This window comes from Loxodonta africana, chromosome 7, assembly GCF_030014295.1.
Source record: "Loxodonta africana isolate mLoxAfr1 chromosome 7, mLoxAfr1.hap2, whole genome shotgun sequence".
Taxonomy (NCBI): Eukaryota; Metazoa; Chordata; class Mammalia; order Proboscidea; family Elephantidae; genus Loxodonta; species Loxodonta africana.
This window is the reverse complement of record NC_087348.1, coordinates 14,581,464-14,725,642: the sequence shown is the minus strand read 5'-3', so window position 1 is coordinate 14,725,642 and position 144,179 is coordinate 14,581,464. Positions and strand designations below refer to the sequence as shown.

Below are 144,179 nucleotides of genomic sequence, written 5' to 3'. Positions count from 1 at the left end.
GTTAATACCACTACTGCTAAAGGTATTTCAGAACATAGAAAAGGATGGAATACTTCCAAACTCATCCTATGAAGCCAGCATATCCCTGATACCAAAACCAGGTAAAGACATGACAACAAAAGGAAATTACAGACATATATCCTTCGTGAACATAGATGCAAAAATCCTCAACAAAATTCTAGCCAATAGAAGTCAACAACATATCAAAAAAAAAATAAAATAAGAAAGAAAATCACCATGACTAAGTCGGATTCATACCAGGTATGCAGGGATGGTTCAACATTAGAAAAACAATTAATGTAATCCATCATATAAATAAAACAAAAGAGAAGAATCACATAATTTCATCAATTGATGCAAAAAAGGCATTTGACAAAGTTCAACACCCGTTCTTTGATAAAAACTCTCAGCAAAATAGGAATAGAAGGAAAATTCCTCAAAATAATAAAGAGCGTTTATACAAAGCCAATAGCCAACGTAATCCTAAATGGAGAGAGCCTGAAAGCATTCCCCTTGAGATTGGGGAGCAGATGAGGATGGTCTTTATCACTGCTCTTATTGAACATTGGGCTGGAGGTCCTAGCCAAAGCAATTAGGCTAGATAAAGAAACCAAGGGCATCCAGATTGGCAAGGAAGAAATAAAAGTAACTATTTGCAGAAGACGTGATCTTATGCAGAGAAAACCCTAAAAAACCCTCAAAAAAACTACTGAAACTAATAGAAGAGTTCAGCATAGCATCAGAATACAAGATAAATATACAAAAATCAGTTGGATTCCTCTACACCAAGAAAAAGAGTATAGAAGAGGAAGTCTACAAATCAGTACCATTTACAGTAGCTCCCAAGAAGATAAAATACTTAGGAATGAATCTGACCAGAGACGTAAAAGACTTATGCAAAGAAACCTCTACAAAACACTTCAGCAAAAAACCAAGAGCCCTACATAAATAGAAAAATATACCTTGCTCATGGATAGGAAGGCTTAACATTATAAAAATGTCTACTCTACCAAAAGGATCTATAGATTTAATGCAATTCCAATCCAAATTCTAATGACATTTTTAAATGGGATGGAGAAACAAGTCACCAACTTCATACGGATAAGTAAAGCATTACTGAAAAAGGAGAACAAAACGGGAGGCCTCACTGTATGTGATTTTAGAACCTCTTATACCGCCACAGTAGTCAAAACAGCTTGGTACTGGTACAATAACAGATACATAGACCAATGGAACAGAATTGAGAATCCAGGCATAAATCCATCCACATATGAGCAGATGATATTTAACAAAATGAAACAAGACCCACACCTCACTGCACGCACAAAAACAAACTCAAAATTGATCAAAGACCTAAATATAAAATCTAAAACAATAAAGACCATGGAAGAAAAAATAGGGACAACATTAGGAACCCTAATACATGGCATAAACAGTATACAAAACATTACTAACAATGTAGAAGAAAACTAGATAACTGGGAGTTCCTAAAAAACAAACACCTATGCTCATCCAAAGACTTCACCAAAAGAGTGAAAAGATTGCCGATAGATTGGGAAAAAATTTTTAGATATGACATTACCGATCAGCTCCTGATCTCTAAAATCTACATGATACTGCAAAAACTCAACTACAAAAATACAAAACCCGATTAAAAAATGGGCAAAAGGTATGAACAAACACTTCACTAAAGAAGACATTCAGGCAGCTAACAGATAAATGAGGAAATGCTCACGATCATTAGCCACTAGGGAAATGCAAATCAAAACTACCATGAGATTTCATCTCACTCCCACGAGGCTGGCACTAATCCAAAAAACACAAAGTAATAACTGTTGGAGAGGCTGTAGAGGCATTGGAACACTTATACACTGCTGGTGGGAATGTCAAATGGTACAACCATTTTGGAAATCGATTTGGTGCTTCCTTAAAAAGCTAGAAATAGAACTACCACTCTTCGGAATATATTCTACAGAAATAAGAGCCTTTACACAAACAAATATATGCACACCCGCATTCACTGCAGCACTATTTACAATAGCAAAAAGCTGGAAGCAACCAAGGTGCCCATCAACACATGAATGGATAAATAAATTTAGGTATATTCACACAATGGAATACTATGCATCGATACAGAACAGTGATGAATCTGTGAAACATTTCATAGCATGGAGGAATGTGGAAGGCATTATGCTGAGTGCAATTAGTCAGTTGCAAATGGACAAATATTGTATAAGACCACTATTACAAGAACTCAAGAAATAGTTTAAACAGAAAGGAAAATATTCTTTGATGGTTACGAGAGAGGGAAGAGAGGAAGGGTGGGAGTTATTTATTTACTAATTAAATAGATAAGATGTGCTTTTGGTGATGGAAAAGACAACACACAATATATGTGAGGTCAGCACAACTTGACTAAACCAAAAGCAAAGAAGTTTCCTGAATAAACTGAATGTTTCAAAGGCCAGTGTAGCAGGGGCAGGGGTTTGCGGACCATCTCAGTCACTTGGCCTAATAAAATGTATTAAGAAAACATTCTGTATCCCACTTTGGAGAGTGGTGTCTGGGGTCTTAAATGCTAGCAAACGGCAATCTAAGATGCATCAATTGGTCTCAACAAACCTGGATCAAAGGAGAATGACGAACACCAAGAGACAGAAAGGGGCACATAAAGCAGAGACTACATTAGCTTGAGATCAGGAGAACTAGATGGTGCCTGGCTACAACTGATGACTGCCCTGACAGGGAACACAGCAGAGAACCACTGAGGGAACAGGAGAGCAGTGGGATGCAGACCCCAAATTCTCGTGAAAAGACCAGAATTAATGGTCTGGCTGGGACCAGAAGGACCCCAGTGGCGATGGCCCCCAGGCCTTCTTTTGGTCCAGCACAGGAACCATTCCCAGAGCCAACTCTTCAGACAGGAATTGGACTGGACAATGAGTTGGAGAGGGATGCTGGTGAGGAAAGAGCTTCTTGGATCAGGCGGACACTTGAGACTATATTGGCATCTCTTTCCTGGAGGGGAGATGAAAGGGTAGAGGCGGTTAGAAGCTGGTGAAATGGACACGAAAAGAGAGAGTGGTAGGAGGGAGTGGGCTGTCCCATTAGGGGGAGATCAATTGGGAGTAGGTAGCAAGGTGTATTTGTGTGAGAGACTGACTTGTAAGCTTTCACATAAAGCACAGTAAAAATTAAAAAAAAAAAAAGGGGACACGGGTACTATCACAGAACCTTTTTCGAACCTCCCTGAAGGATAGTGGTAAATGCAAAAAATCCCAGTGAGCAGAACTTCAAGCAGTGCACCTGGCTGTTCACTTTGCTTGGAAGGATACTGTTGCTATCAGGTGAGGTTGAGTCGGTTTTGAGTCATAGACACCCTATGCACAACATAACAAAACATCTCCCAGTCTTGCGCCAATCTTACAATTATTGTTAGGCTTGAGCCCATTGTTGCAGCCACTGTGTCAATCCACCTTCTTGAAGGTCTTCCTCTTTTCTGCTGACCTTGTACTTTACCAAGTATGATGTCCATCTCCGGGGATTAATCCCTCCTGACAGCATGTCCAAAGCATGTAAGATGCAGTCTCACCATCTTTGCTTCTAAGGAGCATTCTAGTTGTACTTCTTCCAAGACAAATTTGTTACATTTGGCAGCCCATGGTATATTCAATATTCTTCACCAACACCACAATTCAAAGCATCAATTCTTCTTCAGTCTTCCTTATTCATTGTCCAGCCTTCATGTTCATACGATAAGGTCGAAAATACCATAGCTTGGGTCAGGTGCATCTTAGTCTTCAAGGTGACATCTTTGCTTTCCAACACTTTAAAGAGGTCCTTTGCAGCAGATTTGCCTAATGCAATCCATCTCTTGATTTCTTGACTGCTGCTTCCATGGGTGTTGATTCTGGATCCAAGGAAAATGAAATCTTTGAGAAAAAAAAACTCTGGTGGCATGGTGGTTACGTGGTATGGCTTCTAATGAAAAGGTGAGCAGTTCAAATCCACCAGGTGCTCCTTGGAGTCTCTACTGGGCGGTTCTACTTGGCTTAGAAGGAGAAATGGCCAAATGTGCAATTGTGTAAAGATGCACAGGCTGTTGCTAATGTTTTGGCTGGATGGTCAGGGACTTGGAAGGAACAGGATTGGAAAATTGGAGACAAGGATTTATGGTGAAGAGTTATGTGGATAGACATCTATGAATTGGCCAAAGAAGTGAAGGTGTTTGTGTCTCATGTGAAACCTCGTTAAACAATGACCTTGGCAGAGGAGGATTTTAACAATGAAGTGGGTAGGATTATGTGTGCTCTGGAAACCACTCATCATCTTTCTCTAGCTACTCCCATCATTCCTCAATGCGCTCAAGAACAAAATGACCATGGTGGCAGGGATGGAGGTTGTGCATGGACCCAGCAACATGGACTCCCACTCACCAAGGCTGACTGGGCTACAGCCACTGCTGAGTGCCCAATGTGCCAGCAGCAGAGACCAAAACTGAGTCCTCAATATGGCACCATTACTCAAGGTGGTCAGCCACCAAGCTGGTGGCAAATTTGATTACATTGGACCACTTCCACCATGGAAAAGGCAGCATTTGGTTCTTACTTGAATAGACATTTACTCTGGATATGGATAAGTTTTCCTTGCAAGCAATGCTTCTGCCAAAACTACCATCTGTGGACTTATAAAATGCCTTATCCACTGTCATGGCATCCCACATAGCATTGCTTCAGATGAAGGGACTCACTTCACAGCAAATGAAGTGCAGCAGTTTGCCCGTCTTCATGGAATTCATTGGTCTTACCATGTTTCCCATCATCCTGAAGCAGCTGGCTTGACAGAACAATGGAATTGCCTTCTAAAGACACAATTACAGCATCAGCTAGGTGACAAGGTCTTGCAGGGTTGGGGCAATGTTCTCCAGGAGGCTGTATATACTCTAAACCAGCATCCAATATATGGTGCTGTTTCACTCAAAGCCAGGATTCATGGGCCCAGGAATCATGCAGTAGAAATGAGAGTAGCACCACTCACTATTAACCCTAGTGACCCTCACGAAAGATTTTTGCTTCTTGTCCCCAGGACCTTATTTGCTGCAGGTTTATAGGTCTTAGTTTCAAAGAGACGAATGCTTCCATCTAGAGACAAATTACTGATTTCATTGATCTGGAAGCTAGGAATATCACTTTGCCACTTTGGGCTCCTTGTACCTCTGGATCAACAGGCAAAGAAGGCAGTTACCATAACGGCTGGTGTGATTGATCCTGATTACCAAGAGGAAATTAGATTGATATTACATAATGGAGGTAAAGAAGAGTAAGTTTGGAATGTAGGAGGTTTCTTAGAGCATTTTTTAGTACTACCTTTCCCTGTGATTAAAGTCAGTGGAAAACTACAGCAATCCAATACAACATGACTACTAATGGCCCAGACCCTTCAGGAATGAAGTTTTGGGTCACCCCACCACGCAAAGAACCATGACAAAGCTGAGGTGCTTGCTGAGGGCAAAGGGAATACAGAATCGGTGGTGGAAGAAAGTAGTTCTAAATACCAGTTATGGCAACATGATAAGTTGCAGAAACGAGGACTGTAACTGTTATGAATATTTCTGCTTTGTATGTGTGCACCAAATATTTTTGTTTCCTTCACTTGTAAAATATAAGATGTAAACAGGGCCAGTGTTTTTTCTGTTGTATGTGCATTTATTGTCTCATGTTAGGCACAACTATGAGTTTATAATTATCTTTATTCAGAGATTATGTATGGTTTAGGGAGATGGGCACAGGTGCCAGGCTGACAAGGGGTGAACTGTGATGCTTAAAATTGTGTGTCAACTTGGCTGGGCCATGATTCTCAGTGTTTTCACCATTGTGTGATGTTGTAGTCACTTCCTTGTTGAGATTTGATATGTGATCGGGTATCCCCATGATGGATCTGCTGTGAGTAGCCAATCAGTTTAAGGGGATTTTCCTTGGATGTGTGACCTGCATTGAACGTGGGAGGATATTCTGGCAGGCTTGGGGGTTTTTGCTTGTTCTGGATCCTGCAGCTGGTTCCCGTTCATGTGATCTCTGGTTCTTGGCACTTAAGCTAGCAGCTTACCTGCAGTTTTGTCTGCCTATCTTGGGATTTGTCTGTCTTGACAGCCTGGGAGAAAGAGCCCTGCTCCTCAACCTACTAATCTTGGGTTCACCAGCCTCTGTGGCTATGAGAATCAGGAAAAGCCTATATCCAGACCTGTAGACTTGGGATATTATAGCCTTTACAACCACGTGAGCCATTTCTTTGATATAAATCTCTCTCTCTCTATATATATATATATACATGCTTTGCTGATTTTGCTTCTTGAGGGAACTCAGCCTAAGACAAGTAGGTATAGGAGGCTTGGGGAGCAGTGCTTAAAGCACTCGGCCACTGACCAAAGTGTCAGCCATTTGAACCCAATAGCTGCTCCTTGAGAGAAAGATGTGGCAGTCTGCTTCTCTAAAGATTACAACCTTGGAAACCCTACGGGGCAGTTCTACTCTGAGCGGGAATCACCTCAACAGTAGTGGCCGAATACGTGTATTCGGACTGAACTATATATTTGAGCATCCCCTGGGCAGGATACACAATCTAGGTTTCAGAGAGGAGGATAGAATAAATAAGGGCCTTCATTTTGACCTTAAATCTAGTCCACAACCTCTAATCTATTTTAACCTGGGAGAACTAACTGATCTTAAATTCAAGTTAGTGTATTAAAGCTTATAATTTGATCTCCATTTAGCAAACTCTCCCAGAGGGGAAGAGCATTAACTTTCACTTCCAACATCTGAGAATCTAAACAGAAAATATACAGCCTTCCTAAAATTTTCTGTTTCAAAGAAAGTAACGAGGCACAATGAGAACTGTGTAGAGAAGATTATTTTGGATCCCTGTAATGTGTCCCCAATATAGAGTGGTGAGAACTAAAGATAACAAGAACACTAAGAGAGCAATGAAATACTCCAAGTGTCTTCTCTTAGTGGAAGGCCCCATAATTCACTCAGTTGTTCATGTTAAAAACCCGGGACGTCATCATTGATGCCTTCTGTTACTCACCCTCTGTGTCTGATCAACTATGTTCTTTTCATCCTACATCACAACCGCTTTTCAATTTTGTGTACTTCTACCTCCCCAGCCCAACCTACCATCTAACTTCTAAGAAATATTTCCCTCAGTTTCCCAGTGTTGTTCCGTGTCCACTCTTGGCCCTGTATGGATAATTCATTCCCACTCTGTATCCAGAGTCATTGCTTTAAAAAGGAAAGAGACAAGAGTGTTAAAATTTAGTGCTGCAAGTCTATCTGATTCACAGTGATCTTATTGGGCAAAGTAGAACTGCCCCACAGGGTTTCCAATGTTGTGATCTTTAAGGATTACAGGGAGCAGCTGGTGGGTTTAAACTGTCAACCTTTTGGTTAGCAGGCGAGTACTGAACTTCTGTGCCACCATTTCTCCTGACAATAGTGTTACCCTCTTTAATCTTCCACTGGCATTTCTTTGCTCTTAGTATAAAGTTAAAAATTTTAGCGTTGTTGAGAGGAGAACCTCTGCTATCTAGCCCACATCTATTACCCTAAACTTACCTTGAGTCTCTCTCCTTCTTGTTTTCAAAGCCTCAAATTTATTTGACTCATTTCAATTCTTCCAAATCAGCAAACTTTTTCCTATATCAAGGCATTTCCACACGTTGAACTTATTGCTAGGAATGTTCTGCCCCTTCACCAGCTGCCCTGCAACAAAAACCCACCTCAGCAACTGGTCCTTCTCATTCACTGATGGTATTGCATACACTTTGCCTTCTCTCAGACACAACTGCACACCTCTCCAACTTCTCACAAATGGCTTACTCAATGTATGATATTGTCCGTGTTTTAAAAAATCTCTGTTATTTCTCTTATGCTCTATAAGCCAAAATTGTTGTATATGAACTTTTTTCTCTCAAATGCAAAGGAATCTCTACATTCTTTTCTCCGATGTATGTTCTCAAGGTTTAGGAACTGAATGCCCTCTCTTATTAAATACCCTTGGTAGTCTTTTTCTATATTTAATTTTTTTCCAATGAGACCCTGAACTTTGCTGAGGACAACGATGTTATATCCAAATAATGCTTCCAAGTGGCTCTATGTTCTTGCTATACTTCTGTCCCCTACATGTCTGTCAGTTTGTTGTACTGTAGAGGCTTGAGTATTGCTACGGTGCTGGAAACTATGCCACCAGTATTCAAATAGAAGCAGGGTCACCCATGGTGGGCAGGTTTCAGCTAAGCTTCCAGACTAAATAGACTAGGAAGAAGGACCCAGTGGCCCACTTCTGAAAAGAATTAGCCAGAGAAAATCTTATGAATTCTAGCAGAACATTGTCTGATATAGTGCTAGAAGATGAGGCCCTGATGTTGGTAGAAACTCAAAAGACAACTGTGGAAGAGCTACCTCTTCAAAGTAGAGTCAACCTTAATGACATGCTTTCATCATCAAAAAGGACATTTCAAGATGTATCCAGAAGTACAATGTTGTCAGTGATATGATAATATCCATACGCCTACAGGGAAAACTAGTTAATATGACTATTATTCAAGTTTACACACCAACAACTAATGCCAAAGATGAAGAACCTGAAGATTTTTACCAACTTCTGCAGTCTGAAATTGATGGAACATGCAACCAGAATGCATTGATAATTACTGGTGATTTGAATATAAAAGTTGGAATCAAAGAAGGATCTCCAGTTGGATAATATGCCCTTGGTGATAGAAATGACACCAGAAATCACATGATAGAATTATGCAAGACCAATGATTTCTTCATTGCTAATAACTTTTATACCAACGTAAACAGTGACTATACACTTGGATCACACAAGATGGAATACACAGGAATCAAATCTACTACATCTGTGGAAAGAGATGATGGAAAAACTCAACATCATCTGTCAGAACAAGGCCAGGGGCCGACAGTGGAACAGACCATCAATTGCTCATATACGAGTTCAAGATGAAACTGAAGATAATTAGAAAAATTCCATGAGATTTTGTGTCCCTCATATGATTGTGGGGCCCTGGTGGCATAGTGGTTAAGGACTCAGCTGTTAATCAAAAGGGTTGACAGTTCAGATCCACTAGCTGCTCCTTGGAAACCCTATGGGGCAGTAGTACTGTCTATTGTGAAATTTGCTGAGCAAGCAGTGGCTGCCCATGCATATAGTGCTTTATACATAATAATGGTTGTTACTGTGGATATCAGTGGTTGAGCAGTTTCTGTGTGCCATGCTTTGCTCCAAGATTTTTAATCAAGCAGAGGCATTTAGTGGTGTTTTGAATCCATTTTAAAAGCATTCTTTCTACAATTTCACATATTTCCTTATATATGGAGAGAACTGTTTCACCGTTTTGTACACTCTTTTTTTTTTTTTTTTTACCCTTAGTCAAGGCAGGCAGCATATTGAGTAACAGTGTTGCATTATAACCATGGGTGTGAGGAGCTTCCAGGTAATTTTTATCAGCTTGTCAGCATTATTTATTGGTAACAACGAGATTGGTGATTTGCAGTTTCCCTTCATGAGACTCCTAGAACTCTCAGACATGGGAGCTGGCTGTGTAGTCAGAACTATCTCTATATGTCCAACCAGGTATAAAAAACCCTGGCCAACAATGTGCTCTGTTGAGTTCCTAAGAGAAATAAAATATGCATCACAGAGAGAAAAGGAGGGCAATTGGAACTCATGCCTGACATTTCTGGAGCCCTTGCTGTCAGGCAGCCTGCTATGATTATCCTTGCTTTAACTCTAGGGCTAGATTGTATCCTTTTCCTACAATAAACCATAGATTCGTAAGCATTTTCGTATTGGGTTCTGTGAGTCTGCCTTTGAAATCAAGCCTTATCTAACTGCCTCAAGGAGCCTGAGTGATGCAAGCTGTTTGTAATCGGCTGCTAACGCAAAGGTTGCTGGTTTGAACGCACCCAGCAGCACCACAGAAGGAAGCCCTGAAGACCTGCTTCTGTAAAGATTATAGCTGAGAAAATCCTACGCAGCTCAGTTCTCCTCTGTAGCACATGGGGTAGCCATGAGTCACTAATGGAATTATCTATAAAATAAACTGATGGTTTTGAGAAAAGGGATGGAAATAAACTTGATATTGGTGTGACTGCTGAGCTACCTTTGGTATAAAATGGAAATGACAGTACCTTGACCTCAGCAGCTAGCAAAAGGAATGCATACAAAAAAACGAAACTCGTTGCCTCTGCGTTAATTCCAGCTCATAGTGACCCTACAGGATAGAGTAGAACGGCCCCATGCAGTTTCCAAGGAGCACCCAGTGGATTAGAACGGCTGACTTTTTTTTTTTTTTTTTTTTTTGGTTAGCAGCCTTAGCTCTTAACCACTATGCCATCAGGGTTTAAACAGCTAACAAAAGGAATTCATAGGGAACTGCAAACAAATGGCAGTTCCTGCTTTCAGCCCTGAGAAAAACTAAAGGTGCGCTCAGATTCTCCTTCAGCTGAGCTTTGCTCTCCCTGGCTGACAGATGGAGCTCCAGCCAGAGGAACCCAGGCAGCTTTTCCATAAATTGTTTACCCCTGTTGGCGGTATTGCATTTAAAAAATAATTCAGTTGGGGTACACCGACAATGGAGGGCAGGACCATCAAGGTAAGGGGTTAATCAAGGAGCCATGGTGGCACTGTGGTCAAGAGTTTACTGCTTACTTAAAGGTCATCTGTCGGAACCAACCAGCCCCTCTGGGTGAGAAAGATGTGGCAGTTGGCTTCCTTAAAGATTAGCCTTGGAAACCCTATAGGACCATTCTACTCTGTCCTATAGGATTGCTATGAGTCAGAGTTGACAACGACCAGTTTTGGAAGTGGTTAATCAATGAAGAATTTGCAGTCATTTTGTAGATCATTATAAGCAACTGCCTGATGAAATCTTATTAAAATAGATCCTGACAAGTTCATAATTCTGCAGAGAGAAATGTTTAGGATCACCCTGGAGCCTTAACTGGCTGCTGCATTTTTGGGAATGTTTCACAAAGAAGCCCCTAGGTGACTAGAATTGATTAAGGGAGGGGTACACCACCATACACAACCAGAGAAGGGTAAATCCCTTGCTTCTGTTTTGTGATATAGATGGTCAATGTCGACTGAAGCCACAGAAATCCACCCAATGAAGACTGGCTTGGTGAAGACAGAAACAAGCTCCCAAATGGGATTTCCATCACCCAGGTTATGATTGGTCTGTGAATAATTTGTTCCTTCTTATTGTGAAACCAGAAAAAACACAAGTTGGTTGTCTCTTGATAACAGATAAGTACTGTCAGTTTAGGAGCCCTGGTGGTGCAGTGGTTAAGAGCTCAGCTGCTAACCAAAAGGTCAGCAGTTCAAATCCACCAGCCGTTCCTTTGAAACCATATGGGGCAGTCCTACTCTGTCCTACAGGGTTGCTATGAGTCAGAATCAACTTGAAGGTAATGGATTTGGATTCCTGGTTAGCTTTTGTTTGTGTGTTTTGTTTAGATGTTTGGACGATTGAGGGAGATTTGAAATTTAGATTCATATTTCTCATTGTGGACTTTGTATTTAAGGGAAAAGTGGCAAAATGAGTACTTTTAAAAACATATTTAGCCAAATATACCTACCCTCACTTATTGACTATATCATTATATGACATTTATAATTTATGAAAGCAGTAAAAAATCTACTATTCGGCTATTAAGCACATTAACAGGGAGTCCAGGCAAGAAGGGGAAGAGGAAGAGGGTGAGGTTTGAGTGGGAGCAAAGCCACCCTGACCACTGGTGGTTCGGTGCTTCTTATTCCTGGGGTAGGCAGAGGAGCCAGGCTACCTGTGGCAATTGCGGGACTGGCTGGAGGCTTTCAGAAGACACCAGCAGCTGGGTCATGAGGAGGTGGCAGGAGCCAGGGTTGTAGGACTCAGGGCAGGGGGCTTGGAAGTATCTTATTCCAAAGAGGCCCCTCTGCAACCTCTGAGACCTCTGCCGGACCCATGTAGACAGGCCTCACCTGTCTGCAGTCCAGGGAGCAGGCCACTGCAGGGACCTGTCTCTGGGGCCAGTGGAGTGGCAAGTTGGAGACGTGAGGGGGATGGTCTTTGTGAAGGCCTGGAGCTTGGCCAGCTGACGTTGAGCTCCTGCCGCTCTGGAAGTGGTGGGCAACTGCCAACCAACACACCTAGTTCACTCAACCCTGGGCTTCACAGCAGAGGGGAAGGCATGTTGGGGAAGGTGGGCTTGCTGCACCACATGCATCCAGTAATGGGCTGTGGGGTCCTATGAGCAGTGGGAAGGGGCGGGGTGGGGATACTGGTGTTAAAGACAGGGTGTGGCCTGAAATCACACATAACACCAATTTTAACATAATTCCCTGCTCTTTGGAATGTAACCATGCCCATAAGTAAGGAAACGGTGTGAACATTTTATTTTGAAACAAATTATCCATAGAGTCCCTGAGACTTATAACACGGGCCTTCTCTCCATACAGTAACAAGTAAAATGCATGTGATGAAACATAAAAAAAAACTTGTTTGGTCCGAAAACCAATAATATCAGATACCAGAACCACACAAGGTCACAGAACAGAACATCCTGATATCAACTCAAAGAGGGAAATCACAAAAACAAATTAAGATTAATTAAAAAAAAAAATGCTCAAAACAGGGAATCATTGAAGTCAATATGTAAAAGATCACAATAATCAAAAAGAGGGACTAAATACACGTGGCATAGAACTTCCATTTGGAGAGGGATGCAAGGCGATATAGGACAACACAAGTTAGGTTTTTACTTAGAAAAATAGGGGTAAATATTAAGGTAACCACAAAGAGGTATAACAACTCCATAACTCAAAATAAAAACCAAGAAAAACGTAACGACTCAGCAAACATAAAGTCAAATACTCTGAAAATGAGGATCTCACAATTTACAAAGAAAAATGTCTCGGCACAAAACAGTAAGTGGAAAAATGAAATTGTCAACAATACACATAAAAAGGCATCAAAATGACAACACTAAACACTTACTTATCTATAATTACGCTGAATGTAAATGGACTAAATGCACCAATAAAGAGACAGAGAGTCATGGACTGGATAAAGAAACATGATCCATCTGTATGCTGCCTACAAGAGACACACCTTAGACTTAGAGACACAAACAAACTAAAACTCAAAGGATGGAAAAAATATATCAAGCAAACAATAAGCAAAAAAGAAGAGGAGTAGCAATATTAATTTCTGACAAAATAGACTTTAAACTTAAATCCACCACAAAGGATAAAGAAGGACACTACACAATGATAAAAGGGACAATTGATCAGGAAGATATAACCATATTAAATATTTATGCACCCAATGACAGGGCTGCAAGATACATAAATCAAATTTTAACAGAACTGAAAAGTGAGATAGACACCTCCACAATTATAGTAGGAGACTTCAACACACCACTTTCGGAGAAGGACAGGACATCCACTAAGAAGCTCAATAGAGACACGGAAGACCTAATTACAACAATGAACCAACCTGACCTCATTGACTTATACAGAACTCTCCACCCAACTGCTGCAAAGTATACTTTTTTTTCTAGCGCACATGGAACATTCTCTAGAATAGACGACATATTAGGTCATAAAACAAACCTTTGCAGAATCCAAAACATCGAAATATTACAAAGCATCTTCTCAGACCACAAGGCCATAAAAGTGGAAATCAATAACAGAAAAATTAGGGAAAAGAAATTAAATACTTGGAAACTGAACAACACCCTCCTGAAAAAAGACTGGGTTATAGAAGACATCAAGGAGGGAATAAGGAAATTCATGGAATGCAATGAGAATGAAAATACTTCCTATCAAAACCTCTGGGACACAGCAAAAGCAGTGCTCAGAGGCCAATTTATATCGATAAATGCACACATACAAAAAGAAGAAAGAGGCAAAATCAGAGAACTGTCCCTACAACTTGAACAAATAGAAAGGGAGCAACAAAAGAATCCATCAGGCACCAGAAGAAAACAAATCATAAAAATTAGAGCTGAACTAAATGAATTAGAGAACAGAAAAACAATTGAAAGAATTACCAAAGCCAAAAGCTGGTTCTTCGAAAAAATTAACAAAATTGATAAACCATTGGCCAGGCTGACTAAATAAATACAGGAAAGGAAACAAATAACCCGAATAAGAAACGAGAAGGGCCACATCACAACAGATCCAACTGAAATTAAAAGAATCATATCAGATTATTACGAAAAATTGTATTCTAACAAATTTGCAAACCTAGAAGAAATGGATGAATTCCTGGAAAAACACTACCTACCTAAACTAACACAATCAGAAGTAGAACAACTAAATAGACCAATAACAAAAAAAGAGATTGAAACGGTAATCAAAAAACTCCCAACAAAAAAAAAGCCCTGGCCCGGATGGCTATACTGCAGAGTTCTACCAAACGTTCAGAGAAGAGTTAACACCACTACTACTAAAGGTATTTCAAACCATAGAAAATGACGGAATACTACCGAACTCATTCTAGGAAGCCACCATCTCCCTGATACCAAAACCAGGTAAAGACATCACAAAAAAAGAAAATTACAGACCTATATCCCTCATGAACACAGATGCAAAAATCCTCAACAAAATTCTAGCAATAGAATTCAACAACATATCAAAAAAATAATTCACCACAACCAAGTGGGATTTATTATGCAAGGCTGGTTTAATATTAGAAAAACCATTAAAGTAATCCACCATATAAATAAAACAAAAGACAAAAACCACATGATCTTATCAATTGATACAGAAAAGGCATTTGACAAAGTCCAACACCCATTTATGATAAAAACTCTTACCAAAATAGGAATTGAAGGAAAATTCCTCAACATAATAAAGAGCATCCATACAAAGCCAACAGCCAACATCACTCTAAATGGAGAGAGCCTGAAAGCATTTCCCTTGAGAACGGGAACCAGACAAGGATGCCCTTTATCACCGCTCTTATTCAACATTGTGCTAGAAATCCTAGCCAGAGCAATTAGGCTAGACAAAGAAATAAAGGGCATCCGGATTGGCAAGGAAGAAGTAATATTATCTCTATTTGCAGAAGACATGATCTTATACACAGAAAACCCTAAGGAATCCTCCAGAACACTACTGAAACTAATAGAAGAGTTGGGCAGAGTCTCAGGTTATAAGATAAACATACAAAAACCACTTTGATTCCTCTACATCAACAAAAAGAACATCGAAGAGGAAATCACCAAATCAATACCATTCACAGTAGCCCCCAAGAAGATAAAATACTTAGGAATAAATCTTACCAAAGATGTAAAAGACCTATACAAAGAAAACTACAAAGCACTACTACAAGAAATTAAAAAGGAAATAAGTGGAAAAACATACCTTGCTCATGGATAGGAAGACTTAACATAGTAAAAATGTCTATTCTACCAAAAGCCATCTATGCATACAATGCACTTCCGATCCAAATTCCAATGTCATTTTTTAATGTGGTAGAGAAACAAATCACCAACTTCATACGCAAGGGAAAGAAGCCTCGGATAAGCAAAGCATTACTGAAAAAGAAGAAGAAAGTGGGAGGCCTCACTCTACCTGATTTCAGAACCTATTATACAGCCACAGTAGTCAAAACAGCCTGGTACTGGTACAACAACAGACACATGGACCAATGGAACAGAATTGAGAACCCAGATATACATCCATCCACATATGAGCAGCTGATATTTGACAAAGGCCCAGTGTCAGTTAATTGGGGAAAAGATAGTCTTTTGAACAAATGGTGCTGGCATAACTGGATATCCATTTGCAAAAGAATGAAACAGGACCCATACCTCACACCATGCACAAAAACTAACTCCAAGTGGATCAAAGACCTAAACATAAAGACTAAAACGATAAAGATCATGGAAGAAAAAATTGGGACAACCCTAGGAGCCCTAATACAAAGCATAAACAGAATACAAAACATTAACAAAAATGACAAAGAGAAACCCGATAACTGGGAGCTCCTAAAAATCAAACACCTATGCTCATCTAAAGACTTCACCAAAAGAGTAAAAAAAACACCTACAGACTGGGAAAGAATTTTCAGCTATGACATCTCCGACCAGCGCCTGATCTCTAAAATCTACATGATTCTGTCAAAACTCAACCACAAAAAGACAAACAACCCAATCAAGAAGTGGGCAAAGGATATGAACACACTTCACTAAAGAAGATATTCAGGCAGCTAACAGATACATGAGAAAATGCTCTCGATCATTAGCCATTAGAGAAATGCAAATTAAAACCACGATGAGATTCTATCTCACTCCAACAAGGCTGGCATTAATCCAAAAAACACAAAATAATAAATGTTGGAGAGGCTGTGGAGAGATTGGAACTCTTATACACTGCTGGTGGGAATGTCAAATGGTACAACCACTTTGGAAATCTATCTGGCGTTATCTTAAACAGTTAGAAATAGAACTACCTTACAACCCAGAAATCCCGCTCCTGGGAATATACCCTAGAGAAATAACAGCCTTCACCAAACAGATATATGCACACCCATGTTTATTGCAGCTCTGTTTACAATAGCAAAAAGCTGGAAGCAACCAAGGTGTCCATCAACAGATGAATGGTTAAATAAATTGTGGTATATTCACACAATGGAATACTACGCATCGATAAAGAACAGTGAGGAATCTGTGAAACATTTCATAACATGGAGGAACCTGGAAGGCATTATGCTGAGTGAAATTAGTCAGAGGCAAAAGGACAAATATTGTATAAGACCACTATTATAAGATCTTGAGAAATAGTATAAACTGAGAAGAACACATACTTTTGTGGTTACGAGAGGGGAAGGGAGGGAGGCAGGGAGAGGGTTTTTTATTGATTAATTAGTAGATAAGAACTGCTTTAGGTGAAGGGAAGGAAAACACTTAATACATGGAAGGTCAGCTCAATTGGACTGGACCAAAAGCAAAGAAGTTTCCGGGATAAAATCAATCCTTCAAAGGGCAGCGGAGCAAGGGCGGGGGTTTGGGGACTATGGCTTAAGGGGACTTCTAAGTCAATTGGCAAATAAATTCTATTATGAAAACATTCCGTATCCCACTTTGAAATGTGGCGTCTGGCGTCTTAAATGCTAACAAGTGGCCATCTAAGATGCATCAATTGGTCTCAATCCACCTGGATCAAAGGAGAATGAAGAACACCAAGGTCACACAATAACTAAGAGCCCAAGAGACAGAAAGGGCCACATGAACCAGAGATCTACATCATCCTGAGTCCAGAAGAACTAGATGGTGCCCAGCTACAACTGATGACTGCCCTGACCGGCAGCACAACAGAGAACCCCTGAGGGAGCAGGAGATCAGTGGGATGCAGACCCCAAATTCTCAAAAAAAGACCAGACTTAATGGTCTGACTGAGACTAGAGAAATCCCGGCAGTCATGGTCCCCAAACCTTCTGTTGCCCCAGGACACTAACCATTCCCGAAGACAACTCAGCAGACATGAAAGTGACTGGACGGTGGGTAGGAGAGAGATGCTGATGAAGAGTGAACTAATGATATCAGGTGAACACTTGAGACTGTGTTGGCATCTCCTGTCTGCAGGGGGGATGGGAGAATAGAGAGAGTTGGAAGCTGGCAAAATTGTCACGAAAGGAGAGACTGGAAGGGCTGACTCATTAGGGGGAGAGCAAGTGGGAGAATGGAGTAAGGTGTATATAAACTTATATGTGACAGTCTGACTTGATTTGTAAATGTTCACTTGAAGCTCAATAAAAGTTAATTAAAAAAAAAACAAAAAACCATTGCCATTGAGTTGATTCCTACTCATGGTAACCTGGTGTGTTACACAGTAGAATTGCTCCACAGGGTTTTCTCACAGACAGGCAGGTCTTTCTCCTGTGGAGTCACTACGTGGGTTTGAACCGCCAGCTTTTCAGTTGGCAGCTGAGTGATTAACCACTTCCACCTGGCATAAAAGTGTCTTAACACCATGATAAATCAGTGAACTCCTTTTGACAATTAAGAGGTACAAGGAAAAGCTGTCTCCTTTGCTTCGTTGTTCTCTATTGAATCCTTCTGCCTAGTTTGCTGGGAAATGCCTATGACTTTTTGGTCAGTCTTTCCTGTTCTTGTTAGGTGCTGTGGAGACAGTTCTAACTCATACTGACCCCATGTGACAGAGCAGAACTGCCTCAGGGATTTTTCTTGCCTGTAACCTTTACAAAGGCAGATTACCAGGTCTTCCTCCTGTGGAGTTGTAACTGACAGGGTGAAGCTGTTCCCCTCGTCCAGCCACCTCCCGGGACCTGGGAATTCCTGATAAGACATTTCTGTGTAACAACACAAAGTCCTCTTAGCTGCTTCTCTGGTCAAGGTTGCTTCACTACTCATCAACTACCCACCCCTCCATTCAGACATGAGCAATAAGCCACAAAGCTCCTCTTAGATAAACTTCATACGTCATACCCCACAGTGTCGTATTGTACCTCCATAAAAAGTTAATTATTTCCTGAAATTGCCTGCCTAGTCCCAGAACTTCATGAATTATGCATAAGTTCCCTACCCTGAACCCTACAACTACCCCCAAGTCCTCAACCTTGGGGAGCTTGATTTGAGACCTAGCCTCCAAGCTCCTTGCTTGATCAGCTTGCAATAAAGTCCATGTTCTCAAAGGTCTGGCATCTCTCAATTGATTTGAGGGTTTGCATCAGGCAGGACCCATTCCCATTGAGTTACAAATCCTGGTAACCCAGATGGGACCTTTATTCTGCTTCAAACTTAGGATACGGAGCTGCTGGGAGCATCTCTGGACACTGGGCACGACCACCTCCCCTCAGTGCACACTGGCTAATTTCTCCAGGAGGTGACAGTGGAACAGACCTTCATTGCCAGAGCAGCGGCTGGACTCATGCTGACCTGCTTTTTTTGAGGTTTAGAAATGGACTCTGGGTAAGAATCCTAATCTGGTGAGTACTGTACAAATGGCGTCACTAGTACCTAAGGGCTGCTAAGGGGGTAAGTGACTTAGGAGCCAGGGGCGAGCCCAAGAGAACTGCTGTTTCTGTCAGAATCTTGGTGGTTGGTGGTTATACTTCTCCGGTGATAAGACACCCCCGATGCACCTTTGTCACTGTAATGCTAGTACTCCTGGTTTGTCTGCTTTTGACCGAGACTCAGGTATGGGGAAGGCACAGCATATACTAACGTGCAGCCCCCCTACGATGCATCCTAACTAATTGGGATTTTTTTAATGACCCTGCACACACACCAAAAAAAATGACTAAAGTTTTTCCTCAGTGTTTCATGGCCACAATATTAATTGCCTGATGGGGAATGGTAGCTTCAAAATTTTTCCAAAAATTATAATGCTATTCTCCAGTTAATTTGTTTTGCAACTGGGAAAGCATATAGAATGAAAAAATGTATGCCGATGCCTTTATGTCCTTGTATAACAACAAAAACATTCAAAAGCAATGCAGAATTATGGTTCAAACTGAGGCAAAGAGACAAACTGAGGTAAAGAGGGGTCTTTGATTCCCCAGGGGAAGGTGATTTTTCCCCACTTCCTCCACTGTCAGCCCCACCATTCTATCTGCGTGAACCGTCTGGGCCAGCTGAGCCAACCTCAGAAATAGTTTCCCTGCTGCCTGCTTGAAGTGGTGTAACTTTTGGATGGGGGTCTTCCCTACCTGAAACAGGGCAACAGGAACAGGGTGTCCACTAAGACAAGTTCCTCCTGGGCGGGAGGAAAATAGAACTCCAGGATTAGTCTTGTTACACACTCCATTCTCTTTATCTGATTTGTTCAATCGGAAAAACAATCTTCTTCCTTATAAAGAGGACCCAAATCAAATGGCAGCTCTTTTTACTCCCATCTTTGCCACCCATCGCCCTACCTGGGCTGATTGTCAGGCACTCTTAAATTTTCTTTTGTGCCTGGAGGAGCAGAGATTAGTCTTAGTGAGAGCCAAGAATAAAACGGAACATCTCTATCAGCCCAACAAGTCTATTCAACCAACTCCTGATTTAGCAATACCTTCTTCTAAGACTAGCTGGAACCCTAACAATCCTCTGGAAAATATCAGGCTGAACCATTTTTGGACTTTGCCTTTTGTAGGGTTGAAAGGAGGCACTCCAAAACACAAAAAAAATTTTAAATAAGATCTATGAAGTCAGTCAAGTACTGACTGAGGATCCATCTATCTTTCTTTTGTTGCTCACTTTCTATTTGTTCAAGTTGTAGGGACAGTTCTCTGATTTTGCCTCTTTCTTCTTTTTGTATGTGTGCATTTATCGATATAAATTGGCCTCTGAGCACTGCTTTTGCTGTGTCCCAGAGGTTTTGATAGGAAGTATTTTCATTCTCATTGCATTCTATGAATTTCCTCATTCCCTCCTTGATGTCTTCTATAACCCAGTCTTTTTTCAGGAGGGTGTTGTTCAGTTTCCAAGTATTTAATTTCTTTTCCCTAATTTTTCTGTTATTGATTTCCACTTTTATGGCCTTGTGGTCTGAGAAGATGCTTTGTAATATTTCGATGTTTTGGATTCTGCAAAGGTTTGTTTTATGACTTAATATGTGGTCTATTCTAGAGAATGTTCCATGTGCGCTAGAAAAAAAAGTATACTTTGCAGCAGTTGGTTGGAGAGATCTGTATAAGTCAATGAGGTCAAGTTGCTTGATTGTTGTAATTAGGTCTTCCTTGTCTGTATTGAGCTTCTTACTGGACGTCCTGTCCTTCTCCGAAAGTGGGGTGTTGAAGTCTCCTACTATAATTGTGGAGGTGTCTATCTCACTTTTCAGTTCTGTTAAAATTTGATTTATGTATCTTGCAGCCCTGTCATTGGGTGCATAAATATTTAATATGGTTATATCTTCCTGATCAATTGTCCCTTTTATCATTATGTAGTGTCCTTCTTTATCCTTTGTGGTGGATTTAAGTTTAAAGTCTATTTTGTCAGAAATTAATATTGCTACTCCTCTTCTTTTTTGCTTATTGTCTGCTTGATATATTTTTTTCCATCCTTTGAGTTTTAGTTTATTTGTGTCTCTAAGTCTAAGGTGTGTCTCTTGTAGGCAGCATACAGACGGATCGTGTTTCTTTACCCAGTCCAAGACTCTCTGTCTCTTTATTGGTGCATTTAGTCCATTTACATTCAGCGTAATTATAGATAAATAAGTGTTTAGTGTTGTCATTTTGATGCCTTTTTATGTGTATTGTTAATAATTTCATTTTTCCACTTACTTTTTTGTGCTGAGACGCTTTTCTTAGTAAATTGTGAGATCCTCATTTTCATAGTGTTTGACTTTATGTTTGTTGAGTCGTTACATTTTTCTTGGCTTTTATCTTGAGTTATGGAGTTGTTATACCTCTTTGTGGTTACCTTAATATTTACCCCTATTTTTCTAAGTAAAAACCTAACTTGTATTGTCCTACATCGCCTTGTATCACTCTCCATATGGCAATTCTATGCCACGTGTATTTAGTCCCTCTTTTTGCTTATTGTGATCTTTTACGTATTGACTTCAATGATTCCCTGTTACGAGCATTTTTTTTTAATTAATCTTTATTTGTTTTTGTGATTTCCCTATTTGGGTTGATATCAGGATGTTCTGTTTTGTGACCTTGTGTTGTGCTGGTATCTGATATTATTGGTTTTCTGACCAAACAATTTCCTTTAGTATTTCTTGTAGCTTTGGTTTGGTTTTTGCAAATTCTCTAAGCTTGTGTTTATCTGTAAATATCTTAATTTCGCCTTCATATTTCAGAGAGAGTTTTGCTGGATATCTGATCCTTGGCTGGCAGTTTTTCTCCTTCAGCGCTCTGTATATGTTATCCCATTGCCTTCTTGCCTGCATGGTTTCTGCTGAGTAGTCTGAACTTATTCTTATTGCTTCTCCCTTGAAGGAGACCTTTCTTTTCTCCCTGGCTGCTTTTAAAATTTTCTCTTTATCTTTGGTTTTGGCGAGTTTGATGATAATATGTCTTGGTGTTTTTCTTTTTGGATCAATCTTAAATGGGGTTCAATGAGCATCTTGGATAGATATCCTTTCGTCTTTTATGATGTCAGGGAAGTTTTCTGTCACCAGATCTTCAACTATTTTCTCTGTGTTTTCTGTCCCGCCTCCCTGTTCTGGGACTCCAATCACACGCAAGTTATCCTTCTTGATAGAGTCCCACATGATTCTTAGGGTTTCTTCATTTTTTTTAATTCTTTTATCTGATTTTTTTTCAGCTATGTTGGTGTTAATTCCCTGGTCCTCCAGATGTCCCAGTCTGCATTCTAATTGCTCGAGTCTGCTCCTCTGACTTCCTATTGCATTGTCTAATTCTGTAATTTTATTGTTAATCTTTTGGATTTCTGCATGCTGTCTCTCTATGGATTCTTGCAACTTATTAATTTTTTTACTATGTTCTTGAATAATCTTTTTGAGTTCTTCAACTGTTTTATCAGTGTGTTCCTTGGCTTTTTCTGCAGTTTGCCTTATTTCTTTTCTGAGGTCATCCCTGATGTCTTGAAGCATTCTGTAAATTAGTTTTTTATATTCTGTATCTGATAATTCCAGGATTGTCTCTTCATTTGGGAAAGATTTTGATTCTTTTGTTTGGGGGGTTGTAGAAGCTCTCATGGTCTGCTTCTGTAATTGCTCACTGAGTCTTATCTTGTTTTGTTTTCTTTCAATATACGGGGATGGGCTACTAGATTGTGCTGTCTTGTTTGTTGTAGCCCTTGACTTACTTATGACCTATTACCAGCTGGTTTGGGCTGTTGCCAGATATATATGCCTGAGTCTATTCACTATTCTTGAGTAGAATCTGATTTTGGGTCATCAAGTGTGTGCTGCACCCTAAAACCTATCCACCTCGAGAAGTAGTGGTGATAGTCGTGTGCACCAGATTCTAGTAGCAGCTGGGGTTCACCCTCCAGGGAGGGCAGGATGCTGACAGGCTTCCCCCAAGTGTTAGTGAGGTAGGTGTGTCTCTATTCCTGTAGCACCTTGGTGGGAGGGCACTGCAGCTGTACCTTAGGCCCCCAATGCAAGTACCTCTACTGATTGGTAGGTGTCACCCTCCTTAGACCCCTAAGGCAGAGGCTAGGTGGTCTGGGGGGAGCTTCAGCCCTCAGTTCCCTGTTGTGGGTCAGTTAGGGCTCTGTTGAATAAGCAGAGATATCATACCTGGGAAACTTGTTTTTCCAGAAAATCCGCTAAAAAAAAAAATGCAGTCAGATCCCTATCAGAACTGCCTTTGGATTATAACTGCCACCTTGTTCCCTGTAAGGATGAAAGTCCGAGATTTGGATCATATATGCTTGGCTATAGCTGGTTCTGTGTTTTTAGTCCAATTAGGGATGGATTTTTGGTCCCTGGGTTTTTTGTGGTTCCTTCTCTCAGGCCGGAAGAATGGGTTAGGAAAAGACCAAAAAAAGGGAAAAGCAAAGCCGCCGTGGAGCTGGAGCCGTTCTCCCTCTGGCTCAGGAAATTCCAATGTTAATGAAGCCGCCTGGAAAGGGTGGGGGAGAGTTCAGAGAGATAGGAGAGTAGCACCTCACAATATAGCCAAAGTTGCTTATCTTGCTTGGAATGACTATTTTATCTGAGATTCCCGAGGGTCATGTCGCCTATGTGTGCTGGCTGTGTGGAGATTGCCCCCAAGGGTCTGTCCCGCTGCAGCCGCAGTCAGATCCTCCAATGCCAGTCCAAAGCCCAGCGTCAAGGTTCCTCTGCTGGGACGCTGCACTCCCGGCTCCAAAATCAGTCACTGCCTCCCGGGGACTTTTTGTCCTGCGCTGCCCCCGCGGACTGGCTGGGCCCCCTCCCGGGGTTAGTTCAGGAGAGTAGGGCTGCACCCCGTGCTTGCGCCGTGACAGCGCCCAGTCAAAAGCCCGGCGCCAAGGTTCCCCGGCTGGGACGCTGCACTCCCGTCTCCAGAACCAGTCACTGCCTCCTGGGGACTTCTCCCACTAGCCACGTCTCCACGCTGCCCACGCAGACTGGCTGGGCCCCCTCCTGGGGTCAGTTCAGGGGGTAGGGCTGCACCCCTTGTTTGCGCCGTCACAAGATTTTTGAGTTCAGCCCGGCGCCAAGGTTACCTGACTGGGACGCTGGCTCCAGGCTCCGAAAACAGTTGCTGTTTCCCCGTATTTGTTCGTTCTCCATCTCTAAATCTGTGTTTGTTGTTCAGGGTTCGTAGATTGTTATGTATGTGATCGATTCACGTGTTTTTCCGAGTCTTTGTTGCAAGAGGGATCGGAGGTAGCGTCTACCTAGTCCGCCATCTTGGCCCCGCCTCTCCCCATCTATCTTTCTTGACTTTTTTTTTTGCTGCATTCCAACAATATACAGATGTAGACCCAGAAAAACCAGAGAATAAAAAAATGACAAATGTGGTAATTACAATAAAGTCTCTAAACTTTTAAGAATCCACTGGAACTTATATTCAGCCTAGAGACCTCAGTCAAGCAGAAAAGTTGAAAAGATGAATCACATGCAAAAAAATAAATAAATTGCCAAAATCTGTCAAGAAACTAAAATAACCTGGCTCCAAGCTTTGCCCTTAGGCTTCTTGTGAGTACAGGTCATCCCTAGAAGTGGGCTCAAATTGAACCCTTTGAAATTATATATGGAAAACTATTTTCTAAAAATTACTTGCCTTCAAGCAATACTCAGGTTTCTGTCACCAGGGAACTCGCTCTCAGAAAATATTTGTTCTCTCTGTCTGGTGTCCTATCTTCTGTTCACAGATATGCTCTCAGCCTTCAGAAATAATTTGTTGATGCCTAGCTTCACCCAGTCTAGCCTGGTGACCAAGTTCTGGTGAAAACCTGGAAAGCAGAACCCCTTGAGCCCCAGTGGACTGGATCATACACTGTTCCTTTAGCCCCCAGTTGGCAGCTAAACTCAAAAACTTCAAAGCTTGGGTGCAGCATGCTTGCCTCAAACCTGCACTGTCTCCAGAAGATCCTTTGCAACAAGAATAACCTCAGCAAAACAACTGGACCTACGAACCTGTGCAGGACTTAAAATATCTGTTTAAAAAGAAATCAGAACTAATGTCCAATTTGTGCCCCCCCACCGGGACATCCTCCATCTGGATTATGCTCTTAATGTTTACATTGCTTTACTGTCTTGGCAATCATTGTGTGCTTCCTTCTCTTTTTATAGAAGCTAAAAACTCTGTCTGATTCGTGGTCTTAGATACCTTCCCTGTTTCCCAGTTTCCACTGGCTCTGACTCCTTGTTACTCCACTGATAATTCTTTTACTAATCTGTCTGTTTTGCCTTGCCTCTTCAACTCTCTTACCAGGTTCACTCAAAATCACCTAGCAGCTGTGAACATCATGATGCTTCAGGCAGTTGACTGCAATCCCCTTAACTCAACAAACCTCAGATCCTACAGAGCACAGGCTTATACTGGTCAGCAAGTTCAAAAGTTCCAGGGGTGTGGGCCACCACCTACATAACGATCTAGCATCAAGATTCAAAACCCTGAAAACCAGAGGAGGGAATGTAACCTACAGGGTTAAACTGTTCACGCTCCTCCCATCACCCCACCCCCAGACCTGTGCATTCCTGATAAGACATTTCTGTGTAACACCACACAGTCCTCTTAACTGCTTCTCTGCTCAGGGTGGCTCACTACTCACCAACCGACCCTCTGCATTCAGACATGAGCGGTAAGCAGCAACACTGGCCTTAGATAAACTTCATGTGTCATTCCCCCCTGCAGTCATATTGCATCCCCACTGCACCCCTATACATGTTAATTAGTTCCTGAAATTGCCTGTCTAGTCCCAGAAACATCATGAATTATGCATAAGTTCCCTACCCCAAAACTATAACTGCCCTAAGATCCCCCAACTACTGGGGGCTTGATTTGAGACTTAGTCTCCAAGCTCCATGCTTGGCCAGCTTGCAATAAAGTCCTCTTTCTCTTTCGCAAAGTCCTGTTGTCTCTCAATTGACTCGAGTGCTTGCACTGAGAAGGAGCCATTCCCAACAGGCTACAAATTCTGGTGACCCAAATGGGACCTTTATTTTGCTTCTAACATAGGCCACTGGGTTCCTGGGAGTACCTCTCGCCACTGGGCATGACCACCTCCTCTCAGAGCACACCAACTAATCTCTCCAGGAGATGACAGCAGAACCTACTTTCTCAGCTTGGGCTGCACTCGGACCCATGGTGACCTGCTTTTTTTTGAGTTTGAGAAATGGACTCTGGGCAAGGATCCTAATCTTCTGAGTACTGTTCGAGCAGTGTCACAAGTACCTAAGGGCTTCTGAGGGAGTGAGGGACTTAGGAGCCAGGGGTGAGCCCGAGAGAACTGCCATTTCTGTCAGAATCTGAGTGGTTGAGGGTTATGCCAGTGTGAGCACAAGAGAACTGCTGTTTCTGTCAGTATCTGGGTGGTTGAGGTGAAGCCAGTGAGAGCCCAAGAGAGTTGCCATTTCTGTCAGAATCTGGGTAGTTGAGGGTTATGCAAGTGTAAGCTCAAGAGAACTGCAATTTCTATCAAAATCTGGGTAGTTGAGGGTTTTACTGCTCCAGTCATAAAAAAAAAAAAAAAAAAAAAAAAAAAAAACCTGTTTCACGTTTGTCGCTGTGGTTCTAGTACTTCTGGAGTTTCTGGTTTTAGCCTAGGTCTTGGTTCTTCTGGTCTCTGATTTTGGCCTAGTCTCATGTATGGGGAACGTACAAGATATACCAATGAGTCACCTTCTAGGATGTATCCTAGGTAATTGGGATTTGTTTTTTCTTGTTGTTATGATCCATTAGAAAGAAAGATAGGATGAAGTTTTTCTGCAACATTGCATGGCCACAATATCAATTGGCTGATGGGGAATGTTAGCCTCAAAATAGTTCCCTAAATTGTAATACTATTCTCCATTTAGATTTTTTTGCACCCAGGAAAGTTAATAGGATGAAAAAATGTATGTCGATGCCTTTATGTCCTTGTATAATAACAAAAACGTTCAAAAACAATGTTCAAACTGAGGTAAAGTGACAAAAGTTCTTTGATTCCCCAGGGGAAGATGATTTTTCCCCTCTTCTTCTGCTGTCAGCCCCACCATTGTATCTGCCAGAACCATCAGGGCTGGCTGAGCCAACCTCAGATATGGTTTCCCTGCCACGCCCTTGAAGTGGTACGACTTTTGGATGGAGGACTTGCCTACGTGAAACAGGCTGATGGGCTACACCGTGTCCACTAAGACAAGTTCCTACTGGGAAGGAGGAAAATAGAACTCTAGGATTAGTCTGAGTATACACTCCATTCTCTTCAACTGATTTCTTCAATTGGAACAACAATCTCCTTCCTTATCAAGAGAACCCAAAACATATGGCAGATATTTTTACTTCCATCTTTGCCACCCATTGCCCAACCTGGGCTGATTGTCAGGCACTCTTAGATATTCTTTTGAGCCCAGAGGAGCAGAGGTTAGTCTTAGGGAAAACCAGGAATAAAATGGAACACCTCCATCAGCCGACAACACTATTGAACAAGCTTCTAATTTAGCAATACTTTCTTCTGAGCCTAGTTGGGATCCTAACAATCATCTAGAAAATGGCAGCCTCAACCATTTTTAGACTTGTCCTGTTGTAGGGCTGAAAGGACGTGCTTAAAAACAAAATTTAAATAAGGTCTATGAGGTCCGTCAAGAACCAACTGAGGATCCATCTTCCTTCCTTGAAAGAGTTTTTTGCAGCCTTCTGACAATATACAGATGTAGACACAGAGAACAGAAAAATAATAAACATGGTATTTATTGGGCAAAGAGCACCAGATACTAGAAAAAAAGTTACAAAAAGCCAAAGGGAATCTGGGTATAAGCATAACACAATTAGTTGAAATAGCCTTTAAAGTGTATACCAACAGAGACCAGGTCCAGGAAGAGAAAGAAACCCAGTATTCAAACAGCAAGCAGCTTTCCTCTCTGCTGCTCTGGTTTGGGGGCATTTTGAACCAGGTCAACATAACGATCCAACTGCCCAGGCATTGTCAAAGAGCCTGTACCCACTAAGTGGAAATCAGTGTGCTTATTCTAAGCAGAAGGGCCACTGGTAGAAGGAATGTCTGAACTAGAAACCTAGCCAAAACCCAGCTGCCCCTGAGATGCTTCAGTATGCCCTACCTTAAGATTAAGACTGAGGAGAACCGGGGTATCCACCTACCTCCAAGCTTCATCCACCAAGCCCCTGGTTACATTAAAGGTGGAAAATAAACATGTAAATTTTCCTGTTGATACAGAAACAACCTATTCTGCTTTGAATCACCTGAAAGGGTCACTTTCTCCCTGAATATGCAAGTAATCGAGGTAACAAAAAAGACTTCTACAAAAAGGGCTCATCTGCCTGTGTAAATCTGCTTTCAACACGCCAGTGTTCCAGGTAAAGAAGCAAAAACAGGAGAATATTGGTTTATGCAGGACTTACATGCAGTCAATCAGGTAACTGAAGACATGCACACTATAGTTCTAAACCTTATGCCCTCCTAACCTCCCTGTTTCCAGACTGTGCCTGGTTAACTGTCCTATACCTGAAGGATGCCTTCTTCTGCATTCCTTTAGCACCTGAATCTCAGTAAATATTTGCCTTTGAATGGGAGGAACCCTACTGTGGGGTTAGGGTAATAATATTGCTGAACTATTCTCCATCAGGGGTTGAAAAATAGCCCCAACCTGTTTGGAACAGTCCTGGCAAAAGATCCCTGGGGTCTACAGATGGTTCGGGATCTCCTCCTTCCATGTGCAGATGACCTCCTTGTCACTAGACCCACCAAAGAGGACTCTGATGAAAACACAATTCTAACTTTGAACTTTCTAGCCCAGGCAAGTTGTGTCTGCTGCCAAGGCTCAGAACTCACAACAAAAGGTAACTTACCTAGATTCCAGATTTCTCAAGGTCAACAGGCTCTGCTACTGGAGAACAAGCAAGCAGTCCTCCAGATCTCCACCCCAACCACCCAGGGACAACTTTGACACTTTCTAGGTACAGGTGGTTTTTGCAGGATTTAAATCCTGATCTTTAGGTTAATAACAAAGCCTCTCTGTGAAGCCACCCCATGAAAGGACTCAAGCCCTTTTGAATGCAGAGACAAGCATCAACAAGCCTTCTTGAAAATAAAGGAAAAGCTAGCCTCTACCCCAGCATTCAGTCTCCTGGACCTCAGAGAGTCCTTAGAACTGTATGTACGTTAAACGGAGTGATTCGCAGCAGGGGTCTTATCTCAACAACTGGATCCTTGAAGAAGATCAGTAGCATATTTTGCCAAACTTCTAGATCCAGTTTCTCAGGGGTGGCCAGCCAGTCTTAGGGTGGTAGCAACTTGCCTCCTCTTAGCTGAAGCTGAAGTTTACCTTAGGTCAGCCTGTGGCTGTGTTTGTGCCTCACGCAGTTCTCACCACACTGGAGCAGAAAGGTAGGCACTGGCTCACAGCAGGCCAAATGACCCGCTACCAAGTCCAGCTTCTGGACAATCCAGAGGTCACGCTCGAGGTAACTTCTACCCCGAATCCAGCCAGCCTGTTACCAACAAACCCTGCTGGTGAGCCGGCTCATGACTGCCTCCAAACAGTCGAGGAAATTTATTCCAGTTGGTTGGCCTGACTTGTTTGACCAACCAATTTCAAATCTGGACTTAACCTTCTCTATCTTCCCAAAACAAATAGCTGAATGGACAGAAACAATAGATTTTCAGAAATGGCCCTTGTAAAACAGAGAAAACATCAGAAGCTACAAAAAGGCTCCTTAATAAAATCATTCCCAGGTTCAGCCCACCTACAACTATGGAAAGTGAAAACAGGTCTCACTTCACCTCACAAATTACACAAAGAGTCTCTAAACTTTTAAGAATCCACTGGAACTTATACTCAGCCGGGAGACCATAGTCAAGTAGAAAAATCGAAAAGATAAATCACACCAAAAAAACAAATTTCCAAAATCTGTCAAGAAACGAAAATAACCTGGCCCCAAGCTTTGCCCTTAGCCCTTTTGCAAGTATGGGTCATCCCTGGAAGTGGGCTCAAATTAAACCCTTTTGAAATTATGTATGGAAAGCTATTTTCTAGAAATTACTTGCCTTCAAGCAATACTCAGGTTTCTGTCACCAGGGAGCTCTCTCTCGGAAAATATTTGTTGTCTCTGTCCGGTGTCCTATCTTCTGTTTACAGACACGCTCTCAGCCTTCAGAAATAATCTGTGGATGCCCAGCTAAACCCATTCTAGCCTGGCGACCAAGTTCTGCTGAAAACCTGGAAAGCGGAACCCCTCGGACCCCAGTGGACTGGCTCGTACACTGTCCTTTTAGCTCCCCAGTTGGCAGCTAAACTCGAAAACACCAAAGCTTCGGTGCATCACACTCGCCTCAAACCTGCACCGTCTCTGGAAGATCTTTTGCAATAAGAACAACCTCAACAAAACAACTGGACCTAGGAGCCTGTGCAGGACTTAAAACATCTGTTTAAAAAGAAAAACAGAACTAATGTCAAACCCATGCCTTCCAACCTGGAGACCCTTCATCATGATTGTGCTCTTAATGTCTACATTGCCTCTACTGTCTTGGCAATCATTGTGTGCTTCCTTCTCTTTTTACAGAAGCTAAAAACTCCATCCGATTGGTGGTCTTAGATACCTTCCCTGTTTCCCAGTTTCCACCGGCTCTGGCTCCTTGTTACTCTGCTGATAATTCTTTTACTAATCTGTTTTTGCCCTGCCTCTTAAACTGTCTTACCAGCTTCATTCAAAATCGCCTAACAGTTGTGAACCTGATGATGCTTCAGATGACTGACCGCGTTCCCGTTAACTGAACGAATCTGGGATCCTACAGTACATGTGCTTACACTGGTCAGCAAATTCAAAAGTTCAGGGGGTCTGGACCACCACCTACATAAAGATCTATCTTCAAGATTGAAGACCCTGAAAACCAGAGGAGGGAATGTAACCCACAGGGTTAAACTGTTCCCGCTCCTCCCATCACCCCACCCCTAGACCTGTGAGTGCCTGATAAGACATTTCTGTGTAACAGCATGAAGTCCTCTTAACTGCTTCTCTGCTCAAGGCGGTTCACTACTCACCAAACGACCTCCTGCATTTGGACATGAGCAACAAGCCTGAAAGCTGGCCTTAGATAAACTTCATGTGTCATATCCCCCTGCAGTCATATTGCACTCCCGCTGTGGCCCCGTACATGTTAATTAGGTCCTGAAATTTCCTTCCTAGCCTCAGAAATGTCATGAATTATGCATAAATTCCCTATCCCAAACCCATAACTACCCTAACACCCCCCAAACTCTGGTAGCTTGATTTGAGACTTAGTCTCTGAGCTCCTTGCTTGACCACCTTGCAATAAAGTCCACTTTCTCTTTCCGCAAGTCCTGGTGTCTCTCAAATGACTCGAGTGGTCACACCAAGAAGGAGCCATTCCCATCAGGTTACAAATTCTGGCGACCCAAATGGGACCTTTATTTTGCTTCTAACATAGACCACCCAGTTCCTGGGAGCATCTCTGGCCACTGGGCATGACCACTTCCCTCAGCACACACCAGCCAGTTTCTCTAGGAGGCAACAGTAGAACCAACCTTCACGGCTGGGGCTCCACTTGAACCCATGGCTTTATTTGAGATTGAGAAAAGAACTGTGAGTAAGGATCCTAATTTGTTGAGTACTGTTTGTGCATTGTCACAAGTACCTAAGGGCTTCTGAGGGGGTGAGGGACTTAAGAAGCGGGGCGAACCCAAGAGAACTGCTGTTTCTGTCAGAATCTGGGTGGTTGAGGGTTATGCCAGTGTGAGCACAAGAGAATTGCCATTTCTGTCAGAATCTGGGTAATGAGAGTTATGCAAGTATAAGTTCAAGAGAACTGCCATTTCAAGCAGAAGCTGGGTGGTTGAGGGTTATACTGCTAGAGTCATTAGAAACCCCTGTTGCGCGTCGTTTGTTGTGGTTTTAGCACTCCTGGTGTTTCTGGTTTCTGGTTTTGGCCTAGTTTCATGTATGGGGAACATATAAGTCATACCAATGAGCAGCCTTCTAGGATGCATCCTAATTAATTGGGATTTTTTGTTGTTGTTGTTTGATCCATTAGAATAAAAAGATAGGATGAAGTTTTTCTGCGTCGTTGCGTGGCTATAACATCAATTGCCTGATGGGGAATATTAGCATCAAAATTGTTCCCTAAATTGTACTACTATTCTCCATTTAGATTTTTTTTGCACCTAGGAAAGTTAATAGGATGAAAAAATGTATGTTGATGCCTTTCTATCCTTGTATAACAATAAAAACATTCAAAAACAGTGTAGAATTATGGTTCAAACTGAGGTAAAGCAGCAAAAGGTCTTTGATTCCCCACGGGAGGATGATTTTTCCCCTGTTTCTCTCCTGTCATACCCATCATTGTATCTGCCTGAACCATCTGGGCCGGCTGAGGCAAACTCAGATATGGTTTCCCTTCCGCACTCTCAAAGCTGGTATGACTTTCAGACGGGGGTCTTCCCTACCTGAAACAGGCCAATGGGCAACACAGAATCCAGTAAGACAAGTTCCTACTGGGTAGGAGGAAAATAGAACTCCAGGATGAGTCTGAGTACACACTCCATTCTCTTCAACTGATTTCTTCAATTGGAAAAACCATCTCCTTCCTTAGCAAGAGGACCCAAAATATATGGCAGATCTTTTTACTTCCGTCTTTGCCACCCATCACCTGAACTGGGCTGGTTGTCAGGCACTCTTAGTCAGGGGCACTTTTGGGCCCAGGGGAGCATAGATTAGTCTCAAGGAGAGCCAGGAATAAAGCTGAACATCTCCATCAGCCAAAAACTCTATTCAACAAGCTCCTGATTTAGCAATACTTTCTTCTGAGCCTAACTGGGATCCTAATAGTCTTCTAGAAAAGGACAGGCTGAACCAATTTTGGACTTCCCCTGTTGTAGGGTTGAAAGGATGTGCTTCAAAACAAAACAAAACAATTAAATAAGGTCTATGAGGTCTGTGAAGGATGGACTGAGGATCCATCTACCTTCCTTGAGTTTTTTGCTGCCTTTCAACAATATACAGATGTAGACCCAGAAAACCCAGAGAACACAAAAATGATAAAATGCGGCATTTATTGGGCAAAGTGCACCAGACACTAGAAAAAAGTTACAAAAAGCCAAGAGGAATTTGGGTATAAGCCTAACACAATGAGTTGAAATAGCCTTTAAAGTGTATACCAACAGAGACCAGGTCCAGAAAAAGAAAGAAACTCAGTATTCAATCAGCAAGCAGCTTTCCTCTTGGCTGCTCTGGTTTGGCGGCCTTTCGAACCAGGTCAACATATCCATCCAAAGGGACAACTGCCCCAGACATTGACAAGAAGCCTCCCCCATTAGGTGGAAATCAGTGTGCTTATTGTAAACAGGAGGGACACTGGTAGATTGAATGACTGAAACCAGCCGAAGCTCAACTGAAGCAAAAACAGGAGAATATCGATTTGTACAGGACTTACACACAATCACGTAACTGAAGACGTGCACACTATAGTTCTAAACCTTATGCCCTCCTAAGCTTCCTGTCTACAGTCTATGGCTGATTGACTGTCGTAGACCTGAAGGATGCCTTCTTCTGTATTCCTTTAGCTCCTGAATCTCAGAAAATATTTGCCTTTGAGTGGGAGGAGCACTATTCGGGGGTGACAACAATATTGCTGGACTGTTCTCCCTTGGGGTTTCAAAAATAGCCCCACCCTGTTAGTAACAGCCCTGGCAGAAGATCTTCAGGGTCTACAGATAGTTCAAGGTCTCCTTCTTCAATACATAGTTGGCCTCCTTGTTGCTAGTCCTGCCAAATAGGACTCAGATGAAAACACAATTCTAACTTTGAACTTTCTAGCCCAGGCCAGTACCGAGTGTCCACTGCCAAGGCTCAGATCTTACAACCAAAGGTGACTTACCTAGGTTCCAGATTTTTCAAGGTCAATGGGCCTTGGTGCTGAAGCACAAGGAAGAGATCCTCCAGGTCTCCACCCCGACCAGCCAGAGACAACCTCCAGGCTTTCTAGGTATGGCTGGTTCTTGCAGGATTTAGATCCCGAACTTCAGATTAGTAACAAAGCCTCTCTATGAAGCCACCTGAAGAAAGGACTTGGGCCCTTTCAAATCGACAGATGGGTATCAGCAATCCTTCTTGAAAATCAAGGAAAATGTAGCCTCTGCCCCAGCACTCAGACTCCTGGATCTCAGCGAGCCCTTAGAACTGTACCTACACGAAATGGGAGGAGTTGCAGCAGAGGTCTTAACTGAACAACTGGGTCCTTGAAAAAGATCAGTAGCATATTTTTCTAAACTTCTAGGTCTAGTCCATCAGGGATGGCCGGCCAGTCTTAGGGCAGTAACAGCGACTTGCCTCCTTTAACTGAAGCTGAAAATTTTACCTTAAGTCAGCCTGTGACTGTGTTTGTGCCTCATGCAGTTCTCACCACGTTGGAGCAGAAAGGCAGGCTTTAGCTCACAGCAGGCCGAATGGCCCGCAACCAAGGCCAGCTCCAAGACAATTCTGTGGTAACTTCTGCCCTGAACCCAGCCAGCCTGTTACCAACAAACCCTGCAGGTTAGCCGGCTTATGACTGCCTCCAAACCATTGAAGAAGTCTATTCCATTTGGCCGGACTTGTCCAGCCAGCCCATTTCAAATCCAGAGATCTGAAATGAACAGCTGAATGGAAAGCAACAATAGATTTTCGAAATGGCCCTTGCAAAACAGAGAAAACATCAGAAGCTACAAAACGGATCCTTAGTAAATTCATTCCCAGGTTTAGCCTGCCTACAAAGATTGGAAGCAACAATGGATTTCACCTCACCTCACTAATTACACAAAAACTCTCTCAACTTTTAAGAGTCCACTGAACTTACACTCGGCCTGGAAACCACAGTCAAGCTAAAATCTGTCAAGAAACAAAAATAACCTGGCTCCAAGCTTTGCCCTTAGCCCTCTTGTGACTACAGGCCACCCCCAGAAGTGGGCTCAGATTGAGCCCTTTGAAAATTATGTATGGAAAATTACTTCTTAAAAATTACTTGCCTTCAACCAATACTCGGGTTTCTGTCACCGGGGAGCTCACTCTCCGAAAATATTAGTTGTCTCTGTCTCTATCTTCTATTCACAGGCAGGTTCTCAGACTTCAGAAATAACCGGGTGACCTGGTGACCAAGTTCTGCTGAAAATCTGGAAAGCAGAATCCCTTGAACCCCAGTGGACCGGACTGTACACTGTTCTTTTTGCCACCCACTCAGCAGCTAAACTCAAAAACATCAAAGCTTGGGTGAACCACGCTTGCCTCAAACCTGCACCGTCCCTGGTAGATTCTCTGCAACAAGGACAACCTCAACAAAACAACTGGACCTGTAAGCCTGTGCAGGATTTTAAATATCTGTTTAAAAAGTGAAACAAAGCTAATGTCTAACCCGTGCCCCTACAGCTAGGAGAGCCTCCATCATGATTGTGCTCTTAATATTTACATTGCCTTTACTGTCTTGGCAATCATTGTGTTCTTCCTTCTCTTTTCACAGCAGCTAAAAACTCTGCCTGATTGGTAATGCTAGATATCTTCCCTATTTCCCAGTTTCCACTGGCTCTGGCTCCTTGTACTCTACTGATAATTCTTCTGCTGATCTGTCCGTTTTTGCCCTGCCTCTTAAACTGTCTTACCAGGTTCATTCAAAATCGCCTAACAGCTGTGAACATCAGGATGCTTCAGACAACTGGTGGTGTTCGCCTTAGCTCGACAACCCACAGATCCCGCAGTGCCTGTGCTTGCACCAGTCAGCCAGCTCAAAAGTTCCAGGGGTCTGGGTCAACACCTACATAAAGCTCTGTCTTCAAGATGAAGGCCCTGAAAGCCAGAGGAGGGAATGTAGTTGACAGGGTTAAGCTGTTTGCCGTCCTCCCATCTCCCTTCCCCAAACCTGTGAGTTCCTGATAAGACATTTCTGTGTAACAACAGAGTCATCCTAACTGCATCTCTGCTCAAGGCTGCTTCACTACTCACCAACCGCCTCCCTCCATTCAGACGTAAGCAACAAGCCACAAAGCTGGCCTTAACTAAAATTTCTGTGTCATACCCCCAGCTGTCGTATGCACCCCCACACATGCTAATTAGTTCCTGAAATTGCCTGCCTATCTGCATAAACTTCATGAATTATGCATAAATTCTTGATGGAATTAGACTAAAAAAAAAATTTTTTTTTATTCTTAATGGAATTAGACTAGGAAAGAATAATTAAGGTAGTAAGCTGCCAAAGTTGCTAACTACTGAAAGCAACCCCCCTGCAAAAAACGAAACACTAAGTCAAGAGCTTGAGTTCTACTCTTTCTATCGCATGGCCAGTTCACGCAGAACTGGCCACCTGATAGAACAGGGGAGGCAATGTGATTGCACAAACCTCTAGCTTATGTACCTACAGGTAAAGAAGAGATGCAACTTATCTACATCAGCTAAACATTGTCCCAGCAAACAAGCTCAGTAGAATCCCTCTTTGTTGTTGTTGTTGTGAGGTGACATCGAGCCAGTTCCAACTCATGGCAACCTTACGTACTATAGAAGGAAACACTGCCCAGTTTCTGCACCATTCTCACAATAATTCTTATGCTTGAAGCCATTGTTGCATTCGCTGTGTCAACTCATGTCTTTGAGGGCCTTCTCTTTTTCGATGACCCTCTACTTTACCAAGCGTGATGTCCTTCTTCAGGGACTGATTCTTCCTGATAATATCCAAAGTGTGAGACAAAGTCTCATAATCATTGCTTCAAAGGAGTATTCTGGCTGTACGTCTTCCAAGACAGATTTGTTCATTCTTCTGACGGTTCATGGTATAATTCGATATTCTTTGCCAATGCCATAATTCAAAGGCATCGATTCCTGTTCGGTCTTCCTTATTCATTTTTCAGCTTTCACATGCTTATGAGGCAAATGAAAATACAATGGCCTGGGTCAGGCACACCTTAGTCCTCAAAACGATACCTTTGCTTTTTTTAGAACACTTTAGAGAGGTCTTTTGCAGCAGATTTCTCCAATGTAATATGTGCTTCGATTTATTGACTGCTGCTTCCATGAACGTTGATTATGGGTCCAAGTAAAATGAAATCCTAGACAACTAGTATTTTCTCTGCTTATCTTATTGATCCAGCTGTAATGATTTTTGTTTTCTTTATTTTGAGGTGCAACCCCGTACTGAAGGCTGTAGTCTTTGATCATCATCAGTAAATACTTCAAGTCCTCTTCACTTTCAGCAAGGTGAATTGTGTCATCTGCATTTTGCAGGTTGTTAATGCGCCTTCTTCCAATCCTGATGCTGTGTTCTTCTTCACATAGTCCAGCTTCTCAGACTGTATGATTAGCATGAGTCCTAGTTATTTTCATTATGATTTTTTGCCAGACATTATCCTATAGTACTTTCATGTCAGTCAGTTATTGAAATGATGTAATAGTTATGGAAATTCCCAGTCAGAAAGTGCGCTATGAATTGAAATAATACACACTTTCCATATATGATAATATAGAGTTAATGCTGAAGACATATTTGTGACTATAATTATTACTGGGCTGAATTCACACAATGGGGAGCTATAGAACCAGGGTTTGACCCAGTTATCACAGAATCTGAAACTTTTGCACAATTCTCTAAATCCTGCCACCACTTTCTATCCCATCCTACTTTCCTTGTAAAAATGGCAGCTTCCTGTCTCAGTTTATTCAGTCTGAGAGGCAGCTACATGTGATAGTATGAGAACATAACCATAAACCTAGGTTGAAGATCACTTGTTAGGCTTAAAGATTGAGTTGACTCTGGTATAAGCTGCAGAGCTCAGTTTAGCTCTCTTTTCCTTGCACCACTCTCAGCCCATGGACTCCCCAGTTTGCATAATGGCCTGAGGACATCTGAAGATACAAGTGCTCTGCCCTCACTGATTATGTGACTTTGGGTAAGTGACTCACCAAAACCATGCAGTTAGAAAATAGCAGAAACAGTGAAAACCAGATACTCCTTCTTCCTGCCCATTCTATTTCCAAAATGCTCTAGTGCCTCTTAACTGCTCCCAAGGAGCTTCTAGGCAAATATTCCGCCTAATATGGTCACAGCAAGGGAGCTGTGAGCTGAGAAAGTCTCTCTGCCTTGCCTACCTGTCTCTGCGGACCAGCCCATGGGTTCCAGTGTAGCTCTCAGAAGTCCCCAGGAGACCTTAGCTCTGGATTCTCATACCCTCTTGCCAACATTTCCTACTTGTCTTTATCTCCTGAAACCCCTAGCTCTTCCTTAGTCCAGCGTTTACGGATATAAAAGATGTCATGTGCGTAATATACAGATTGCAAATTTGTGAACCCCGCCTCCACTTCCTTTTTACTGAACTCCTAGAATATCCAGAAATATTACAAATAGAGCCAATTAAAGATTGAGAGAGAATGGAAGTCACACAGCTGTATATGTGAATTGCCATCCAAATACTTACTAGCTCCATGTTATTAGATAAGTCTGCACTCTTCTTGGAGCCTCAGTTTCTTAATCTGTCAAAAAGGATAACAATACTGACTCTGGAGAGTTGCCATCAAGAATGCAGTACAAAAGGCCTAGACTGCTTCCAAGGAAGATTAAAAAATATATAGATAAAGGTAGCTGGGTGGCACAATAGTTAAGTACTCCAGTACTAGCTGACAGGTTGGTGATTCTAACCCATCCAGAGGTACCTCAGAAGACTGGCCATATGCTTCCGAAAGATCACAGCCTTTAAAACCCTATTGGACAGTTCTACTCAGCAGAAAAGGGGTACTCCTGAGTGAGACTTGACTCCATGGCAACAAACAACAAAAAAACAGTAATATTGCTAGTAATAATAATATTGGTAAATAATAATGTTCAGTAATATATAGCTAATAATCGTAATGGAGCCCTGGTGGGGCAGTGGTTTAGTGCTCAGCATTTCGAATCCATCAACCCATCCTTGGAAAACCAGTGGGGAAGTTCTGCTCTGCCCTATAGAGTCACTATGAGTCAAAATTTTCTCAATGGCAAGGGTTTGTTCTTTGTTTAATAACAGTAATAATGGCTGTATTGCTTTCAAGGAGCACTCAGTAATATCTAGGTAATAAAATTAATAATAAAATATACAGAAGAGTTTTTTTTTTTTTCCCAATCCCTCAGGCTTTGGGTAGGTTGAAAGCAGGTTTTCAGCATTCACTGCTTCTAATGGATTGAATTATGTTCCCCAAAATTATGTGTTGTAAATCATAACCTCTCTACCTGTGGTGGAGCCTTGGTGGCACGGTACTTAACACCTGCATCTGTTAACCAAAATATCAGCAGTTCAAATCCACCAGCTGCTCCTTGGAAACCCTATAGGGCAGTTCTTTTCTGTCCTATAGGGTTGCTATGAATTGGAATAACTCAAATTTTTTGGTTATACCTGTGGTTATAGTCCCATTTGGGAATGGATTTTCTTTGTTATGTTAATGAGTCATGATTAATGTAGGGAGTATCTTGAGTTGATCTCTTTTGAGATATAAAAGAGATTAAACAAGCGAGTAGAGGAGAGATGGGGTTAGATGCCAAGAACATGGAGATCTCCAAGGGACCAGGAAGCAGAAGCTGAAGAGACAAGGACCTTGCTCTGGAATCAACAGAGAGAGAAAGCCTTCCACTAGAGCTGGCACTCTAGGTTCGAACTTCTAGTTTCCTAAACTGAGAGGAAATAAATTTCTGTTTGATAAAGTCATCCATTTGTGATATTTCTGTTATGGCAGTGCTAGATAAATGAGAAAGTCTTTAACACTGAGAATGAGGTGCTGATTAACAGATGCTTAAAAAGTGGAAGCAGTTTTGGAATTGGGTAGAGGCTGGATGAGTTTTGAAATGCCTAATAGTAAAAACCTAGATTGCCTTGAAGAGAATATTGATAGAACTGTGGATGTCAAAGACAATTCTGGTGAGGGCTTAGAAGGCAAAAAAGGAAGTGAGGAGAGTTCTCTCATCTTAGAGAATACATATATGGCATCAGGAACAGAATGTTGCCAGAAATGTGGATACTAAATGGGCTTCTGAAGAGGTTTCAAAAGAAAATGATGAACATGTGAATGGACAATGGAGGGGGGGCAATGCTTCTTACGCAGTGGCACTGAACGTGTCTGAATTACGTTCAAGTGTTTGGTGGCAGGTAGAAATTCCAAGTGATGAACTTGAATATCTGGCTGATGATATTCTGCCATAGATATTAAAGGAGCCGCATGATTTTGCTTGTTGCTTATGCTAAAATGTGAGAGGAAAGAGATGGATTTAAAAATTAACTGTGCAAAATAAAAATTAAACTTGAATATTTCAAAATTCTGTGGTACAAACCAAGTGCATGTGTCCTAGAATTTTCACCAAGGGCGTGGCTACACAAACTTTAGTTAAAGAGATTAAGCCTATGACTGATGGAGCTATTCAACTACCACAGGAGAAAACCTATTAGCTTAGACTGAAGGGGGCAGAGAAAGAACCTTGGATCTCCAAGGCTGGGGCCTCGGTCTCCTAGGTTTCAAAGAGTTGCATCTTTACCAGTTTGGTTCTGGAGCATGGTGTTGCCTTTAAAGTGTGCAGGGGTTGGGGCTGCTGCCCAAACCAGAGGGTACAAGGCTGCCATGCCCAATGGGCAGAAGAACAGGAACAGCCAGGGCTGAGAGGTAGTTGAAACTCAGATGGACTAAGAGAGTTTTGCAGGTAGTCTTTTCACTGGATGCTGTAATATGATAGGGAAAATGCCAGACAGGCACTGTAGAAAGACCCCTGGAAGGAGAAGGAACCAGGAGCCAGGAGAGAGAGGAGTCCAGTTCTTCCACAGCTTGTCCACAGATTTCTGGATGAGTCATCTCCTTTCTTTCAGACTCATCCCTGGATCTTAAGACAAGAGGGTTGCCCTTGGTTATCTCTGTTTTCTTTTAGTCCCTAGAACTAGGCCAGCCTCTTAAATGCTGTTCATAAATTCCTTCTTCACTATAAATGTTAATGTGTGGTTTTCTATCTCCAGGTCTTTGCACGTGTCATTATAATACTTTGTCCTCTAGAGCTGCCCTTTGAAACCTTCTGTTTAGTGGTTTTACTTCATCAGTTCTTCTTTTTACTTTGGCTGCTTGTTGTTCAAGAGCAAGTTTCAGAGTGTCTTCTGACATCCATTTTTGTCTTTTCTGTCTTTTTAATGACCTTTTGCTTTCTTCATGTATGATATCCTTGATGTCATTCCACAACTCGTCTGGTTTGGGCATTAATGTTCAATGCGTCAAATCTGTTCTTGAGATGGTCTCTAAATTCAGGTGGGATATACTCCAGGTCTTACTTTGACTCTCGTAGACTTGTTCTAATTTTCTTCAGTTTCAACCGGAACCTGCATATGAGCAATGGATGGTCTGTTCCACAGTTGGCACCTGGCCTTGTTCTGACTGACCATATTGAGCTTTTCCATCTTTCTTTCTACAGATGTAGTTGGTTTGGTTCCTGGGTATTCCATTTGATGAGGTCCATGTGTATAGTCACCATTTATGTTGGTGGAAAAAAGGTATTTGCAATGAAGTCATTGGTCTTGCAAAATTCTGTCTGTGAACTCCGGCATGCTTTCTATCATGTTTTTCAACTACCGATCTTTCTTTGTTTCTAACTTTCGCATTCCCATCACCAGTAATTATCAACGCATCTTGATTGCATGTTCTATCAATTTCAAACTGCAGAAGCTGGTGAAAACCTTCAGTTTCTTCATCTCTGGCCTTAGTGGTTGGTGTGTAAATTTGAATAATAGTCGTATTAACTGATCTTCCTTGTAGGTGTATGAATATTATCTTATTACTGACAGCATTGTACTTCAGAATAGATCTTAAAATGCTCTTTTTGACAGTGAATGCAACACTATGCCTCTTTTTGTCATTCCTGGAATAGTAGGCCATATGATTGTCCGATTCAAAATGGTGACCACCAGTCCATTCCAGCTCAGTAATGCCTAGGATATCAATGTTTATGCGTTCCATTTAATTTTTGACAATTTCCAATTTTCCTAGATTCATACTTCGTATATTCTCATTTTGAATCATGCCACATCAGCAAATGAAGGTCCCGAAAGCTTGACTCCGTCCATATCATTAAGGTCAACTCTACTTCGAGGAGGCAGCTCTTTCCCTGTCATCTTTTGAGTGCCTTCCAACCTGGGGGGCTCATCTTCCAGCACTATATCAGACAACATTTCACTACTATTCATAAGGTTTTCACTGGCTAATTCTTTTCAGAAGTAGACTGCCAGGTCCTTCTTCCTAGTCTGTCTTAGTCTGGAAGTTCAGCTGAAACCTGTCCGCCATGTGTAACCTTGCTGGTGTCCGAATACTGGTGGCATAGCTTCCAGCATCATACCAACACTCAAACTCCCATAGTACAACAAACTAACAGGTACATGGGGGTTGTAAATATTATTTCTTCTTTATTCCCAGTTAGAGTGTCCTCTTTGAAATCTGTTGACTTCCCCAGTTTGAAAGCACACACCAGAATACACAGATGTTCTCATGTAAGGCTTTTATCTAAAGGCAAAGGGTGAGATGCAGTGAGAGAAAGGGAGTCCAGGCAAGCATTGAAGTTCTTAGAGACATTCCACAGTACGTAGGTCCAACACACGTGGACTGTGTTGATTCTCCATGCCTGAACTACAGAGATCTGGGCAAGAGAGCAGTCAGCATCCCATTAACTAGTCAAGCCAGGTTTATCAAACTGATTAGACTAGTTGCAAACCATTAATAAAGGGCCAACCTTGGAGGTTGGACTTCAAACAGCACATCATAAATCTTGCTGCTTTTATCTTGGCAAAGGGTCAAAATCCAGACGTTCAGTCACCACCAGGCATACAGATAAAGTTTTTCAGGCCAGATATAAATTAGCTTTATCTCCACAATCACTTTGTTCAGGATTGCTTGGTTCAGCTAATCAACCATGAAATCAAGGATCCATCTTGTCTGCTTCATAGTCTGTAAATGGTGATTTGACTTTATATGAAAGATAGTTGCTTTATAGATATACACATCTGCCAATAATAAACCAGGCTATCCGTATCCTCATTTGTGTATGGTAACAGGAATAGAACATCTATATAAATATTAAAACAAGAGTTTTGAATTCCAAGTTCATCATGATGGGCTTATTAGATTTCTATCAAAACTTCAACAACGAAAAATGGAATTTCTTCATTGCATCTTTCTAACTATGGTCTATCTTTGGAGCAGGAGGTGGTGGATATGTTAGCATAAGGATAGAGGCAACTTCATCTTCTCTTGAAAATCATGTGTGAAGGAAGGTGGATTCTAAAATATATATTTGAGTTTAGTTCTCTATGGGATAGAGAAAAATATATGCTAAGTTATAAAATAATAATGTCCATGAAAATGCAATGATAGTTTTTTCCTACCCTAATGGAAAATATCACCACCTCAGAAAAGACTTTCCTGGCTACTCTTTCTAATAATTTCCCCCACTGCCAACCATTTTCTAGTCCATTAACATTGATTTATTTTCCACACAGCTTCTAACAATATTGTTGTTCTTCTTAGGGAGGCTAGAATCAGTTCCCACTTACAGCAGCACAACAGAACAAAACACTGCCCAGACCTGCACCATCCTCACAACATTGTTATGCTTGAGCCCATTGTTGCAGCCATTGTGTCAATCAATCTCCTTGAGATATGAAAATATTTTGATTAATTCTTTATAAGTTCATTTCTGCCCTTCCTCATAAAATTTAAACCTATAAAGATAAAGGACATTGTCTTCTTGTTTATCACTATGCTTAAAGTGATGCATATGCCATATTGAATTGAAAACACACACACACATATAGGTACATGTATATGCAAATGTATATGCAAACTTTTGAAGTTCAGTGCATGGTAGTCACAATACTATTTGCTCTACCTATATTATATCAAGTAATTATTGCAACTTTATGAGCCAGGTGATATGGTTATTCTTTTAATGAAAGAAAATCTGAAGTATGGAGAGATTTTGTGTTATTTTCATGGGCACACAGGTAGCAAGTCAGAGGAAAGGAAATTTCAAGATAAAAACCCACGGTTGTCTGATTAGAAAACCTATTCTTTAACATCATAGTAGATTTCCTGATTTAATTTCTTTCCAACAGATTGCATCTGTATGGGAAGCAGGCAGTATATGAACTTATTGCTACTAATTTTGTTTGTTTTGTTATAAAATGTGTGAAATGTATTTAATGAGCATTGAGTAAATACTATGTATTACACAATGCAATACATGGCACTGGGCATACAAACTTGAGTAAGATACAATCGTTCCCTGCAGGACAGAAAGAAAAGGAGAGAAGAAGAAGAAAGAGTAGAAGGAGGAGAAGGGAAAAGGGGGGAGAGGAAGGGGAAGGAATACAGACAGTGTCTGGAAGGGAGAGGAGGAGGAGAGGAGAGGCCATCAAGGACAGGAAGGGAAGAGAGGGGAGCGGAGGAGAGGAGATGGGAGAGGAGGTGAGGAGAGGGGAGGGCTGGAGAGGACATGGGAGGGGAGGGGAGGGGAGGCGAGAGGAGGAGAGAGAAAAGACAAGGTGAATCTGATCCATGATGTGGTGCTTACTCCATGTGTGCTTATACTCAAGTTATACCTTATGGACACATAAGGACTGAATGTGCTCCTCTGAGTACTTTGGATGGGAGAATGAAAGAAAAAGAAGGAAAAGGAAAAAAAAAAAAAAGAGAGAAAAGTCATGAAGTCTCAGTTTTCTGAAGGTAAAAACACCTTGTGTCTCCAAATGTGGGGGAAAAAAATCTAACAAGTAGGGATAATATTACTAAAGGAAGCAGAACTATGTAATGCTTGGGGTCCCACTTCAGCAATAACTATTTGCCCTTTTGCTGTAAATCTTATTCACCAACTTCATGTCCTTATATACTCCTAAGAATGGATGGAAAATTTTCAAGTGCTATTGACTCGTAAATGCATGATATATTTATTTAACTTCTGTTCTGATAAAGAGCCAATGAAAGAAGTCACCAAGTTCTTGGGGAAAATGCAAATACTATTCTGAATTTATTACACAATACATAATTTTGAAAAATCAGAGTTGGATTTTGATACTTTTTCAAGTGGGGTTCTGTCAGGATAGATTTTCTGGAAGGTATTTCTGTTGTTCTGTTGGAGGCTTCGAATCTCACATAAATGATGCAATCTCTGCTGTTTCTGTCACTTGAGAATTTGAGGTCATACTCTGTGAAATTAATCAGAACATAGTACATGAGTCACCCAAATACCAACCTCAGGGTTTCCTTTTCCTGACCACACAATGTCTTCATTATCAGAGTCTACTGTTTCTTCTCTGAATTCGGTCTCAAGATAAATCTGGTTGAGACTCTTAGGCATCTTTTAGATCAAGCTGTCCCTAAAAACCAGTTGTTGTTGAGTAGATCAGGACTCATATCAACCATAGAGAGTTCTAGGACAAACATTCATTGATGGTTCTTGGCATGAGACGGTAATGGTTGTTTCTCTGGTTCTGCAAGTGGATCAATCTTATGTTTGGCTTGTGGTGCCCACCAAGTTGGGTAAACCAAAATTTTAAGGTAAATGTAGAGTTCCTCTTCCAAACCAGAAAAAATGTCAAAGAGAGAAGGGTTTGGGGATGAGTTTTCTAAATTGGCTCTCAAGTCTGGTTAGTCTTAAAGATGTTGATGACTTGCTTCCTGTAGTAAAGAGGCCACTGCTAATTCATGGCAGGAGCTGGCAATTCAAATATGCAAACTATCACCACCAATAGGTCAGCTATTGGTGAAAGGCGAGGCTCTGGGTGATTGCATATATGATATCTTTCTACAATTTTGTCATGAGAAGTTTAAGGAAGCTGGTTGTTTGGTCCCAATTTCCCTAGACCAACTGCGGAATGAAAGAGATGTGCTCAGGGTTTCAGAGTCAAAGCTCAAAAAAAAAAGTGCCACATAAATGACCTCAAAGCTTCCACTTGTGCTTTGAAAGAAAGCCTTATCTTTTGTAGTAACAGAGCTGATATTGCTGAAAACCAAACCCAGACTCTTATTGTAAGAGTGGCTAAATTACAACCTCAATTGCCAACCTCAAGAGGTGTTTGAATTTAAAGTGAGGGCAGTGATTGGTAAAAATTGGAATCCTGAAACTTGGGATGGGGACATATGGGCAAATAAATCAGGAAGCTAGAGACACTGAGTCCCTAAATTCCGTTGAATCACTCCTGCCAACAGAACCACGCCCATCTGAAGAGATTACTTCATGTTTGTCCACTACACCACTCTGCCCAGAAAAACCATTAGCCCCTCCACCCCCATCTAATGGGATTAACTCTAATTCAAAAAACCAACACTAAACCCATTGCCATCGAGTCGATTCAGACACATAGCCACCCTATAGGACAGAGTAGAACTGCCCCATAGTGTTTCCAAGGACTGGCTGGTGGGTTTGAACTGCTGACCTTTTGGGTAGTAGCCAGAGCTATTACTCACTGCACCACCAGGATTTCCAGCCCTAGCCCCCATAAGTCCATTGCCGTTGAGCCAATTCAGGCTCATAGAGACCCTATAAGACAGAGTAGTACTGCCCAGTAGAGTTTTCAAGGAGCGCCTGGTAGATCTGAACTGCCGACCTTTTGATTTGCAGCCCTAGCACTTAATCCCTACACAACCAGGGTTTCTAGCCCTAGCCCAGTTGCCACTAAAGAGTCGTTGCCTGAGTCATTGCCTGTGGCATCACCTGAGGTAGATGCTTTACGAGACAGTGCTCGATGTTCTCAAAACGATTCCACACTATGGATTCTGTCTAGATCTATAATTAGTCTTAAGTCCCAATGAGCACCAAAATGTGAAGTACAAAGTGTGACCCAGGAGGAGGTAAGCTACACTCCAAAGGAACTCCTTGAATTTTCTAATATGTATAAACAGAAACCTGGGGAATATGTGTGGGAATGTCTGTTAAGGGTGTGGGACAATGGTGTAAGGAACATAAAGAGGGATCAGTCTGAGTTTATTAATATGGGTCCACTTTTTTTGGTGTTTCAGCTCAAGAAGTTAGGAAAGGATCTAATAGCTTATTCGGTTGGGTAGCTGAAGCATGGACTGCATGGTGGCCTACACTAAATCAAGTTGAGGTACCAGACCTGCCTTGATATACTGTAGAAGAAAGTATTGAAAGGCTTAGGGGAATTGGCATGCTAGAGTGGATTGATCAGGTTAGACCCACAGACCCACACATGGAATGCCTAGAGGACACACCTTTTACCACAACATTGAGGAACATACTAGTGAAGGGAGCTCCAGCATCCTTGAAGACTACTGTGATTGCTATTTTATGAAAATCAGATTTGACAATGGGAACTGTGGTAAATAAATTAAGACACCAAACTACAATGGTCCCCACACCATTGTCAGTTTGTCATACTGTCGGGACTGTTGCTATGATGCTGGAAGCTATGCCACTAGTATAAAATATGAACAGGATCACCTATGGTGGACAGGTTTCAGTTGAGCTTCCAGACTAAGACAGACTAAGAAAAAGGACCTGGAGGTCTACTTGTGAAAAGAATTATCCAGTAAAAGCCTTATGAATAGCAGGGGAACATTGTCTGATATAGTGCTGGAAGATGAGCACCTCAGGTTGGAAGGTACTGAAAATACAACTGGGAGAGAGCTGCCTCCCCAAAACAGAGTCGACCTTAATGACATGGATGGAGTCAAGCTTTCGAGACTTTCATTTGCTGATGTGGCACAACTCAAAATGAGAAGAAACAGCTGCACATATCCACTAATAACTAGAATGTGGAATGTATGAAGTATGAATCTAGGAAAATTGGAAGTTGTCAAAAATGCAATGGAACACATAAAGATTGATATCCTATGCATCAATGAGCTGAAATGGACTGGTGTTGGTCATTTTGAATCAGACCATCATACCATCTATTATGCCGGGAATGACACCTTGAAGAGGAATGGCATTGCATTCATCATCAAAAAGTACATTTCAAGATCTATCCTGAAGTAAAATGCTGTCAGTGATAGGATAATATTCATATGCCTAAAAGGAAGACCAGTTAGTATGACCATTATTCAAATTTACCCACCTACCACTAAGGCCAAAGATGAAGAAATTTAAATGTTTACCAACCTCTGCAGTCTGAAATTAATTGAATATCCAATCAGAATGCACAGATAATTACTGGTGATTGGAATGCAAAAGTTGGAAACAAAGAAGAAGGATTGGTAGTTGGAAAATACAGCCTTGGTGATAGAAACAATGCCAGAGATTGCATGATTGAAGTTTGCAAGACCAACAACTTCTTCATTGCAAAGATCTTTTTCACCAACATAAACGGTGACTATACACATGGACATTGCCAGACGGAATACACAGGAATCAAATCGACTACATCTGCGGAAAGAGGCAATGGAAAAGTTCATATCACCAGTCAGAACAACACCAAAGGCCGACTGCAGATCTGACCATCAATTACTCATACGCAGTTGAAACTGAAGGAAATTAGAACAAGTCCCGGAAAGCCAAAGTGTAACCTTTAGTATATCCCACCTGAATTTAGAGACCATCTCAAGAATAGATTTGACGCATTTAACACTAATGCCAAAGACAGACGAGTTGTGAAATGCTATGAAGGACATCATAGGTGAAGAAAGCAAGAAGTCATGAAAAAGAAAGGAGAAAGAAAAGACCTAAAGGGTTGTCAGAAGAGACTCTGAAACTTGCTCTTGAACGATGAGTAGCTAAAGCAAAAGGAAAAAAAAAGATTAAATAAAAGAAATGAGCAGAAGATTTCAAAGGGTATCTCAAGAAGACAGAGTAAAGTATTATGACGACATGTGCAAAGACCTGGAGATAGAAAACCAAAAGGAAAGAACATGCTCAGCATTTATCAGGTTTCAAGAACTGAAGAGAAAATTCAAGCCTTGAGTTACAATACTGAAGGATTCTACAGGGAAAATATTAAAAGATGCAGGAAGCATCAAAAGAAGATGGAAGGAATACACAAAGTCACTATACCTGGAAGAATTTGTCGATGTTCAACCATTCAGGAGATAACATACGATCAGGAATCGATGGTACTAAAGGAAGAAGTCCAAGATGCACTGAAGGCGTTGATGAAAAACGGCTCCAGGAACTGACAGAATGCCAATTAAGATGTTTCAACAAATGAATGCAGCATTGGAAATGCTTGCTCATCTATGCCAAGAAATTTGGAAGACAGATACCCGGCCAACTGGCTGGAAGAGATCCATATTTATGCCTATTCCCCAGAAAGTTGATCCCACCGAATGCAGAAATTATTGAACAGTGTCATTAAAATCACATGCAAGTCAAATTTTGCTGAAGGTCATTCAAAAACAGCTGCAGCAGTATATCAAAAGGGAATTGCCAGAAATTCCAGTTGGATTTAGAAGAGGATGTGGAACCAAGGATATCGTTGCGATGTCAGACGTATCCTGGCTGAAAGCAGAGAATACCAGAAAGATGTTTACCTGTGTTTTATTGACTATGCAAAGCCATTTGATTGTGTGGATCATAACAAATTAAGAATAAAATTGAGGAGAATGGGAATTCCAGAACACTTAATTGTGCTCACGAGGAATCTGTATGTGGATCAAGCGGCAGTCATTTGAACAGAATAAGGGGATAGTGCATGGTTTAAAGTAAGGAACGGTGTGTGTCAGGGTTGAATCCTTTCACCATACCTATTCAATCTGTATGCTGAGCAAATAATCAGAAAAGCTGGACCATATAAAGAAGAATGGGGCATCAAAATTGGAGGAAGACTCATTAACAAACTGCATTATACAGGTGACACAACCTTGCTTGCCAAAAGTGAAGAGGAAGCACTTACTGACAAAGATCAAAGACCACAGCCTTCAGTACGGCTTACACCTCAAGACAAAGAAGACAAAAATCCTCATAACTGGACAATAAGCAACATCATGATAATCAGAGAAAAGATTGAGGTTGTCGAGGATTTCATTTTACTTGGATCCACAATCAATACCCATGGAAGCAGCAGTCAAGTAATCAAAAGACACACTGCATTGGGCAAACCTGTTGCAAAAGACCGCTTTAAAGTGCTGAAAAGCAAAGATGTCACCTCAGGGACTAAGGTGCGCCTGATCCAAGCCATGGTGTTTTCAATCACCTCATATGCATGGGAAAGCTGGACAGTGAATAAGGAAGACCGAAGATTTCCTGCCTTTGAATAGCGCTGTTGGGGAAGAATATTGAATATACCATGGACTGCCAAAAGATGGAACAAATCTGTCTTGGAGGAAGTACAAACAGAATGCTCCTTGGAAGCAAGGATGGCAAGACTCTGTCTCACATACTTTGAACATGTTCTCAGGAGTCATCAATCCCTGGAGAAGTACATCATGCTTGGTAGAGTAGGCAGTCAGCAAAAAAGAGGAAGACCCTCAACAAGAAGGATTGACGCAGCAGTTGTGACAATGGGTTCAAGCACAGCAACACTTGTGAGGATGGCACAGGACCAGGAAGAGTTTCGTTGTGTTGTGCATAGGGTCACTATGAGTCAGAACCAACTCGATGGAACCTAACAACAACAAAAACTACAATGGGGTTGACTGGACCCCACGGTAGTAGGGGCCAAGTGGCGGACTCAATCGACGAAGACAAGGTGGGTGTGGTTACAGTAATGAACATCGGAGTCAAAGTAGTAATCAGAATAGTCTGACTCGTATGGACTTAGGCATTTGTTGCTTAGTCGTGGTGTCCTTAGGAGTGAAATAGAAAGGTAATCTACTAAATATTTACTTGACCTGTACAAACGGATGAATTCTAGATAAAGTGAACAGCACTCTAACTCTAATTGTCAAAATAGACCAGCACGGTCCTTCAATTAATTCCCTGACTTGAGCGAGTTTAAAGACCCACAATCCCTTGAATGAAGGGAAGGCTGAATCCCTTTGAGGAAGGACTCAATACACTGCTAAAAATTTATGCTACTAATCTCTCTCCCAGCCCTCCCCAAAGAGATCTACAGCCTTTTATGAGTGTGACTGTTCATTGGGGGAAAAGGAAATAATCAGAATTTTCAAGGATTCCTGGATACTAGCTCTGAACTGACACTAATTCCAGGAGACCCAAAACATCACTGTGGCCCACCAGTCAGAATGGAGGTACGTGGAGATCAGGTTATTAATGGAGTCTTAGCTCATGTCTGTCTCACAGTAGGTCCAGTGGGTCCCTGAATCCATCCTGTTGTGATTTCCCCAGTTCGAAAATGCATAATTGGAATAGATACACTCAGCAACTGGCAGAACCCCCATACTGGATCCCTGACAAATGGAGTAAGGGCTATTATGGTAGGAAAAGCCAAGTAGAAGGCATTGGAACTGCCCCTACCTAAGAAAATAATAAACCAAAAGCAACACAGCATTCCTGTAGGAATTGCAGAGATCACAGCCACCACCAAGGACTTGAAGGTCGTGATTCCCGCCACACCCCCATTTAACTTACTTTTATTTGGCCTGTGCAAAAAACAGAACTTGAAGAGCGACAATGTTGTTGTTGTTGTTATGTGCTGTCGAGTCGGTTCCAACTCTTAGCGGCCCTGTGTAAAACAGAACAAAAACTGCCCCATCCTGCACCATCATTACAATCGTTGTTATGCTTGAGCCCATTGTTGCAGCCACTGTGTCAATCCATTTCTTTGAGGGTCTTCCTCTTTACCAAGCATGATGTCCTTCTCCAGGGACTGATCCCTCCTGATAACATGTCCAAAGCATGTAAGATGCAGTCTCTCCATCCTTGCCTCTAAGGAGCATCCTGGTTGTACTTCTTCCAAGGCAGACTTGTTCATTCTTTTGGCAGTCCGTAATATAGTCAATATTCTTCACCAACACCACAATTAAAAGGTGTCAATTCTTTGGTCTTCCTTATTCATTGTCCAGCTTTCACATGCATATGATGTGATTGAAAATACCATGGCTTGAGAGAGGCGGGGCCAAGATGGCGGACTAGGTAGACGCTACGCTACCTCGGATCCCTCTTGCAACAAAGACTCGGAAAAACAAGTGAATCGATCACATACATAACAATCTACGAACCCTGAACAACAAATACAGATTTAGAGACGGAAAACGAACAAATACGGGGAATCTGCGATTGTTTTCAGAGCCAGGAGCCAGCGTCCCAGTCAGGCGGCTTCATTAACATTGGAATTTCCTGAGCCAGAGGGAGAACGGCTCCAGCTCCGCGGCGGCTTTGCTTCCCCCCCCCCTTTTTTTTCTTTTGGTCTTTTCCTAACCCACTCTTCTGGCCTGAGAGAAGGAAACACAAAAAACCCAGGGACCAAAAATCCACCCTTAATTGGACTAAAAACACAGAACCAGCTACAGCCAAGCATATATGATCCAAATCTCAGACTTTCATCCTTACAGGAAACAAGGTGGCGGTTATAATCCAAAGGAAGTTCTAATAGGGATCTGACTGCATTTTTTTTTAGCTGATTTTCTGGAAAAGCTAGTTTCCCAGTGATGGCTCGGAGACAGCAGTCCATATCAAACCACATAAAGAAGCAGACCATGACAGCTTCTACAACCCCCCAAACAAAAGAATCAAAATCTTTCCCAAATGAAGATACAATCCTGGAATTATCAGATACAGAATATAAAAAACTAATTTACAGAATGCTTCAAGACATCACAAATGAAATAAGGCAAACTGCAGAAAAAGCCAAGGAATGCACTGATAAAACATTGAAGAACTCAAAAAGATTATTCAAGAACATAGTGGAAAAATTAATAAGTTGCAAGAATCCATAGAGAGACAGCATGTAGAAATCCAAAAGATTAACAATAAAATTACAGAATTAGACAATGCAATAGGAAGTCAGAGGAGCAGACTCGAGCAATTAGAATGCAGACTGGGACATCTGGAGGACCAGGGAATTAACACCAATATAGCTGAAAAAAAATCAGACAAAAGAATTAAAAAAATGAAGAAAACCTTAGAATCATGTGGGACTCTATCAAGAAGGATAACTTGCGTGTGATTGGTGTTCCAGAACAGGGAGGGAGGACAGAAAACACAGAGAAAATAGTTGAAGAACTCCTGACACAAAACTTCCCTGACATCATGAAAGAAGAAAGGATATCTATCCAAGATGCTCATCGAACCCCATTTAAGATTGATCCAAAAAGAAAAACACCAAGACATATTATCATCAAACTTGCCAAAACCAAAGATAAAGAGAAAATTTTAAAAGCAGCCAGGGAGAAAAGAAAGGTCTCCTTCAAGGGAGAATCAATAAGAATAAGTTCAGACTACTCAGCAGAAACCATGCAGGCAAGAAGGCAATGGGATGACATATACAGAGCACTGAAGGAGAAAAACTGCCAGCCAAGGATCAGATATCCAGAAAAACTCTCTCTGAAATATGAAGGCGAAATTAAGATATTTACAGATAAACACAAGTTTAGAGAATTTGCAAAAACCAAACCAAAGCTACAAGAAATACTAAAGGAAATTGTTTGGTCAGAAAACCAGTAACATCAGATACCAGCACAACACAAGGTCACAAAACAGAACATCCTGATATCAACTCAAATAGGGAAAAAACAAAAACAAATTAAGATTAATTTAAAAAAAATGCTCATAACAGGGAATCACGGAAGTCAATATGTAAAAGATCACAATATTCAAAAAGAGGGACTAAATACAGGAGGCATAGAACTGCCATATGGAGAATGATACAAGGCGACATAAAATAATACAAGTTAGGTTTTTACTTAGAAAAATAGGGGTAAATAATAAGGTAACCACAAAGAGGTATAACAACTCCATAACTCAAGATAAAAGCCAAGAAAAACGTAACGACTCAACAAACATAAAGTCAAACACTATGAAAATGAGTATCTCACAATTTACTAAGAAAAATGTCTCAGCACAAAAAAGTATATGGAAAAATGAAATTGTCAACAACACACATAAAAAGGCATCAAAATGACAACACTAAACACTTATTTATCTATAATTATGCTGAATGTAAATGGACTAAATGCACCAATAAAGAGACAGAGAGTCTTGGACTGGATAAAGAAACACGATCCATCTATATGCTGCCTACAAGAGACACACCTTAGACTTAGAGACACAAACAAACTAAAACTCAAAGGATGGAAAAAAATATATCAAGCAAACAATAAGCAAAAAAGAAAAGGAGTAGCAATATTAATTTCTGACAAAATAGACTTTAGATGTAAATCCACCACAAAGGATAAAGAAGGACACTACATAATGATAAAAGGGACAATTGATCAGGAAGACATAACCATATTAAATATTTATGCACCCAATGACAGGGCGGCAAGATACATAAATCAAATTTTAACAGAACTGAAAAGTGAGATAGACACCTCCACAATTATAGTAGGAGACTTCAACACACCACTTTCGGAGAAGGACAGGACATCCAGTAAGAAGCTCAATAGACACATGGAAGACCTAATAACAACAATCAACCAACTTGACCTCATTGAATTATACAGAACTCTCCACCCAACTGCTGCAAAGTATACTTTTGTTTCTAGCACACATGGAACATTCTCTACAATAGACCACATATTAGGTCATAAAACAAACCTTTGCAGAATCCAAAACATTGAAATATTACAAAGCATCTTCTCAGACCACAAGGCAATAAAACGAGAAATCAATAACAGAAAAACTAGGGAAAAGAAATCAAATACTTGGAAACTGAACAATACCCTCCTGAAAAAAGACTGGGTTATAGAAGACATCAAGGAGGGAATAAGGAAATTCATACAATGGAACAAGAAAGAAAATACTTCCTATCAAAACCTCTGGGACACAGCAAAAGCAGTGCTCAGAGGCCAATTTATATCGATAAATGCACACATACAAAAAGAAGAAAGAGGCAAAATCAGAGAACTGTCCCTACAACTTGAACAAATAGAAACTGAGCAACAAAAGAATCCATCAGGCACCAGAAGAAAACAAATAATAAAAATTAGAGCTGAACTAAATGATTTAGAGAACAGAAAAACAGTTGAAAGAATTAACAAAGCCAAAAGCTGGTTCTTTGAAAAAATTAACAAAATTGATAAACCATTGGCCAGACTGACTAAAGAAATACAGGAAAGGAAACAAATAACCCGAATACGAAACAAGAAGGATCACATCACAAGAGAACCAACTGCAATTAAAAGAATCATATCAGATTATTATGAAAAATTGTACTCTAATGAATTTGCAAACCTAGAAGAAATGGATGAACTCCTGGAAAAACACTGCCTACCTAAACTAACACATTCAGAAGTAGAACAACTAAATAGACCCATAAAGAAAAAAGAGATTGAAACGGTAATCAAAAAACTCCCAACAAAAAAAAAGCCCTGGCCCGGACGGCTTCACTGCAGAGTTCTACCAAACTTTCAGAGAAGAGTTAACACCACTACTTCTGAAGGCATTCCAAAGCATAGAAAATGACGGAATACTACCCAACTCATTCTATGAAGCCACCATCTCCCTGATACCAAAACCAGGTAAAGACATTACAAAAAAAGAAAATTATAGACCTATATCCCTCATGAACATTGATGCAAAAATCCTCAACAAAATTCTAGCCAATAGAATCCAACCACACATCAAAAAAATAATTCACCCTGATCAAGTGGGATTTATACCAGGTATGCAAGGCTGGTTTAATATCAGAAAAACCATTAATGTAATCCAACACATAAATAAAACAAAAGACAAAAACCACATGATCTTATCAATTGATGCAGAAAAGGCATTTGACAAAGTCCAACACCCATTTATGATAAAAACTCTTACCAAAATAGGAATTAAAGGAAAATTCCTCAACATAATAAAGGGCATCTATGCAAAGCCAACAGCCAATATCACTCTAAATGGAGAGAACCTGAAAGCATTTCCCTTGAGAACGGGAACCAGACAAGGATGCCCTTTATCACCGCTCTTATTCAACATAGTGCTGGAAGTCCTAGCCAGGGCACTTAGGCTAGACAAAGAAATAAAAGGTATCCGGATTGGCAAGGAAGAAGTAAAGTTATCACTATTTGCAGATGACATGATTATATACACAGAAAACCCTAAGGAATCCTCCAGAAAACTACTGAAACTAATAGAAGAGTTTGGCAGAGTCTCAGGTTATAAAATAAACATACAAAAATCACTTGGATTTCTCTACATCAACAAAAAGAACACCGAAGAGGAAATCACCAAATCAATACCATTCACAGTAGCCCCCAAGAAGATAAGATACTTAGGAATAAATCTTACCAAGGATGTAAAAGACCTATACAAAGAAAACTACAAAGCTCTACTACAAGAAATTCAAAAGGACATACTTAAGTGGAAAAACATACCCTGCTCATGGATAGGAAGACTTAACATAGTAAAAATGTCTATTCTACCAAAAGCCATCTATACATTTAAAGCACTTCTGATGCAAATTCCAATGTCATATTTTAAGGGGATAGAGAAACAAATCACCAATTTCATATGGAAGGGAAAGAAGCCCCGGATAAGCAAAGCACTACTGAAAAAGAAGACGAAAGTGGGAGGCCTCATTTTACCTGACTTCAGAACCTATTAAACAGCCACAGTAGTCAAAACAGCCTGGTACTGGTACAACAACAGGCACATAGACCAATGGAACAGAATTGAGAACCCAGACATAGATCCATCCACGTATGAGCAGCTGATATTTGACAAAGGACCAGTGTCAATTAATTGGGGAAAAGATAGCCTTTTTAACAAATGGTGCTGGCATAACTGGATATCCCTTTGCAAAGAAATGAAACAGGACCCATACCTCACACCATGCACAAAAACTAACTCCAAGTGGATCAAAGACCTAAACATAAAGACTAAAACGATAAAGATCATGGAAGAAAAAATTGGGAAAACCCTAGGAGCCCTAATACAAGGTATAAACAGAATACAAAACATTACCAAAAATGATGAAGAGAAACCCGATAACTGGGAGCTCCTAAAAATCAAACACCTATGCTCATCTAAAGACTTCTCCAAAAGAGTAAAAAGACCACCTACAGATTCGGAAAGAATTTTCAGCTATGACATCTCCGACCAGCGCCTGATGTCTAAAATCTACATGATTCTGTCAAAACTCAACCACAAAAAGACAAACAACCCAATCAAGAAGTGGGCAAAGGATATGAACATGCATTTCACTAAAGAAGATATTCAGGCAGCCAACAGATACATGAGAAAATGCTCTCGATCATTAGACATTAGAGAAATGCAAATTAAAACTACGATGAGATTTCATCTCACACCAGCAAGACTGGCATTAATCCAAAAAACACAAAATAATAAATGTTGGAGAGGCTGCGGGGAGATTGGAACTCTTATACACTGCTGGTGGGAATGTAAAATGGTACAACCACTTTGGAAATCTATCTGGCGTTATCTTAAACAGTTAGAAATAGAACTACCATACAACCCAGAAATCCCACTCCTGGGAATATACCCTAGAGATACAAGAGCCTTCATACAAACAGATATATGCACACCCATGTTTATTGCAGCTCTGTTTACAATAGCTAAAAGTTGGAAGCAACCAAGGTGTCCATCAATGGATGAATGGGTAAATAAATTGTGGTATATTCACACAATGGAATACTATGCATCGATAAAGAACAGTGACGAATCTGTGAAACATTTCATAACATGGAGGAACCTGGAAGGCATTATGCTGAGCGAAATGAGTCAGAGGCAAAAGGACAAATATTGTATAAGACCACTCTTATAAAATCTTGAGAAATAGTAAACCTGAGAAGAACACACACTGTGTGGTTACGAGGTGAGGGGGAGAGGGTTTTTTATTGATTAATCAATAGATAAGAACTGCTTTAGGTGAAGGGAAAGACAACACTCAATACATGGAAGGTCAGCTCAATTGGACTGGACCAAAAGCAAAGAAGTTTCCGGGATAAAATGAATGCTTCAAAGGTCAGCGGAGCAAGGGCAGGGGTCTGGGGAACATGGTTTGCGGGGACTTCTAAGTCAATTGGCAAAATAATTCTATTATGAAATCATTCTGCATCCCACTTTGAAATGTGGCATCTGGGGTCTTAAATGCTAACAAGCGGCCTTCTAAGATGCATCAGTTGGTCTCAACCCACCTGGAGCAAAGGAAAATGAAGAACACCAAGGCCACACGACAACTAAGAGCCCAAGAGACAGAAAGGGCCCCATGAACCAGAGACCTACATCATCCTGAGACCAGAAGAACTAGTTGTTGCCCGGCCACAATCGATGACTGCCCTGACAGGGAGCACAGCAGAGGACCCCTGAGGGAGCAGGAGATCAGTGGGATACAGACCCCAAATTCTCATAAAAAGACCAAACTTAATGGTCTGACTGAGACTAGAGGAATCCCAGCGGCCATGCTCCCCAGACCTTCTGTTGGCACAGGACAGGAACCATCCCCGAAGACAACTCATCAGACATGAAAGGGACTGGTCAGCGGGTGGGAGAGAGACGCTGATGAAGAGTGAGCTAATTATATCAGGTGGACACTTGAGATTGTGTTGGCAACTCTTGTCTGGAGGGGGGTTGGGAGGATAGAGAGAGAGGGAAGCCGGCAAAATTGTGAAGAAAGGAGAGACTGAAAGGGCTGACTCAAGAGGGGGAGAGCAAGTGGGAGTAGGGAGTGAGATGTATGTAAACTAATATGTGACAGACATTGGATTTGTAAACGTTCACTTGAAGCTTAATAAAAGTTATAAAAAAAAAAAAAACTAATTTACAGAATGCTTCAAGACATCAGAAACGAAATAAAGCGAACTGCAGAAAAAGCCAAGGAACACACTGATAAAACATTGAAGAACTCAAAAAGATTATTCAAGAACATAGTGGAAAAATTAATAAGTTGCAAGAATCCATAGAGAGACAGCATGTAGAAATCCAAAAGATTAACAATAAAATTGCAGAATTAGACAACGCAATAGGAAGTCAGAGGAGCAGACTGGAGCAATTAGAATGCAGACTGGGACATCTGGAGGACCAGGGAATTAACACACCAATATAGCAGAAAAAAAATCGGATAAAAGAATAAAAAAAATGAAGAAAACCTAAGAATCATGTGGGACTCTATCAAGAAGGATAACTTGCGCGTGATTGGAGTCCCAGAACAGGGAGGGAGGACAGAAAACACAGAGAAAATAGTTGAAGAACTCCTGACACAAAACTTCCCTGACATCATGAAAGAAGAAAGGATATCTATCCAAGATGCTCATCGAACCCCATTTAAGATTGATCCAAAAAGAAAAACACCAAGACATATTATCATCAAACTCGCCAAAACCAAAGATAAAGAGAAAATTTTAAAAGCAGCCAGGGAGAAAAGAAAGGTCTCCTTCAAGGGAGAATCAATAAGAATAAGTTCAGACTACTCAGCAGAAACCATGCAGGCAAGAAGGCAATGGGATGACAGATACAGAGCACTGAAGGAGAAAAACTGCCAGCCAAGGATCAGATATCCAGCAAAACTCTCTCTGAAATATGAAGGCGAAATTAAGATATTTACAGATAAACACAAGTTTAGAGAATTTGCAAAAACCAAACCAAAGCTACAAGAAATACTAAAGAATATTGTTTGGTCAGAAAACCAGTAACATCAGATACCAGCACAACACAAGGTCACAAAACAGAACATCCTGATATCAACTCAAATAGGGAAAAAACAAAAACAAATTAAGATTAATTTAAAAAAAATGCTCATAACAGGGAATCACGGAAGTCAATATGTAAAAGATCACAATAATCAAAAAGAGGGACTAAATACAGGTGGCATAGAACTGCCATATGGAGAGTGATACAAGGCGACATAAAAAAATACAAGTTAGGATTTTACTTAGAAAAATAGGGGTAAATAATAAGGTAACCACAAAGAGGTATAACAACTCCATAACTCAAGATAAAAGCCAAGAAAAACGTAACAACTCAACAAACATAAAGTCAAACACTATGAAAATGAGGATCTCACAATTTACTAAGAAAAACGTCTCAGCACAAAAAAGTATATGGAAAAATGAAATTGTCAACAACACACATAAAAAGGCATCAAAATGACAACACTAAACACTTATTTATCTATAATTATGCTGAATGTAAATGGACTAAATGCACCAATAAAGAGACAGAGAGTCTTGGACTGGATAAAGAAACACGATCCGTCTATATGCTGCCTACAAGAGACACACCTTAGACTTAGAGACACAAACAAACTAAAACTCAAAGGATGGAAAAAAATATATCAAGCAAACAATAAGCAAAAAAGAAGAGGAGTAGCAATATTAATTTCTGACAAAATAGACTTTAGATGTAAATCCACCACAAAGGATAAAGAAGGACACTACATAATGATAAAAGGGACAATTGATCAGGAAGACATAACCATATTAAATATTTATGCACCCAATGACAGGGCGGCAAGATACATAAATCAAATTTTAACAGAATTGAAAAGTGAGATAGACACCTCCACAATTATAGTAGGAGACTTCAACACCCCACTTTCGGAGAAGGACAGGACGTCCAGTAAGAAGCTCAATACAGACAAGGAAGACCTAATAACAACAATCAAGCAACTTGACCTCATTGACTTATACAGATCTCTCCACCCAACTGCTGCAAAGTATACTTTTTTTTCTAGCACACATGGAACATTCTCTACAATAGACCACATATTAGGTCATAAAACAAACCTTTGCAGAGTCCAAAACATCGAAATATTACAAACCATCTTCTCAGACCACAAGGCAATAAAACGAGAAATCAATAACAGAAAAACTAGGGAAAAGAAATCAAATACTTGGAAACTGAACAATACCCTCCTGAAAAAAGACTGGGTTATAGAAGACATCAAGGAGAGAATAAGGAAATTCATAGAAAGCAACGAGAATGAAAATACTTCCTATCAAAACCTCTGGGACACAGCAAAAGCAGTGCTCAGAGGCCAATTTATATCGATAAATGCACACATACAAAAAGAATAGAGCCAAAATCAGAGAACTGTCCCTACAACTTGAACAAATAGAAACTGAGCAACAAAAGAATCCATCAGGCACCAAAAGAAAACAAATAATAAAAATTAGAGCTGAACTAAATGAATTAGAGGACAGAAAAACAGTTGAAAGAATTAACAAAGCCAAAAGCCGGTTCTTTGAAAAAAATGATAAACCATTGGCTAGACTAACTAAAGAAATACAGGAAAGGAAACAAATAACCCGAAGAAGAAACGAGAAGGACCACATCACAACAGAACCAACTGAAATTAAAAGAATCATTTCAGATTATTATGAAAAATTGTACTCTAACAAATTTGCAAACCTAGAAGAAATGGATGAATTCCTGGAAAAACACTACCTACCTAAACTAACACATTCAGAAGTAGAACAACTAAATAGACGCATAACGAAAAAAGAGATTGAAACGGTAATCAAAAAACTCCCAACAAAAAAGGCCTGGCCTGGACGGCTTCACTGCAGAGTTCTACCAAACTTTCAGAGAAGAGTTAACACCACTACTACTGAAGGTATTTCAAAGCATAGAAAATGACGGAATACTACCCAACTCATTCTATGAAGCCACCATCTCCCTGATACCAAAACCAGGTACAGACATTACAAGACAAGAAAATTACAGACCTACATCACTCATGAACATAGATGCAAAAATCCTCAACAAAATTCTAGCCAATAGAATTCAACAACATATCAAAAAATAATTTACCTCGATCAAGTGGGATTTATACCAGGTATGCAAGGCTGGTTTAATATCAGAAAAACCATTGATGTAATCCACCACATAAATAAAACAAAAGACAAAAACCACATGATCTTATCAATTGATGCAGAAAAGGCATTTGACAAAGTCCAACACCCATTTATGATAAAAACTCTCACCGAAATAGAAATTGAAGGAAAATTCCTCAACATAATAAAGGGCATCTATGCAAAGCCAACAGCCAACATAACTCTAAATGGAGAGAACCTGAAAGCATTTCCCTTGAGAACGGGAAGAAGACAAGGATGCCCTTTATCACCGCTCTTATTCAACATCGTGCTAGAAGTCCTAGCCAGGGCAATTAGGCTAGACAAAGAAATAAAAGGCATCCGGATTGGCAAGGAGGAACTAAAATTGTCTCTATTTGCAGATCACATGATCTTATACACAGAAAACCCTAAGGAATCCTCCAGAAAACTACTGAAACTAATAGAAGAGTTTGGCAGAGTCTCAGGTTATAAAATAAACATACAAAAATCACTTGGATTCCTCTACATCAACAAAAAGAACATCGAAGAATAAATCACCAAATCAATACCATTCACAGTAGCCCCCAAGAAGATAAAATACTTAGGAATAAATCTTACCAAAGATGTAAAAGACCTATACAAAGAAAACTACAAAGCTCTACTACAAGAAATTCAAAAGGACTTACTTAAGTGGAAAAACATACCTTGCTCATGGATAGGAAGACTTAACATAGTAAAAATGTCTATTCTACCAAAAGCCATCTATACATACAATGCACTTCTGATCCAAATTCCAATGTCATATTTTAAGGGGATAGAGAAACAAATCACCAATTTCATATGGAAGGGAAAGAAGCCCCGGATAAGCAAAGCATTACTGAAAAAGAAGGAAGTGCGAGGCCTCACTCTACCTGATTTCAGAACCTATTATACAGCCACAGTAGTCAAAACAGCCTGGTACTGGTACAACAACAGGCACATAGACCAATGGAACAGGATTGAGAACCCAGATATAAATCCATCCACGTATGAGCAGCTGATATTTGACGAAGGCCCAGTGTCAGTTAACTGGGGAAAAGACAGTCTTTTTAACAAATGGTGCTGGCATAACTGGATATCCCTTTGCAAAAAAATGAAACAGGACCCATACCTCACACCATGCACAAAAACTAACTCCAAGTGGATCAAAGACCTAAACATAAAGACTAAAACGATAAAGATCATGGAAGAAAAAATTGGGACAACCCTAGGAGCCCTAATACAAGGTATAAACAGAATACAAAACATTACCAAAAATGATGAAGAGAAACCCGATAACTGGGAGCTCCTAAAAATCAAACACCTATGCTCATCTAAAGACTTCTCCAAAAGAGTAAAAAGACCACCTACAGATTCGGAAAGAATTTTCAGCTATGACATCTCCGACCAGCGCCTGATGTCTAAAATCTACATGATTCTGTCAAAACTCAACCACAAAAAGACAAACAACCCAATCAAGAAGTGGACAAAGGATATGAACACACACTTCACTAAAGAAGATATTCAGGCAACCAACAGATACATGAGAAAATGCTCTCGATCATTAGACATTAGAGAAATGCAGATTAAAACTATGATGAGATTCCATCTCACTCCAACAAGGCTGGCATTAATCCAAAAAATACAAAATAATAAATGTTGGAGAGGCTGTGGAGAGATTGGAACTCTTATACACTGCTGGTGGGAATGTAAAATGGTACAACCACTTTGGAAATCTATCTGGCGTTATCTTAAACAGTCAGAAATAGAACTACCATACAACCCAGAAATCCCACTCCTCGGAATATACCCTAGAGAAACAAGAGCCTTCACACAAACAGATATATGCACACCCATGTTTATTGCAGCTCTGTTTACAATAGCAAAAAGCTCGAAGCAACCAAGGTGTCCATCAATGGATGAATGGGTAAATAAATTGTGGTATATTCACACAATGGAATACTACACATCATTAAAGAACAGTGACGAATCTGTGAAACATTTCATAACATGGAGGAACCTGGAAGGCATTATGCTGAGTGAAATTAGTCAGAGGCAAAAGGACAAATATTGTATAAGACCACTATTGTAAGATCTTGAGAAATAGTATAAACTGAGAAGAACACATACTTTTGTGGTTATGAGGGGGCGAGGGAGGGAGAGGGTTTTTTTACTGATTAATTAGCTGAAAAGAATTGCTTTAGGTGAAGGGAAGGACAACACTCAATACATGGAAGGTCAGCTCAACTGAACTGGATTGGACCAATAGCAAAGAAGCTTCCGGGATAAACTGAATGCTTCAAAGGTCAGCAAAGCAAGGGTTGGGGTTCGGGAACCATGGTTTAAGGGGACTTCTAAGTCAATTGGCAAAATAATTCTATTATGAAAACATTCTGCATCCCACATTGAAATGTGGCGTCTGGGGTCTTAAAAGCTAACAAGCGGTCATCTAAGATGCATCAATTGGTCTCAACCCACCTGGAGCAAAGGAGAATGAAGAACACCAAGGTCACACGACAACTAAGAGCCCAAGAGACAGAGAGGGCCACATGAACCAGAGACATACATTATCCTGAGAACAGAAGAACTAGTTGTTGCCCGGCCACAATCGATGACTGCCCTGACAGGGAGCACAATAGAGAACCCCTGAGGGAACAGGAGATAAGTGGGATGCAGACGCCAAATTCTCATAAAAAGACCATACTTAATGGTCTGGATGTGACTAGAGGAATCCCGGCGGTCATGGTCCTCAAACCTTCTGTTGGCACAGGACGGGAACCATCCCCGAAGACAATTCATCAGACATGAAAGGGACTGGACAGTGGGTGGGAGAGAGATGCTGATGAAGAGTGAGATAGTAATATCAGGTGGACACTTGAGACTGTGTTGGCATCTCCTGTCTGGAGGGGGGATGGGAGGATAGAGAGAGTTGGAAGCTGCCAAAGTTTTCACGAAAGGAGAGACTGGAAGGGCTGACTCATTAGGGGGAGAGCAAGTGGGAGTAAGGAGCAAGATGTATATTAACTTATATGTGACAGACTGACTTGAATTGTAAACGTTCACTTGAAGCTCAATAAAAGTTAATAAAATAAATTAATTAATTAAAAAAAAAAAAAGAAAATACCATGGCTTGGGTCAGGCGCACCTTAGTCTTCAAGATGACATCTTTGCTTCTCAACAATTTAAAGAGGTCCCTTGCAGCAGATTTATCCTATGCGATGAGTCTTTTGATTTCTTGACTACTGCTTCCAGGGATGTTGATTGTGGATCCAAGTAAAATGAAATCCTTGGCAACTCCAATCTTTTCTCTCTTTATCATGATGTGGCTTATTGGTCCACTTGTGAGGATATTTGTTTTCTTTATGTTGAGATGTAAACCGCACTGAACGCTGTGGTCTTTGATCTTCATCAGTAAGTGCTTCAAGTCCTTTTCACTTTCCGCAAGTGAGGCTGTGTCATCTGCATAATGCAGGTTGTTAATGAGTCTTCCTCCAATCCTGATGTCCCGTTCTTCTTCATATAGTCCAGCTTTTCGTATTATTTGCTCAGCATACAGATTGAATAGGTACGGTGAAATGATACAACCCTGACACACAGCTTTCTTGATTTAAACCACTCAGTACCCCTTGTTCTGTCCAAACAACTGCCTCTAGATCTATGTACAGAATCCTCGTAAGCACAATTAAGTGCTCTGGAATTCCCATTCTTCGCAATGTTATCCATAATTTGTTATGATCCACACAGTTGAATGCCTTTGCATAGTCAATAAAACACAGGTAAACATCCTTCTGGTATTCTCTGCTTTCAGCCAGGATCCATCTGACATCAGCAATGATATCCCTGGTTCCATGGCCTCTTCTTAATCTGGCCTGAATTTCTGGTAGGCCAGAATTTCGGAATTTCCCTACAGATATCCTGCTGCAGCTGCTTTTGAATGATCTTTGGCAAAATTTTGCTTACACGTAACATTAATGATATTGTCCAATAATTTTTGCATTCAGTTGGATCACTTTTCTTGAGAATAGGCATAAATATGGGTCTCTTCCAGTTGGCTGGCCACGTAGCTGTCTTCCAAATTTCTTGGTGCAGATGAGTGACCACTTCTAGTGCTGCATCCATTTGTTGAAACATCTCAAATATACAAAGTATGAATCTAGGAACATTGGAAATTGTCAAAAATGAAATTGAATGCATAAACATCAATATCATAGGCATTAGTGAGCTCAAATGGTCTGATAATGGCCGTTTTTGAATCGGACAATCATATAGACTACCATGCTGGAAATGTCAACTTGAAGAGGAAGGATATTGCATTCATTGTCAAAAAGAACATTTCAAGATGTATCCTGAAGTACAGCGCTGTCAGTGATAGGATAATATCCATAAGCCTAGAAGGAAGACGAGTTAATACGACTATTATTCAAATTTACGCACCAACCGCAAAGGCCAAAGGTGAAGCAATTGAAGATTTTTATCAGCTTCTGCAGTCTGAAATTGATAAAACATGCAATCAGGATTCATTGATAACTAGTGGTGATTGAAATTTGAAAATTGGAAACAAGAAGGATCAGTAGTCAGAAAATATGGCCTGGGTGATAGAAACAATTCTGGAGATCAAATGATAGAATTTTGCAAGATCAATGACTTCTTCGTTGCAAACACCTTCTTTCACCTACATAAAGAGTTACTATACACATGGACCTCGCCAGATGGAATACGCAGGAATCAAATTAACTACATCTGTGGAAAGAGATGATGGAAAAGCTCAATATCATCAGTCAGAACAAAGCCAAGGGCTGTGGAATAGATCATCAATTGCTCATATGCAAGCTGAAACTGAAGAAAATCAGAGCAAGTCCACAAGAGCCAAAATATGGTCTTGAGTATATCCAACCCGAATTTAGAGACCATCTGAAGAATAGATTTGATGCATTGAACACTGGTGACAGAAGACCAGATGAGTTGTGGAATGACATCAAGGACATCATACATGAAGAAAGCAAGAGGTCATTGAAAAGGCAGGAAAGAAAGAAAAGACCAAGATGGATGTCAGAGGAGACTCTGAAACTTGCTCTCAAACGTCGAGCAGCAAAAGCAAAAGGAAGAATTGATGAAGTAAAAGAACCGAACAGAAGATTTCAAAGGGCGACTCGAGAAGACAAAATAAAGTATTATAATGACATGTGCAAACAACTGGAGATGGAAAACCAAAAGGGAAGAACACGCTGGGCATTTCTCAAGCTGAAAGAACTGAAGAAAAAATTCAAGCCTAGAGTTGCAATAGTGAAGGATTCTATGGGGAAAATATTAAATGACTCAGGAAGCATCAAAAGAAGATGGAAGGAATACACAGAGTCATTATACCAAAAAGGATTAGTCGACGTTCAACCATTTCAAGGGGTAGCACATGATCAGAAACTGATGGTACTGAAGGAAGAAGTCCTAGCTGCTCTGAAGGCATCGGCAAAAAACAAGGCTCTGGGAATCGATGGAAGAATGAGAGTAGATTATCAAAAACCTAATCAGATCAAGAACTTAATCAGGTGATGATTCCAATTGCAGGTGCTGTTCCAGATGTAGTTTCTTTGCTAGAGCAAATTAATACATCTCCTGGTGCCTGGTATGCAGCTATTGATCTGGCTAATGCCTTTTCTCCACATGTTTTATAGGACACAGAAGAGTTTCCCTTCAGCTGGCAAGGCCAGCAATACACCTTCAGTTGCCCACCTCAGAGCTACATCAACTTTCCAGCCCTATGTCATAATTCAGTCTGCAGGGAACTTGATCGTCTTTCCCACTCACAAGATGTCACACTGGTCTATTACATCGATGACATTATGCTGATTGGACCTAGTAAGGAAGCAGTGTCAATGACTCTGGACTTACTGGTAAAACATTAGCCTGTTAATGGGTGGGAAATTAATCCCCCCAAAATTCAAGCACCTTCCACCTCAGTGAAATTTCTGGGGGTCCAGTGGTGTGGGCCATGTTGAGATATTCCTTTTAAGGTGAAGGATAAGTTATTGCATCTGGCTTCTCCCAAAACTAAAAAGGAGGCACAGCACCTAATGGGCCTCTTTGGATTTTGGAGGCAATATATTCCTCATTTGTTGTGCTAATCTGCCCTATTTATCAAGTGATTTGAAAAGCTGCTAGTTTTGAGTGGGGTCCAAAACAAGGGAAAGCTATTCAATAGGTTCAGGCCACCTTGCAAGCTGCTCTGCCACTTGAGCCATATGATCTTGCTGATCCAATGGTTGCTTGCAGTGTCCATGGCAGAGAGAGACGCTGTTTGGAGTCTTTGGCAGGCCCCTACTGGTGAATCACAGTGCAGACCCTTAGGATTTTGGAATAAAGCCCTGCCATCTTCTGCAGATAACTACTCTCCTTTTGAGAAACAGCTTTTGGCTTATTACTGGGCCTTGGTAGAGACTGAACGCTTAACCGTGGGACACTGAATCACCATGCGGCCTGAACTGACCATCATGAATGGGGCATTGTCTGACCCACAGAGTCATGAAATTGGATGTGCACAGCAGCACTCTATCCTTAAATGGAAGTGGTGTATACAAAACTGGGCCCAAGCAGGACCTGAAGGCACAAATAAGTTGCATGAGGAAGTGGCCCAAATGCCCATGGTCTCTGCTCCTGTCACATTACCTTCTATCTCCCAGTCTCTACCTATGGCCTCATTGGGAGTTCCTTATGACCAGCTGATTGAAGAAGAGAAAATTTGTGCCTAGTTTACAGATGGTTCTGTGTGATATGCAGGCATCACTGGAAAGTGGGCAGTGGCAGCACTATAGCTTCTCTGTGGGACCACCCTGAAGGACAGCAGTGAAGGGAAATTCTGCCAATGGACAGAACTTCAAGCAGTGCATCTAGTTGTTCACTTTTCACGGAAGGAGAAACGGCCAGATGTGTGATTGTATGCTGATTCATAGGCTATGGCCAATGGTTTGGATGGATGATCAGGGACTTGGAAAAAACATAATTGGAAAATTAGAGACAAGGAGTTATGGGGAAGAGGCTCATTCTCTTTCCCCAGCTACTCCTGTCATTGTTCAATGGGCTCATGAAAAAAGTAGCCATGGTGGCAGGGATGGAGGCTATGCATGGGCCCAGCAACATGAACTTCCACTCACCAAGACTGACTTGGCTACAGCCACTGCTGTGTACCCAATCTGCCAGTAGCAGAGACCAATATTGAGTCCCCAGTATGGTGCCATCCCTCAAGGTGATCAGCCAACAACCTGGTGGCAAGTTGATTACATTGGACCACTTCCATTATGGAAAGGGCAGTGTTTTGTTCTTACCAGAACAGACACTCACTCTGGATATGGATTTGCCTTCCCTGCATAGAATGCTTCTGCCAAAACTACCATCCACGGACTTACAGAATGCCTTATCCATGTGTTGGTAACCCACACAGCATTGCCTCAGATCAAGGGACTTATTTCACAGCAAATAAGTGCTTCAGTGTGCCCGTGACCATAGAATTCACTGGTATTACCACGTTCCCCATCATCCTGAAGCAGCTGGCTTGATAAGACAATGGAATGGCCTTCTAAAGACACAATTACAGCACACACTAGGTGGCAATACCTTGGCAGGTTGGGGCAATGCTCTCCAGGAGGCTGTATATGCTCTAAACCAGCATCCAATATATGGTGCTGTTTCTCCCATAGCCAGAATTCATGGGTCCAGGAATCAAGGGGTGGAAATGGGAGTGGCATCACTCACTATTGCCCATAGTGACCCACTTGTGAGATTTTTCCTTCCTGTCCCTGCAAACTTAAGCTTTGCAGGTCTAGACGTGTTAGTTCCAAAGAGAGAAATGCTCCCACCTGAAGACACATCACTGATTCCATTGAATTGGATGTGCAAATGCCTCCTGGGTACTTTGGGCTCCTTATGCCTCTAGATTAACAGGCAAAGAAGTGAATTTCCATACTGGCTGGTGTGATTTCTCCTGATTACTAAGAGGAAATTGGATTGAGATTACATAATGGAGGTAAAGAAGAATATGTCTGGAATGCAGGAGATCCCCGAGGGCGTCTCTTAGTACTACCATGCTCTGTGATTAAAGTCAATGGAAAACTCCAGCAACCCAATTCCAACATGACTACTAATGGCCCAGACCATTCAGAAATGAAGGTTTGGGTCACCCCACCAGGCAAAGAACCATGACTAGCTGAGGTGTCTGCTGAGGGCAAAGGGAATACTGAATGGGTGGTGGAAGAAGGTAGTTCTAAATAGCAGTTACAGCTATGTGACCATTTGCAGAAATGAGTATTTCTGCTTTGTATGTGTGCATCAAATATTTTTTTCTTCGTTTATAAAATATAAGATGTAAACAGGGCTAGTGCATTTTTGGTTGTACGTGTGTTGGTTGTAACATGTCAGGCTAAGTATGAATTTATAATTGTCTTTATTCAGAGATTATGTATGGTTTGGGGAAATATGTACAGGTGCCAAGTTGACAATAGGTGGACTGTGATGGTGAAGGTTGTGTGTCAACTTGGTTGGGCCATGAATCTCAGTGTTTTCGCAGTTCTATAATGTTGTGATCACTTCACTGCTGAAATTTGATATGTGATCACCCCCACAATGGAATCTGCTGAATGATACCAGCAGACACAGGGCCTGTGGTAGCTTACCACCCCCTCAGCCTTTATTTCTCCACCCTCCCCTGCCTACTTCCTTCCTGCTCGCTTTGCCAATGTTTTTGGCTTGTTGTAGATACTGTAGTTGCCTCTTGTTCTGTGACACCCAGTTCTTGGAACTTGAGCTAGCAGCTTACCTGCTGATCTTGGAATTCCTCAATCCTCACAGCTTGTGAGTAAGAGTCCTGCTCTCCATCCTACTGATCCTGGGTTCCCAAGCCCCTGCAGCTACATGAATCAGGAGATACCTCTATCCCGATCCATGGACTTGGGATGTTTCAGACTCTAAAATCGAGTGAGCTGTTTCCTTGATATAAATCTCTATATACATACATGTATAATTTATACACCTTACTGGTTTTGCTTCCCTAGAGAACCCAGCCTAAGACAGAAGAGTACTAAGGAATTTGATATCATGCCCAAATGTCTCAATGAAAATCAAAATGACAAAATCATTGAGAATTACTGCAAAGCTCTCACCTCTAGGGTTCTATAGTACAAAAACCTAGTATTAGAGTTGATGTGATTTAGTCCATCTCTTTTCTGTGTGGAAGAACTGTAGGGGTGGGTGGCGTGGTGCAACCTGGGAACCCAAAAGAAGGGAAAGAATGACAAAAAGACAGAGAAGAATACTAGAAAAGCAATGTCATCAAACTATTATGATTTGGCTGAAGTTTCATCTTCTCCTGGGCCTCTGGATAACTGGAGTTAAGGAGCAGCTGTTGGGGTTTTAATATCTTGTTCCTCACCTTGGGATCCTCACTTCTTAGGAGACATTCCTGTCCTGTTCTTCCTAGGAAAGTCTGCAATTGGTGCAAAATGTTTGGGCTCCACTGTCAACCTGAAGTTGGGCAATTTGAACCCACCCAGCAGTGTCCTGGAAGAAATGCTATGGTAATTTGCTTCTGTTGAGGTTACACCCAAGAAAACTCTATGGAACAGTTCTACTGTGTAACACATGGGGCTGCCATGAGTTGGAATCAACTCCATGACAACAAACAATAACAGCAACTATGTTTGTAGAATGTCTTCTCTCCTTTCATTTCCCAATACCCTCTCTCTGGGTTACATTCTTTCTGCTTAACAGCAGGCAGATAAGCTGTCAGTCTCAGGGTAAGAGATTGAGTTGTGTGCACAAATGGATAGAGAAGTTTAAAATCTCCACATTTCCCCAGTAGCCCAGAGAAGGTTGCTATAATAGGATGATGGAGAAATTTCTCCCACACATTGCGGGCCTCTCTACTGTGAAGTATTACAGATCTGGACTCAGAAAAAGGCCCTTTGAAGGAGTAAGAGTGGTGGAAAATTAGCTTTTCTTTAGCCATTGTGGTAGGCAGAATTCTAAGATGACCTGCCAATGACACACACCCGTTTATGATGTCCCTTCTTTTGCATGTGGCCTGGATCTGTGAATATGACCAGATATCACTTCCATGATTAGGTTACTAATCTGTTTACTTTGCATTTATAAAAATGGACATTCTCCCAGGTGGACCCAACTCACTGAAGAGAGCCCTTTAAAAGAGCTTTAAAGCAGAAGAGACTTTTGCTCTCCTGCTGGCCTCTGAGATATAGTTGCCAGAGGTTCTACAGTTGAAAGGAAATGAATTCCACCATGGGAGCAGGGAAGAGGATCATCAGCCACACATGAGACCACAGCTGTATCCAGCATCTCGATTGCAGCCTTGTAAGACCCTGAGCAAAGGACCCAGCTAAGCTGTAACCAAACTCTTGACCCAGGGAAACTGGGAAATAATAAATGTTTGTTGTTTTATGTCCCTAAATTTGTGGCATTTTCTTCCACAACAATAGAAAACTAATATAGACATCTTCAGGGAAGCCCAATACTCACCCCACCAGAGTTGAGTTTGGTTAGTTTGCATCCAAAGGCGGAGAGGGACACAGCAATGCAGAACTCCAGCACACTTAGCATAAGCACTAGGCCATCCATACCCTGGGAACAAATCCATAACAAAAGGGCATGAGGATGGAGATAATAAATTCCAAACACTGATCACTGATTACAGGGCTGAAAGAGAAAAAGGACCGGCCAGGGCTCAGAAAAACTGGCTTCTGTTGCAGCTAGAACTTTGCCAGTTTTTGGCCTGGTAAAAGCCACTTATTTTCTCACTGATTAAATAATCACATCCCCCTCTCCCAACTACTCTCCAGTCCTATTGTGAGCATAGAATGTGAAAACACCTTAAACGACGATACTAAGATCATTGTCACCCTAGTCCTTTCAAACACTAGAAATTCCATGTAGCGGGCATTATGATATGATCTCATAGCTTAGTCATTATAGATAGAAAATCTTCCCCCCAAAGAGGCCCTGGTCCTAATCCCTAGATTCTATGAATACGTTAAGTTACATAGCAAAGGCCGCTGATCAGCTGATTTGAGACAGGGAGATTATCCTGGATTATCCAGATAGGTTGAGTTTAATTTAGAAGCATTCATATAAGTAGAAGTAAGAGGCAGAAGATCAGCGAGAGATTGGAAGATGCTGGGCTGCTTACTTTGAAGACAGAGGAAGTATCCATGAGCCAAGGAATGCAGGTAGCCTCTAGAAGATAGAAAAGAAAAGGAACCAGATTCTCCCCTACAGCTACTGGAGACAACACAGCCCTGCTGAAATTTCGATTTCAGCCCAGTGACATCCATTTTGGACTTCAACCTCCAGAAACATAAGGTAATAAATTTGTTTTGTTTTAATTAACTAAGTTTATGGTAATTTATTTTAGCCATAATTTGAAACTAATGTAGTAGTGGAGCCCTGGTGCTGTAGTAGTTAAGAGCTTGGCTGCTAACCAAGAGGTAGGCAGTTCAAATCCACCAGCCACTCCTTGGAAACCCTATGGGGCAGTTCTACTCTGTTCTGTAGTTTCATTATGAGTCACAACCAACTCAATGGCACACAATAACAGCAACAATGTAGTAATGAACACCAAATGAGTCTGTCTTTAATCCATACCCTGGGAGAACAGGCTTTAGGTCCAATCTTTAGCCAAAACATGTGGTCAGATTTGAGGGACATTGGGAAGTACTCTTATTCCTAATAATCTTATCCTGGAATGATGCCAGGGATTCTTTGGTTTAATGATTCCCTCCTTTCTTTCCTTGCACAGGGATAGTCCTTCTGGTCTGGAGAAACCCAAGGATGAGGGACACAGGATATAATACAGACTCAAGTGGGCCTAAGAATATTTGTAGTAATTATTTCGTTATCTATTCATTCATCCCTTAAACAAATATTTATTCAGTAACCTCTGTGTTTTGAGCACTGTTGTAGGTAGTGAAGGTACAGGAGCAAAGAAAACACAGACTATTTCCTTGTCTTCAAGAATTTTACCATCTAGAGGGGTACACCAGAGGTTGGCAAACTTTTTCTGTAAGGGGTCCAGATAAAGCTTTGTAGGCGATAAGGTCTCTGTTGGAACTCTTAACTTTCCCCTTTTAGTGCAAAAGCAGCTGTACACAGTAGGTAAACAATGAGTCAGGCTATGTTTCAATAAAACTTTATTTACAAAAACAGATGCCAGGCTGCATTTTCAACAAAAAGTAGCAAATAAACATGTATTAGTTTGAACCACACGGAATTGTTGTTTTCCTAGGTCAAGTGTACTTGATCATTGGCAAATTTCATATAATTCCACCTAATGATTCCAGGTAAGGTGCTACCTACACACCTTTATCTACAAAGATCTCACCATTTTCTAACCTCTTTTGATAATTATATTCAAAGTTAAATCCTCTGAAGCTTTGGAAAACTAACTGCTGGGATGAAGATGATGATGATGAATGATAATTATGATGATGATGGTATTTTCCTCTCAGGAGGACTAGACTAGAGTTTCCTGAAGGCAGGAACATAATTACCTTCCTATGGCTCCCAGAGTGCTGACTCAGCATAAAATATGGACTCAGAGACTTGTAGGCTGAAAGTGCAGACGTCCAGGTAAGAAGACACCTGATGCTTCAGATTCCAGGAAGACCTTATGGATGCATTCCAGCATAAGGATGGGCAGGAAAAAATCTTTACATAATTAATGATGGCTTTTCGAAGGTGATTAAGTTGAAGGCAGGACCAGCTGCATAATTTACAAGGCCAAGTGAAAAATGAAAATGTGGGGCTTCTTGTTCAACAATTATTAAGAATTTCAAGATAGCATTACAGAGCATTAAACCAAGCACTGGCCTTTCTGTGGGCAGATCCCTGTGTAGACACTGAGGAAGCCATCCCCATCAAGGTAGCAAAATATAGATTTGGTCCTTATCATTGTACCTTTAAAGTCTATTTATATGGGAAACTTCAGAAACTGAGCATAAAATTCAAAAATTCTTCTTCAGTATAACAACATGGAAGAATAGTAAATCATACAGGAGAAGAAGGAGCAGGGAGTTCCAGATTCAAATCCTGCTTTTGCCAGTTTCTAATTGTGTCACCTTAGAGAAATGTGTTAAGTTCTCTGAAGAAGCTCTCTTTTCTTATTTGAATGAGTGGCAAGAAATAAAATTGCTTACTATAAGAACTGTCAGAAATACTAAGGGGAATAGATTGTTTTAGCAAAGTTACATCAAGGAGTTATTTTGGTATGAATATATAGCCCTGGAGACATCCAGGTTAATCTGGGAGTGAAGCAATGGCACTGAAATTGGTCTGCATAATAAATTAGGAACAATGCAGAGGTCCAAATTTAGCTGAGGATAACATACAATGAGAAAAAAAGGAGAGGAAGAACTAAGTAGCATGGTGGAAAGCTAGACACTTATATGGAGCCATGATCACAGAAAACTCAATGATGTTGAGACTGGTCAAGAGACTTTTAGTAGGAAAAATTTAATGTTACATTTTATTTTGTTATCCTGTGCTGCAGTATCTACCCACTCAACACATGCTTACCCCATGCCCCAAAACTTCAAGAAGTTTTACTACCTACACAATCCTTTATAAGTGATTGTCTTGGTTTGCTAGTTCTGCCTTAACAAAAAGTACCATAAGGAATGAGGATTCATTGTCTCACAGTTTTGTAAGTTAGAAGTCCAAATCAGCATTAGCTCTAGGAAAGTGTCCTTCCTTCTTGGTAGCTCCAGGTATTCCTTGGCATTCCTTGGCTTATAGCAGAATCATCACATGGAACTTGCCTTCCCCCTTTGTGTGTGTCTGTTTTCCCTTGTATAAGAGATCACTCAGAAGGGTTTGGTTTAAGAGCCACCCTACTCTGGAATGTCATGATTAACATAATAAACAGGGCCATACTCACAGGTACAGGAGTTAGGAGTTCAACAACTTTTGGATGTACAAATTTCAATCCATAACAGTAGTAAAGTTTTAGGATAGTATCCATATGGGGAAAGTGGGACAGAAAAGTTGTAAAATACAGAATGAAGACTGTGAATTTTCCAGGAGCAGGATGTTGGGGATAGAAATGACAAGTCACTCAAGAACACCTAGAGATGTTTGGAGGTACCCTCAGTTACTCATCGCCTGTAGGATAACGTTCAAGACAATATTACTTCAGATAGAGAATCAGGTAACCCTATTATAAGCTCAATCAAAAAGTTCTTCAGACATATAAGGACTGACATCTGAGCTTCATTTTGGAGGAAATAATAGTACATACTGATCAGAATTGTGACATTAAACAAGAAAATTACGCAAAGGGCCTAGCACAATAACTGTTAGAAAGTAGGTGTTCAATAAATATGAGCTTATTTTTCCCACTTAGCCTCATCACATAATAGAGAACAAACAAGGAGACCTGTGGGATGTAGCCCGAACTCCTAAACAAAAGATTGCCCTTTTTCTCAATCTCTTCCAAGTTCCCAAAATGATCTTGCAATTAAAGAATGCTGATTGTTACTTTTGCCAGAACCAGGGCTCCCATGACCTGCTTCACTACAGTACTCCTTGAAAAGAGGAAGCACTCACCATTAACACGGACCTGATCATGGCACAAATTTCTGGCTTCTGACTCTTGTCACAGTGATGGCTGTTCAATGAAAGCATAGTCAAGCTGAAAGCACTAAGTATGATCCCTGTGGCGGCCACGACTGAGCTGACGATATTTAGTCCTAGGCTACCTTGAACCTAGAAAGGAACGAAAATCTATTAAACAGTCCAAGGACATCCTCAGATATGCCTCTGTCTTTCCCACCAACTGCTTTTTCCCCAACACACAGTCATCTTCTCCAGCAATAGTTTCCTAACTTGTCTTTTCACTTACTTAAAACAAAACAAAGAAAACCATTACCACTGAGTCGATTTTGACTCATGGCAACCCTGTGTGTTACAGAGTGAAAGTGCTCCACAGGGTTTTTTATTTTTGTTGAGAATATATACATCAAAATATATACCAGTTCAACCGTTTCTATATGTATAATTCAGTGACATTGATTACATTCTTGGAGTGGTACAGCTGTTCTCACCTTCCTTTTCTGAGTTGTTCCTCCCCCACTAACATAAACTCACTGCCTCCTAGAGTTTTCTGTCTAAACTTTGGACTTACTATTGTCAATTTGACCTATAAAGATAGTTTTTAAAAAAGCATAATCATTGGCCTTTATACTTTAGTTGGACATACGCTGTGTCCATCTCCTACCATGTCATACTTCTGGTGCATGATTGCTTATCCTTCTCTAAATGCTGCTCACCCTTCGTGCCTTTATGCCTTCTGCATATCATTTCCCTCCCCTGGGGATTCCCTGCCATACATTCTCAGGGGAAAAGGTATGGAGGCCTTTTATAAAAACTCAAAGAGAAGTTGGGTGTGACTGTAGCAGTAGGCAAATTTTAGTGGGTCTAACTGGATGAGATTTTTTTTTTTTTAACTGGATGAGAAGCCAGGGAGGCAGGTTTGGAAAGGCCATCGTGACCATGCTCCACAGGTTAGTATTTATCCTTTGAGCAAGGAAAATTCAAATATGGTCTTTTGAAAGGAAAAACATCTGATGAAAGTTAGATTTTTTTGCCTTTTATTGGCTTTGTGAAAGGCCGCTTGGCATGGAAGTTATGTTTTAAAATTGCTTCTTTCTTACTAGCCTTGGTGTGAATTTTATTTTAATCTGAATCAAAATCCTTTTAGGATTCAATTTTATTATACATTCTAATCATTCATTTAATAAATATTATGTCACACCAACACTCAGTGCCATTGTCATGGGCTGGACCTCAAGTTATGGGGATCTTTTGACTGCTTTGATTTCACGTTTCCCCTAAGGAATCCTCTGTATCTTTATAAAGGTTCCCTCAGCAACTACCTCACCAAAATATTCAGCCCCATGTCAGTAATTCTACCATTGGCCAGTTGGCTGATGAGCTATTTTGAAAGACCAGTTTAACCAGTTCAGTCTCACAAACTCTCCTGCTTGTTTAAAAACAAACGAAATATGGGGCCATCAGGTATCAGTCATTGGCCCTCTTTTGGTACAAAAAAATTAGGAAATATTTCTCACCAGACGTTTTGTAGTTCCACTTCCCACTGCAATTGACAAGGTCCCTGAAACAAGAAACTAGTAACAAAAAGAAAAATGAAGGTAAAATTTTAAGCAAATATTTGAAGTTATAATTCACCAAAGCTTACCCCTAAATGAGAGAGAACTGTTAAATCGACCCATTATCTCAGAAGAAGCACGAAAGATTGTAAATAATCCCTGCCTTCTCAAGAAAGAACAGGGAAATTCTATTGAAGGGATTTATAGGGAAATGTATTAAGCCTTTCAAACAATAGCTGATAGTAATGGTATTTAAACAGTACCAGAAGTATTGAAATACAAAGAAAGCTTCCAAATGCCTGATATGAATTAACACTGATACTGATACCAAATTTGAACAAGATATTACAAAAATAAAAAGAAGCTAAGATTAATCTCTTTTAAAATATCTATTAAAATTTGTAAATAAAAGAGTAGCAAAGAAAAATTTCAAATTCCTTATTAGATGATTAGAATTTACTAGTTCATTTGACTGCATTGACGGTGTAATTATTTTCCTTTTGGCAAAAACTGCTACAATCAAGTCAGCAGGTTCCCTGCCTTAGACTATTCAATCATTTGAGTTTCGAGGTGTGCTTTGACACATCGATTTCAGAAGTTTCAAAAAACTGTATTCTAGTACGAAAAAAAAAGACCAACCTAATGAAACAGCATGATAAATTAATAAATGTCTAATATCAAGACATTTGTTGTTGTTTGGTGCCCTCAGGTAGGTTCCAACTCATAGCAACCCTGTGTAAACTCTGTCTGGTCCTGCACTATCCTCACAATCATTATTATACTTGAGCCCATAGTTGCAGCCACTGTGTCAATCCATCTTGTTGAGGGTCTTCCTCTTTTTTGCTGACCTTCTACTTTACCAAGCATGATGTCCTTCTCCATGGACTGATCCCTCTTGATAACATGTCCAAAGTTCATGAGACCAAGTCTCTCTCTTCTTGCTTTTAAGGAGCATTCTGATTGTACTTATTCCAAGACAGATTAGTTCATTCTTTTGGTGGTCCAGAGTATATTCAGTATTATTCACCAACACCACAATTTAAAGGTGTCAATTCCTCTTCTTTGGTCTTCTTATTCACCATCCAGCTTTTGAGCACATATGAGGCAATTGCAAACACCATGCCTTGGTCAGGCTCACCTTAGTCTTTGCTTTTTAACACTTTAAGAGGTCTTCTGCAGCAGATTTGGCCAATGCAATGTGCCTTTTGATTTCTCGACTGCTGTGTCCATGGATGTTGATTATGGATCCGAGTAGAATGAAATTCTTGACAAATTTTATCTTTTCTCTGTTTATCATGATGTTGTTTGTTGGTCCAGTTGTGAATTTTTGTTTTCTTTATGTTGAAGTGTAATCCATAATAAAAGCTGTAGTTTTTGATCTTCATCAGTAAGCGCTTCAAGTCCTCTTTGCTTTTGGCAAGCAAGGTTGTGTCATCTGCATAACGCACGTTGTTAATGAGTTTTCCTTCAATCCTGATTCAGAGTTCTTCATCATATAATCCAGTTTCTCAGATTATTTCCTCAGCATACAAATTGAATAAGTAAGATGAAAGCAATACAACACTGACACACATGTTTCCTGACTTCAAATGCAGTATCCCCTTGTTCTGTTTGAACGACTGCCTCTTGATCTATGTATAGATTCTGCATGAGTCCAATGAAGTGTTACCCATAATTTGTTATGATCCACACAGTCAAACGCCTTTTCATAGTCAATAAAACACAGGTAAACATCTTTCTGGTATTCTCTGCTTTCAGCCAGGATCCATCTGACATCAGCAATGATATCCCTCATTCCATGTCCTCATCTGTATCTAGTTCATATTTTTGTCAGTTCCCTGTCAGAGTACTGCTGCAGCTGCTTTTGAAGATCTTCAGCAAAATTTTACTTTTGTGTGATATTAATAATATTGTTTGTTATGTTCCACATTCTGTTGGGTCACCCTTCTTTGGAAGGGGCACAAATACGGGTCTCTTCCAGCCATGTGGCCAGGTAGCTGTCTTCTAAATTTCATGGCATAGACAAATGAACACTTTCAGTGCTGCATCCATTTGTTGAAGCATCTCAGTTGGGATTCTGTCAATTCCTGGAGCCTTGTTTTCTGCCAGTGCCTTCAGTGTAGTTTGACCTCTTCCTTCAGTACCATCAGTTCCTGGTCATATGCTACATCCTGACATGGCTGAACGTCAAACAATACTTTTTGGTTTAGTGACTGTATATTCCTTCCATCTTCTTTTGATGCTTCCTACGTCATTTAATATTTTCCCTGTTGAACCTTTCAATATTGCAACCTGAAGCCTGAATTTTTTCTTCAGGTCTTTCATCTTGAGAAATGCTGTCTTCTTCCCTTTTGGTTTTCTATCTCAGGTCTTTACACATGTTATTATAATGCCATCCTTTGAAATCCCTTCAGCTCTTTTACTTCATTTCTTCCATTTACTGTTCAAGAGCGAGTTTCAGGTTCTCTTCTGTAATCCATTTTTGTCTTTTCTTCCTTTCCTGTCTTTTTAATGATCTCTTCCTTTATTCACGTATGCTTTCCTTGATGTCATTCCACAACTCCTCTGGCCTTTGGTCATTAGTGTTCAATGTGTCAAATCTATTCCTGAGATGGTCTCTAAATGCAGGTGGGGCATACTCAAGGTTGTACTTCGGCTGTTGTGGACTTGTTCTAATTTTCTTCAGTTACAACTTGAACTTGCATATAAGCAATTAATGGTCTGTTCCACAATCGGCCCCTGGTGTTGTTCTGAGTGATGATATTGAGCTTTTCTACCATCTCTTTCCACAGATGTAGTAGATTTGATTCCTGTGCATAGTATCTGTCAAGGTCCATAGGTGTTTTCACCATTTATGTTGTTGAAAAAAAGGTATTTGCAATGAAGAAATCGTTGGTCTTGCAAAATTCTATCGTGTGACTTCTGGCTTCATTTCTATCACCAAAGGTTTATTTTCCAACTACTACTCCATCTTCTCTGTTTCCAAATTTTGAATTACAATCACCAGTAATTATCAATGCAACCTGGTTGCATGTTTGATCAATTTCAGACTGCATAAGTTGGTAAAAATCTCCAATTCCTTCATCTTTGGCCTTGTTGGTTGGTGTACAAATTTGAATAACAGTCATATTAACTGGTCTTCCTTATAGGTGTATTATCCTATCACTGACAGCGTTATACTTCAGGACAGATCTTGAAATGTTCTTTTTAATGATGAATTCAATGCCAATCCTCTTCAAGTTTTCATTCCCTGCACGGTAGATCATATGACTATCTGATTGAAAATGGCCAATACCAGTCCATTTTACCTCACTAATGCCTCAGATATCAATCTTTATGCATTCCATTTCATTTTTTGACAGCTTTCAATTTTCCTAGAGTCATACTTCATACATTCCACATTCGGATCATTAATGAATGCTTGCAGCTCTTTCTTCTCATTTTAAGTCATGTCACATCAGCTAATGAAGGTCAGGAAAGTTTGACTCCATCTACATCATTAAGGTTGACTCTACTTTGAGAGGCAGGTTTTCCCCAGTCATATTTTGGGTGCCTTCCAACCTGAGAGGCTCATCTTCTAGCACTGTATCAGACAATGCTCTGCTGCTATTCATAAAGTTTTAACTGGCTAATTCTTTCCAGAAGTAGACCTCCAGGTCCTTCTTGCTAGTCTGTCTTAGTTTGAAAGCTCAGCTGAAACCTGTCCACCATGGGTGACCCTGCTGGTATTTGAATACTGGTGGCATAGCTCCAGCACTATAGCAACACTCCAGCCTCCACAGTATTACAAACTGACAGACACATGGGGAATATCAGGACATAGAGATGATTATTGTAAACTAAATCACTTCTAGAAAAAGACAGCAGAGAGAATTCTCCATCACATTAAATGTAATGAATCTAGTATTTCTTCAATTTTTCAAAATGTTGAAATAACATAATAATCTATAAAATTAGTAGATTTAAAGAAAAAACTCACATTCTGATGTTATATATGTTGAAAATACATTTAATGCAACTTAACATTATTTATTGATAAAATATGAAGAGTTGGATCTTCCATAATATAATGTAACATCTCAGTCCTAAAGTTTTCATCATGTTTAATAGGAAAACCCCAGTATCATATAAATCAAAATCAAGAAAAGATGACCACTAGTATGTAAACTGTTCTGAGTATATTATCTTAACCAATACAATTATACTCAAAAAATTGAAAAAAAAAATGGTTAAAATTAGTGTTAATTAAGTTTAACTGTGAGTTATTTTAGAAATATCCAAGAATATCAACTAGAAACTACTATAAAAATAAGAGAAGTTAATATGGCAGATGGGAATAATATTAAAAACAGAAATTATATATACATATTATTAATTTGTGTGTGTATGTATGTTTGAAGATAAGACTGAATAAAAGTACCTCATTTACCACAGCAGAAAATGATACAGTATTTTAAGTGAAAAAACTTAAGAAGGAATGTGAAATATTATGCATATACAACTGGAAGAAAACTTGATCAAATAGACTAACATGGGGATAATGCAATGTGATTCTGATAAAACAAATATACCTGTACTGGAAAGCCCTGCTGGTGCAGTGGTTAAGAGCTTGACTGCTAACCAAAAGTCATCAGTTCGAATCCACCGTCCCCTCCTTCAAAGCCCTAAGGGGCAGTTCTACTCCCCTACAGGGTCGCTATGAGTTGAAATTGACTCGATGGCAAAGGGTTTACCTGTACTGGAGACTAAAGAGATTTTAAAAGAAAAAGGGAAACTTTTGATTGGTTCCTGGCATTGGTTTTTGTACCTTGTAAGGAAGTTGTCAATGAGTCTTCCTCCAGTCCTGATGCAGGCTTCTTCTTCATATAGTCCAGCTTCTCAGATTATTTGCTCAGCATACAGATTGAATAAGTGTGGTGAAAGGATAGAACCCTGACACACACCTTTCCTGACATTAAACCCTTTGTTTTGTTTGAGCAACTACATTTTGGTCTATGTACAGGTTCCTCATGATCACAATTAAGTGTTCTGGAATTCCCTTTCTGCACAACGTTATCCATAATTTGTTACAATCCACACAGTTGAAAGCCTTTACGTAGCCAATGAAACACAAGGTAAACATCCTTCGGGCATTCTCTGCTTTTAGCCAAGATCCATCTGACATCAGCAGTGATATCCCTTGTTCCACGAGCTTTTCTGAATCTGGGTTGAATTTCTGCCAGTTCTCTGTCGATGTACTGCTGCACCTCCTTTTGAATTATCTTCAGCAAAATTTTAATTACTTGTGACATTAATGATGTTGTTCCATAATTTCCACATTCTGTTGGCTCACCTTTCTTTGGAATGGGCACAAATACGAATCTCTTCCAGTTGGTTGTCTTCCAACTTCCAAATTTCCGAATTTCTTGGCACACACTAGTGAGCTCTCCCTGTGTTGCATCTCTTTGCTGAAACATCTCGATTGGTATTCTGTCAATTCAGAAGCCTTGTTTTTTGCCATTCCCTTCAGGGCAGCTTGGACTTCTTTCTTCATTACCATCAGTTCCTGATCATATGCTATCTCCTGAAATGGTTGAACATTGCCCAATTCTTTATAGTAGAGTGATTCTGTGTATTCCTTCCACCTTCTTTTGATGCTTCCTGTGTCGTTCAATATTTTGCCCATAAAATCTTTTGCTATTTCAACCCCAGGCTTGAATTTTCCCTTCAGTTTGTTCAGTTTGAGAAACGTCAAGAGTGTTCTTCCCTTTTGGTTTTCTAATTCTAGGTCTTTTCCCATTTCATTATAATACTATACTTCGTCTTCTTGATACACCTTTTGAAATCTGTGTACCTCTTTTATTTCATCAATATTTCCATTCTCTTTAGCTACTGTAAGTATAAGAGAAAGTTTCAGAATCTCTTCTGTTGTCCATTTTAGTCTTTTCTTTCTTGTCTTTTTAACGATCTTCTGCATTTTTCATGCATGATGTCTGTGGTGCAATGAATTATTTAATATGGCTCTTCTGGCCATAGTCTTTGTAACTCCCTCCAAACGTTTGTGCGAAACCAGACTAATAAGGTATATGGAACACTGATGAGGGGATTGGTCAGTTATGCCACCCCTTTAGGTTTAAAATGATCCATCTCATAGCCAGGAAGAGAGAATCTCACTACCACAGAGAAAGAAGAGCCCAGGAGTAGAGGGAGTCCTTTGGCCCCAGGATCACTGTGCTGAGATGATCCTGAAATCAGGAGACCGAGAGAGAGAAAGAGATGACAATGAAGACTGATACGTAGTGGCAGAGAAACGGCAACAGGAGAGACTGTCAGGAGAAGGAGTAGTGGGCTTCCTGGCCAACTCCATGAGAAAACTGAGTGTCTTCAGGCAAGAGGCTTTCTGGCAAGGTAGGTTGCCTCTAGGCACGGGTGAAGGAGCTACAGCTGGGTACCTTTGGGCCAATGCTTACTGGCAGAGTGCATTGCTCCAGGGTACTTATCAGCAGAGTTAAAGAGCTTTGAAACACTTGCCCAAGCTGAGCAGTGGCCAAGAGATCAGAGAGAGGCATGCCTGCAGGCACAGCTGACAAAAGGCTGTCCTGATGGGAGAACTATAACCTGAGCATCCTTGAAACTGAACTATAACCTGTTATTTCCCTAATAAACCCCATAATTGTGAGTGTTATCTGTGAGTTCTGTGTGGCCATCTAAACGAATTACTGAATTCAGCAGAGAAGTAGAGAGATCTGTGGAGGGATCATGAGTGTCAGAATTGTCAAAGATGGCAGAGAGAGGAGGCATGTCTGGTTGCCACCTCATAGGAATTAGCCTTGGGCTGTTGATCTTGATTCTTCTTCCCCCTCATGAAGTTAGAGGAGATTGGACACCACTGCCCACCATTTTTACAATGTCCTTGATGTCATCCCACAACTCTTCTGGTCTTCTATCATTACTGTTCAATGTGTAAAATCTATCTTTAGATGGTCTCTAACTTCAGATGGGATATACTTAAAGTGGTACTTTGGCTCTCGTGGACTTGTTTTAATTTTCTTGAGCTTCAATTTGAACTTGCATAGGAGCAATTGATGGTCTTTTAGACATTTGACCCATTGCCTTGTTTTGAGTGATATTGAGCTTTTTCATCATCTCTTTCCACAGATGTAGTCGATTTGATTCCTGTGTAATCCATCCGGCAAGGTCCACCTGCATAAAAAAAAAACCTGCATAGTTGCAGTTTATGTCATCGAAGAAAAGTATGTCCAATTAATAGGTCATGGAAGCCCTGATGGTGCAGTGGTTAAGGGCCACAGCTGCAGCTTGAATCCACGTGCTGCTCCTTGGAAATCCTCTGAGGCAGTTCTACTTTGTCTTATAGGGTCGCAATGAGTTGGAATCAACTCGATAGCAAAAGGTTTGTTTTTTGGTCTTGCAAAATTCTATGGTGTGATCTCCAGCGTCATTTTATCAACGAGGCCATATTTTCCAAGTGATGATCTTCCGTTGTTTCAAACTTTCACATTCTAATCACCAGTAATTATCACTGCAATGTGGTTGGTTCATAAATTTGAAAAATAGTTATATTCACTGGTCTTCCTTGTAGGCGTATGGATAATACCTATCACTGACAGTGTTGTACTTCAGAATCGATCTTGAAATGTTCTTTTTTGATGATGAATGCCATTGCATTCTTAAGTTTGTTATCCCCAGCATAGTAGGCCAAATGATTTTCTGATGTACAATGGCCAGTACCAGTCCATTTCAGCTCACTAATGCCTAGGATGTCAATCTTAATGCATTCCGTTTCATTTTTGATGACTTTCATTTTTCCTAGATTCATACTCCGTACATTCCATGTTCCAATTATTAATGGATATTTGCAAATGTCTCTTCTCATTTTCAGTCATGCCACGACAGCAAATGAAGGTCCCAAAAGATTGATTCCAGCCACACCATTAAAGATGACTCTACTTTGAGGAGGCAGCTGTTCCCCAGTCATATTTTGAGTGCCTTCTAACCTGAGGTGCTCATCTTTTTGACACTGTACCAGACAAATTCTGCTGCTACTCATAAAGCTTTCCCTGGCCAATTTTTTTTTTTTTTTTTAGAAGTAGACCACCAGGTGCTTCTTCCTAGTCTGTCTTAGCCTGCAAGCTCAGCTGAAATCTGTCCACCATGGGTGACCCTGCTGGTATTTGAATTATTACTAGTATAGCTTCCAGCATCACAGTAACACACAGGCCACCATGGTACGGCAAACTGACAGACATTCATGGATCTGAATCATAGTAAGAGTTTAATGATAGCTGTTACTGGAATTGGAGCCTGGTGGAGCAGTGGTTAAGCATTTGACTCTAACCAAAAGATTGGCAGTTCGAGTCCACAAGCCACTCCTTAGAAACCCTATGGGGCATGCCCTATAGGGTCACTTTGAGTTGGAATCGACCCGAAGGCAATGGGTTTGGTTTTGGGTTTTAGTATTATTGGCATTAATATTATTAGGTATATAAAGCATTCCCAGACACAGGACAGCATTTGCTGTACTTCAAACTTTGAACATCTTCTGTAAATAGGCGAAGGAGAGCTTAAAGCCAGTTCTAAACTATCTCTTCCTAACTTTACAGGGGTAAAAAAATGGAAGCCCCTGAATGCCTGAATCAGTTCCCTGATTTTTAATATAAATGTTGTTATAAAGATTTCTCCTTTTGTTAGTGGATGAAACTTGATACTTTATTTTCACCTATGCTCTCAATTTTCAGAAAATTTTTTTTGTGTGTTTACCGGGGAAGCACTTTTGAAATTTTCTTACAAATTTAATTTTGTTTTTAAATTTAATTTTAATTATAGTTATTAAACTTGTGAAATGAAATTGATCTAATAGTCTCATTTGCTTGCCTAAACCATTTACTAAGACCTAGTAGTCATTGGACCAGACACTATAAATTGCCTGCATAACAACCACCTCCCTTTCTCATCCATGCTAACAAAGCCATCATTTTGTTTAATGCCCTATAAGCTTCACAGTCGAATGAACCCTCCCCAGTCACAGCTGTGAATCTTGATGTGTTCAAGCCAATAATGGCAAGTCTACCTCATTGCCTATAGTTGGTTTGGGAATATGCATATATAAAACATTTCTGAACACTGAGCTAAGTCAAGAAATCTGATATGGTCTGCCAGGAGGCCATGATGAGGTCCTGCATCACCAACCAAGGACTGACCTGCAAATGACTTGCCACTGACCTTCTCATTTTGAAATAATCAGTGCTTTCAATATATAACCCATTCTAGTTTGTGTCTTTGGTTACATGTTTATAACTGATATATATTAAATATGTAATTTGCCTAATTTCCTATGTCTTTTATATGATTACTCCCACATTAAATATGAAAAAAACTGAGAGGGAGATTAGATATATTTCTCAAGGTTATAGAAATACAAGGTAGAAGAAGAACACTTTCTCCAGTTATGTCCAAGGTACTCTACTCACCATTATTGACCCCCATATTGGGTAACCTGTATATACAGAAGTGGGTGCTGGCTCATGAAATAGCAAGAAGACACATAGCATTATTATTCCCAAGCTGAGGATTATCAAGGCAGTCAGGATTAGGACAACCTAGAAATGATAACAAAAGTAAAAACCAATTACCCATCACAGGAATCATGCTCAAGCCAACATTTCTCCAACCATTGAGTTACTTTCCTTCTCAATCATTTGGAATAGTCAGATGTGCTTCTTGATATTCTCTTGTGAATTTTTTTCCATATAAAGAATTGTGAATATAGTAACTTACCAGAATTATCTCTTAGGATATCTATTACTTAACCCGGAATTTCAAAGAAAAAAAAGAATGTGCCAGGACATGCTCAGAGACACTGTACTGGTACCCACAATGACAACCCAAGATGTCATAGGTACTCCTCTGACAACTGTTGCTCTCCTTTGTCACATGCTCAGACAGTGGAGAATCAGCAGTTAGAAAAAAGTCTTCTAGCAAGGATAAGTGACCTAAAGGAAGGAGAGTCCATATAGGGTACAAGAAGAAAAGAGCAAATATGTCATGTTCTTAGGATCTGGGACCTGAGGTCATGACTTTGAGGATACAGGTCAAAAATTAGGGGAGTTTGAGTATAATCGTGCCATGACATTAAAAAGGATTCAAAGTGTCCACAATGGCTTCGTCCAAGTGCTTTGAAGCCAGAGCTACAGGTAGACTTTTATATTCATTCTCCTTCCACTAGCATTAACCTGTCTTTCTTTATACCCTTTATTTCTTTCAGGGAAATAGACCTAAGACTCCAGAGGGGAAATGCATGGAGCATTGAAGAGTTTTCATCACCTGCAGAGCAGGACTGGCTGAGACAGTCACCCAGAGAGAGATACCACCAATAGGTAGCCATCAGGTATCAGGAAGGCCTGTGGAGAGGACACCATCTAGTTCACACATGGCCTTTTCTTTTGCTGTTCATCCATGCAGAAGTTAAATGTATTTGTCATGGATGACCCACATGGATTAGAAACATGATGTGATAGAATATTCTGCCTTTTTTTTTTTTTCAAGAGATAGGGCCTGAACATCAAATACTGCTGTCCCAAAGATCAGTTGATATGAGTCTTGTAGAAGAGATATTTGTCATTAGATCTTATCAGTTTTGAGTTTACAACATCATTAGCCTTCTCCCAGATCTGCACTTGACTCACCCCGAGAACCTCAACACGCATCCTCAAGGATGTCCTTGTCATCCATTTCTGCAAAAAGGAGTGTAAATCACGCTCTTTCCCCTGAAATACACCAGACTCAGCCTCTGGTGAGGTATGTTGTGATTCCAGCAGGATTGTCATGGCAGCAGAAAAGGTTCTACAATAAGAAACATAGTTCAGAATGAGGTCCTGGAAATGACAGGAGAGGGGCACTTTGAGGCAGCCTCCTCCATAAGACAATCTTTGGTCTACGTTCCTTCAATAAGCTTTAATAGCTGTTAGGACATTTCATAATGTGTTAAAGAGAGAATTTACTTTCACATCCCTGATTTGCTCTTTTCTGAGGAGGGAGGGAGGGGGAGATTACATAATTCTTAAGAGCATGATATTCATTTTGCCTTGAGGTTAGTATTTGTGCCTCTCCATCTTTTCCAGTTTGTTTCAAAGATTTTTCAGAAGAGTCGGGGTTGTCCTTTGCTTCCTGCTCTCGTGTAATAAACTAGGAACATGTACAAATGACAAAGGGGTGGTATCTGACCTCCTCTAACTTCACAAGATTGAAGGAGATTCAAGATCAACAGGCCCAGGCTGATTCCCATGAGACAGAGGTTAGACATGCCTCCTCTATCAGCCATCTTTACCAATTCTGACACCAACTGTCCTCCCACAGCACTCTCTACTTCTCTGCTGGAGTCAGTAATTCTTTGCAATGGCCAGATGGAGCTCACAAATAATACTAACAATTATGGAGTTTATTAGGGAAGTAACAGTTACAACTCGGGCTCGGGAACACTCAGGATACAGTTCTTCCATCAGAACAGCCTCCTCCCAGGCATGCTCACAGGCATGCCTCTCCTTGGCCCTTAGCCTCTTCCCAAAAGCACTCCGCTTTCTCCATTGGCTAAGATGCCACCACACTGTCTCCTGCTGCTGAGTCTGTACTGCCGAATCTCTGCTGCCAGGTCTCTGTCACAGCTTCTCTCTGCCTTCAGTGTTACAGCTCTCTCTGTCTCTCTGAGTCTCTCAGTTCAATGAACTTCTCAGTGCAGGGATCCCGGGTTCAAAAATGTACTGGTTCCTGGATGTTCTTCCTTGCAATGGTGAGATCTTCTCTCTTCTCTGGAACTGGCTTTCTTTTAAGACAAAACCGACCAGTCCCCTTGGTGGGCCACACTTATTTGCACAGTCCCACCCAATCACTTGGGTAGGATTTACAAGACCATGGCTAGAAAGGCCACAGAAAAGCTACTCATTGCACCACAAAAAAGGACTAGGCAAAGGTTGGCCAGGAGGTGCTCTTCTTTCTGTTGCAGACTCTGCTTTAATGTTAAACGAATTTGTAAAGTAGGTTACATATAAAATACTGTTGAGTAGTATGATGGTCAGGATTGTGTGTCAAATTGGCTGGACCATGAGTCTTAGTGTTTGGTAGTCATGTGATGTTGCGGCCACTTCCCTGTTGAGATTTGATATGCGATCACCCCCATTATGGGATCTGCTGTGAGTAGCTAATCAGTCGAAGGGAGTTTCCTTGAGCACATGGGCTGCACTGAGTGTAGGCAGACTTTCTGGCAGGGCTCAGGAGCTTTTGCTTGTTCTGGATCCTGCAGCTGGCTTCTGTTCATCTGACCTCTGGTTCCTGGGACATGAACTAGCAGCTTACCTACCTATCTTGGGATTCATTGATCTTCACAGCCTGTGATCAAGAGCCTTGCTCCCTGGCCTGCCGATCTTGGGTTTGCCAGGCCCTGTGGCTATGTGAATCAGGAGAAGCCTCTATCCTGACCCACAGACTTGGGACATTACAGCCTGTACAACCATGTGAGCCATATCCTTGATATAAATTTCTCCTTCTATATATTTATACACTTTATTGGTTTTGCTTCTCTAGAGAGCCCAGCCTAAGACATTTGGTACCAGGGGTGGTTCCAGAGAAACAAAACTGTAAAGATGAATTTTCTAAATTGGCTCTCAAGTCTGGTTAATCTTAAAGGTATTGATGCCTCTACTTCCAGTATAAAGATGGCACTGCTAATCCATGGCATGAGGTGGCAATTCAAATACACAAAATATCATCACCAATAGATCAGGTATTGGTGAAAGGAGAGACTGTGGGTGATTGCATGTATGACACCTTTCTACAATTTTTTCATAATGAGAAGTATAAGGGAGCTGGTTGGTTGGTCCTACTTTCGCTAGACAAAACTGGTGAAAGAAAGAGATGACTCAGGGCTTTAGAGTCAAAGATCAAGCGCCGCAGAAACGACTTCAAAGTTTTCATTTATGCCTTGAAAAAAAGCCTTGTTTCTTGTAGTAACAGAGCTGATATTGCCAAAAACTGAAGCCAGAGTTTTATTGTAAGAGTGGCTGAATTATAATGCCAACTCAATTGCCAACCTTGAGAGGTCTCTGAAGTTAAGTTCAGGGCATTGATTGGGAATAAACTGGATCCTGAAACCTGAGATGGGGTCATATGGGCAGATAATCAGGAAGCCAGAAACACTGATTCCCCAAATTCTGTTGTATCACTCCTACCAACAGAACCATTAGCCCCTCCAGCCCCATCTAATGAGATTAACCTAGCTGCATCTAGAGGGCCTTTTTATAGGATAGCACCTGAGGTAGATTCTTTACAAGACAATGCTGAATGTTCTCAAAACATTTTCCCCACCAATTTTGTCTTCTAGACCTATAACAAGACAAGTCTCAGTGAAACCCAAAAGTTGAAGTACCAAGTGTAAACTATGAGGAGGTATGCTACACTTTGAAAGAACCGCTTGACTTTTCTAATATGTACAAACAGGAACCTGAGGAATATGTTTGGGAATGGCTATTAAGGGTGTGGGATAATGGTGTAAGGAACATAAACATGGATCAGTCTGAGTTTATTGATATGGGCTCACTAAGCACAGATTCTTCATTCAGTGTTTTAGCTCAAGAAGTTAGGAAAGAATCTAATAGTTGATTTGGTTAGTGTCTTAGGCTGGATTCTCTAAAAACCGGTCAAAAAACGACTGGTTTTTAGAGAACCCAAGGCTGGGTTCTCTAGAGAAGCAAAACCAGAAAAGCATACAAATATATATAGAGAGAGAGATTTATATCAAGAAAATGGCTCACACAGTTGCAGAGGCTGTAATGCCCCAAGTCTATGGGTCAGGGTAGAGGTTTCTCCTGACTCACGTAGCCACAGCGGTGGGCAAGATCAGCAACTCAGAGAGTAGGTCTCTTGTTCACAGGCTGCAAAAGTCGATGAATCCCAAGATGGGTAGGCAAGACTGCAGGTAAACTACTATCTCCAGTCCCAAGAATCAGGGGTCAGATGAACAGGAACCAGCTGCAGGGTCCAGAAAGAGCAAAAACCCACAAGCTTTGCCAGAAAATCCACTTATATTCAATGCAAGCCACACGCCCAAGGAAATACCTTTTCTATAAAAAAAAAAAAAAAAAATTTTTTTTTTTTTTTTACTGTCTAGCTACCCACAGCAGATTCCATCATGGAGGTGATCACATAATGTCACATCTCATCACGGAAGTGATCACAACATCATACAACTATCAAACCACTGAGAATCATGGCCCAGCCAAGTTGACACACAAACTTAACCATCACCTTTGTGTTGCTGAAGCATGGATCACATGATAGCCTATACTGAACCAAGCTGAAGTACCAGACCTGCCTTGGTATACTGTAGAAGAAAGTATCCAAAGGCTTAGGGAAATTGGCACGCTATAGTGGATTTATCAGGTTAGACCTACAGACCACACAAAGACTGCCAGAGGACACCCCCTTTAAAACAACTGTGAGAACAAATTTTTGAAGGGAGCCCCAGCATCTTTGAAGAGTACTGTGATTGCTGTTTTATGTAAGTCAGATTTGACAGAGGGAACTGTCCTAACTGAATTAAGACATCTAACTACAATGGGACTGATTGGAGCCTATGGTGGTAGGGGCCAAGTGGTGGCACTCAATCCCCAAAGACAAGGTGGGCATAATGCACAGCTGCATCAAAGCAGTAATCAGGATAGTCTGACTTTTATGACTTATGGTGTTGGCTACTTAGTCATGGTGTCCCTAGGAGTGAAATACAGAGGAACGCTACTATATATTTCCTTGATTTGTAAAATGGATGAATTCTAGGTCAGTGAACAGCAGTCTAACTCATATTGCCAGAATAGAGAGTCATGGCCCCTCAATCAATTCCCAGACTTAAGTGAGTATAAAGACCAAAAACCCCTTGAATGTAGGAGAGACCGGGTCCCCTTGAGGAAGGATTCCAATACATTGCCAAAATTTATAGTGTTAATCTCTCTTCTAGCCTTCCCCAAAGAGATCTGCAGCCTTTATGAGACTGACTGTTTACTGGGAAAAAAGCAAATAATCAGACTTTTCAGGGATTACTGGATACTGGCTCTGAACTGACGCTAATTCCAGGAGGCCATCACTGTGGCTCACCAGTCAGAGTGGAAGCATATAGAGGCCAGGTTATTAATGGAATCTTTGCTCATTTCCATCTCACAGTGGGTCCAGTGGGTCCCTGAACCCATCCTTTAGTGATTTCCCCAGTTCCAGAATGCATAATTGGAATAGACATACTCAGCAACTGGAAGAACCCCCACAGTGGATCCCTCACAAATGGAGTAGGGACTCATGTTAGGAAAAGCCAATTGGAAACCATTAGAACTATCCCTACCTAGGAAAATAATAAGCTAAAAGCAATACTACATTCATGGAGGGACTGCAGATATTACTGCCACCATCAAGGACTTGAAGGATACAGTAGTGGTGATTCCCACCACATCTCCATTCAACTCACCAATTTGGCCTGTGCAAAAAACAGATGGCTCTTGGAGAATGACAGTGGGTTATCAAAAGTTAACCAGGTGGTGACTCAAAATGCAGCTGCTATTCCAGATGTAGTCTCATTGCTTGAGCAAATTAATACATCTCCTGGTACCTGGCATGAAGCTATTGGTATGGCTGCCTAATGCTTTCTTCTCCATATCTGTTTTAAAGGACCATCAGAAGCAGCTTGCCTTCAGCCGACAAGACCAGCAATACATCTTCAGTTGCCTGCCTCAAGGCAACATCAGCTCTCCAGCCCTACGTCACAATTTAGTTTGCAGGGAACTTGATTCCCTTTCGCTTCCACAAGACTTCACACTGGTCCATTACATTGGTGACATTATGCTGATTGGACCTAGTAAGGAAGAAGTGTCAATGACTCTGGACTTATTGGTAAAACATTTGTGTGCTAAACAAAAAAAAAAAAAAAAAAAATTTTTTTTTTTTTTTTTTTTGAGGGTAGGAAATTAATCCAAAAAAAAATTCAGGCACCTTCCACCTCAATGAAATTTCCAGGGGTCCAGTTGTGTGGGAAATATCAAGATATTCCTTCTAAAGTGAAGAAAAAATTATTGCATCTGGCTCCTCCCACAACTAAAAAGGAGGTACGAACCTAATGGGACTCTTTGGATTTTGGAGGCAACATATTTCTCATTTGGGTGTGCTACTTTGGCCTACTTATCAAGTGACTCAAAAAGCTGCTAGTTTTTAGTGGGGCCCAGAATGAGTGAAGGTTCTACAACAGGTTCAGGCTGCCATGCAAGCTACTTTGCCAATTGGGCCATATGATCCACCTGATCCAATGGTGTTTGAAATGCCTGTGGCAGGTAGAGATGATGTTTGGAGTCTTTGGCATGCACCTGTCGGTGAATCACAGTGCAGACCCTTAGGATTTTGGAGCAGAACGCTGTCATCCTCTGCAGATAACTACTCTTCTTTTGAGAAACAGCTTTTGGCTTGTTACTGGGCCTTAGTAGAGACTGAACACTTAACCATGGGACACCAAGTCATCATGTGGCATGAGCTGCCCAGCATGAACTGGATGTTGTCTGACCCACAGAGCCATAAAGTTGGACATACACAGCAGCACTACATCATTAAATGGAAGTGGTATATACAAGATTGTACCTGAGCAGGACCTGAAGGCACAAGTAAGTTACATGAGGAAGTGGCTCTAATGTACATGATCTCCATTCCTGTCATATTGCCTTCCATCTTCCAGTCTGCACCTATGGCCTCATGGGGATTTCCTTGTGATCAGTTGACTGAAGAAGAGAAAATTTGTACCTGGTTTTACAGATGGTTCAGGGCAATATACAGGCACCACTGGAAAGTGGACAGCAGTAGTATCACAGCCCCTTTCTCGGACCTCCCTGAAGGAGAGTGGTGAAGGGAAATCCTCCTAATGGGCAGGACTTCAAGCAGTGTACCTGGTTGTTCACTTATCTTGGAAGGAGAGACAGGACTATGTGTGATTGTACACGGATTCATGGGCTGTGGGCAATGGTTTGGCTGGATGATCAAGGACTTGTAAGGAACATAATTAGAAAATTGGAGACAAGGATTTATGGGGAGGAGGTATGTGGATAAACCTCTCTGAATGGGCCAAAGAAGTGAAGATATTTGTGTCTCATGTGAATGCTCACCAAAAGGCGACCTCTGCAGAGGAGGATTTTAACAATCAAGTGGAAAAGATGACACATTCTGTGGAAACTACTCATCGTATTTCCCCAGCTACTCCCATCATTGCTCAATGGGCTCACGAACAAAGTGGCCGTGGTGCCATGGATGGAGATTAGGCATGGGCCCAGCAACACAGCCTTCCACTCACCAAGGCCAACTGGACTACAGCCACTGCTGAGTGCCCAATCTTCCAGCAGCAGAGACCAACACTGAGTCCTCGATATGGCACCATCCCTGGAGATACCAGCAACTTGGTAGCAAGTTGATTACATTGAACCACTTCCATCATGGAAAGGGAAGTGTTTTGTTTTTACTGAAGTAGACACTCACTCTGAATATGGATTTGCCTTCCCTGCATGCAATACTTCTGCCAAAACTACCATCTGTGAACTTACAGAATGCTTTATCCACGTGTTAGTATCCCACACAGCATTGCCTCAGATCAAGGGACTCACTTCATCACAAATGAAGTGTGGTAGTATGCCCATGCTCATGGAATTCACTGGTTTTACCATATTCCCCATCATTCTGAAGCACCAGCCTTGATAGAACAATGGAATGGCCTTCTAAAGACACAATTATGGTGTCAGCTACATAGCAATACCTGCAGGATTAGGGTAATGTTCTCCAGGAGGCTGTACATGCTCTAAATCAGCATTCAATATATGGTGCTGTTTCTCCCATAGCCAGGATTCATAAGTCCAGAAAACAAGGCATGGAAATGGGAGTGGCACCATTAATTATGACCCCTAGTAACCCACTCAGAAGATTTTTGCTTCCTGCCCCCATGACCTTATTCTCTGCAAGTTTAAAGATCTCAGTTCCAAAGAGAAGAATGCTCCCACCTGGAGACACATCACTGATTTCATTGACCTGGAAGCTAAGAAGGCCACCATGAAACTCTGGGTTCCTTAAGCCTCTGGAGCAACAGGCAAAGAAGCGAGTTACAATATTGGCTGGTGTGATTTCTCCTGATTACCAAGAGGAAATTGGATTGATATTACATAATGGAGGCAAAGAAGAATATGTTTGGAAAGCAAGAGATTCCTTAGGGCATCTCTTAGTACTACTATGCCCTGTAATTAAAGTCAATGGAAAACTACAGTGACCCAATTCCTACATGACTACTAATGGCCCAGACCCTTCAGGAATGAAGGTTTGGGTCACTCCACCAAGAAAAGAACCGCGACCAGCTGAGGTGCTTCTGAGGGCAAAGGGAATACAGAATGGGTGGTAGAAGAAGGTAGTTCTAAATACCAGTTACAGCCATGTGATCAGTTGCAGAAACAAGGATTATAGTCGTTATTAGCACTTCGCTTTGTACGTGTGCATCAAATATTTTTGTTTTCTTCACTTGTAAAATATAAGATGTAAACAGTGCCAGTACTTTTTTGGTTTTATGTGGGTTGGTTGTGTCATGTTAGGTGCAAGTATGGCTTTATGAGTGTCTTTACTCAGAGATTATGTATGGCTTAAGGAGATGTGTACCAGTGCCAAGTTGACAAAGGGTGTACTGTGATGTTTAAAATTGTGTGTTAACCTCACTGGGCCATGATTCTCAGTGTTTTGACAGTTGTATGGCATTGTAGTTACTTCCCTGTTGAGATTTGATATGCGATCACCCCCACGATGTCATCTGCTGTGAATAACCAATCAGTTGAAGCCAGTTTTCTTGGATGTGTGTACTGCATTGAGTGTGGGTGGATGTTCTGGCAGGGCTCAAGGTTTTTGCTCATTGTGGATCCTGCAGCTGGTTCCTGTTTGTCTGACCCTTGGTTCTTGGGCCTTAAACTAGCAGCTTATCTGCGGTCTTGCCTGCTGATCTTGGGATTCATCAATATTCACAGCCTGTGAACAAGGGCCCTACTCCCCGACCTGCCAATCTTGGGTTTTCCAGCTCTGCAGCTACATAAATCAAGAGAAGTCTCTATCGTGATCCATGGACTTGGGACATTAAGGGCTCTACAACTTCATGAGCCATTTCCTTGATATAAATCTCTCTCTGTATATATATTTTTATAAGCTTTGCTGATTTTGCTTCTTTAGAGAACCCAGCCTAAGGCAAGTATATATAAAAGCCTTGGCGGAGTAGTGCATAAAGCACTGGCCACTAATCAAATTGTCTTTGGTTCAAACCCAGCATCTGCTCCATGAGAGAATGAAGTAGCAGTCTGCTTTTGTAAAGAGTAAAGCCTTGGAAACCCTATGGGGCAGTTCTACTCTGTCCTAAATGGTCCCTATGAGTTGGAATCAACACAACGGTAGTGGCCGAGTAGGTGTATTCAGACTGAACTGTACTTTTGAGCATCCCTCAGGCAGAATACAGGATCTAGATTTTACAGGGGAGAGTAGAATAAGTAAGGACCTTAATTTTGCCCTTAAATCTAATCCACAAACTCTAATCCATTTTGACCTGGGAAAGCTGACTCTCTAGCCTTAAATTCAAGTTATTATAATAAAGCTTATAATTTTATCTTTATTTAGCAACTTCTCCCAGAGAGGGAGAGCATAAACTTTCACTTTCAACATTTGAAGACCTGAACAGAAAATATCTACCCTTCCTCAAATTTTCTCTTTCAAAGAAAATATTGCAGCACAATGAGAAGTGTATAGAGATTATTTTGGATCCCTGTAATTTGTCACTAATATAGAGTGGCAAGTGCTAAATGTAACATGAACTATAACGGAATACTCCGAGTGTCTTCTCTTAGTGGAAGGACCCACAATTAACTCAGTCGTTCATGTTAAAAACCTGTGAGTTCATCATTGATGCCTTCTGATACTCACCCTTTGTGTCCAATCAATCATGTTCTTCTGATCCTACCTCACAACCAGTTTTCAATTCTGTGCACTTCTCCCACCCAACCAGACCAAGCCGCCATCCTGCTTCTTAGGAATATATCCTTCGTTTCCCAGTGTTGTAGTGTTTCCACTCATGGCCCTGTATGGATAATTCATTCTCACTCAGTAGCCAGAGTCATTGTTTTAAAAAGCAAAGACAATGTGTTAAAATTGGTGGCCACAAGTTGATTCTGATTCACAATGATTCTATTGGACAAAGTAGAACTGCCCCCACAGGGTTTCCAATGCTGTAATCATTAAGGGAGTAGACCGCCACATCTTTCTTCCATAGTGCAGCTGATGGGTTCAAACTGTCGACCTTTCGGTTAGCAGGTAAGTACTTAACTTCTGTGCCACCAAGTCTTCTGACAATAATGTTACACTCTTTAATCCTCCATTGACAATTTATTGCTCTTAGTATAAACTTAAAATTTTTAGGATTGTTGAGAGGAGAACCTCTGCTACTTAGCCCACATCTATTACCCTAAACTTACATTGAATCTCTCTCCTTTTTATTTCCAAAGCTCCAGATATGTTTGACACATTTCAGTTCTTCCAAATCAGCAATCTTTTTCCTATATTGAGGCATTTGCACACGTTGAGCCTATTGCCTGGAATGTTCTACCTCTCCCATGGCTGCCCTGCAATAAAAACCCACCTCAGCATCTGGTCCTTCTTATTCACTGATGGTATTAAATACACTCTGCCTTCTCTCAGATGCAACTCCACACCTCCTCAACTACTCATAAATGGTTTACTCAATCTATGATATTGACAGTGCTTCAAGAAATCTCTGTTATTTCTCTCTTATACTCTAGAAGCCAAAATTTTTGTATATGAACTTTTTTCTCTCAAATGCAAAGGAATGTCTACATTAATCTCTCAGACATAACTTCAGACCAAGGATTTAGGAAGTATAGTCCCTGTCTTATTAAATATGCATGCTGGCCTTGTTCTACATTTAATGTCTCACCAATAAGAATTTAAAGTTTGCCGAGGACAGTGATATTATATACAAATAATGCTTCCAAATGGCTCTATGGTCTTGCTATATTTCTGTTCCCTACATGTCTTCCAGTTTGTCATACTGCGGGGGCTTGAGTGTTGCTGTGATGCTGGAAGCTGTGCCACCAGTATTCAAAAACAAACAGGGTCACCAAAAGCAGACAGGTTTCAGCTGAGCTTCCAGACTAAACAGACTAGGAAGAAGGACCCAGTGGTCTTCTTCTGAAAAGAATTAGCCAGAGAAAATCTTATAAACAGTAGCAGAACATTCTTTGATACAGTGCCAGAAGATGAGCCCCACAGCTTGGAAGGCACTCAAAACACAACTAGGAAAGGCTGTCTCCTCAAAGTAGAGTCGATCTTAATGACATGGATGGAGTCAAGCTTTTGGGACCTTCATTTGCTGAGGTGACACGACTGAAAATGGGAAGAAACAGCTGCAAACGTCCATTAAAAATTGGAATGTGGCTGTACAAAGTATGAACCTAGGAAAATTGAAAGTCATCAAAAATAAGATAGAATGCATAAGCACCAATATCCTAGGCATTGGTGAGCTGAAATGGACTTGTGTTGGTCATTTTGAATCAGACAATCATACGGCCTACTATGCCAGGAATGACAACTTGAAGAGGAGTGGCATTACATTCATCATCAAAAGAACATTTCAAGATCTATCCTGAAGTACAATGCTATCAGTGATAGGATAATAGCCATACACCTACAAGGAAAACCAGTTAATATGGCTATTATTCAAATTTACACACCAACAACCAACACCAAACATGAAGAAACTGAAGATTTTTACCAACTTCTGCAGTCTGAAATTCAACAGGATGCATTGATAATTACTGGTGATTTGAATGTGAAAGTTGGAAACAAAGAAGAAGGATCCGTAGTTGGAAAATATGGCCTTGGTGATAGAAATGATGCTGGAGATCCCATGATAGAATTTTGCAAGACCAACGACTTCTTCACTGCTAACACCTTTTTTCACCAACATAAATAGCAACTATATACATGGACCTGGCCAGGTGGAATACACAAGAATCAAATCAACTACACTTGTGGAAACAGACAATGGAAAAGCTCAGTATCATCAGTCAGAACAAGGCAAGGGGCTGACTGCAGATCAGACCATCTGTTACTCATATGCAAGTTCAAGTTGAAACTGAAGAAAATTAGAACAATTCCACTAGAGCCAAAGTATGACCTTAAGTATATGCCACCTGAATTTGGAGATCATCTCAAGAATAGATTTGATGCCTTGAACACTAATGACTGAAGACCAGACAATGTTGTAGAATGACATGAAGAACATCATAAATGAAGAAAGTAAGAGGTAATTAAGAAGATAGGAGAGAAAGAAAAGACAAAAATGGATGTCAGAAGAGACTCTGGAACTTGCATTTGAACGTTGAGTAGCTAAAGCAAAAGGAAAAAACGACGAAGTAAAAGGATTGAATAGAAGATTTCAAAGGGCAGCCAGAGAAGACAAAGTAAAGTATTGCAATGACATATGCAAAGGCCTGGAGTTAGAAAACCAAAAGGGAAGAACACCTTCGGCATTTCTCAAGCTGAAAGGACTGAAGAAAAACTTCAAGCCTCGAGCTACAATATCTAAGTATTCTGTGGGGAAAGTACTAAATGATGCAGGAAGCATCAAAAGAAAATGGAAGGAATACACAGAGTCATTATACCGAAAAGAATTAGTTGACTTTCAGACATTTCAGGAGGTAGCATACGATCAGGAACCAATGGTACTGAAGGAAGAAGTCCAAGCTGCACAGAAGGTATTGGCAAAAACAAGCCTCCAAGAATAGATATTGAGATGTTTCAACAAATGGATGCAGAATTGGAAGCGATCACTCGTCTATGCCAAGAAACTTGGAAGGCAGCTACCTGCCAACTCACTGGAAGAGATCCAGATTTATGCCTATTCCCACGAAATGCAATCCAACCGAATGCTGAAATTATCAAAAATATCATTAATATCACAAGCATGTAATATTTTACTGAAGATCATACAAAAGCAGCTGCAGCAGTATATCAACAGACAACTGCTAGAAAGTCAGGCCAGATTCAGAAGAGCTCTTAGAACCAGGGATATCACATTGATCCTGGCTGAATGCAGAGAATACCAGAAAGATATTTACCTATGTTTTACTAACTATTCAATGGCATTCGACTGTGTGGATCATAACAAATTGGGAATAGCATTACAAAGAATGGGGATTCCAAAACACTTCATTGTGCTCCTGAGAAACCTGTACATAGGTCAAGAGGCAGTCGTTTCGACAGAACAGGAGGATACTGCATGGTTTAAAATCAGAAAAGGTGTGTGTCAGGGTAATATCCTTTCTCCATACTTTTTCAGTCTGTATACTGAGCAAATAACCTGAAGCTTCATAGAAGCTGGACTCTACGAAGAAGAATTGGGCATCAGGATTGGAGGAAGGCCCCTTAACAACCTGCATTATGCAAATGACACAACCTTGCTTGCTGAAAGTGAAGAGGACTTAAAGCCCTTACGGATGAAGATCGAAGACCACAGCCTTTAGTGTGGATTATACCTCAGAAACAAAAATCCTCACAACTGGGCTAATAAGCAACATCATGATAAACAGAGAAGAGATTGGATTTGTCAAGGATTTCATTTTACTTGGATCCACAATCAACACCCATGAAAGTAGTCAAGAATTCAGAGGATGTATTGCATTGGTAAATCTGCTGCTAAAGATCTTTTTAAAGTGTTGAAAAGCAAAGACGTCACTTTGAAGACTAATGTGTGCCTAACCCAGCCAAGGTTTTTTCAGTCTTCTCATATGCATGCAAAAGCTGAACAATGAGTAAGAAAAACTGAAGAAGAATTGACGTCTTGAATTGTGGAGTTGGTAAAGAATATTGAATATACCACGGACTGCCAGAAGAATGAACACATCTGTCTTGGAAGAAGTGCAGCCAGAATGCTCCTTAGAAGTAAGGATGGGAAAACTACATGTCACCTACTTTGGACAGGTTATCAGGAGGGATCAGTCCCTGGAGAACGAAAGCATGCTTGGTAAAGTGGAAGGTGAGCAAAAAGAGAAAAACCTTCAATGAGATGAATAGACACAGTGGCTGCAGCAATGGGCTTAAACATAACAAAGATTGGGAGGATGGCGCAGAACCAGGTAGTGTTTTGTTCTGTGGTACATAGGGTACCACGGAGCCGACTCCACGGCACCTAACAACCACAACAACATATTTCTGTGGTAATATTGGTCAGATTCTGGTCACTTAGAGCTAGTGCTCTGTCTACCCAAAGATATCTGACCTTGAGTTCATATAACAGTCTAAGAAACCCTAAGGGGTAGTTCTCCTCTCACATGGGGTCTTTGTGAGTTGGAACCAGCTCAATGGCACAAAAAAACACCAGACTTCATACCATGATACACATGTGATCTCCATGAATAAAGGTGACTTGACAGCAGCTAATAACAACAACAGACTTTTACATCACTGAAATCAGTATGATAATTACCTAGGCAAGAAAAAAATTTGTATTTACTCTTCAGACCTCAGCTTCCCAGTATTCAACGATCAAGGTTGCCAAAATAGTAAAGCATATTGGATGGATATGAGAGACATTTCTTCCAGATTAGGAAATAACCTGAACACTAGTCTTGTCACATTTTCTGTGACATACATGGGCTATTCACAACTGCAGTGTCTTCCTCAACCCCACCCCGACCCTCATCACTATGAACCTTCTCTTGTCACCAACCTCTTCAGTAAAGACTGTTCCCAAAACACCCCAAACATACCTATAAAGGGGCACTTGAACCACGGCAAACTAGAAGCCAAGAACTGGCCTCATCCTCTCTCATTCCACTCCCTTCAAGAACCCTAGGACCAACCAGTGAGAAAACCATAAGACCAAAAGCCTAGGAAGGCAAGTCCCTGGACCTGCCATTCTTCAAGCCTGCGGTGTCTGCTGTATGTGATGAGTGCTGGAAGAGGCTCTGAGCAAGTGCTTCTGGGTTCTTCTGTCTAGATACCACCACCCTTCCCAACTCCACACCTCATTCGGTTTTAAGTCTGCACTCTTCTTCTAGCAGTTTTTCTAAATCTCAAAAGCTGAGAATTTCTGAGAAGCACAACAACTTCCTTTTTTAAGTTTGAAGTGCTAACTGATTTTGTGTCCATCATATGATTTTGGAGCTCTGGTGACATAGTGGTTAAGAACTGAGCTGTTAATCAAAAAGTTCAACTGTTCAAATCCACCAGCTGCTCCTTAGAAACATTTTGCAACAATTCTGTCTATTGTGAAATTTACTGAGCAAGAAGTAGCTGCCCATGCATGCAGTGTTTTATACAAAATAATAGTGGTTATTTCTGTGGATATCAGTGCTTGAGTATTTCTGTGTGCCATGCCCTCTCCAAGATTTTCATACAAGCAGAGGAATTTAGTGGTATTGAGAATCCATTTGAAAAGTCAACCATCACCACAACCACCCCCAACCTCCAGGCTCTGCAGCAGAGGGGAAGGCAGGGAGGCAAAAGCGGTCTTGCTGAACCACGAACATCCAATGATGCGTTGTTGGTGCCCGAAGAGTGATGAGGGAAGGTACACTGGCACCAAAGACAGTGTACATCCACCCACCTCCAAGTTTCATCCACGGAACCCCTGGTTACATTAAAGAAGGCAAATAACCGTGTAGATTTTCTTGTTGATACAGAAGCAACCTATTCTGCTTTGAATCACCTGAAAGGATCACTTTCTCCTCAAACTATGCAAGTAATTGGGGTAATAAAAAAGACTTCTATAAGGGCTCATCTGCCAATGTAAATCCACCTTCAACACTCCAGTGCTCCTGGTAAAGAAGCAAAAACAGGAGAATGTCGGTTTGTATAGGACTTACACACAATCAGGTAACCGAAGACCTGCACTGTATAGTTCCAAATACTTATGCCCTCCTAACCTCCCTGTCTCCAGACTATGCCTGGGTGACTGTCCTAGATCTGAAGGGTGCCTTCCTCTGCATTCCTTTAGCCCCTGAATCTCAGGAAATATTTGCCTTTGAATGGGAGGAACCCTATTGGGGAGGTAGGGGAGTAATATTGCTGAACTGTTCTCCCGCAAGGATTGAAAAACATCCCAGCCCTGTTTGGACCAGCCCTGGCAAATACCTCCAGAGTCTACAGATGGTTCAGTGTCTCCTTCTTCAATATGTAGATGACCTCCTTGTCGCTAGTCCTACCAAAGAGGACTCAGATGAAAACAAAATTCTGATTTTGAACTTTCTAGCCCAGGTCAGTTATTGAGTATCTGCTGCCAAAGCTCAGATCTCACAACAAAAGGTAACTTACCTAGGTTTCCAGATTTCTCAAGGTCAAGGGGCCCTGCTGCCAGAGTGCAAGCAAGTGATCCTCCAGATCTCCACCCCTATTATTGGGAGATAACTTTGAGACTTTCTAGGTATGGCTGGTTTTTGTAAGATTTAGATCACAAGCTTTAGGTTAATAACAAATTTTCCCCATGAAGCCACCCGAGGAAAGGACTCTGACCCTTTTGGAATGGACAGACAGGCACCAACAAGGCCTTCCTGAAAATGAAGGAAAAGCTAGCCTCTGCTCCAGTGCTCAGAATCCCAGACCACAGAAAGCCCTTCAAACTGTACATACATGAAACCAGGGGAGTTGCAGCAGAGGTCTTAACTCCACAACTGGGCCCTTGAAAAAGATCAGTAGCATATTTTTCTAAACTTCTAGATCCAGGCCCTCAGGGATGGCTGGCCTGTCTTAGGGCGGTAGCAACGACTGCACTCCTTTTGGCTGAAACTGAAAAGTTTACCTTAGGCCAGCCTGTGACTGTGTTTGTTTCTTATGCAGCTCTCATCATACTGGAGTAGAAAGACGGGCTCTGGTTCGCTACCAACCCCAGACCGTGAACAATCCAGAGGTGACACTCAAGGTAACTTCTATCCTGAATCCAGTCAGCCTGTTACCAACAAACCCTGCAGGTGAGCCGGCTCATGACTGCCTCCAGTCTATTGAAGTCTATTCTAGTCAGCTGGACTTGTTCAGTCAGCCCGTTTCAAATCCAGACTTAACCCTCTACAACCTCTAAAAACAGCCCCAAATAACACTATTAGAGATCTCAAACAAACAGCTGAATGGAAAGCCACAATAGATTTTCACGTATGGCCCTTATAAAACCAAGAAAACATCAGAAGTTACAAAATAGCTCCTTAATAAAATCATTCCCGGGTTCAGCCTGCCTACAATGGTCGGAAGTGACAATGGATCTCACTTCACCTCACAAATTACACAAAAGTTTCCTAAACTTTTAAGAATCAACTGGAAATTACACTCAGCCTGGAGACCACAATCAGTTGGAAAAGTTGAAAGACAAATCAGAAGCCAAAAAACAAATTTCCAAATTCGTCAAGAAACAAAAATAACCCAGACCCAAGCTTTGCCCCAGCCTTCTCGTGAGTATGAATTGCCCCCAGAAGTAGGCTCAAATTGAGTCCTTTTAAAATTATTTATGGAAAACTATTTCCTAAAAATTACTTGCCTTCAGCCAGTACTCAGGTTTCCGTCACTGGGGAACTCACTCTCTGAAAATATTGGTTGTCTCTGTCTGGTGTCCTATCTTCTGTTCACAGGCATGCTCTCAGCCTTCAGAGATAATCTGTTGATGCCCAGCTTCACCCACTCTAGCCTGGTGACCATGTTCTGCTGAAAATCTGGAAAGCGGAGCTCCTTGAGCCCCAGAGGACTGGACTGCATGTTGTCCTTTTTTTCATCCACTCACCAGCTAAACTCAAAAACATCAGAGCTTGGGTCCATCATGCTCACCTCAAACCTGCACCGTCCCCAGAAGATCCTCTGCAACAAGAAGAACCTCAGCAAAACAACTGGACCTTTGAGCCTGTGCAGGACTTAAAATATCTGTTTAAAAAGAAGAACAGAGCAAATGTCTAACTTGTGCCCTCCGACCGGGTGATCCTCCATCATGATTGTGCTCTCGATGTTTACATTGCCTTTACTGTCTTGGCAATCATTGCGTGCTTCCTTCTCTTTTTACAGAAGCTAAAAACTCCATCTGATTGGTGGTTATGGATACCTTCCCTGCTTCCCAGTTTCCACTGGCTCTGGCTCTTTGTTACTCCACTGATAATTCTTTTACTAATCTGTCTGTTTTCTCGCTGCCTCTTAAACTGTCTTACCAGGTTCATTCAAAATCGCCTAGCAGCTGTGAACCTGCTGATGCTTCAGACATCTGATGGTGTTCCCCTTAACCTCAACAAACCTCAGATCCTACAATGCACCTGTCAGCAAGCTGAAAAGTTCTGGGGGTCTGGGCCAACATACATAAAGAACTCTCTTCAAGATTGAAGACCCTGAAAACCAGAGGAGGGAATATAACCAACACGGTTAAACTGTTCCCACTCCTCCCACCACCCCACCCCCAGACCTGTGAGTTCCTGATAAGACATTTCTGTGTAACACCACAAAGCTTCTTAGCTGCTTCTCTGCTCCAGGCTGCTTCGCTCCTCACCATCCCCCCCAACCCCCATTCGGACATGAGCAATAAGCCTCAAATCTTGCCTTAGATAATTTTCATGTGTCATACCCCCAAGCCGTCATATTACACCCCCATACGTGTTAATTGGTTCCTGAAATTGACCACCTATTCCCAGAAATTTCATGAATTATACTTAGGTCCCTATCCCAAACCCTATAAATGCCCTAGAATCCCCAACCTCAGGAAGCTTGATTTGAGACTTAGTCTCCAAGCTCCTCACTTGACCGGCTTCCAATAAAGTCCACTGTTTCTTTCTCAAAGACCTGGTGCCTCTCAGTTGACTCCAGGGGTCACACCAGGCAGGACCTATTCCTTTTGGGTTACAGAGTTGTTGGGTGTGTTTGAACAACCAACCTTTCGTTTATCAGTCAAGCCCTTAACCACTGCACCAAAAGAACTCATTTTTGGCCAGTCTAGTACATAATAACTTACATTTCTGACCCTTACATGAAGGAGACTTCAGGAAAATCAAGAGAACTCCACTGAACACACATATTCAATGACAACAAAACAAATGATTTCTTTTTTTTTTTTTCTGTTCATTACCTTAAAAACTGCCTACATTTCAGGGAACTCAAACTTTGTTTTCTTATAATTGTTGGATTTCATGTATTATCATAAAGATCAATTTTCTGACAAATATTCTCAAATTTTTCTAAGAAGCCAATAGATCTTCATAACCAGGGTCAAAATTCATTTTAGAGAGGATCTTAGATTTACTCTTGTCACCCTAAGGCAGGAAAAGCACGTTCTAGAAGAAACAATATGTGGTAGCTCTTCAGACCTCACTCAGATTCAGTTTAATGTATACAAATGTTTTGATGCTATTTACTCCAAACTTTGTATACAGAGCTCTTAGTTACTCCAAGACTGATATAGCACATTACTAAGCTCTTCAAATAATTTGCCTTTCTCAGCCTAATATTCACTCATTTTTCTATAAGAAATTTTTGGATAAATCAAAACAACTTATTCCAGTTTCTTCAGAGCATGTTTGTGGTAGGGGGATGTCCCACAGGATTTGATTCAAAAATATATTTTTATGTCTTTTAAGGAGAAAAAGAATTTTATGATTATAAGGAATGAAAATTGGAGAATGTGATGCTTGTTTTGTGGTATTGAGTAGACTCCCACTCACAGCAACCCCATAGGACATAGTAGTTCTGCTCCACAGTGTTTTCTAGGCAGAGTGCATAACCATTGCACCAACAGGGCTCCGAATAGGACACTTACTGAATCATATATGCGAATGCACTTTATCAAGACAGTTCAAGAGGTTTATGGCTGTGGCAGAAAGTGTTTCTGACTAGAAAGGTGACAGCCTCAGTTCCAGTGACCTGAATACAGGCACGAAGTCATGGTGTCATCAAAACCCCTCCCAAGTTATCTCATGGCCACACAATGGTTCCTTCTGCCACTCTTGTTGACGTAGTTCAACACAGCCCGGAAGTTGAGGTACACCAGGCAAAATCAAGGAGGCCAGCCAGCATACTCAGCCCTGGGAAGTCAGAGTAGCCTGTTTCCATCAAAGCGCAGTAGCAAACACAGAACAGAACTCCAGCAGAGTGAAAATCACCATCACAGACATCACTTCCTGGAATTCAGGAAATAAAAGGTCAGTGGTGCTTAAGGCAACCAACCTTCATGTCTTATTGGGAGGTGACTGCAGAGATGAAGGCTGCCTTATCCATGAGAGAATGAAGTGAGGACACCATCAGGAAGAGAAAACTGCTCACTCCAAGCCTAGCAACTGGCTCAAGTCAATGATAAATTTGCTCATTGATCTTCTTGAGGGGAAGGGAGGAGGAGGGCTAGTAATTAAGTCAATTTTTTTATACACTTGTGTAGACAGAAAATTAAATCACTAGACCCATTTTATACATTTGCATCTTATCTCTCAGCAACATAGCTGGTTCTGATCATATTGTTACTTACTGAGGAGGAGAGTGGCATAGTAACTAACCCCCAGCACTGAGAAGGAACAGTTCTCAGTCCAGCCTCACCTTTGCAGTTTAAATACTTGGTGAGCCTGTGTAAGTCTCTCTATTCCTCTAGCTTCTGTCTCCTTCTCTCTTTTGACATTCTGTCAAATGTGCATACTAATATTACCTTCACAGAGATATGTGAGGGTCCCATGATGATAAGACTGTGCAAGCCCTTGGTAAAAGTGGGTATCTTCTAAACTATCTTCATCCCTTTAGATGAACTTCCTGGGCCTTTCTTGATGGAAGATAGAGTAGGAAAGAATGATCAAGGTGGCAAACTGCCAAAGTTGTTAACTACTCAAATCAACTCCCCTTCTCCCCCCGCAAAAAGTACTATATCAAGAGCTTGAGTTCCATTCTTTCTGTTCCAAGGCATCCTTCATGCAGAACTGGCCACCTGATAGAACAGGGAAGGCAATGTGATTGCACAAACTTCTAGTTTATGTACACATGGGTAAAGAAGAGATGTACCTTATCTCCATTAGCTAAACATTGTCCTAGAAAACAAGCTCATTAGAAACCCTCTTATTTGTTGTGACTGCTGTCAGGTGCCATCGAGTCAGTTCCATCTCATGACAACATTATGTACAACAGAAAGAAACACTGCCCCGCCCTGTGCCACTCTCACAATCATTGTTATGCTTGAGCCCATTGTTAGAGCCACCGTGTCAATCCATCTCAGAGAGAATCTTCCTCTTTCTCACTGACCCCCTACTTTAACAAGAATGATGTCCTTCTCCAGGGACTGTTGCCTGCTGAAAACATGTCCAAACTATGAGAGACAAAGTCTCGCCATCCCTGCTTCAAAGGAGCATTCTGGCTGTACTTTTCCAAGACAGATATGTGCGTTCTTCTGGCAGTCCATGACATGTTCAATATTCTTCAGCAACAGCATAATTCTGTCCTCAATTCTTCTTCAATCTTCCTTATTCATTGTCCAGCTTTCACATGTCCTATTACCTCTATCTTTTGTTGTACGAGAATTACTTATTTGGATATACCTCTTTTTTCCTTCATTATATTCAAGTTTTGTAAACACTAGTATGGTAGATAGGCCAATATTCATCTGAATAAATATCTGGAAAACTGAGTCATCAGGTAGCTTTAGGTATAAGTCAACTTCTACCCTGTTTGGAGTGCGTTTATTAGGCTCTACCAGGCCCAGAGTCTATGCACCTTACGTTTATAGTCAGGGAGTACGTATTTGGAAACAAATCACCGATAACTTAGGTTACATTATTCTTAATGATGTGTTGGCTTATTTACAGATGTCTGTATTACCTTGCTAGAAATCAGCTTCTGAAGGACCTTATCAAGCCTCGCTGAGGAGGGGCCAAGATGCAGAGTCTTCAGAAGCTTCCTGTGGTCCCTCTTACAACAAAAACCTGAAAAAAAAAAAACAAGTGAATCTATTATATATGACAATCTAGGAGCCCTGAACACCAAAGGCAAAATTGAGGAATCAGACCAATTTGCAGGAAAAGAGAGAGATGGTTCAGAAGCAATGAGGAGTTGCCAGACCTGACCTAGAAGTAACCAGCACCCTGCAAGCTGGATCAGCTGGCATGTGCAATGAGGCAAGCAGTGGTGCTTGGGATGCATTTTCCATGTTGGGAGAGACAGAGCAGTGGAGAGTCTGTTCAACCCTCCAAAACCAGCAAGAAATAGCACTTAGTCAGCAAAAGATAAGTACATGCCTCTAACCTAACTCATGGATCAAAAAACCGCTCCTTTGGGAAGAACTCTCACCCATTTAGCTGGCCCCTCCCAGCTCTGCACTGGATTCAGGCTGGCTTCAGTGACTGTCAGGTCCCCTAGGCTGGAAGTAGGGCCTGTTGCATGTACTGAGACATTCTCCCAGCTTTGGAGAGGGAACGAATTAACAAACAGGAAAAAATAATGTGCCAGCTCCCCTAAGCCAGGAGTCAGGGCAGGCACATCTCCTTTGCCTAGGCACAGGCATAGGGGGTCCACAGGCTTTGAATGCCTTTCACCCCTGCATAGACCAGCGTGGACCCATTTCAACAACGTAGGCCCTCATTAGCACAGTACAAAAGCGTATATACTTGAAGCCTAATTTCAACTGTATCAGCTATAAGGTGGAGTGGCAGGTTTGTGACATTGGACACCACTCTGTCCATTAAGCAGTGTCCTCACCTACTCGCATCAGGGGCCTGAGAACTGGTGGCTCCAACCACACCACCTAGCTACCCAAAACAGGGGTCCAAGAATAAGTGCCTCCCAGTACCTACAGCCAACAGCATTGGATGACCATAGTCCAGCTGCAAAACCCATGCATCTACACGTTCTAGGGAACAGGGACAAGCTTTCCTCCCAGACACTGAAGGGTAGCAGTCAGCCCTCTGCCTTGCTCAGTGCATGACCCCCTGCTGCAGCCAGATACCTCTGCACACTCCAATCACCCCTGCCTGTCTAAGGCTGTGGGAGAGTGCCTGCACCACACACTTGGTGATCGACTACGTGGACACCTGAGCTGACCCCATACAAGAAAAGTAAATGGACTCCTGATCTCACATACCTAATAACAGCTCTAACAACCTGGTGATAGGAAGTGAGGGCTTCAAAGACACCAATAACCAAATTAGCTCTCATGAGCAGCCCATTTGGGCATATCAAAACAAAACAAGAAGCTAGGACACAGCAAGTAAATATAAAATAAATAAATATAATAACTTATCGATGGCTTGGAGACAACAGTCAATATCAAATCACATGAACAGGCAGATGATGATGGCTTCAGCAAGGCCCCAAAACAAAGAATCAAGAAATATCCCTGAGGAAGATAACTTCTTGGAAGTGCTGGAGCTAAAATTCAAAAGACTGAAATACAAGGCTCTTCAAGAGATCAGAAGGAGATCAGGCAAAATACAGAACAAGCCAAAGAACACACAAAGCAATAGAGGAACTTAAGAAGATTGCACAAGATCAAAATGACAAATTTAACAGACTGTAAGAATCCATACAGAGGGAGCAAACTGATATCCAAAAGATTAGCAATAAAATTTCAGAACTAGACAACTCAATAGAAAGTCATAGGAGCAGAACTGAGGCAATGGACATCAGAATGAGTGAGATTGAAGACAAAACACTTGACACCAACTTATTTCCAGAAAAATCAAATAAAAGAATTTTAAAAAATGAAGAAACCCTATGAATCATGCGGGACTCTATCAAGAGGAATAACCTGTGAGTGATTGGAGTACCAGAACGGGGGGATAACAGAAAATACAGAGAGAATTTAGATTTGTTGGCAGAAAACTTTCCTGATATTGTGAAAGATGAGAAGATATCTATACAAGATTCTTATCGAACCCCACACAAGGTAGATCCCAAAAAGTCACCAAGACATATTTTAATGAAACTTGCCAAAACCAAAGACAAAGAGAGAATTTTAAGAGCCAAACCATTGCCATCAAGTAGATTCCTACTCATAGCGACCCTATAGGACAGTTTCCAAGAAGAGCCTGGAAGATTTGAACTGCTGACCTCTTGGTTAGCAGCTGTAGTACTTAACCACTATGCCGCCAGGGTTTCCTGGTTTTAAGAGCAGCTACAGATAATTGAAAAGTCATCTACAAAGGAGAGTCAATAAGACTAAGCTCTGACTACTCAGCAGAAACCATGCAGGCAAGAAGGAAACAGGATGATATATATAAAGCCCTGAAGGAAAAAAAAATTCCAGCCAAGAATTATATATCCAGCAAAACTATATCTCATATCTCAAATATGATGGTGAAATTAGGGTATTTTCAGATAAACAGAAGTTTAGGAAGTTTGCAAAAACCAAACCAAAATTACAAGAATACTAAAGGGAGTCCTCTGGTTCGAAAATCAATAACATCACAAATCCCGAGACTAGAATACAGGACAGAACAACCAAATACCAACCAAGGTAGGGAAGTTACAAATAAATCAAAGCTGAAACACTGATAATAGGGAAACAGAGACGTCAACGTATAAAAGATGAAAACATTAAAACAAAAAAGAGGGACTAAATATTGTAGTCATAGAACTTTAATATGGAGCAGAAGTGAAGGCGATATCAAGAAAAAAAGTGTCTTAGTTGTCTAGTGCTGCTATAACAGCAATACCGCAAGTGGATGGCTTTAACAAAGAGAAATTAATTTTCTCAGAGTCTAGTAGCTAGAAGTCCAAATTCAAGGCATCCGCTCCAGGGGAAGGATTTCTCTCTCTCTTGGCTCTGGAGGAAGGTCCCTGTCCTCGATCTTCCCCTGGTGAAAGAGTTCTCAAGTGCAGGGGCCCAGGGTCCAAAGGTTGTGCTCTGCTGCTGGTGCTGCTTTCTTGGTGGTACGAGGTTCCGAACTCTCTGCTTGCTTCCCTTTCCTTTTATCCCTTGAGGGATAAAAGGTGATGCAGGCTACACCCCAGGGAAACTCCCTTTACATTGGATCAGGGAAGTGACCTGCATAAGGGTGGTGTGACAATCCAACCCTAATCCTTTCAACACAAAATTACAATCACAAAATGGAGGATAACCACAGAATAGTGGGAATTATGGCCTACACAAGTTGATACACACATTCATGGGGGACATAACTCAATCCTTGATAAAAAGATTGGTTTAAACTTTGAAAAATAGAGGTAAATATTAAGGTAACCACAAAGGAAACTAACAATCCTACACACCAAAAGAAAAAAAAAAAACAAGAAAAACATAAACACTGAGCAAATACAAAATCAACAACAATGAAAAGGAAGAAAAATGACTCAGCACAGTAAATTAAGTGAAACACAGAAACTGTCAATGACACACACACAAATCAAAATAACAGCAATAAATTCATACCTATCAATAATTACACTGTAAATGGACTAAATGCACCAATAAGAGACAGAGAGTGGCAAAATGGACAGAAAAACGCAATCCTTCTATATGCTGCCTACAAGAGACACACCTTAGACTCAAAGATGCAAACTAAAACTCAAAGGATGGTGTCCTAGTCATCTAGTGCTGCTATAACAGAAATACCACAAGTGCATGGCTTTAACAAAGAAAAATTTATTTTCTCACATTCTAGTAGCTAGAAGTCCAAATTCAGGGCATTGGCTCCAGGGGAAGGCTTTTACTCTCTGTCGGCTCTGGAGGAAGGTCCTTACTCTCTATCTTCCCCTGGTTAAGGAGCTTCTCAGACACAGGTACCCCAAGTCCAAAGGACACACTCTGCTCCTGGTGCTGCTTTCAAGGTGATATGAGGTCCTCAACTCTCTGCTTGCTTCCCTTTCCTTTTATCTCTTGAGCAATAATACGTGGTGTAGGCCACAACCCAGGGAAACTCCCTTTACATTGGATCAGGGATGAGACCTGAGTAAGGATGGTGTTACAATCTCACCCTAAACCTCTTTAGCATAAAATTACAGTCACAAAATAGAGGACAACCACAGAATACTGGGAATCATGGCTTAACCAAGTTGATAAACACATTTTTGGAGAGACATAATTCAATCCATGACATTCCACCCTTTGGCCCATCAAAAATTGCATCCATGCAACATGCAAAACATGTTCACCCTATCATATCATAGCAAAAGTCTTAACTCCAAGTCCAAAATCCAAAAATTTCTCTTCATCTGTGAAATCTGGAATACAAGTTATCTGCTTCCAAATGTACAATGGCAGAACAGGCACAAGCTAGACATTTCTAATGCAAATGGGAGAAACTAGAGGGAAAGAAGGAATAATAGGAACCAAGCAAGTCAGGAGACCACATGACATTAGCCCTCAAAGCTTTGAAAATAATCCTCTGTTCTCTGAGACAATTTACACAATAACCCTGCCCTCCAGCCTCTAGGCATTAGCTATACTCACTGGACTCTGAGTAGAGGCCTCTTGGCCCTGGGCTTCAGCTTCACCTTCCAGGCCCACTGGGACAGCAAAACTGCCCCCTTGGCTTTAGGTACACCATTCTCCTAGTCCATCTGATTGGCAGCTCCACCCTTAGAAATACCAGAGGCCATGGCTCCACACTTTGAAGCCCCTGAGGACATGGCCATACCTTTTGAGACTGAGGCAACTCAGCTTCTTGTGTTCCTTGTCTCTTCAGCTTCTGTTTCCTGGTTTCTTGGTCTCTTGGCTCCTCGGGCCTCATACCTGCATCTGCTCTGCTGGGGCAAGTGTTCCAAAGCTCAGTAGCTCCACCGATAAGTGCACTGAGGCATTCCACTCTACCAGGAAGCCTCCTGCACACAGGCACTCAGTTTTCTCAGTCTGTGGGTTGGCTCCAGTGCCATCTCTTGCTGGTCTCCTGGATCTGCTGCTGGTGGTTCCCTGCTGCTACTGCTTCTCTGCTGCTGCAGATTCTCTGTTGCAATGGTCCTCTGCCACTGTTGCTCCTCTTTCCATTCACAGTTTCAGAACCGCTTCCACATTTTAGATATCTGTTAGAGCAGCACCCCACTCTTGATACCAAATTCTATCTTAGTCCTCTAGTGCCACCATAACAGAAATGCCACAAGTGGATGGCTTCAACAAACAGAAATTTATTTTCTCACAGTTTAGGATGTTACAAGTCCAAATTCAGGGTGTCAGCTCTGGAGCAAGGCTTTCTCTCTCTGTCAGCCTAGAGGAAGGTTCTTGTCCTCAATCTTCCCCTGGTTGAGGAGCTTCTCAGGCTCAGGTACCCTGAGTCCAAAGGACATGCTCTGCTTCTCGTGCTGCTTTATTGGTGGTATGAGGTCCCCAACTCTCTGTCTGCTTCCCTTTCCTTTTATCTCTTGAGCAGTAAAAGGTGTTGCAGGCCACACCCCAGGGAAACTCCCTTTACATTGATCAGGGATGAGACCTGAGTAAGGGTGGTGTTACAATCCCGCCCTAGTTCTCTTTAATATAAAATTAAAATCACAAAATGGAAGACAACCACAGAATACCAGGAATCATGGCTTAACCAAGTTGATACATTTTGGGGGGGCATAATTCAATCTATGACAGATGGGAAAAAAATATATTAAGCAGACTACAATCAAAAAAGAGTAAGAATGGTAATATTAACCTCTGACAAGGTAGACATTAAAGTAAAATCCACCACAAAGTATAATGAAGGACACTATATAATAATTAAAGAGTCAATACACCAAGAGGACATAACCATAATAAATATTTACACACCCATTGACAGGGATCCAAAATATATAAAACAAACTCTACCAACACTGAAAAGAGAAAAGGGCAGCTCCATAATAATAGTAGGAGACTTCAACACACCTTTTTCAGTGAAGGATAGAACATCCTGGAAGAAGCTCAATAAAGACACTAAAGATCTGAATGCCACAATCAACCAACTTGATCTCATAGACATATACAAACACTCCACACAACAGAGCCAAGTATACTTTCTTTTCCAACACATGTGGAACATTTCCCAGAATAGACCATATATTAGACCATAAAGCAAGCCTTAATGGAATCCAAATGATTGAAATATTACAAAGCATCTTTTCTGATAATAAAACTGTAAACGTAGAAATCAATAACAGAAAAAGCAAGGGAAAAAAAATCAAGCACATGGAAACTGAATAATACCTTGCTCAAAAACTACTGTGTTAAAGAAGAAATTAAGGACAGAATAAAGAAATTCACAGAATCAAATGAGAATGAAACCACATCCTGCCAGAACCTTTGGGACACAGCAAAAACAGTGTTCAGAGGTCAATTTGTAGCAAAAAATGCACAATCCAAAAAGAAGAAAGGGCTAAAATCAAAATATTTACCCTACAACTCAAATAGAGAGCAGCAAAAAAAGTCCTTGGGCACCAGAAGAAAGCAAATAATAAAAAAATAGAGTGTAATTAAGTGAAATAGAGAACAGAAAAACAATGGAAAGTGTTAACAAGACCAAAAGCTGGTTCTTTGAAAATATCAACAAAATCGATAAACCACTGGCGAAACCGACAAAAGAAAAACAGAAGAGGAAGCAAATAACCTGAATAAGAAATGAGCTGGGTGATATCACAGCAGACCCATCTGAAATTAAAAGAATCATAACAGAATACTATGAAAAATTATACTCTAACAAATTCGAAAACCTGGAGAAAATGGACACATTTCCAGAAACACACTACCTACCTAAACTAACATAAACAGAGGTAGAACAACTAAATAAACCTATAATGAAAGAAGAGATTGAAAAGGTAATTAAAAAACTCCCAACAACAACAAAAAAGTCCTAGCCCTGACGGTTTCCCTGGAGACTTCTCCTAAACTTTCAGAAAAGAGTTAACACCACTACTACTAAAGGTATTTCAGAGCATAGAAAAAGATGGATCACTCCCAAACTCATTCTATGAAGCTGGCATAACCCTGATACCAAAACCAGGTAAAGACACACACACACACAAAGAAAATTACAGGCCTATATCCCTCGTGAACTTAGATGCAAAAATCCTACACAAAATTCTAAACAATGGAATTCAAAAATATATCGAAAATATAATTCACCGTGACTAAGTGGGATTCATATCAGCTATTCAGGGAGTGGTTCAACATTAGAAAAACTATCAATGCAATCCATCACATAAGTAAAAGACAAGAACCACAATTAAATGACTTATTACAATTTCTTTGTTCCTTGAACTATATCCATTCCTGTTAGAGGATCTCTTGCTAGAGTCATCAATTTAAACTTATGTGAACTGGTGCCTCTCTGCATTTCAAGGTACATTTTCTTTTATTTTACTTAATAAATCCTCCTAAACTTACTTTAGGAGCCCTGGTGAAGCAATGGTTAAGAGCTGGGCTGCTAACTGAAAAGCCACAGCTCAAATCCACCGGCTTCTCTTTTGAAAACCATATGGGGCAGTTCTACTCTGTCTTATAGGGGTGCTATGAGCCAGAATTGACTGGATGACAATGGGTTTGGTTAGGGTTTTTTAAGTATATTTCAAGGACTGGGTGTTTTTTTTTTTTCTACAATAGTACATAAAGGAAGATAGTAAAATATGTAAAAGTACTTAATTATATAAAATACTATTACTGAACAATGAAGAAAGCATCAAAAGAAGATGGAAGGAATACACAGAGTCACTGTGCCAAAAACAATTGGTCGACGTTCAATTGTTTCAGAAGTTAGCATATGATCAAGAGCCAATGGTTCTGAAGGAAGAAGTCCAAGCTGCACTGAAGACATTGGTGAAAAACAAAGCTCCAGAAATTGACAGAATATCAATTGAGATGTTTCATCAAATGGATGCACCCCTGCAAGTGCTCACTCATCTATGCTAAGAAATTTGGAAGACAGCTACCTGGCCAACAGACTGGAAGAGGTCCATATTTATGCCTATTCCAAAGAAAGTTGATACATTCAAATATGGAAATTATCAAACAATATCATTAATATCACATGCAGGTAATATTTGGTGAGCATCATTTAAAAGCTGTTGCAGCAGTACTTCCATAGGCAAATACCAGAAATTTAAGCTGGATTCAGAAGTGGACATGGAACCAGGGATATCATTGCTGATGTCAGATGGCTTCTGGCTGAAAGCAGAGAATACCAGAAAGATGTTTACTGACTGTGTTTTATTAACTGTGCAAAGGCATTGGACTATGTGGATCATAACCAATTATGAATAACATTGTGAAGAATGGGAATTTCAGAACACTTAATTGTGCTGGTAAGGAATCTGGACATAGATCAAGAGGCAGGCGTTTGAACAGAACGAGGGGACACTGTGTGGTTTAAAGTCAGGAAAGGTGTGTGTCAGGGTTGTATCTTTTCACCAATATCAGCATTAAGCTAATTCAGTTATGCTGCACCTCTCCAAGTGCCTTCAGTTTTCTTGATGATACTTTTCATGTATAAGGCATTGTCTTAGTCATCTGGCGCTGCTATAACAGAAATACCACAAGTGGATGGCTTTAACAACGATACTTATTTCCTCACAGTAAGTAGGCTAAAAGTCCAAATTTAGCATGTCACCACCAGTGGATATGTTTCTCTCTCTGTCGGCTGTGGAGGAAGGTCCTTGTCCTCAACCTTCCCATGGTCAAGGAGCTTCTCAGGCATGGGCACCCCGGGTCCAGAGGACCTGCTATGCTCCCAGTGCTGCTTTCTTGGTGGTATGAGGTCCCCCGTCTCTCTTCTCTCTTTTGTATCTCAAGAGATTGCCTAAAGACACAATCCCATCCTGTAGATTGAGTCCTGCCTCACTAACACAACAGCTGCCCATACTCCCTCATTAACATCATAGAGGCAGGATTTACAACATACAGCAAAGTCACACAATACTGGGAATCATGCCCCAGCTAAATTGATACACACATTTTCGAGGGGACATATTTCAATCCATGACAGGCATATTTTCAGTAAAAGCTTGTTTTGCCTAATTGACTCACTGAAAATTGAATAAAGTGTTACTTATCCCCCTAGGACAATATATCCAGGATTTTTCAAAGTCTGTAATTGCCTGGGGATCTTGTTAAAATATAGATTCCAATTCAGTGTATCTGGGATGGAAAGGCAAATTTTCAGCAGGGGGTCAAACTGAAATGAGCTCATTCAAAGCCCTGGTTTGAACCCATCCAGTGGTGTGGAAGAAAGGCCTGGCAATCTGCATCCATAAAGATTACAGCCAAGAAAACCCTGTGGAGCAGTTCTCCTCTGTAACACATGGGGCCGCCATGAGTTGGAATTCACTTGGCAGCAACAGGCTTAGTTTTTTTGATTTGGTGCATTGACTGGAATATTCTCAGCCTTTTCAAAGTGTCCTGGTTCTCTAGACTGGCAAGTGACTCATGATGCTAAGGTTGCCCCAAGAGTGCAGTCTAGATATACCTCAATTCCCCACCTTCCCCACGCCCAAGTGACCATGAAGTTACACAAAAGGATATGCTTCTTAGAATGCAGAGGACTGGCTTTAACAGAGGTGACTGAGATATTTTCTGTAGAAGCAAGGGGTGACTGAGCTGAGGCAACCCCTCAGGGAGAGTATACTGACTAGGGCCGGGGTTCAGGGTCTGACTACCCAAGGAGCGGGAGCAGATTACCCAGTATGCAAGGTAAGCACTCACCACTCGTCAGTTTGTCATACTGTGGTGGTTTGCATGTTGCTGTGATGCTGGAAGCTATGCCACTGGCCTTTCAAATATCAGCAGGGTCACCCATGGTGGACATGTTTCAGCAGAGCATCCAGAATCAGACAGACTAGGGAGAAGGACCTGGTAATCTATTCTAAAAAAAATTAGCCAGTGAAAACTTTATGAATAGAAGCAGAACATTATCTGAGAAGCAAAGATGTCACCTTAAGGACTAAAGTGCTCCTGACCCAAGCCATGGTATTTTCAATTGCTTCATTTGTATACGAAAGTTGGACAATGAATAAGGAAGACAGAAGAATTGATGGCTTTGAATTACAGTGTTGGTGAAGAATATTGAATAAACCATGGACTGCCAGAAAAATGAACAGATCTGTCTTGGAAGAAGTACAGCCTGAATGCTTCTTAGAAGCGAGAATGGCAAGACTTCGTTTTATGTATACTTTGGACATGTTATCAGGAGGGACCAGTCCCTGCAGAAGGACATCATGCTTGGTAAAGCAGAGGGTCAGCGAAAAAGAGGAAGACCCTCCACAAGACGGGCTGACACAGTGGCTGCAACGATGGGCTCAAACATAGCAATGTTTGTGAGGATGGCACAGGACCGGGCAGTGTTTCGTTCTGTTGTACCTAGGTTTGCTATGAATCAGAACCAACTTGATGGCACCTAATAACAACAACAACAAGGTAAATTTACTTGGTAATCTGTCCTTGTCAGGGATTGTAAATTTGAAAAGACGCTTTGATTCTATAGGAAGGTGCTGTGAGGTGGGAGAGAGATAAATGCTAGCCATACCTAGAAGCAAAACATTTGATGTGGTGAAAAAACGTGAAATTGTTCACTCCAGATGGTCTGGTAAGCAAAACAAGCACCGTGCTTACCTTGCCTATTGGATAATCCTCCCCTGCTAGGGAAAGATTCCTGAGGGAACATCTCACTACCCATCTTGGTGTTTGATTTTGGTTATTTACTCACGGTTTTTCTCCCTGCTTCTTAGAATCTCACACCAGGACAACAGAATTAAAGCTAAAGAAAACTTCCCCCAACCTCAGCATTTTAAAGATGGGGGAACTAAAGCCCAGAGGTTACTCAGGAAATTAACTGAGGTATCTGTAGCCTGGAGAAAGACATCATGCTTTGTACGGTAGAGGGCCAGTGAAAAAAAAGAAGACCCTCGATGAGATGGATTGACACAGTGACTGCAATAATGGGCTCAAACATAGCAATGATTGTGAGGATGGCGCAGGACTGGGCAGTGTTTTGTTCTGTTCTACATAGGGTTGCTATGAGCCAGAGCCTAACAACAACATATCATATATAATACATAATATATCATAATATACCTACATACAATGTACATTAAAAATACATAATATAATACATAATATACACAACATAATATATAATTTATCTAGTCCTCAGTTATCTCCTTATCCAACATTTTGCATTTAAAACAATAGTAAAAAATATACTAACTGAATATTTTGTGTATTAACAACGTATGTGTGGCAGTAATGAACACGAAGTTGCCAGGCAAGAGTAACACAGGCTGTGATGTTAAGGTTATGTGCCAACTTCTCTGGGCCATGATACTCAGTGGTTTGGCAGTTACGTAATGATATAATTTGACAGTTATGTAAAATGATGCAGGAAACCCTGGTGGTATAGTGGTTAAGAGCTACAGCTGCTACCCAAAAGGTCAGCAGTTTGAATCCACCAGACACTCCTTGGAAACCCTATGGAGTAGTTCTACTCCATCCTATAGGGTCACTATGAGTTGGAATCACCTCAACAGCAACGAGTAATGAATCATGATATAATTTGGAAGTTATATGATATTGTCGTCCTTCATTTTCCGATCTGATGTGCTCATTTTCCATTTTTACATAATGCTTGTTTTTGCATTACAAACTGTTCATTTGGACCCTAACCATGTCGTTAAGTGAGGAGTGGGTGTATATATTTTTCTTTTACAAAAATGGTGGTAAATAATTACATACATTTTATGATTTATATACAGTTTTTTCTATGTATTCCCCAATAATGTGCATAATAATCTGAATTTATTTTTCAAAGGGAATTTTTTTTTCCTCACTGCTAATTACTGGAAAAACAACTTCCTCTTCCTATTTCCTCTCTCCTTTTGAGAATAGAAGTGATATTTATGTTCTGTTTGTCTGTCTCTTTTCATCCATGATCATTAAAGTAATTCGATAAAGTGAGTGAAGGGAGAGTGGAGGAAAGGACACATCTATGAGCAGGAAGAGAAGTATAGAGCTCTGGTTTTTATAATTGTGTCTGCACCAGGCTCCTCCAACTGATCAGGCTTCAGGGCCTGGTAGAACTGCTGCCTTGCCTCACATATGCAATAATGTTGATTACTGTGAGGCTTATGTGACATAAAGTTTGGAAAACAGCTTGGTAAATGTTAATAGAGCTGCTAATCTCTGAGGTGAAGGGAATATCTGGGAGAAAAACTTCACCTCCTGTGGTAGAGCTTCAGGCTCCTCAGCAATAGGGACATGTGGTGAGGAGGCCAGCGAGGGCCAAGCTCCATGTTGATGTGTCCAGTGATGCCTGAGGTATGAAGGGTCAAACTTTTACACTGCCAGTGCTCAAAAGAGTGTGAGGGCTGTGACGCTCACTGTTCCCGTAACAGGTAAAAGGAGAAGCAAAGGGTTACTAACAACAGAAACAGAGAGAACTAGGAAAATAGCCCATCACTCATCATGAACTGTGAACAAAGTCTTGAGAAGACATGGACTTGAGAGGCAGAAATGACTGAAGATTTGCAGAGCACTCATCAGAAAGTTCAAAACTTTTTTCTTTTCTTTTTTGCAGGGCTGCATCCCCTACGCAGTGTCTTTCCAGATTCCTCACTCTCACGCTAGAGCTTTTACAGTGTCTGCATCCTCACTGAAGTCTATCATGCAGACAGCGATAATGCACGGGCATTTTGCAAGGGGTGAAGAGGACCTGTCCCTATCAATGCTATTTTTTTAACCCTCCATCTCCTTTCCTTTCCTAACAGACTATCTAGATCATGTGCGGGTTGATGGTGTTGAGCTTGGGACTCATTTTGGTATCTTCTTCCTTCTCTCCTCAATTCATGCCAGTGTATTTCACCCTGTTGAAGTCTGCTTACCCATTCACAGCAGCCTTCTATGTGAGTACGGTTCCCTAGGAGGGCATGATGGGGTGGAGGTGGGAGGAAGAAGCCAATAGCTTGGGCTATACACCTGATACCTTGCTACATTTCTATCCATCAGGAGCAAGGGTTCAATGGGTAGAACTTGTTCTACTGTATTTGTCTCCTTGGGATGGATTGAGTGGGGTGAGAGGACCAGTCTTCTGATTTGAGACCTATTTCTTAATTGATTCAAATAATCCTTTCTTTTGAAGATCACCTTAATTTTCGCCTATCTTCTTCAGCTGTGATGAGGCTAGGGGCTTCTGTCCAGGGTTTGGGAAAAATTCATGAAGTCGGAGAAAGTTGGGGAGAATGTTTCTTCATAGAAAAATGAGCACCAATGAAAGACGTCACACAGGTGTAGAGAAACTGTACTAGTATTTGTGAGAACCATGGGCGAAGGAGCACTTCCAGTTTTGAGCACTTTGAAAATGCTTTTGCTGCATTTATTATCATCCAGAGAAGGCCAAACAGATGTCCATACTTCAGTAATGGCCTGAAAATCCTTAGAGACAGCTGCATATATGGGGTGTCAAGGGGATTTAGGGCTTATTCTCTCTGAGAGCAGCTTTCTTCTAGATAGATGTGGTTGAGTAGTTTTCATAACTTGCTCTTTCACAGTTTTCCCATCAGCTTCGCACCACAAAATACAAGCTATCTTTTCTACGCTTGTCTTTGTTTTGTTTTGTTTTCTATTTTTGGTCTGCTGCACCCAGAAGTCCACTTCTCTCTACCTTTTATTAGCTAAATTCAACAGTTTGGATTTCACCAGTTTTTACCCAATATCCTTTTTTCTGTTCCAAGGTCCCATAAAGGATACCACATTACATTTAATGGTTATATCTTCTGAGGTTCTTCAAGAATACGATGGTTTCTTAGACTTTTTTTTATAATACTGATAATTTTGAAGAGGGCTGGCTATATTTTTTTCTATGCTGTCCTTCAAACTGGATTTGTTGGGTATTTTTATCATGTTTATACTAAGGTGATGGGTTTTGTGATGTAAGAACACAGAAGTAAAATTCCATTCTCATCAAGTTATCAATTGTGCATGCTGTCAACATGATTCGTTACTGAAGTTAAACTTGATCACAAGGCCAAGATAGTGTTTTCCAGTTTTCTCCTCTGTGAAGTTACTTCCCTCCCTCCTTTTTTCATAGTTTACTCTTTGGAAGCAAGTTACTAAGCACAGTCCACACTTAAGGAGGAACAAGTCAATTTTTTAAGACCCAGGAATTTATTTTTACAGGCCTAAATTCCTTAATTCTGGGACCACTAGAACCACAACTTTTTTCCTCACCGTTTCATCCAATTTTTGCATTGTCAAAAAATTTATGTTACTTAGCTACTCCAAGTCCATTAGGTCATGAGTACTCTGAGAGCAGTAAGAATTTCTTTGGTTTTTTAACACAAAGGCTTTCGGCCATCCATCCTTATCCTTACCAGTCTACCCTAGCCTGTGGAGTCACCAACTTCTAAGTTTCTGTCTTCCTATATTTGTTAGCTGCCCCCATTCTTTTTTTTTTTTTTTTCCATACCATTGTTCTCACATACTTTCCTGGACAACTCCTTACTCCAAAACTTTCTTCTGTCATGTACAATACCTTCCTTCCTGGCTTTTAAGATCCTCATTTTCTTTATTGGGATGAAGTCCTGCTCATACCTTGCTTTTCGCTTGCTTTTCTGAACGCTATGTGAGTACGAGGACATATATATTCAAATGGCTCTTGCATCATTTTTCCTTGGTTCACCAAGGCTTTCCCCATTAAAGTTTTCCAAAAACACCATGATAGTAACACTGTTGCTACATCTGCACATAGAAACTAACCTGACCTTTTTCTCTCTTTTTTGAGTAGTTTGAAATCTCTGGGTTTTTCTTAATCATCACAGAGAAAAAATCAACTAAGACTTTGGTGAGTATGAGCACTACAACCCACAGCTCTATGGAGCCAAATGAAACTGTAATCTTGCCACTTCACAGAGCTGGAAACTGACAGCCAGAGCAGCTATTTGGCAGAGTTAAGAGTTGAGGCTTGTCTTAGGCTGGGTTCCCTAGAGAAGCAAAACCAGTAAAGTGTATAAATATATACAGAGATTTAAATCAAGGAAACAGCTTGCACGATTGTAGGGGTTGGAACATCCCAAGTCCTTGGATCAGGATAGAGGCCTTTTCCAATTCCTGGAGCCGCAGAAGTTGGTGAACCCAAGATGAGCAGGTCAGAGAGCAGGGCTCCTGCTCACAGACTGTGATGGTCCAGGTTGGCAGGCAAGACCGCAAGGTTTCTCCTGAGTCACATAGCTGGCGAACCCAAGATAGGCAGGTTGGGGTGCAGCACTGCTGTTCACAGGCCATGAACATTGGTGAACCCCAAGATGGACAGGTAAGATGCTAGCTCAAGTCCCAAGAACCAGAGGTCAGACAGGAGACAGCTGCTGGATCCAGAAGAAACCAACAACCTTTTCAAAGCAAGCAGAAAGGTAGTAGGCAGTGGAAGGTGGAGAGATGAAAGATGAGGGGGCGGTGAGCCACCACAGGCCCCACCCCCACCAATACTACTCACCAGATTCCATCATGGGAGTGATCACATATCAAATTTCGGCAGGAAAGTGATAACAACGTTATACAACTGCTGAAACACTGAAAATCACAGCCCAGCCCAGTTGACACACAATCTTAACCATCACAAGGCTGGATCTTCCACATCCCAGTCCAGATCACGTTTCTCCAACCACTGTGCCCCAAATCACTGCCTACCCTAAACCAGTGACTAGGAACCTATTCTAGACAAATTCTGCCTCCTCATGAGGTAACTGGCCTTCAAATGTAGATCTTCAATGATGAAGAAGCTAAGAATGTTAAAAAAAAAAAAAAAAAAAGTCATCTCCTTGTTGTGGGTTTACTGCTTAAGCACATCTGTCAGACATTATCACTTGAAGAAATCCAGCCAAAATACCATTTGTGTGAGGACTCATATCCCATCATTCCTGCTACCAGACCTGAAAACTAATACTTCTGTAGGGTTGAGGATAAACTCTGAGTCCTAGCTATTATCACTAGTTATTTGTATTGGTTAAGAAAACAACTTTACCAGCCATTTACTCTATCCTAGGAAAATCAGAATTGAGAGAGCACAGAGAGAGGAAAGTTGGGTTACAGGGAGAAGATTTTCTAATCTGTAAAGGTTTGATAAGTCTTCACTCAACCCTATGTCCTTCCAGCGGTTTGAGTTGGGGACCACATGTAGGAGTGTCATATAATGCCATAATACAGGAACTCTTGTTACAAAAATCTCCTGAAGCAGCAAAGAAGTTTTAGGGAATTCTCAGGCCAATTCCAATACGTTTCTTTTGGAATTGGCCTCAGGATTTAAAGCATATTATTCAGAACACCCACCTTAACCCCAAACCACTAAACAAGCACTATCTAATAGAACTTTCTGAGATGATAGTACTACTCTATATCTGTGTTGCCCAATATAGTAGCCACATGTGACTATTCAGAAATCGTGCTGCTAGCATGATTGAGGAACTGAATTTTTTTATTTTATTTAAAGCTACTTTAAATATCAGTAATTTCATGTGGCTAGTGACCTGGTGGTGTAGTGGTTAAGTACTACGGCTGCTAACCAAAGGGTCGGCAGTTCAAATCCACCAGGCTCTCCTTGGAAACTCTATGGGGCAGTTCTACTCTGTCCTATAGGGTCGCTATGAGTCGGAATCGACCTTACAGCACTGGGTTTTTGGGTAATGACTACCATATTGAATAGATCAGCACAAGAATAACATGTCTATGATTTCAGTGGGAAACACATGGGGGTCTTATCCCCAGAGAAGAACAATCTCACAGCAAAGTTGATGGCAAGCTCAAGCATATGGGATGGGGTCACAGAGTGGGCTCAGGCTCACCAGAATCATATGGCTTGTAGTGAATTTTACTTCCGTCACATATTATACTAGCCATTTTGGAGGTTGCAGAAGAACACTGAAACAGAACAAACCTAATTCATTCTAAGAAATATGTAACCAAGGCATTATGACTATGCTAGGTTATGAGGTCCAGGAACTTGGATTTCAGTCCAAGTTCAGTGACTATTGGGGTTTGAAGGAGAAAGATTCTCTACCTGTCCTCTACTGTGCCCCAAAGCTCCAACTGCTGAGTCCTTAAAAGAAAGGGAGCCTGGATTTGATTACTCAATACTCTGATACAAGGCTGTTGCCAGTGCCCTGGAGCCCACGTACCCATAACTACAGTTTTCTGAATGGCTTAGCTCAATTCCCTTTTTCTGTGAGTTGGGGTAGAAGGGAAGCCACTTTATTTCCCATACTTTATAAATGTAGACCCAGAGTGGGAAATGAAACTGAGGAACTGAAAACTCAAAGAAACAGAAGGAGCTAGAGGCAAAGCTAACCCTGTGACCTCAGTTTTCCAACATCCAAGTCAGACTTTTCTTCTACCTCAGGCTACCTCCCACACATTACACTGTCCATGGGCCTGAATCTATAGGTCCCTGGGTAGTGCGAATGATTTGCTCTCGACTGCTAGCCAAAAAGTTGGCAGTTCAAACCCACCCAGTGGCACAACAAAAGAAAGGCCTGGTGGTCTGCTTCCATAAAGATTACAGCCAAGAAAACCCTAAGTAGCTCAGTTCTACTACGTAACACTTGGGGTTGCCATGAGTCAGAATAGGCATGATGGCAACAGCTCTGGTGTTTTTTGGGAGGCCTAAGTCTAGAACTCTGCCTCCAGCTATCCTCACATAGCCCTGGATGTGGCCAACTACACACCTATCCAGAATCCAGGACCCTCCTGAGTCTGAGCACCATCTTTGAGCAGGTGTACCTTTGTAGAGGGGTAGCTGTGCAAGGAGGAACTAACTGCTCATCTGCCTCCTCTGTGTGGCTGATACTTCACGAGGGGTTTCTGAGTGAGTTGGGCTAGAAAGAAACAGTAGATGGTCTATTGACATCTCTGGTCACACTCTTTTGGTGATTTTGCATGCAAACCCTCATCTGCCTTGCTGTCTGTTCAGGGTAAGGCATTTAGGAGAGAATATTCTCTTTCACTCTACTGAAGTCCTGCCTAGGGAGAAATATTTCATTTATTCATTTACTCAGCCAAGATTCACCTTCTGGATTGTGGTGTAGCTGAACACCAGACTTACACTCTTCTAGAAATAAAAATAAAAAGTTTTATTGAAGGATAAAAAGTTCACAAAACTGTGAGACACACAAGTATCCAGGCAGGATACTGCAGTGTTCTAAATTGCAGGAAAAACACTGAGGTTTTTATCAGATGGAACAAAGACAGTGCTGGCAGGCACTGAGGTTGCAGAAAGGAGGGAAAAAATAAGTTACAAGAGAGTTGTTAAACTACAACCTTTCTTTACAGCAGCCTTTAATGTAACATTTTTCTCTAACTTCTAGGAGTATGTTTTATGAAGACCTTTTTTAACATCAGCAAGTGTCTATTAGTTAACATCCTGGGGAACAACTGAGTCAGCTTTCTGCATGTTTGCTTTTTCCTCTTATCCTAGAGAAACAAGCTATGCTTCTACTTACAGATTTTACAAAAAGTCAGTAAAATGGGGCAAGGGTCTCAGTGAATGAGTAAAGTCTGATTTGAGAGAGTTCACAAATTAGATTAAGACTTGGTTAAATGGCTTTTACTTCTTCTTGGTTGTAGAGTTATCAGACAATCGCAGAGCTTCGACTTTACTTAACATTATCAATTCTATTTTCTAACCTCTTGTTGACCAAAGTATTTTTCCCCAGGAAAAGCTTCATAAAGAACATTTGTATAAACGGTCTCGACAAATATCTTTTAACAAACAATTCTTAGTACAAGCTAATAGAAATTCTGGCCTTTACTTCTTTTGTGTTATGAGCAGGTAAACTTTTACAAGGCTCTGAATTGCCTCTTTAAAGAGTACAGGCAGGGAATTTGGTCAGGCTGCAGTTTAATTTAAAATGAAATTTAATTTAGGACTAAAATTGGCCATTTTAGTTATGCTAAGCACCCCATATTCTGAAGTGCCATTACACAGTTTGAAGACTTTGCTTGGCATACAGAAGTCATACAGGAATAAGTGATCAATCCTAGACCTCTAATGGGAGTCAGACAAAGAAATGAATGATTGCAATTCACTGGAAAAAAGGTAAAATAGAGGCATTTATTGCTCATGAGGAGGGATCCTTACTCAGCTTTTCTCTTTTTAGGTTCAGAGCAGCCTGACCAGAAATACTTTGAGCTGTTTATCAGCTGTAGTGGATTTCATTCTCCTCTCTATTGGCCTGGTTGCTTTGGGCCATGCCTCACAGCAGTGTGACTTGGACAAAGAGGTTACGCCATCCTTACAGTATAATTATTACTATGATCTTCACACATATAATGCCAAGGTGTGCTTCGTGGCCACCACCAGTGTGACTGTAAGTATTTTGAGATGGGGTATTCCAACCTTATGAAGTTCCTGAAAGTCTTGGCTTCTTGTTTTCCCTTCTTTTGAAAGCTTTATTCTTCCTGGTTTGAGATTCTGGGGGAAGAACAGGGCTATATAAAGGAAAGGGGATTACATGGCTGAGATAAATGTTCTGGACTTTGGTATTATATCACAATAAGACAGAACTGAAGACTAAATGTCAAATAAAGTTGATAATGAATAACTGAAATTTATTGTTCATGGGGTTTCTTAATAATAAAACTGCTACTATTGTTAGAGGCATAAAATATGAATCTGTCAAACCAAGAACCTTGATATATAGAATAAAGAACTGAGAAGGCAAAGATGGCAGAAAGACTCACATGATCAGGATGCCAACAAGGAAACCCGGGTTGAGCCACCACTAGACCCAGCACCGAGGAATGCAGACCTTTGAAAGTGAAGGCCACTCCTTCCAATGTTCACAGTGATGAATAGAACTTACCAGATGAGATGGCAGCATCTTTATTGTTTGTTTATTATAAATTACAGAGGTAGATGTTTTAAAATAAGGTGATAAGAAACATAGGAAGATGGAGAATGTGAACTGATGTTTAGAAGGGAATTCTACCTTATTGGAGGAAGGAAAGCAATGAAGTTTGGCTAAATGTCTTAAGTTGCAACATTAAGGGGCATGTGTAAGGTCAACAACTCACTGAGAAAAAAAAAGGCAACATAAAAATAAATTGCGGAATATTGACTTTTCTGCAATTATAAAAGTGAGATAAGCCACCACGGCGCTGGGTCTGGGTAAGCCAAGGGCACAGTTGGAGGACAGCTAGACAGAAAGGTCTGGATGAAGCTCATGCTTCCACAGCACTGCTTGCAGGGATAGTCCCAGGCTCTTCTCCCAAAGTTAATGATATTAGAATGTGAAAAGGCATATGCAAATGAGGTTGATAGTAATTGGTATAAACCAACACCAGGCAGGGCCAACACCTCCTCCTTCTTTGGAGAAAGTCTGGAGTGTGGTTTGGGAGGGCATTGTAAAATGTGTAAAGCATAAATTCATGATGGGTAATTTCACATTGTAAATAAAAGGGATTCTTTTGAGCTTGTTTTCTGGAAAAATGTTTAGCTAATATAGATAAGGTGCATCTCTTCTTCACCTGTGTGTACATAAACTAGAGGTTTGTGCACTCACATTGCCTTCCCTGGTCTATCAGGTGGCCAGTTCTGCATGAAGGATGCCTTTGAACAGAAAGAGTGAAACCCAAACTTTTGATGTAGTGCTTTGTTTTTTTGTCTTTGAGTTGCTTTTGGTTGACAGTAACTTTGGCAGTTTGCTACCTTGATTATTTCTAACTTCCATCAAGAAAGACCCAGACAACAGAAGAAAACAAATAATAAAAATTACAGCTGAACTAAATGAAATAGAAAACAGAAAAACAATTGAAAGAAAGATCAAAGGTTAGTTTTTCGAAAAAAATCAACAAAATTGATAAACCACTGGCCAAACTGACAAAAGAAAAACAGGAGAGGAAGCAAATACCCAAATGAGAAATGAGATGGGCGATATTACAATAGATCCAACTGAAATTAAAAGAATCATATCAGATTACTATGAAGAATTGCACTCTAACAAATTTGAAAACCTAGGAGAAATGGATGAATTCCTAGAAACACACTACCTACCTAAACTAACACAGAGGTAGAACCACTAAATAGACCCATAACAAAGGAACAGATTAAAACATAATAAAAAATCTCCCAGGAGGAGGCGGAGCCAAGATGGCGGAATAGACAGACGTTTCCGTCAAGCCCTCTTTACAACAAAGACCCGAAAAAACAAGTGAAACGAGTATATTTGTGACAAGCTGGGAGCCCTGAGCATCAAAGGCAAGCTTCCACAATGAACCGAGGGGCAGGGGAAGAAAGAGACCGTTCAGAAATGGAGAGGAGTTGCCGTACCTGAATCGCGGGGAGCCCTCAGGCACCATTCCCGGAGCTGCGGTGGCGGTGGTGGCGGGCTGGTCCTACCGTTTGGCTGCAGTTTCCTCAGTGAGAAGCAGCCAGCCACACAGCCCACTCACACCTCCGGAACCTGAGGAGAACGGCGCTCTCGGCAAAAGCTAAGTACTTTCATATATATTACCGCGCCCCCCTCACCCCCAAGCCAGCTTCAGTGGCCGAATTTCTAGGCCTGAGATAGACCCTGGTGAGCACGTGGAGCCTTCCTCCCGGCCTTGGGGAAGGAAAAAATTTGCAACTGGGGGGAAAAGATAATTTGCTAGCTCCATTAACTGGGGGAGCTCAGGACAGAAGCGGCTCCTGTCCAGGCATAAAACGTGTGTGGACCTTGAGCACCTTTCCCTTCTGCATGGACCTGTGTGGGCCTATTTCGGGAGAATAGGCCCTTGTTGGCAAACTCCAACCATTTCAGCTGTGCGGTGGAGAGGTGGGTGTTTGATGTTTGACATTGCTTTGCCTATTAAACAAGGTCTCACCTACCCACAACAGGGACCTATGGACTGGTGGCTCCACTGGCGTCGCCCAGCCACCTGCGACAGGGGTCCAGGGATAACTGGTACCTCCCAGTCCTTACAACAAAAACTTTGAGTGCCCATGGTCCGTCTGCAGAGCCCCCCCACCAGCGCGCTCTAGGGAATACAGATGCGTTTTCCTAAGAGACAACTTGGGGGTCGGTTCTCAGCCCCCTGCCTTGTTCAGAGCGTGACCCCCTGCCGTAATCAGATACGGGTATATACTCCAATCACCTCTGCCCCTCTAAGACTGTAGGACAGAGCCTGTACCACACACTTGATATCAGCTACCTGGAAACCTGAGCTGAATTCATACAAGAAAACTGAATGGAATCCTAAACTGATATACCTGATAACAGCTCTAGCCAACTTGGGACAGGACATCAGAGCTCCAAAGGTGAAAATAATCAAGCTAGCTCACTGAAGCAACCCATAGGGGTATACCAAAACAAAACAAAGCAAGCAGGCATGACACAGTAAGCAAGCATAAGCTAATACAATAACTTATAGATGGCTCAGTATCAAGTCACTTAAAGAAACAGGCCATGATCACCTCAACAGACTCTCAAGACAAAGAATCCAGGGATCTTTTAGATGAAAGTGCATTCTTGGAATTACCAGATGCCGAATATAAAAGTTTAATATACAGAACCCTTCAAGACATCAGGAAGAAAATGAGGCAATATGCATAACAAGCCAAGGAACACACAGATAAAGCAACTAAAGAAATCAGAAAGATTGTTCAAGAACATAATGAAAATTTAATTTAAGCTGGAAAAATCCATAGACAGACAGCAATCAGAAATTCAGAAGATTAACAATAAAATGACAGAATTCGATAACTCAATAGAACGTCAGAGGAGCAGAATTGACCAAGTAGAAGCTACAATTTCTGAACTTGAAGATAAATCACCTGGCACTAATATAGTTGAAGAAAAATCAGATAAAAGAATTTTTAAAAATGAAGAAACCTTAAGAATCACGTGGGACTCTATCAAGAGAAATAACCTATAAGTGATTGGAGTACCAGAACAGGGAGGGATAACAGAAAATACAGAGAAAATTGTTGAGGATTTGTTGGCAGAAAACTTCCCTGATATTGTGAAAGATGAGAAGATATCTATCCAAGATGCTCATCGAACTCCACGTAAGGTAGATCTTAAAAGAAAGTCACCAAGACATATTATAATCAAGCTTGCCAAAACCAAAGAAAAAAAGACAATTATAAGAGCAGCGAGGGATAAAAGAAAAGTAACCCACAAGGGAGAGCCAATGAGAGTAAGCTTGGACTACTCAGGGGAAACCATGCAGGCAAGAAGGCAATGGGATAACATATTTAAAAAATTGAAGGAAGAAAATTGCCCGCCAAGAATCATAAATCCATCAAAACTGTTTCTTAAATATGAAAGTGAAATTAAGACATTTCCAGATAACACAAGTTGAGGGAATTTGTAAAAACCAAGCCAAAACTACAAGAAATACTAAAGGGAGCTCTTTGGTTAGAAAATAAATAATATCAGGTATCGACTCATGCCTAGAACACTGGGCAGAGTAACCAGAAGTCAACCCAGACAGGGAAAAAAAAAAAGCCCAATACACAGTAACGGCGATGTTATTATATAAAAGAAGACAACATTAAAATAATAAAGAGGGACTAAGAAATGTAATCATACACCTTCCATATGGAGAAGAAGATACAGCAATACAAAGAAATAAAAGTTAAAAATTTAGAAAAAGAGGGGTAAATAATAAGGCAACCACAAAGGAGACCAAACTATCCTGCTCATCAAAATAAAATACAGTGGAAAAATACAGACTCAGCAGAAACAAAATCAACAACAAATATGAGGAAAGGAAAATATACAAAGAAAATCTACTCAGCACATAAAATCAAGTGGGAAAAAGAAGCTGTCAACACACAAAAAAAGACATCAAAATGATAGCACTAAATTCACACCTCTCCATAATTACCCTGAATGTAAATGGACTAAATGCACCAATAAAGAGACAGAGAGCAGCACAATGGATTAAAAAACAAGATCCGTCTATATGCTGCCTACAAGAGACACACCTTAGATTAGAGACATAAACAAAATAAAACTAAAAGGATGGAAAAAAATATATCAAGCAAACAACAATCAAAAAAGAGCAGAAGTGGCAATATTAATTTCTGACAAAACAGACTTTAAAGTTAAATCCAACAGAAAGGATAAGTAGGGACACTATATAATGATTAAAGGGACAATACATCAAGAAGATATAGCCATATTAAATATGCACCCAACGACAGGGCTGCAAGATACATAAAACGAACTCTATCAGCATTGAAAAGTGAGATAGACAGCTCCACAATAATAGTAGGAAACTTCAACACACCACTTTCGGTGAAGGACAGGACATCCAGAAAAAAGCTCAGTAAAGACACGGAAGATCTAAATGCCACAATCAACCAACTTGACCTCTTAGACATATACAGAACACTCCACCCAGCAGCAACCAACTATACTTCCTTTTCTAGTGCAGATGGAACATTCTCTAGAATAGACCACATACTAAGTCATAAAGCAAGCCTTAGCAGAATCCAAAACATCGAAATGTTACAAAGCATCTTCCCTGACCATAAAGCCATAAAAGTAGAAATCAATAACAGGAAAAGCAGGGAAAAGAAATCAAAAACTTGGACACTGAACAGTACCCTGCTCCAAAAAGACTGGATTATAAAAGACTTTAAGGATGGAATAAAGAAATTCAGAAAATCCAAAGAGAATGAAAACACTTCCTATCAGAACCTTCGGGACACAGCAAAAGTAGTGCTCAGAGGCCAATTTATATAAATAAGTGCACACATCCAAAAAGAAGAAAGGGCCAAAATAAAAGCACTATCCCTACGATTTGGACAAATAGAAAGAGAGCAACAAAAGAAACCCACCGGCACCAGAAGAAAACAAATAATAAAAATTAGAGCTGAACTAAATGAAATAGAAAACAGAAAAGCAATTGAAAGAAACACCAAAAGCTGGTTTTTTGAAAAACTCAAAAAAATTGATAAACCATTAGCCAAACTGACAAAAGAAAAACAGGACAGGAAGCAAATAACCTGAATAAGAAATGAGATGGGCAATATTACAACAGACTCAACTGAAATTTAAAGAATCATATCAGATTACTATGAAAAACTATACTCAAACAAATTTGAAAACCTAGAAGAAATGGATGAATTCCTAGAAACACACTACTTACCTAAACTAACACAAACAGAGGTAGAACAACTAAATAGACCCATAACAAAAGAACAGATTGAAAAGGCAATCAAAAAAATCCCAACCAAAAAAAAGCCCTCGCCCGGACAGCTTCACTGCAGAGTTCTACGAAACTTTCACAGAAGAGTTAACACCACTACTACTAAAGGTATTTCAGAGCATAGAAAAGGACGGAATACTACCAAACTCATTCTATGAAGCCACCATCTCCCTGATACCAAAACCAGGTAAAGACACCACAAGAAAAGAAAATTATACACCTATATCCCTCATGAATGTAGATGCAAAAATCCTCAACAAAATTCTAGCCAATACAATTCAACAACATATCAAAAAAATAATTCACCATGACCAAGTGGGATTCATACCAGGTATGCAGGGGTGGTTCAACATTAGAAAAACAATTAATGTAATCCACCACATAAATAAAACAAAAGACAAGAATCACATGATTTTATCAATTGATGCAGAAAAGGCATTTGACAAAGTCCAACACTCATTCATGATAAAAACTCTCAGCAAAATAGAAATAGAAGGAAAATTTCTCAACATAATAAAGGGCATTTATACAAAGCCAACAGCCAACATCACCCTAAATGGAGAGAGGCTGAAAGCATTCCCATTGAGATTGGGAACCAGACAAGGATGCCCTTTATCACCACTCTTATTCCGCATTGTGATGGAAGTCCTAGCCAGAGCAATTAGGCTAGGTAAAGAAATAAAGAGCATCCAGATTAGCAAGGAAGAAGTAAAAGTATCTCTATTTGCAGATGACATGATCTTATACACAGAAAACCCTAAGGAATCGTAAAGAAAACTACTGAAACTAATAGAAGAGTTCAGCAGAGTATTGGGATACAAGATAAACACACAAAAATCACTTGGATTCCTCTACACCAACAAAAAGAACATCAAAGAGGAAATCACCAAATCAATGCCATTTACAGTAGTCCAAAAGAAGATAAAATACTTAGGAATAAATCTTACCAGAGATGTAAAAGACTTACACAAAGAAAACTACAGTACACTTCTGCAAGAAAACAAAAGAGACTTACATAAGTGGAAGAACATACCTTGCTCATGGATAGGAAGACTTAACATTATAAAAATGTCTATTCTACCAAAAGTGATCTACACATTTAATCCAATTCCAATCCAAATCCCAATGACATTCTTTAATGAGATGGAGAAACAAATCACCGATTTCATATGGATGGGAAAGAGGCCCCAGAGAAATAAGGCATTACTGAAAAGGAAGAACAAAGTGGGAGGCCTTACTTTACCTGATTTTAGAGCCTATTATACTGCCAGAGTAGTCAACACAGCCTGATACCGGTACAACAGACACCTGAACCAATGGGACAGAATTGAGAATCCAGACATAAATCCGTCCACATACAAGCAGTTGATATTTGACAAAGGCCCCAAATCAGTTAAATGGGGAAAAGACAGTCTTTTTAACAAATGGTGCTGGCATAACTGGATATCCATCTGCAAAAAAAATGAAACAAGACCCATACCTCACTCCACGCACAAAAAGAGCTCAAAATGGATCAAAGACCTAAATATAAAATCTAAAACAATAAAGATCATGGAAGAAAACATAGGGACAACATTAGGAGCCCTAAGAAAACATTATAAAGAACATAGAAGAAAAACTAGATAACTGGGAGCTCCTAAAAATCAAACACTTATGCTCATCCAAAGACTTCACCAAAAGACTAAGAAGACTACCTACAGACTGGGAAAAAGTTTTGAGGTATGACATTTCTGATCAGTGCCTGATATCTAAAATCTACATGACACTGCGAAAACTGAACTGCAAAAAGATAAATAACCCAATTAAAAAATGGGCAAAAGAGGAAGCGGGGCCAAGATGGTGGACTAGATAGACACTACCTCGGATCCCTCTTCCAAAAAAGACTCGGAAAAACAAGTGAATCGATCACGTACATAACAATCTACGAACCCTGAACAACAAACACAGATTTAGAGATGGAAAATGAACAAATACGGGGAAGCAGCGATTGTTTTCAGAGCCTGGAGCCAGCGTCCCAGTCAGCGAATTTTCTGGAAAACTAGTTTCCTAGTGATGGCTCGGAGACAGCAGTCCATATCAAACCACATAAACAAGGAGACCATGACTGCTTCTACAACCCCCCAAACCAAAGAATCAAAATCTTTCCCAAATGAAGATACAATCCTGGAATTATCAGATACAGAACATAAAAAACTAATTTACAGAATGCTTCAAGACATCACAAAAGAAATAAGGGAAACTGCAGAAAAAGCCAAGGAACACACTGATAAAACAGTTGAAGAATTCAAAAAGATTATTCAAGAACATAGTGGAAAAATTAATTTAAAGTTGCAAGAATCCATAGAGAGACAGCATGCAGAAATCCAAAAGATTAACAATAAAATTACAGAATTAGACAATGCAATAGGAAGTCAGAGGAGCAGACTCGAGCAATTAGAATGCAGACTGGGACATCTAGAGGACCAGGGAATCAACACCAACATAGCTGAAAAAAAATCAGATAACAGAATTAAAAAAAATGAAGAAACCCTAAGAATCATGTGGGACTATATCAAGAAGGATAACTTGCGTGGGATTGGAGTCCCAGAACAGGGAGGGAGGACAGAAAACACAGAGAAAATAGTTAAAGAACTCCTGACACAAAACTTCCCTGACATCATGAAAGACGAAAGGATATCTATCCAAGATGCTCATCGAACCCCATTTAAGATTGACCCAAAAAGAAAAACACCAAGACATATTATCATCAAACTCACCAAAACCAAAGATAAAGAGAAAATTTTAAAAGCAGCCAGGGAGAAAAGAAAGGTTTCCTTCAAGGGAGAATCAATAAGAATAAGTTCAGACTACTCAGCAGAAACCATGCAGGGAAGAAGGGAATGGGATGACATATACAGAACACTGAAGGAGAAGAACTGCCAGTCAAGGATCATATATCCAGCAAAACTCTCTCTGAAATATGAAGGCGAAATTAAGATATTTACAGATAAACACAAGTTTAGAGAATTTGCAAAAACCAAACCAAAGCTACAAGAAATACTAAACGATATTGTTTGGTCAGAAAACCAATAATATCAGATACCAGCACAACACAAGGTCACAAAGCAGAACATCCTGATATCAATTCAAATCAGGAAATCACAAAAACAAATTAAGATTAATTAAAAAAAAATACTCATAACAGGGAATCACGGAAGTCAATACGTAAAAGATCACAATATTCAAAAAGAGGGACTAAATACAGGAGGCATAGAACTGCCATGTGGAGAGTGATACAAGGCGATATAGAACAATACAAGTTAGGTTTTTACTTAGAAAAATAGGGGTAAATAATAAGGTAACCACAAAGAGATATAACAACTCCATAACTAAAGATAAAAGCCAAGAAAAACGTAACGACTCAACAAACATAAAGTCAGACACTACGAAAATGAGGATCTCACAATTTACTAAGAAAAACGTCTCAGCACAAAAAAGTAAGTGGAAAAATGAAATTGTCAACAACACACATAAAAAGGCATCAAAATGACAACACTGAACACTTATTTATCTATAATTACACTGAATGTAAATGGACTAAATGCACCAATAAAGAGACAGAGAGTCTTGGACTGGATAAAGAAACACGATCCGTCTGTATGCTGCCTACAAGAGACACACCTTAGACTTAGAGACACAAACAAACTAAAACTCAAAGGATGGAAAAAAATATATCAAGCAAACAATAAGCAAAAAAGAAGAGGAGTAGCAACATTAATTTCTGACAAAATAGACTTTAGACTTAAATCCACCACAAAGAATAAAGAAGGACACTACATAATGATAAAAGGGACAATTGATCAGGAAGATATAACCATATTAAATATTTATGCACCCAATGACAGGGCTGCAAGATACATAAATCAAATTTTAACAGAATTGAAAAGTGAGATAGACACCTCCACAATTATAGTAGGAGACTTGAATATGCCACTTTCGGAGAAGGACAGGACGTCCAGTAAGAAGCTCAATAGACACACGGAAGACCTAATTACAACAATCAACCAATTTGACCTCATTGACATACAGAACTCTCCACCCAACTGCTGCAAAGTATACTTTTTTTTCTAGCACACATGGAACATTCTCTAGAATAGACCACATATTAGGTCATAAAACAAACCTTTGCAGAGTCCAAAACATCGAAATATTACAAAGCATCTTCTCAGACCACAAGGCCATAAAACTAGAAATCAATAACAGAAAAACTAGAGAAAAGAAATCAAATACTTGGAAAATGAACAATACCCTTCTGAAAAAAGACTGGGTTATAGAAGACATCAAGGAGGGAATAAGGAAATTCATAGAATGCAACGAGAATGAAAATACTTCCTATCCAAACCTCTGGGACACAGCAAAAGCAGTGCTCAGAGGCCAATTTGTATCGATAAATGCACACATACAAAAAGAAGAAAGAGCCAAAATCAGAGAACTGTCCCTATAACTTGAACAAATAGAAAGTGAGCAACAAAAAAATCCATCAGGCACCAGAAGAAAACAAATAATAAAAATTAGAGCTGAACTAAATGAATTAGAGAACAGAAAAACAATTGAAAGAATTAACAAAGCCAAAAGCTGGTTCTTTGAAAAAAATAACAAAATTGATAAACCATTGGCTAGACTGACTAAAGAAATACAGGAAAGGAAACAAACAACCCGAATAAGAAACGAGAAGGACCACATCACAACAGAACCAACTGAAATTAAAAGAATCATATCAGATTATTACGAAAAATTGTACTCTAACAAATTTGCAAACCTAGAAGAAATGGATGAATTCCTAGAAAAACACTACCTACCTAAACTAACACATTCAGAAGTAGAACAACTGAATAGACTCAGAACAAAAAAAGAGATTGAAAGGGTAATCAAAAAACTCCCAACAAAAAAAAAGCCCTGGCCTGGATGGCTTCACTGCAGAGTTCTACCAAACTTTCAGAGAAGAGTTAACACCACTACTACTGAAGGTATTTCAAAGCATAGAAAATGACGGAATACTACCCAACTCATTCTATAAAGCCACCATCTCCCTGATACGAAAACCAGGTAAAGACATTACAAAAAAGAAAATTACAGACCTATATCCCTCATGAACATAGATGCAAAACTCCTCAACAAAATTCTAGCCAATAGAATTCAACAACATATCAAAAAAATAATTCACCACGATCAAGTGGGATTTATACCAGCCATGAAAGGCTGGTTTAATATCAGAAAAACCATTAATGTAATCCATCACATAAATAAAACAAAAGACAAAAACCACATGATCTTATCAATTGATGCAGAAAAAGGCATTTGACAAAGTCCAACACCCATTTATGATAAAAACTCTCACCAAAATAGGAATTGAAGGAAAATTCCTCAACATAATAAAGGGCATTTATGCAAAGCCAAAGGCCAATATCACTCTAAATGGAGAGAACCTGAAAGCATTTCCCTTGAGAACGGGAACCAGACAAGGATGCCCTTTATCACCGCTCTTATTCAACATCGTGCTAGAAGTCCTAGCCAGGGCAGTTAGGCTAGAAAAAGAAATAAAAGGCATCCAGATTGGCAAGGAGGAAGTAAAATTATCTCTATTTGCAGATGACATGATCTTATACACAGAAAACCCTAAGGAATCCTCCAGAAAACTACTGAAACTAATAGAAGAGTTTGGCAGAGTCTCAGGTTATAAAATAAACATACAAAAATCACTTGGATTCCTCTACATCAACAAAAAGAACACCGAAGAGGAAATAACCAAATCAATACCATTCACAGTAGCCCCCAAGAAAATGAAATACTTAGGAATAAATCTTACCAAGGATGTAAAAGACCTATACAAAGAAAACTACAAAGCTCTACTACAAGAAATTCAAAAGGACATACTTAAGTGGAAAAACATACCTTGCTCATGGATAGGAAGACTTAACATAGTAAAAATGTCTATTCTACCAAAAGCCATCTATACATATAATGCACTTCCGATCCAAATTCCAATGTCATTTTTTAAGGTGATAGAGAAACAAATCACCAATTTCATATGGAAAGGAAAGAAGCCTTGGATAAGCAAAGTATTACTGAAAAAGAAGAAGAAAGTGGGAGGCCTCACTCTACCTGATTTCAGAAGCTATTATACAGCCACAGTAGTCAAAACAGCCTGGTACTGGTACAACAACAGGCACATAGACCAATGGAACAGAATTGAGAACCCAGATATAAATCCATCCACCTATGAGCAGCGGATATTTGACAAAGGCCCAGTGTCAGTTAATTGGGGAAAAGATGGTCTTTTTAACAAATGGTGCTGGCATAACTGGATATCCATTTGCAAAAAAATGAAACAGGACCCATACCTCACACCATGCACAAAAACTAACTCCAAGTGGATCAAAGACCTAAACATAAAGACTAAAACGATAACGATCATGGAAGGAAAAATTGGGACAACCCTAGGAGCCCTAATACAAGGCATAAATATAAAACATTACCAAAAATGATGAAGAGAAACCCGATAACTGGGAGCTCCTAAAAATCAAACACCTATGCCCATCTAAAGACTTCACCAAAAGAATAAAAAGACCACCTACAGACTGGGAAAGAATTTTCAGCTATGACATCTCCGACCAGCGCCTGATCTCTAAAATCTACATGATTCTGTCAAAACTCAACCACAAAAAGACAAACAACCCAATCAAAAAGTGGGCAAAGGATATGAACATACACTTCACTAAAGAAGATATTCAGGCAGCCAACAGATACATGAGAAAATGCTCTCTATCATTAGCCATTAGAGAAATGCAAATTAAAACTACGATGAGATTCCATCTCACTCCAACAAGGCTGGCATTCATCCAAAAAACACAAAATAATAAATGTTGGAGAGGCTGCGGAGAGATTGGAACTCTTATACACTGCTGGTGGGAATGTCAAATGGTACAATCACTTTGGAAATCTCTCTGGCATTATCTTAAACAGTTAGAAATAGAACTACCATACAACCCAGAAATCCCACTCCTCGGAATATACCCTAGAGAAACAAGAGCCTTCACACAAACAGATATATGCACACCCATGTTTATTGCAGCTCTGTTTACAATAGCAAAAAGCTCGAAGCAACCAAGGTGTCCATCAACGGATGAATGGGTAAATAAATTGTGGTATATTCACACAATGGAATACTACGCATCGATAAAGAACAGTGACGAATCTGTGAAACATTTCATAACATGGAGGAACCTGGAAGGCATTATGCTGAGCGAAATGAGTCAGAGGCAAAAGGACAAATATTGTATAAGACCACTATTATAAGATCGTGAGAAATAGTATAAACTGAGAAGAACACATACTTTTGTGGTTACGAGGGGGGGGAGGGAGGGAGGGAGAGGGTTTTTTATTGATTAATCAGTAGATAAGAACTGGTTTAGGTGAAGGGAAGGAAAACACTCAATACATGGAAGGTCAGCTCAATTGGACTGGACCAAAAGCAAAGAAGTTTCCGGGATAAAATGAATGCTTCAAAGGTCAGCGGAGCAAGGGCAGGGGTCTGGGGAACATGGTTTGCGGGGACTTCTAAGTCAATTGGCAAAATAATTCTATTATGAAATCATTCTGCATCCCACTTTGAAATGTGGCATCTGGGGTCTTAAATGCTAACAAGCGGCCATCTAAGATGCATCAGTTGGTCTCAACCCACCTGGAGCAAAGGAGAATGAAGAACACCAAGGTCACACGACAACTAAGAGCCCAAGAGACAGAAAGGGCCACATGAACCAGAGACTTACATCATCCTGAGACCAGAAGAACTACTTGGTACCCGGTCACAATCAATGACTGCCCTGACAGGGCGCACAACAGAGAACCCCTGAGAGAGCAGGAGATCAGTGGGATGCAGACCCCAAATTCTCATAAAAAGACCATACTTAATGGTCTGACTGAGATTAGAGGAATCCCGGCGGCCATGGTCCCCAGACCTTCTGTTGGCCCAGGACAGGAACCATCCCCGAAGACAACTCATCAGACATGAAAGGGACTGGACAGTGGGTGGGAGAGAGATGCTGATGAAGAGTGAGCTAATTATGTCAGGTGGACACTTGAGATTGTGTTGGCATCTCCTGTCTGGAGAGGGGATGGGAGGATAGAGAGAGTGGGAAGCTGGCAAAATTGTCACGAAAGGAGAGACTGGAAGGGCTGATTCATTAGGGGGAGAGCAAGTGGGAGTACGGAGTAAGATGTATGTAAACTTATATGTGACAGACTGACTTGAATTGTAAACGTTCACTTGAAGCTCAATAAAAGTTAATAAAAAAATAAATGGGCAAAAGATATGAATAGACACTTCACTAAAAAAGACATTCAGGTAGCTAACAGATATATGAGGAAATGTTCACGATCATTAGCCATTAGAGAAATGCAGATCAAAACTACAGTGAGATTTCATCTCACTCCAGTAAAAAAAAAAAAGGCTGGCATTAATCCAAAAAACACAAACTAATAAATGTTGGAGAGGTTGTGGAGAGATTGGAACATTCTACACTGCTGGTGAGAATGTCAAATGGTACAACCACGTTGGAAATCGATTTGGCACTTCCTTAAAAAAGTTAGAAATAGAACTACCATACGATCCAGCAATCCCACTCCTTGGAATATATCCTAGAGAAATAAGAGCCTTTACACAAACAGACATATGCACGCCCATGTTTATTGCAACACTGTTTACAATAGCAAAAACATGGAAGCAACCAAGGAGCCCATCAACAGATGAATGGATAAATAAATTATGGTATATTCACACAATGGAATGCTACGCATTGATAAAGAACAGTGAGGAATCTGTAAAATGTTTCATAACGTGGAGGATCCTGGGAGCCATATGCTGAGTGAAATTAGTCAGTTGCAAAAGGACAAATATTGTATAAGACCACCATTATAAGAACTTGAGAAATAGTTTAAA

At 40.7% G+C, this 144,179-nt stretch overlaps 2 protein-coding genes across 4 annotated transcripts; one reads left to right on the top strand and one right to left on the bottom strand.

The window, feature by feature from the left end:
• Positions 1-44,763: 44,763 nt before the first annotated feature.
• LOC111753189 (membrane-spanning 4-domains subfamily A member 4A-like) lies at positions 44,764-104,553 on the bottom strand. Of its 3 annotated transcripts, XM_064288005.1 has the most exons (9): positions 104,476-104,553; positions 102,930-103,011; positions 88,755-88,911; positions 87,540-87,668; positions 78,034-78,090; positions 76,511-76,669; positions 72,431-72,532; positions 71,328-71,455; positions 44,764-45,303 (listed from the first exon to the last, which is right to left on the bottom strand). In XM_064288005.1, exons 3-8 carry the CDS (start codon positions 88,893-88,895, stop codon positions 71,372-71,374), a joined length of 672 nt encoding a protein of 223 aa, XP_064144075.1. In that variant the 5' UTR covers positions 88,896-88,911; positions 102,930-103,011; positions 104,476-104,553; the 3' UTR covers positions 44,764-45,303; positions 71,328-71,371. The 3 variants fall into 3 exon arrangements, with proteins under 3 accessions (XP_064144075.1, XP_023415478.2, XP_064144076.1); XM_023559710.2 differs by lacking the exon at positions 104,476-104,553 and having other exon boundaries at positions 102,930-103,270; XM_064288006.1 differs by lacking the exon at positions 71,328-71,455 and having other exon boundaries at positions 44,778-45,303.
• LOC104846811 (membrane-spanning 4-domains subfamily A member 6A-like) lies at positions 102,282-129,771 on the top strand. The gene is made up of 5 exons (XM_064289288.1): positions 102,282-102,296; positions 103,550-103,719; positions 104,998-105,079; positions 122,794-122,919; positions 129,160-129,771. The coding sequence occupies exons 1-5, from the start codon at positions 102,282-102,284 to the stop codon at positions 129,403-129,405; spliced, it is 639 nt and encodes a 212-aa protein (XP_064145358.1). The 3' UTR covers positions 129,406-129,771.
• Positions 129,772-144,179: the final 14,408 nt, after the last annotated feature.

What these genes read in the sequence shown, in the direction of transcription:
- LOC111753189 (XM_064288005.1), bottom strand. Translation starts at nt 88,895, where the DNA reads ATGACAATCCTGCTGGAATCACAACATACCTCACCAGAGGCTGAGTCT. An exon ending in GTGGAACTACAAAACGTCTG is followed by an intron (nt 76,670 to 78,033) that starts GTGAGAAATATT and finishes GTTCCTTTCTAG; the next exon opens with GTTCAAGGTAGCCTAGGACT. An exon ending in CCAAACTCAACTCTGGTGGG is followed by an intron (nt 71,456 to 72,430) that starts GTGAGTATTGGG and finishes CATTTCTTCCAG; the next exon opens with GACACTGCTGGGTGGGTTCA.
- LOC104846811 (XM_064289288.1), top strand. An exon ending in GCGTTGTTGGTGCCCGAAGA is followed by an intron (nt 103,720 to 104,997) that starts GTGATGAGGGAA and finishes TTTCTTATGCAG; the next exon opens with CTCTCATCATACTGGAGTAG. An exon ending in CATTCACAGCAGCCTTCTAT is followed by an intron (nt 122,920 to 129,159) that starts GTGAGTACGGTT and finishes TTCTCTTTTTAG; the next exon opens with GTTCAGAGCAGCCTGACCAG.